Raw genomic sequence first — 142,786 nt, 5'->3', positions numbered from 1 at the left:
GCGGAGGATGGAAGGAGATCACCGGCGACAACCCGGCAGCGGCCTAAAAAAAAAGGTAGGAAGGTTGGAGGCCTGGCTTTTTATACTACGTGAGCAATATTGCAACGTCATCACGTCATGGGAGGAAATCCTTCGGCTCGCCAACCACAATAGGGCGCCTTCCTTATTGAGTAAAAACTTTATTAATACCGCGACGTCTATGCAACAGGTTACAGGAAGCTGCCAATGGAGTTATGCTTATCATTACCTCATCATACAGTAACAACTTTATTAGTACCAAATGGTTACCACTCACATTGGTGTTTAGGTTCTAATAAAGCTGTTACAAACAGACTTTACATCTCAGTGTTTGTACGTAAAGCACGGGCGCCGGTGCTTTAAGGCTGTCGCTATATTATCTTTATTATAATGTCAGCTTTAAAAGTTTAATATATGGAGAATTTTATACTTAAGTTAATTTTATAGGTTGCTTTTGTAGGGTTACCTGAGACAAGGATACCTACAGCGCTGTATACAGTAATAACCCGCCGGTGCTGTATACAGTAATAACCCGCCAGTGCTGTATACTGTAATAACCCGCCAGTGCTGTATATAGTAATAACCCTCATCTCTGTACACAGTAATATCCCCCCAGTGCTGTATACAGTAATAACCCCCCAGTGCTGTATATAGTAATATAACCCCCCCCAGTGCTGTATACAGTAACATAACCCCCAGCGCTGTATTTAGTAATATAACATTAATATCAGTTAGTGACAAAAACCTGGTTTTATCTCATTTTGTTCCAATAAACCTCCTTTATCTGCAGACCAGATGGCCACCATTGTTGTCAGTCATGCAATAGTAGAAAAATAGGGGATTATTAGTATCTTTTATTTACATAGCACCAACTATTCCTGCAGAGCTTCTTACAGTCCCTACATTCAAAGGATCTAACAAAACTAGAACTGACTGACTAATGCGAACTGATACATTAGGTAAGGGGGGCCCTGCCCTAATTTTACAATCTAGAGAATTAATTGTTAATGGCTTATATATGATTTGATTTATATAATGGATATCGCATTTAAGCAATTAATTAGGCATACGGGTCATACCTTGTGCTACAATGCATTAAAAGGGTGCTTGTGCTACAAATGAGCCTAAATGTAATTCCTTTAAGGTGTATAGTATGATCTGATTCATCTCTGAGCATGTGTTCCACAACTCTGACAGCCTGTTAAAGGCCGCATCTATAATAAATGTCATGCAGGTGTTTGGGGGCAAATGTCACATCCCAACAGGGCAAACAGAATTAAATAGAATAATGCCGCTCACCAATTGTAAATTACATGTCCGCAATCCGGATTTTTTTTAACCGTCATATGTTCAAGTAACACTGCAATCCTCCTTTTATTAAAACAAATCAGTAAATGAAATTTTAATTAAAGTACCACTTTTATCACTTGGAATAAATATTTGTATGGTATTTATCTGTTTAAAGATATGTTGGCTTGCAGTTCCACATTTGGCCACGAGAGGGAGCTCAGAATTAAAAATAATGATTATTTCGATCGTGGTGTGTTGGAATGCGACAAATGACAAAACGTCACGGTGACATCACTTTTCTCCCCACGCACCTGAGCCTTGGCTTTGAATTAAGTCTTAAAATGCCTTCGTTATTCTTGTCTGAGAATTGTGTACAGTACATGGTGCACAACAACTATTTGTGAAACGACCCTATTACATTTATATATGTAGTTTCACATACATGAAAACGACGTTCACAACATATCACAATACTTGTAATGTCACAATTACCTACTAGGAACGGTCATGGTCTTTACAATGATCTCAGACAGATCCTCCGGATCACACAGTCTGCTGAATCCTTCCTTATCTATTCTGATTTAATGATATCAAAGCACCCCAACTATTACCAGTACACATGCTTGGGAACTCTCCTTGTTGTGCCTGGAGATTCCAGGTAGCGGGAGCCACGTTCTGACACCCCCCCCGACGTCAGCGGGACTTCCTTCCCGCATCCCGCAAGGACCCTTAAAGTTCCCACTAATACTGATTTATCACAAGAGAATTCCCTGCTTAAATACAGATGATTTTCTTCAGAATATCTTATATGTACCCCCTGACAAGTCATGGTTTCATAAAGAGCTGTTATCTGTGTGATGGACCATTGAAGGGTTAATATGAAAAGACTCTTTGGAAGGTGTTATCGTTGAGCAATGTACATGATATTTGAAAAGTTTTAAGGAAGTAACAGGTATTAATGTCATATCTGAGCGATGAAGGTTTTTTCCGCGTTTCCATACGTCTGTTTTGTACAGAAACACTGGGTGTTGACTGCCATCACTGGATCACTTTATCACATTTGCCAAGACTTGCCTGTTACATGCATCCGCTTAACCCTATGAGTTCTGGGGTTTGGGACCCACGTTCCCCTCTGGACCCGAGGCTAGGTGGACTGGGGCACAGTCATGCTGGAATAGAAAAGAATCTTCCCCCAACTGTCTTGGTGTGCTGAAGCATTAAAAATTTCCTTCATTGGGAGTAAGCGGCCCAAACCCTGATTTTAATAATTAAGAGGTGTGTCCCAATACTTTTGTCCATGTAGTGGTGCACACAGCAAGGTCCATAAAGACATGATTTGATGAGTCTGGGGAGGAGGAACTTGACCGGCCGCACAGAGCCCTGACCTCAACCCCATGGAACACCTTTGGGATGAACTGGAACGGATTCCGAGCCGGGCGTCCCGTCTGACATCAGTGTCTGACCTCACAAACGCTCTACTGGATGAATGGGCAAAAATTCCCACAGAAACATTTAAAATCTTGTGGAAATCCTTCCCAGAAGAGTGGAAGCCGTTATAGCCACAGTGGGGGACCAAGTTCATATTAATGTCCATGTATTTAGAATGCGATGTCATAAAAATCCCTGTTGGTGTAATGACCAGGTGTCCCAATACTTTTGTCCATATAGTGTAACTGTTGGTGTGTAGTGGGCGTGGATTTTTTTATCAATTCTTAAAGAATGTGAAGAATAAGATCTTAGAACGCATTTAAAGGGGCAGAAACCAAAAGGACACCGATGATTTCTAGGCTGACAGGGCCCTCCACCTTGTGGGGGACATGGTGTTTAGTCCTGGTCGCTCCCATCCGGTCCCACCATTACCATGTACATCCTTCTCCCACTCGTGGCAACATCTGCCCATTATTGTTGGTGTTCGTCAGGCCCAACAGGGCTGATTTTCATCATTTTAATGCCAGGTTGATAGTTTTGTTCTTTTTTAACAGCTCGGCTGTTGGCAAGGGAGAGCTGGCACCTTCTGGCAAATAAAGCCAAATGTAACTAACACACAAACTCACTCACACACACTAACCTTACGCAGAAGTAAGAGCAAAATGACCCCACACACACACCGAGCCCAAATTGGACTGGTGCTTTCTGAGGAACTTGGACTGGCCAGGAAAAATTGCCCCAACAGCCTCCTAAACAAAGAATGCGTAGTATAAACATACTTAAATATGCAAAACAGCCAAAATAGCTTAAGAAGGAAATATATTTAAAATTTATATTTATATCCGCAAACTTCTACAATGCGGGATATTTTGTGTGATTTACGTCTCTGTCACGGGATGGGGTATGATTCATTCATTGTGGTTTGAAACGTAAGGTTCTTACAACATAGAATGTCAGCTGCTAGAACACTGCGGGCGAAACATAATTGACAAATGATGAACCTGTCAAACTGTATTATGTGACGATGACGTGTAAATATTTTTCTACATGTTATCTATTGCACTCTCTCCCATTATTCGCAGCTTAGTATCTCGTTACTTTCAATTTAATGGGATTGCGTCACTTTAATGAACAATACCTAGAAGTTTTACAGGGACTTTTTAAGTAGCTTTGTGACGGATTGAAAGATGTTTATGTAGTAAAGCATTTAGAGGATATTTCCCTACCCGTGCGCCGTACCTGGCTCGTCTGACTAAGAACCTGAGCTGTGCATCGACCTATGGCTTGTGTGACTACCCGTTTAGTGTACCGTACCCGACTCTGTCTAACCATCCATTCTGCATTAACCCCTGGCCTTCTGTATCCTCCATCTGTGATTCCAGCCTGTACGTTACTTATATAGGTTTCTGGATCGAACTTAACTTGGCTACACCTGAGCCGCCTCACTGTTGGGATCATCTAAGCCCCCGTCTGCTTATCTCGGGGTCCTGCTCCGCAGTGAGTGCTCATTCGGGGACGGCGCATGTGACACAGAATCTGAATTAACAGGATATAAAGGGTTTGTAAAGTAGAAACGAAGGATTAAATAGGGGAGGGAAGGCATGAGAAGAACAGTTGAGTAGAATGCTCAGATGATCAAAGTTGAAGCTTGCTAAAAAAAAAAAGATTATATATGTTTTACTCAAGTAACTCCATTCTCGATTCGATCTGAGATAAGAAGCTGATAAAAGACAAGAGAGTAGATAAAAAAAGTAACTAAACAACAACTAAAAAATGTAACCTCTTTGATTCAAGGTCATCCTGGAAAAAGAGATTATACTCGCTCATCCAGCGTTCATTGCTCATACTCTAGGATTTACATGATTCTCTAAATCAAGAGACCGTAGTAGAACTGAGCGAGACTGGGGACTTACGCCAACAAACAACAAGGAATATAGAAAGAAAAAAAAAACAAAGATATTATTATGACTTTTTTTCTTTAAAGAAAATAATTAAAGCAGTAATTAGAGGCCACTTAATGAAATTAGATAAAAAATAATGAGAAGAGATAAAAGCCCAGAATAAGTGGATTGATGAAATGATAACAAAGAAGGTAAAATTTAGGAGATAACAACAATACGAAAAAAGATTAATCAGAGGTTGATCGAGAACATAAGTGGTTTCATACAGGCAAGAAAGCTGATAAAATGTTATCTTTACCTTTTAGTAATTCGGAAGTAGAAATAACTCAATACCTCGATAAAATTAATATTCCGAACATTTCAGAATCCCAGAAGAGACATTTAAATAATAAAATTACACCCGAGGAAATAGATTATTTTTACCGTCTATTAGGAAAATATAAAACACCAGGACTGGATGGATTTGGAAATCTTTTTTATAAAATGTTCACAATAAATGTAATTGCATATCTTAATAAGATAGCTAAAAGCTGTAGTGTAGCAGGAGAGATGATTAGTGCAAAGCAGGATAGAAAGACGTAGCAGATTAAAGTCGGGATCGCGCTAATTAATGTTGTCACGGAGATTAATGCATCGGTTTTGGCAGAAAGATTAAAAAGAATTCTTGAGTCAGTTATTCATCAAGATCAAAGAGGATCCAGGAAGTCTCCCTGTAATAATATCGGAAGGTTGATTAACATACTAGATACGGCCAAAAAGAAAAATACACCCTTGCTTACTATGTAGAGTAAGCTGGTGATATATGAGTGCATTCCTTAGTACAGCGCTACGGAATATGATGGCGCTATATATAAAATAATAATAATAGCCATTTGGGATACTGGGGTGTATACATAGAGCAGCGATGGCTCTGTATACTAGACTTACAGCCAGAACTATAACACAAAGCAATCCAACCACACTCTTCACAAATAACATAATGTTATACATGTTGTGGCGTATATAAGGATCTCATCCTCAAAACAGGGAAACTCCTGTAAACTTGTGCACTTCGTAAGAAAGGAGTTCTACACAGGCCCTTATGTAAAATATATTATTTTTTTATTGTACAAAAACTTATTAATAAAAAAACATATATAAAATATTTCATTATATAGACGACAGAGGTTTTTAGGAAGATAATCAGAGCATATAGAGGAAATATGGCTGTGTATATATAAAGTGTCTCAAGTGCATGTAAACCATCATAAGAATCATAAAGTGCTGAGTCATTCAAGTATAGTTGTATGTTACTCTATATAGAGCGCACCTATCCATTCTATAAACATCAAAAAGTGCATAATTAATAATACTCACTATGGAGTGCACCTTTACATTTAACAAATATATAGAGCACTATCGACTTCAGTAATAAATATACAGGTCATTCCAATCATCAGAATAATTATATCCTGAGAGCAATGTGCTCCTTACCCATATTGTCCTCCACTTCCCCTACGCCGTTTCGGTTCTCCTTTTTCAAGGGGTCGCTGTTATTTCCTCATCTTAGAATGATATTTATACCCCTCCCTTCAGAAGTTGCGCGCCGAAACCCTAATTGGCGCCGGTGTTGCGTCTCCGCCCCACCATTCACTGCCTCGCATCGGACGTCCCCTCCCATGGCACGCAAGTCCGAGAGACTATCTCCCGAGCATGCGCGTCACGGGCGGGGCGCCCGATCAAGGGCAGGACCTCAGGACGGCCATCACCGCGCCGGCGCACTAGGTTTCGGCTCGGAACTTCTTAAGCCTACGTAACAATTATATTATGCCAGCATCAACCTCTCCAGAAATGGTCCCACTAAATATATATATATATGGGAATTTAAAGTGCATTAAATGTATACTGACAATAAATATAATATATCAATAAATATGATAAATAAATAAAGTGATGACGTGCATAAATATTTGTATCTCGTCATGCAAGTACTGCATATTAATAAATACATGAATAAATTATGTGCCCAATGCTCAATATATATATAAATTAATTCATTAGCCATCAATGTGAATAATTATCAACATATTTGAAATAAAAATAGAAAAAAATGTCATTAAGTATTATTAATTATGCACTTCATAGAATGGATAGGTGCACTCTATATAGAGTAACATACAACTATACTTGAATGACTCAGCACTTTATGATTCTTATGATGGTTTACATGCACTTGAGACACTTTATATATACATAGCCATATTTCCTCTATATGCTCTGATTATCTTCCTAAAAACCTCTGTTGTCTATATAATGAAATATTTTATATATGTTTTTTTATTAATAAGTTACAGCTAGAACTGTGGGCCCTGACATCTGTTCAAATTGGTTTAGACTATCAAATGGTACTAGACAGGGTTGCCCTTTGTCCCCTCTTCTATTTATATTATCAGTAGAACCCCTGAATATTAACATCAGAGATAATGTCAAGATAAACCAGTTCTTGATTTAGAAATGTGTCTATATGCACATGATATTTTGATCTCATCACTGAACCTAAGGTGTACCTAGAACATCTTATGTAAACATTGAAAAGTATAGTTTATAACTAAGATGAACTTTACAAAACAGTAGTTCAAACGAAATATATAAAAAAATACGGTTATTACCGAATAGAAATAAAATAAAATAAATGTATTTAGGGATATTATAATTATTTAGGTAATTTCAACAAGATGATGGACGTGAATTATTTTATATTAATTTAACAGACATTTTAACAAATCCTTAAAAGAATGGCGAAATTCAATGGTGGGGAGGATTACCAGTCATTTCATAAAATCCTATATTATACCAAAGTGGCTTTAGCTCTTCCGTGCGATGCCCTGGAGGTTCGAAGAAGTTGGCTAGACTTGATACAATCTAGTTTCGTGTGCTTCATCCGAAAAGCAAAACGTCTGGGTTAATAATGGCTTAAAGGACTAACCAAGGACATCTGGGATACCCTTTTATCCATCAATACTACGAAGCAAATTTTATAAAACATCTATACAAGTTACAGTTAGATCAGGATAGACAAGTGGCTCGGTATAAAATCCAGTTAGAAACCTGCAATGTTAAAGATTTAGCTCCTTTTATTTGTCTTAAAATATACCGATGAAACATGAGATAAAATAATTTTAGAAGAGTTTTTTGTAGCGTGAGAAAAAAATAAAGAGAAGCTTTGAGCTCCAGAAAACATTTTTAGAAGAAAAAAAAATAGAGAACACATTTTTTTTATTTTTTTTTTTTAATAAAAGATTTATTCAAAGGAGAAATTATTAAATCCTTTGCTCAACTTATACAAGACTTCCATTTATCCAATAGAGAGATTTAAAGAGATTTTTTTTACAAAATGTCTGCGCTTCTCACCCTAATAAAGTTGGAAACAAATATATAAACATAATATAAATGAGAGGGTTTTTTTTATTATTAACAATTATCTGTTTTTTTTAGATGTTTTCCTTTTTGTATTCCTATTTATCAACATTCTCTGTATCTCAAATCATTTGGGTATTTTCTTTTCTAGATTAGAAGTCTAAAAGTAGCTTGAAATGAAAACTTTATACGTATTCTTCTTTTTATGTCTTTTTTCTTATGTATTGTTTAAATATGTGATAAAAAAAGAAAGGAAACATCTAAACTGAAGAGTTCTATCATTAACCCATTCCTTGACAAAGTTACCTCCAGAGGCAGAGAAGGGTACATCAGACATTCTGTGCAGTCTTTTCTATTCTCATATAATCCTTTCTTTCTTAGCAAACCATTATATTCCCCTTTTAGGAATATTTAGTAATCAATCATATAACCTCGTGTTTTTTTTAGGGATTTTAGTGGCTAATAGATATTCCAGAGATTTTCGATGGGAGCTTAAATATTTGATCTATACATAGAGCCGCTTTTGTAATTTGTTACAGATATGTAGATATTGACAGGTTTTTAGTTACAGAATTATTGAAGTGAAGGCTATCATTACCTATTACCGATTTCTGTTGGGCAAACTAATATTGGACTTTGGAATCAAACAAAAAAAATTTAAGAGCCAGTTTAATTCTTTACGAGAAAGGTTAAGATGTTCCCATAAAAGTTTATATATATAATCAACTGATATAAAAGTTGATATAGTTATAGTTTAATGGCATCCAGTGGAGTTGAAAAACACGTGGTAGGTCTAGGAAGCAGCTGGGTTGGTGCGCTGGGTCAGGTCTAGAGCGCTGATCCCCATTAATATATCACTGAAGTCTCACTTCACTCACTGACCATCATCTTAATTTCCTTTAATCTGTTATTATTGCCCTGTTCCCCATATTTTAATATTATTTTTGTTGGCTGTTGTTAATTTTCAGTAACGTGTTATGTCTCATATATTGTTTTTATTTTTCTCTACCTATTTTGCCTCTTCTGCTTCTTTTTGCTCCCAATTCCTCCTCACCCATAAGCCTTTGGTAACCATGCTCCCTCAAGTTAAAGATGAGGACATCAAGGTCTTTTTACCTGATGTCCATCTCTTCTTCATCTTCTTCTCCTTCCAAGGATAGACATGTCCACCTGCTTATCATTTCCTCCTGGCGATCTGGTTCTTCATTCTCTGGGCAGATCTTTAACCACTTCTTTTGTTCTGCCCCTTTGAACCTGGGCATCCCATCAGGATGAAGTTAAATCAAGAGATGGCTTAGCTGCTTCATTCTCCATTCCGAGACCTACTGGGATCCCTCTTTAAGTGTGACGCGTCGCCTCTCTCTCCCAAATGGTGGACAGTACAACTGTGGCTGCTTCAAGGAAGTATTTCCGCCTTAGGATTGATGATGAGAATAATGGTTTTATGACATTCTCCTGTAAAGCAAATACAGTGACGGAAAGATGGAGGCATGTACTAGCATTTCCCAGAGTGAAGAAGATTCATCAGGCGTATAGTGGGGCAATGGAGGCGTTTGGCTACTTTCCATCTGATAGTGTCTATACTATATTTAGGGGGAAAGGGGGGTACAAAGTAATCCTAAAGGGAAACATACTGCATATTAGCCATTTGCAGAGCTGTAGCTTACGCCTTTTGTGCCCGAGAATGGAAAATTGGGCCCCCCAGTCATTTTATTTACACTGCACTTAGACACTGCCTTCACACACACCTGCCCATTAACACGCATATACACATACACTGTTCTTACACGACTGCCCACACACTGGCTTTACACACATCTGCCCATAAACATGCATAAACGCATACACTGCCCTTACACACGACTGCCCATACTTGCTGCTTTTACACACACCTGCCCATTAACACGCATATACACATACTCTGCCCTTACACACGACTGCCCATACATGCTGCCTTTACACACACCTGCCCATTAACAGGCATTTATACATACATACCCCTGGATTTACACACACATATGCACATACACATAAGCTTACAAATACCTACACTGCTCTTACACACACCTGCCCATACACACGCACGAGCTTATAAACACACACATATATAGACATACACTGCCCTTACACCCCTTTCTCCACATCTATTACCTTTCTCATCCTTCATGAGAAATGATGACATCTTTACACAATGTTCCTTTAAATTGATACATTTGCCCGTCTTGATGTGAGATATCTATTTTTTGGTTACTTAAAGTGAATACATAGAATACATCCAATGAAGATACTCGGCGTATATCTAGCTTTACACCACATCCCGTCTGTTATTTATTATACGCTTGTTTTCCTTGGAACAGTTCTTATCTGCCTTGTGGTTAATCTGTAGTAAGGAATGGGTAGGAGGTTACTGGATGTAAGACACATTGTTACAAGTATCGTAACAGAACATCATAATAGGTGTTAGTATGAAGGGTTTGGTAGCTCTGTGGGGTGAAGGAGAAAGCCGGGGTGCAGGACAAAGGATCTTATCGTTAATGACCGCACCACTGGTGAAAAAGTCGCACTCCTACTGGCATCAAGATACAGCTGTTGTGGCAAAATGCCTCTGTTAAAAGCTTTTTGTTTAGATCACGGAAAGAGCACATAACTTTGCTGACATAGTTCCCAACAGTCCTGATTTGGCAAAGACAGTCCTGCTGGCAAATCTTCTGTTCCACTGGCTGGTGGACCTGATGTTTTAGGAGTGCTGGTAACTTTGCCGCATGAGTATCTCTTTTGCAGTAAACTGGAATGACCAGAGGGTGGTAATTAGAGATAATTTGCCTCTTCAAAATCTTGGACCCCTAGGGCGCCAGGTAATCCCGCTCTTTAGCTGAATCGTTAGAACGACAGATGTAAATGTCTGATATGTTACAGAACTTTAGCTCTAATAGCATGGTGATTATACCCAAGGCACCAACCCACAGGGGTATTAAGCATGGTCATGCTGGTTATTGCACAATACAATACTTAGCGACACCAAGATCATAGCTCTAATAGGTCTAGGGCATGAAGAACCTGCAGGAGGAACCATAGCATGATAGGTGCTTGATGTCCAGACCCCAAGCCACGAATAGACCTTGTTGTTCTAGAGCCCCCGTGACGCCTATCTCTATTCTAGAGCCACAGATACCCTCACGAGAGGCTTCATCAGCCATAAGCACAAACCTCTGGCTCTCCCCGTAGACGCAATGGAGGGCAGCACAACCCATGCTAAATAGCCACAAGAATATTGGGGCTCCGGGACTTAGCGGGGGGCCATATGCGGGAAACACTTTGAGTTTGCCCCCAAGCCCCTGGGTTTTTACCCCAGTTTGAGGAAACGTGCAGACATCCAGGTAGAGACAGAGGCGAGACAGTTACACGGTCTAAGACAGAAGGAGAGCAGCCACGAGAGGATAGATAGATCAGGGGGTCATCAGCGTACAGGTCGTATTAAATCCATGAAGCCCTTTATTAAAATCAGTTAGCGTCTCAAGGTTAGTCTTTACAGCGGGAGAAACCGAGCAGACTGAGGTGGGCCGAATGGGTCTCAACCACTGTCTAATGTTTTCTGTGTAAGCAGATGACCACTACTTTTTCCTCCCCTTAACTGAAAACCCCTAAATGTTGCATGTTGTCTTCTGGGCAGAACAACGCTCTTAACCTCTTAAGGCCCGGGGCCATTTGAACGGTAAGACCAGAGCAACGAGGGAATTTCCCCGTATCCTCGCTCAAATAAAAAACAATGTCTCATTTGACAGCGTGTGACGGAGACACCTGTATGTTTACCTTTAACGCGGTACGCTTAGAGAAAATGTATGCTGCGGGGATATGTCGACACGTATAGGCGACACGCTGTCAGACGACAGATTCTTTTATGGCTGAAGATGCACATCGCTCTGGGCTGCTAATACAAAACAACCCGCGCAGGAAATATACTGGAAAATTTCCATTTCATAAAATTCAAGTTATTTAGTAAAAGGAGATAAAATCTTTTCTTATCACTATTGGGAGGATTATTTGAAAAGCAGAAGTGTCCAAAGTCCTTTAGCATCTACACAATGTTTAAGCCTCGCAGGTGAGATAACGAGAAACATTGCGTGGACAGTTGGAGAAGTCACGTGGAAAATGTCTTTTTCACCTTCATCATAAACCCCAGCGCTGTATACAATAATAACCCCCGGTGCTGCATAACGTAATAACCCCCCACTGATGTATACAGTAATATAACCCCCCAGCACTTTATACAGTAATAACCCCCAGCGCTGTATACAGTAATATAACCCCCAGCACTTTATACAGTAATAACCCCCAGCGCTGTATACAGTAATAGAACCCCCAGCGCTGTATACAGTAATAACCCCCAGCGCTGTATACAGTAATATAACCCCCAGTGCTGTATACAGTAATAACCCCCAGCGCTGTATACAGTAATAACCCCCCCAGCACTGTATACAGTAATATAACCCCCAGCGCTGTATACAGTAATAACCCCCCCAGCGCTGTATACAGTAATATAACCCCCAGCGCTGTATACAGTAATAACCACCAGCACTGTATACAGTAATATAACCCCCAGTGCTGTATACAGTAATATAACCCCCAGTGCTGTATACAGTAATAACCCCCAGTGCTGTATACAGTAATAACCCCCAGCACTGTATACAGTAATATAACCCCCCAGTGCTGTATACAGTAATATAACCCCAGCGCTGTATACAGTAATAACCACCAGCACTGTATACAGTAATATAACCCCCAGCGCTGTATACAGTAATATAACCCCCCGCGCTGTATACAGTAATAACCCCCCAGCGCTGTATACAGTAATATAACCCCCAGTGCTGTATACAGTAATATAACCCCCAGCGCTGTATACAGTAATAACCCCCAGCGCAGTATACAGTAATATAACCCCCAGCGCTGTATACAGTAATATAACCCCCTGCCACCTGGGGGGAAGTTTAAAATGCCGCCCCCCCCATTATCTACCCTTTCTCTCCCTCTCTGCCGCCCCCCCCATTATCTACTCTTCCTCTCCCTCCCTATTATCTACCCCCTTGTACTTACCTTTCAGCAGTCCTGCGGTGAGTCTCCCTGCTCGGTCTCGACACCTTGACCGAGCTAGAGGGCTCGCAGAGGAGAGAAAGAGGGGCGCCGAGCAGGTACTGACAACTTGGTAAGCGAAAACCACTCGGCGCCCCTCTCTCTCCTCCGCTTTAAAAAAAAAAAAAAAAAAAAGGGCTTGGGGCGGCAAAGTTTCCCCAGTTGCCCCACTCGGCTCCATTGTCGGGCCGGCCCTGCCACTAGTGCTGTAAGTGCAGAAGTGGTAGAGGCTAATAAATGCATGGGATGGACATATGGCTCCTGAATTGAAGACAAGACCAACGATTGACTAAGGTTTACAGTTGGAAAAACCGGAGACTAGACGGGGGCCGAATGGGTCTTAGTAACGCTTAATTATATATTTTTTTGTACAACAAAATAAGACATAAATCTCCAAGAGTGGTTACCTTGGAAACAACAATTAAAACATCATCTGTTTCCATCAACACTCTACTTTCACAAACATTTTCTTTTTGTCGTAGTAGTGGTGGTGGTGGTGGTGGTGGTAGTGGTGGAATTTCCGTTGTTTACGTTTGATGATCACGAGCCGAATCCAGTGGGTTGAGAATGTCCTAGAGGTAGGATGTTCCAGTCTGTCTTGGGACAGAAGCTCTTTTTTCTTTGCTCGAGGAGGTGTCTCTTCTTACCTCTCGGTGTAAATTGGCCGCCTGAGTCTCAGACTCATTTATTCGACTTAATTGTTCTTTCTAGCCCCTCCAAAACCGAGTGATCCCTCCAACAGAACATCAGAGCAGAAGGTGGGTATTTTCGATGTCTTCTTTAGATGTCTTCATGGCCGATAATTCCCGACATGTATTTTGACCCGGTGTCAGGTTTTATTGGGGGGGGTGGTAGCACCTATTATCGATCTATTTTCTCCTGTACAAACTCAAACCTTAATCAGTCGTTGGTCTTGGCTTAAATTTAGGAGCCAGATAGCCTCTACCACTTCTACTGGGAGGCTGTTACACTTATCTCCCACCCTCTACGTAGGGGGTTTTGTGTTACACCACTGTGTCTAAGGAACTATCCAGGCTCCCTCTCCTTTTTCAAAGTTTCTACTAAGCCTTTGCTTTTTTTCTTTGAGTATCGTTCCCATTTCATGTCACCTTCTCAATAGGAATAACACTATTGCGCAATACCGGGAGTTTCTGCTCATCCATAACCCTTTATTTAGTTACTCATTAGGCCGATCCTTGTAGTAATTAAAAATTAAATCATGATTAAGCTTATTTTTGTTTGTTTGAGTTAATTCTTTAGCTGGCTTTTCATTTTTATGATATATATATATAAAAAATAAAACCTCTTTATAGTAAAGACCTTATACAAAGGGAAAAGACACGATCTGTAGGTACTTAATTATCTGATTTTTTTTATGACATCCAGGGCTTACTCCCTGTTTATAACCCTCGCTGAACGTTCCTTCTGTTAATGTATAACTATTATAATTACTATATACGTATGAGTTACGTAGATACATCCACGTAATGCCACATAGACTAGGGACACATAGAATATTTTTTTTTACTTTGCTTTTTTAATTTTTTTTAATTTTTTTTACATTTTTTAAACAATTACTTTTTTACTTATTGATAACAGGTCCTGAGAAGTAATGCTATAGATAATGGGTGAGGAGGTTATCATTATAGGTTTTATGGTGTTGTTGTAAGATTTGTGGCAGAGGAAAGAACATGAATGCCCCCCAACATTTCAAGTAGCCCAAGGACACCTTTGTTTTAGTGGGGTGCGCTCAGAAGCATGCAGTCTTTACTGAGACTTTTTATATGGATTTGAGTGAGCAATGTATTTTATTTATTATTATTATTATTATTATTATTATTATTATCTTTTATTTATATATACAATCCATATATTCAAGGGATATGACAGGACGAGAACTGACAGACTGAGACAAACCGATACATTCGGTGGAGACATTTAGACATTTTAATTTGGATTTTGGTCTGAAAGAGGGACTATACCCCCTAAAAATTGACACTTGGCCATTATGGGAAAAAGGACACGTAACCCAAGCAAACCATGGAGGTCAGACTGGTGCTGCCCATAGAATTATCAAATAAGCTGGGAGAGGATGAGAGATAGTGGGGGGCTGGGACCTTCTGGCCCGGGGGGGACAGGTACAGCTGAGTGGCCCACTGCCCCCAGTAACTAACATACAAGCACACGTACATACACACTCCCTCACACATACACGTACACGAAAACATACTTTCTCCATCATACCCCACTGCATTCCCACCTCCGACAGTAGGCCATTCCAAGTGGCCCTGTTTGGAGAATTTTGGGAAGGCCTGTGGAGCCCCATTGCCCCCCCCTGGCCATCCCACCTATGATGAGAAGTGGTGGCGGGGGAGGGGTTGCTATCTTTGGACCCATAGGTCACGTTGAAGCTAAAGCGGCAATACATTTACTAAGGGGAAAGTAGTCGTGTAGAATTCATGGAGTATATAGAAGGCTGTTTTGGGAAAGGTTATTGTGTTGGCTTCTGTTTCATCCACCAAGGTAATTGGTACAGGTTGGGCGGGTGCTTTTTTTTGTTCCGCTTGCACAATAAATGCCTGCGCGTTTCTTCCTTAGATGTAGTTAGACCGGCGTCTAATGTAAATCTTGTAACGATGTCACCGGGCTCTTCTTCTGTTTCCTCTTACAGCGGAGTCTAAAGGTGAACAATCGGTGAATTCTTACTGGATAACCTCACCAATACACCTCATACCTGACAGCATCACGGCGGCAGAGCAGGTGAGGGGCATCTTCCCAACGTCTGTGCTCATCTTCCATTAGGGTACAAATAGAGCTGTACCTTCCCGCAACCCCTCCGGGGTAACAAGTGGCTCCCACAGGAGGGAAGTTTATTTTAAAGGAGGAGGAATGTTTGTTCTTTACTGAGAGTGTGGGAGATAAGTGGAACAGCCTCCCAGCAGAGGTGGTAGAGGGTAATACAATGAGGGAATTTAAAGATGCATGGGAGAGGCATACGGCTCTAAAACAAGACCAACGACTGAGTGGTTACGGCTGTGTGTGTGTATTGGACTTGAATGAGTTAATAAGTGTTTTACAAGCTTAAGGCTGCATGTTTCTGCTTGTGTTATCATGTTAGAAGTCACCATAATAGAAAATATACATTTTTTTCTCGCGTTATCTTTGAGGCTGTTAGATTAGCGAAATCAGTAGGTTTTGCCAGGTTTTATTGCTGTAAACACGATAGGGGCCGGTGGTTAATAGGTCCCCATACTTACCAACGCTGCCTGTCCCGCGGCAGACAGGGTACAGCATATACTTGGGTTTTTTGCCCAGAAGCGCTACTCGATCCCTATAACACGTAGACACTAGGCTTAGTCTTCACCAAACAATGATGTCATATTGATGTGTATTCCGTTTTAAGGATTATTTGCTAATTTTCTCCTTCTCCCATTTTCCCCGTCACTCTCTCTTCCACCCATCTGCACTCCCCACTCTTTATGCTTCGACTGCTAACATCTGGCTGTCTCTCTATACATATTTATGTCTACAGCATTATTTCTATAGACAAATATAATCATCTTGCGTTTCTCTTCAGTCTGATTTCTCCTGTTACTCGTTCCGTTTGGCGGTGTCTCCGTCTCCTTTCAATTCATATTCCGCTCTTTCGATTCTTAACCATGTTTACCCGTCTCAGATTTTGTCTCCTTCTCCTGATTGCTATCGTTGTTACCTCATTCATTTTCCACAGTCCACTCTCTTCCTTCTATTCTTCTTCTTCGTTTCCTTCACAAAAAAGACCTGTCCACCTCCTTATTGTCTCTTCCTGGCGTTCTGGCTCTTCATTTGTAGGACAGATCCTAAACCACCACGATGACGTATTTTACCTGTTTGAACCTGGCCATGCCATCTGGATGAAATTCAATCAAGAGACGGCTGAGCTGCTTCACTATCCAGTCAGAGACCTTCTGCGATCCCTCTTCACCTGCGATGTGTCTCCTCTCCGCCACTACCTCCGAAATGGTGGACAGAAGATCCAAGACCTAGGCTTTTTTTCTGAAAGTCGAGCACTCTGTTCTTCTCCCGTTTGCTCTGCCTCTATCCCCACGGAGGGCTATGATCCCAATAGCTGTTCTTACCGTTGTGGAAATGCTTCCTTGGAAAAGATGAGGGAGGCGTGCAAATCTTACAGCCATGTGGTGATGAAAACTGTGAGAATTTTAGATCTTTCCGTTCTTCTGCCTCTCTTCAGGGACTCTGACTTGGACCTTCGAATTCTACACTTGGTGAGGGATCCCAGAGCGGTGGCTGCGTCAAGGAAACGCTTTGGATCCATTTTCCATCTTGATGACCCAATTGTTCTTAGAGGAGATATGAAAGGGCAGGAAATTGTTACCATGGAAAAGGTCATGGCTAAGATCTGCAAAGCCCAAGTTAACATCAACAAATGGGCACGAGCAGCTGGGATTTCCCAGCAAGGGCGCTACATGGTTATACGTCATGAGGATCTTTCACTGAAACCTTTGCAGAATGCTGAAAGAATTTACAAATTTGCTGGTCTTAGTATGACGAAAGATCTCGAGAGATGGATTTATAACATTACCCATAACGAAAATAAAAACCGTAATGACTTTATGGCTTTCTCCCGAAAGGCCACAAAAGTGGTTCAGAAGTGGAGGACATTACTGGAGCTTCCGATGGTAAAAACAATTCAGCATGACTGCCAAGAAGCAATGGAGTTGTTCGGCTATTTGCCGGTGAAGTCGAAGAAAGAGATGAATAACCTGAACGTGACTCTTGGTCCATTGGAGGCTGATGGAGAAGACACTGGAAAACCGCCTTTAAAACAACAGAACCACGAGTCTAGCGGAAAGGAAGTATCAAACAGAAAGGAAATCGCAAATGCTGAAAAAAGATGGGAATGGTAGCCAAAGAAAAATAGGACAATGATCTATATTAATGATATTTATTTCTTATTGAAAAATGAACTTCTTTTTAAAAAATTTGTTTCTACGTGCAAGAGTTCACGGCATTTCAAAACTCTACGTTTTAAAGATCAGCAAACTTTATAAATATGTAATAGTGTTAACAGATTAAATTCAGCCATAAATATAAAGTATAATATTCATCTGCATTTAAAGTGAATCATACATTCCAATATATATATACGGTATATATATTGATACCTCATAACTATATGTTGTGTATTTATTATGATTTAAATGTTATTTTGTCATACTAGATTGGAAGCTCCTTTCTGCAGGACCCTCTTCGCCGTTTGTTTCTGTAAACCCAATTTGTTAGGTACGTTGTTTACCTTTTCTACAACACTTCAGAATAGGACAGTGCTATATAAATAAAGATGGGGACTTCTAAGGCTGGGCTGCCTGGAGCTGTCCATTTTATATGGCTTTGTGAGGGATTGGTGCCAAGTGTCTGTGGTGGTGGTGGAACTAGCCATGCGTATGGGTGGAGCTAGCCCTAGACAATCTTAAGTGGGAGGGGAGTAGGAGGGGAAGTGGGCGGAGTGGTCATGGCCAAACATTACCGCTTTCCCTGGAGAAAGTGATCCGGAGATCCAGGGAAACGGAGCTTCACCAGGAGACTCTGGGTCAAACCCAGAAGATCCCTGGTATGTAACTTAACACAGAATTTTCTAAAAGTTATTATTTCATGCATGTTTTTTTTTATGTATGACAACAACTATCCAGTGAAGGAATCTCTAAGCAAAGAGTGTGCTCTACTAGTAGAAGCTGGTACCCACCCATGGCTGAGTAAACTTATAGGCAAATCAGGGGGTGTCAAAACTCAAGACTGTGCGCTAGACAGATGTCCATAGCTGAGACCTCTCTGGGTTTCACCTGGAGACTCTGGGAGAAACGCAGCATCTCCGAGTCAACACACAAATCCTCCGTGTTGCGAAAGCGGGGTCCTCACACGCCCCACTCCCCACCCATTTCCCCTTTAAATTGGGGTGTTTCCCGCGACATCAGCAGGAACGTCCACTGACGTCATTGCGCAGTCCTGGCCGCGTCACACAAGGGTATGCTCCAGATAGCCGGAGCCCACAAGTTCCTGCTGTGCAGTGCAGACACGTATTTGCCACCAGGGGCGCCATTGTAAATCCACTCCGTGTATGCCGCTGGCATTAATATTCTTGTTGTTCCACTCAGTACCCAGTGATGCCCTATCTGTGATTATAAGCACCCCTATTTCTGTATGTAGCCCTGTGAGGCCTCCTAATTGTGATGCCGATGTCTTGAGCTGAAGGGTAATGCTGGCTTGGGTGGGAGGTCCAGGGGGCCACAGCTCCTCTTCCACATAAAAGGGAGCCTAATTGCCCTATTCAATGGGCTGTTAAAAGAGAGATAACCGATCTCCCCAGCTGGCCCATTTACACTATGGAAGGCCAAGTCTGTTTGTATTTTTCCATTGTATCATGTGATAACATGCGTGTTTTGAAAACCATTGGAATGTAGAAGAAGAGGCATGTGAGCTCCAAAAAGATAATCAGGGTAGGAAAGTCAGCTATTTTTATCAGTAAGAACAGTCTATGTTTGCGAAAACATGACAGGTAGATCTATGATTTGTGCTTCATGCTGAAAATCATCAGGATTCTTCCTTGTTCCTTTCTGGCCAAAAACACCCCTTTGACGTTTTCAATGAAAAGAACCCCACGCAAAACATCGTGAAAAATGTGTAAAAGAGATGCTGTGTAAATACCAAAACACCGTATTCATGACTCCATCCAGGTCTTCGTTAGACATAAATGCCCATGGTTTCGGAATGGGATGTCCAACAAGCTCGTATAGCCGTGATGGCCAGATGTCCAAATACTTTTGGTCATATAGTGTACATGTTAAGCAGCTGTGATGTTAATTTGATTCTTCGTCTGCTATGTTTTCTCACAATAGGAGACACATTACATACTGAGCGGCTTCCTTCATTCTGTTAACCTCTTACCTACCTAAAACACCACAATAATGGTTCCTTGTGGAAGCCAAAGTCAAAGTCCCACAATACGTGGCTTCCGACCAATCACAGCCTCAATTGAGCTTAACACTAGATGCATCCAGCCAACAACGTTTAGTTTGTAGTGACCCTACAAAGGGTTATTCTTTAACAATTAACAAATATTTTGAAGTGTTTTCTTCGTTTAAGGGATCTACATAGGTCGCACATATAAACAAATAAAGTCACGTATACATAAACATTTAAATTATATTTCTAATAATTCTAATGATAAAAGGGTTTGTACCGTGTTAGCCGTTGAGAAAACAGGAGAAAAGTATAGTTAAAATGATACCGTTTATTGGCAACAGAGAGTTTAATTGCAAGCTTTCCAGACCAAGTTGTTCTGTCCCTTCCTCAGGCATAAGTGAAGCTAAAACCGAATTTTATGAGCTACATGAACCTTGGTTTGCTATAAGACTTCCTTATAATAATAAATGTGTTAATAATAATGAATAATTATTTGCTAATAAAAAGGTAGCTTGCTGATGAATATCCTTTATTATTATTTTGAAATCTTATTGCAAACTAACTGATTTAAGTAAAATAAATTAAATAATTGCTGTGTCTTAAGTGGCTAGTTTGATCTACACCACTGTACAGCGCTATGGAATATGATGGCGCTGAATAAAATAATAAATAATCATCATTTAAAATGTTTATATAAGACGTATTTATATAAGATGATTTAGAATGGGTTAACAGGAGTCTATAATTGTTAGATGAGTAATTGACCTACTTTTCTAATAGTTACAAGAGACTAATAAAGTAAGGTTAATAAGGACCTTGAAATGTAAAGGGGCTCTCCCTGATATATATAGTAATCATTATCATTCTTTAATGGACAGATTTACGTGGGGTTAATACGAAAACGTATTTATCTCATAACTTCAGAGTTAGTGAAATCTGAATTGTTTCGCCCCTTGATACAGATTGTATCCCTTTGTATCTATTTTATGCTTCTGTAGTAATTGAATAAAAACCTCTACATTCTCATTTACCTTATATGATGATCCTCCAATTTTTGTTATACTAAATGTCTAGAGTATAGCCAGTGAATATTAAATAGCGTAGCATAAAGCACATAATAAATATATAAAAATAGCAATAATTTTTATTGCTATTTTATATATTTATTATGCACCTTTTTGCACTTTAATACGTAAAAATATCTCTACGTACGGAGCTTTTTGAAAATATATGTGGCCGATATAGTGTTAAATCACACTGTTGTGGTTCTTAATCATTGGGGTTAATATATGTCAAATGTATATTCACTGATTACTGTTCATTAAGTAAACATGATTCACTCTCATGCTAATCGGCATATTTACACCCACTTGCACATACACACTCATGCTAACACACACTTACATACATACACACACATACATACATACACCCCCTTATGCCTTATTAATTGCCCATTGCCCCATAGCCCTGCCACAATGAAAGAGTTAACTATTGATACACTTTGGTTGAAGGGATTTTGTGCATTTTTTCAACTATCCATAACCTACAGGGAACGATGTCCTTTAACTCCGTGTGCCCTTCTTAATACCCAGAGGCCAAAAAACTAGTTTGGCAAGAAGGCCCATATTTGTACATTGGTTGCCATGAGGTAAGCCTAAACATGTTCTAGTATATTCTCAACTAGCCTGGTAGCCAAGGACATGATGTCCAACCACTTATTAAATTACCGTATTTGCTCGATTATAAGATCACTCTGAATATAAATTCACATGCAAACGATATTTTTATGTTTAAAAAACTGTGATTGAGAAAAATCCATTTGTTTTTATTTCCTCTTATTTGCCATCCATAAGATATGCCCTATACCCTTATATACCACTCTGCCCCCAGAAATGCCTTTAACCCCCTATATGCCACTCTGCCCCCTAGATATGCCTTATACTCCCTTATATGTCACTCTGCCTCCGCCCAGAAATGCCTTTAACCCCCTATATGCCACTCTGTCTCCCAGATATGCGCTGCGCTGGATCTTAGTCTTATAGTCAGATAACCGATGGTATTTGTAAAATCAGGACACCTGAATTATTACATTTGGAGGGAATTTGTGTCAATTTAACTAATTTTGTGAGTATTCAAAGAAGAAAATATATGAAAATGTTTCCTATTTTTCTCTTTAGTTGTTACTAAATTACTATGGTATCAAAAGAAAGCCCTCTCTCTTATATATAGTATAATATATATATATATATATATGTATATTATAATATATAATGTACATGGGTACACTTTTCACAGGAATGGGGAATAATGGTTGAACCAGCATTTGGCAAAGTTAGCAAAATAACTCCGGTATTTGAGGTATGAAAAACCTCTGGTACTGAAGGGGTTAACTTTTCTAAAAGTCCATTCTCTCTGAATTTTAAATGTATGAAGTGTAATGGTGTAATAAGTAAAACCTATATGTACACCAATAATTACCCTTTGTAGATGGAAATTTTCTGGCTGGAAAAACCTGAATGTAACCCTCCAGCGCCAAACGGTAAACGAATACCCCCCCTTTTCTAGAAGCCCTGAATGTTTGCTGGGTTTGTGCGTTTTACAGGATTCTACGGTCATAAAAGCCGCAACACAGTGTGTACGAACTGCAGAAACTGTGTTCTTAAAGGATAAAACCCTTCTCTCGGCGGTGGATTCCGTACCTTTAATGCCCTCACTGTAAAGAGTCCCTTCCTGTGTATGAAATCTTCGCTCTTCTTGCACTCTGTACATTTCTGTAAAATTTTGGTGAGATTTTGTGTCTCGTAAAAATAAATAAATAAGGAAATTCCTCCCTGGGGAGTGAGGTGTCGGCAGTTGCGAGTTATATTTTGTATTATTATTTTTTTATACTTTTTTTGGGGAGAAAAATCTGAAAAGAAAAAGACGGTAATCTTTATTTGTTTATGAAGCGCTTCAATATATCTTACGAAGTAAAAAACCCTAACTGTTTAACATTACAAACAGCGCTATATATAGCATAGAATAAGTGATCGGCGCTTTAACATATTTTTCACACTTGATGATAAGCAAGTATTTCTGTTTTTACCAAACCTCAGAATTTTATATTATTTTAGGACGTGACCTTTACGAACTAAAAGAAACTCCATTGGCCCCAGAAAGGTGTTCTTGGAACGCATTATTCTACAGATCTCACCTGTTGTTTACTCTGGAACCTCGTAAGGAAGTTTATGCGACCAAAGACAAGCTGAAGATGACTCATTTCGCCTCGTCATAAAACACCTTTCAGCCGTAGACTTTTTTTATTATAAATGTCAATATCCCTATAAATGGACTTCATTTTCCTCCCAAGTCCAACATCTACAAATATGTCTGGATGTCAAGCCTGCGTTTATGAGGCCTTCAAAGTTAAACTAGATTCCGAGCCAGATTAAGAATCCGCAGCCTTGCAGGTATCGCAAGTTCTAGGCATTTTAAAGTTAGAACGTGTTTTCTTTTTGGTGTTAAACTAGAGATATTTAGTTTAAAAGTTCAAGTTATTAGGAGCTATTGAGATGTGTCTCCTCCGGTCCTGAAGTCCTCTCCATTCTCTGCATTTACTTTACGGAGACTGTCCGAACCAATCAACCGCAAACAGCAACTTTTGAAGCCAGTCAGTGTCAGGAAATCTAAACATGCGCGCCGGGGGTTCTTATTAGAGTCTCCCACGGCATTCGCCAAACCAGAGCTGGAAGCGAGTGACGGGAAGTGTATCACCTGACGGGAGATGTGTTGGGCCAGACGCCTCTTCTGCCAAGGGCTAAATGCATATGGGGTAATTCTGCAGAATTTAAGGAAGTTACTAATAAAAAAATAATACGGTGGCTGGGGTGTCCTTTTAATGGGGAGGAATAATCTTGGTGTTCCTGCAGGAAGTTCAGGTGGCTTCTCTCATGGTGTATGCAAACATAAGTGATCATATGTGGCCGTTCTAGATCATTATCCACATGGGGCTCAGTCTCTCTGTATGAGAGCTGAATTCAGCCCTGGCGCTTTAAGGCCAGCAGCTGCCTGATGATGTAAGTGTGACCGGCGGTTGGATACACCGCCGGGACATATGCAGAAGCTGGAGAGACAGATCAGATGAGTGTTTGGCTCTGTCGGCCATCGGCCCGCTGGGCATTGGCTTGATGTGCCAGTCTGGGCTTGGCTGAGTTGCCCTCTGGCACTGTCCGTAACTTTCCGTAACCGTGGTTACTGCCCAAGAGCTGTAATGATACCTGTGTCCATGCGATACCGAGCGTACGCTCCGGATCAACGGGCGGCCTGTTAACACACTGGGGTTTAGGAGTGGAGAGGTCGGTCTCTTATACTGTATACAGTGCTCCGTATTCACTATTCCTCCATATACACCGCTGCCGCTTTACATTTGGCTTTTATTATTCAGTTGCTCTGTAAGCTTTTCACTCTACGCTCTACAATTCTCTATTTTTTTTGTAATTACTCATTAATTCTCATTAACTCTTGCCCTCCTGGACAGTCTGAGTATTCCACCGCGTCTCCGTGGCCGGTCCCCGTCATGACGTCGGAAGGTTATTGTTCACTATGTGTTTTTGTCCTCTAGGTGTCACATTTGTGTTGCCGGCGGGGTACTGAATTATTTTTCCTTGAAGCTGAAGAGCAGAAGGCTCGCATGGGTATCCCTTAGCTCCTGGTTTCCACGTTTGAATTACCTACAGACTTCGGGCGCTAGATGTAAAGTAAGGACGCTTTATTTAACTGGGAGGGGGTAGTAGATAAATGGAACAGAATCCCAGCAGAACCGGGCTAATACAGCGAGATCATGCACGGGATAGGCATACGGCTCCTGAATCTAAGGACCTAACTGTTTGCGCAGCAGGAAAAACCTGGCAGACTTGACGGGGCTGAATGGGTCTTATCTGCCGTCAGAGTCTGTGTCTTTGTGCTGCTAGGGGGCTTCAACTGACATCGGGAGCGGCGCATGTGAAGACAAAGCATTTTTACAACAAAAGTTCCTTGTGTAAAGATGCTCGGCGTAGCTAGTGGCTCGGACATTTACATGGTAACATAGCAAGGAGTGCTTCGACCCCCGACGGGCTTCCAGGTCACCAGAACTAACTTCACAAAGAGCGGAGATCGCCGGCTGCAATAAATAATAGAAATAATATATATAATAAACATATGGATTCCCCGACAACCGCAGGGCGATGACGGACACGTATAAAAATCCGACACATTCCTCGTCATTTAATGATTTCCCCGGGGAGGGGCAATGGTGCAACACATGAAGTAGAGATCTCGCAACACGTACCGAGCAGCTCACGGCGCTGTACCGGAGGTGAGGGGACGTTTTTTTCCTTTCTAACGCGTTTTTATACTTTAGTATATTTATATAGAGATTATATTTATCTCTCGTTCCGATCACTGTCTCTCTGTGTAAAAAATGTCTTCATCCTCTTTGATGTTCATCTGTCACATGTCCCAAGTTTAATCTCATCCCTTCTCGCTCCGGCTTTTCTAAGCTTTTCTCACATTTTTCATGCATCTTGATGAATCACTTTTGTTACATTTTGAGCTTGATTGAGCCAGATTTGTGGTCTAGTGAGTCAGGGCACCTTGTCCTTATTGAAGCCCCCCATATTGATAATGCCCTCCCCTACATACATGGCATGAGTATACATGCCCCTATAATGCTTGCCATGGCATAGGATGGCATTGCCTTTGACATAGGAGCTTACTATTCATTGCAGACCACAGAAAAGCGGACAGACCGGTACGATTGGCTCTTTAATGGATGGTTGATCAATGATTAACTCCTTGGAACGTAAAGAGTTGACCATCTCATGTTACAAGTTACAAGCCCTTCTCCTGGATCCGAGGAGGGGTTGGAGGTGATGGGCTTCGAGTCTGAGTGACAAATAAACTACGTAGCAGCTCATGCTGATCATATATGTTTTTTTATTGCCAAATTAACCCAAATGCTATTTTTAAGCAATTTTAATACTATTTTCTTATTCATACACCGCGATCTTCCTCCTGCCAATATATATAAATATATCAGAAGAATTCGTTTGGGATTCTGCGTAACGTTGTTTGTCTCGACATTAAAGTTCTTAAAACAATAGGAATTCTATTGCAAAGTAAAGTTTTTTAACCGCTTTGTGGATTAGCTTTTTGTCATTTTTAGCATGTCTTCCATGTTTTCTTTTTTCCATATTAAGTGAACCCACATAAAGGATATTTTTTTTCCCCCCAGGACTGCTAGGACTTTTTATAGCATATTTTTGTATAGTTTTTCATTTCATTTGAACATAATGTCAAAAACAGCAAAACATTTTTAAAAACCCTACATTTTTCCAATTTTACAAAGGATTTCTTCCACAAATTAGAAAAAAAAAATACCCCCTATTTATATCGAGCAACACCCCTTCAGTAAAATCTCACATTTATACTTTATTAACTATATACATTATTTTTAACTTGATTTTAAACTTTTTTATTTTTAATTTATATTTCTAGTGAGAGGGGAAAGAGGTGCTTGGACACATATTTTTAGATTTTTTCTATGTTTTATTTTTTTTTAGTATTTTTTATTTTTTTTGGAACTGTACCCCTTATGATTTCATGGTGATAGTTTATTATGTTTAAATTTTATTTCATTTTTATATTTTCTACAACTATTTTAAATGTTTTAAATATGTTTTGAAGCACATTTTCTCCCTCTTTTCCCTCAATCCCCACTGATGTTGAGCCCCTAACTCTTTATATAATCAATTTCCAACCAGGCTTAATAGTTTTTTTTTTTTTTTAATTACAGCTGGGTTTTTTACCATGGTCTTCAGAGTAACCCTCAACCGCGTCCTTGTCTTATGTCTACTGACCATGAGCTTCACCTGGTTGTTCCACTTCTTAAAACAAGATGACTCTCCAAAGAAAAACGTTCACATCATCATACTGTCTTCCTGGCGTTCTGGCTCCTCGTTCCTTGGCCAGATCTTCAACCATCATCCTGATGTCTTCTACCTCTTTGAGCCACCAAGAATGGTTTGGGTCAAACTGCCCAATGAGAGGGCTGATTATCTACATTACCCAATTAGAGACCTTATACACTCTTTATTTAACTGTGATGTGTCTCCTCTTCATTACTACCTGCCCCGGAACGGACGCTACATATCTGATCTTCCTTATTTTTCAGAGAGTAGGGCTCTATGTTTTCCACCGGCTTGTAAGAAAATGAAACATTATGACACTTACGACCGGCCCACCTGCTTCCAAAGATGTGGTTACGTGCCACTGGAAATGATGGCAGAAGCCTGCAAGATACACAGCCATGTGGTATTAAAGACAGTGCGGATCTTGGACATCAGGTTCCTCCTTCCGCTTTTGCGAGATCCAAACCTTGACCTCAGGATTATCCATCTGGTAAGAGATCCTCGAGGAGTGGCGTTTTCAAGAAAAAACTTTAACCTTCTAAAGGAGGAAGATCTGATCGTAACAAGGAGAGGAGGGAAGGAAAAAGGGGAGAAACACAGAAAGCCCAACGTGACCCAGGTCATGTTCAATATCTGCAAGGCCCAAGCTGACATCTTCGAGGCTGCTCAACTGGCCGGACCATTGCTACAAGGGCGGTACATGGTAATAAGACATGAAGACATAGCAATCGACACCTTGGCCAGCGTTGACAAGGTCTACAAGTTTGCCGGCCTCGGTATGACGCCAGCGATAGAGACATGGCTGTTGAAAATCACAAACCAAAAAAACAAAGAACAAAGAAGTTTTATGAGCTTTGTCGGGGAGTCCCAAAGAATTATCCAGAAGTGGAGAATGAATCTTAATCACAAAACAGTACTGGAGGTCCAGGATGCGTGCAAGGAGGCTATGGACGTCTTTGGGTATCAGCCCATCAAGTCTTTGAAAGAGCAGAAGGATCTAAAGTTGGATCTATTAAGGAAAGAAATAAAGAGTAGGGGGTAACAAACAGACGATATCTGGGGACCTTGTTTTATTGTGTTTCTAAATAAATTATTTCTTCATGAAAACAGAGGGACATAAGACGTGTGACGCTAGAGACATTCATTTTTTGCATATTGTGCCCACAGAGGGATGAAGGAACCCATAATAACATTTATCGTATCGCAGTTGCCCAGTTTAGAGGAGAAATGGAAGAGCAATTCATAGAAGATGGTTTATTGCTGAAAATGGTGGCCCTGAGCCGCAGGGCCACACAAACAAATCCGTCCCCACCAGTAGCTTAATCCTTATCAGAGGACTTTAGCATTGTACCAAGTCCATTGTCTCTATCCTTAGAGATATCAGGCGATCTCTGTCTCCATGGTAACGATCCTTTCCTGTTCTCTTGTCTGGTGTTTGTGAACCTTCGGGTCTATGATGTCATACCCTACACCGGGGCACTACGATAAGCAGACTGCCCCATTAGGGAGCAGAAAACATCTCCCGCTCTTCTCTATAAGCCACAAGGGGCCGTGTAGAGGGCCGTAGTGATAACTAAATGCTGTACGTGAAATGTCGTGAATCTTACCTCAATATCCTTTGCCGGTTGATATTTTGGATTGTTGGGAGCGTACAATTTATTTAATAAAACATTCCTAAAATGAACGTCCAATAAAACGTATATTAAGGAGTGAAAGTTAAGCGGATGTGTCTTTATGTCTCTAACACAAAATGTATATAAATCAGTCCACAAGGTCCTCTAAAAATAAAATAATTATTGTATTGTTTTATATAGCGCCACCATATTGTGTAGCGCTGTACAATAGTAAGAGATTGAGCCCAGGTATTATAAATTTTTCAAGAAGGGGTACAGATGAAACAAATTAATAATTATTCCTCAAGCCATCCTTGTTAACCATCATCATACCCAGGAGCTCTCTGGGTTTGCCCTGGGGTCTCCGGATGAAGCCCTGTTTTCCTGGGTCTCCGGGTCACTTTCCATTTTCTCCGGGCTGGGAAGAGTCGCTTGGCCGTTACCCACTGCGAGCCCACCACCCATAATCACACACGGCCCTGCCTCCACAGGTGGCTGTACCTGCCCCTCATGGTGCCCTTTCCACAGAATAGGGAGCAGGTATGAGTATAACCATCTATTTATTTACATTTTCTAACTGCACGTACTATTTATATATATACACATACACGCTGGGTTTATTACTGTATACAGCGCTGGGGGATATTACTGTATACATCGCTGGGGGGTTATATTACTGTATACAGTGCTGGGGGGTTATATTACTGTATACAGCACTGGAGGATATTACTGTATACAGCGCTGGGGGTTATTACTGTATACAGCACTGGGGGTTATTACTGTATACAGCGCTGGGGGTTATATTACTGTATACAGCGCTGGGGTTATTACTATATACAGAGCAGGGGGTATATTACTGTATACAGCGCTGGGGGTTATCACTGTATACAGCACTGGGGGTTATATTACTGTATACAGCGCTGGGGTTATTACTATATACAGAGCAGGGGGTATATCACTGTATACAGCACTGGGGGTTATTACTGTATACAGCGCTGGGGGGTTATATTACTGTATACAGAGCAGGGGGTATATTACTGTATACAGCACTGGGGGTTATTACTGTATACAGCGCTGGGGGTTATTACTGTATATAGTGCTGGGAGGGTTATTACTATATACATTAAAGCGTTTATGGAAGGTGGATGGGGTTCCTTGCGCTCTCGGATTTGGTTGATTGTGAAACTCCGCGCCATTTGATTTTATCACCTAGATTTATCGGAATTCTGCTTTCAGTCGGTAAAAGACAACTATGTCGTTCTGCAGGAATGGCTCAGACATGAGGCCAACCACAGGACCGCGTGACGCAAGCGAGACTTGCCCGCAATCTGCCCGATGAGATCTGCCCCAGAAAAGCCGATGACGCCGTCCTCTTTGTGCAACAAGGCTAAGGAAAGAGGGAGCTGACGATCACGTGGCAAACTCTTCCATCACGATAAATCTGGCGGAGGATAGGGGTTCCCAGCACTGATGCTGGAATTTTGGACCGCTTACAGGGAGATCTGTGAAAGTACTTGGACAAGCTGCCACATCCTTGGACTGTCCTGGGAAAATCAGGACAGTTGGCAAGTATGCACATAGAGCGCCTATGGGTGTCCACATTGCCAACGCTTTTTTTTTGGACACGTATAACTTTCACGTTTCCGACGGCACATAGAAAGTGCTGCCCCCTGCAGTGAGTGGAGGGTATAACGGCGTCATTGGCATCCCGGTGGACTTTCTAAATGAGCTGACCCTCAGACTCTTTAAATATTAACCCTTTACTGGCTCATCATGCAGATTCTATGTAGCAACTCTCCAATACCCATCATTATGTAAAGATACACTTAATTGAGTTAATTGGATTGGGAACTCCATGCAGGACGAGCTTGGAAAGCTGGCTCTTTAACATAATATATATATATATATATATATATATAGTGAAAAAATTCCTTTAATCATCGACAGATCTAAACACATCAAAAGCTAGATATATTACATTATTTACCAGCGTTTAAAGTAAAAGAATACTCTGTAATTACAGTCATTGTGTCGTTATGTATAATAAACAAATTTACATAATAAGTGCTTGTAATGAAGCATTATTATTAAAAAAAACTAGCAATTATTTGCATTCTTGCGCGTCTTTAATTATCAGATTATTGCAGTACTTTATATTGTAGGTTCTTAGCGTTTACGTGCAAAAAAAGTGTTTACCGGGGCAAAAAAAGTTACAAGCACTTTAGAAATTTAGCATTTTACGGCAGATCAGACCCGTTCGGCTCCGTCTAGTCTGCCCGCTCCTCCTGATCTGTATGCAAGCACTGGGGAGGCAATGAGAATTTACTTCTAAAGCCAGACACAGTGCCTTCAGAGCTGCACGTTATTACAACGTTATTACATAAAAAAGTTACAAAGTTATTACATAAAAAAAGCTATATATTTATATAGTCACTGCAGAGTGCCAGGATATGACATCATATCTCAGATCCTGAGAAACATAAGATAAAGAACTGTACCCTTCACCATGATATACACTACCGGTCATTCAGCTGTTTTCATGGAAAACAAGGACATTTCTGGCTGTAACATCATTGCAAAAAGGGTTTCTAACCATCAATTAGCCTTTTAAACAAACTTGGATCAGCGAACACAATATGCCATTGTAACAAGTGAGTGATTGGAGTGATAAGGGGACATTGGAACATGGGAGTGATAGGAGTGATAAGGGGACATTGGAACATGGGAGTGATAGGAGTGATAAGGGGATATTGGAACATGGGAGTGATAGGAGTGATAAAGGCCCTCTGTACTCCCATAAAGATATTAGATAATAAATCAGCCTCTCCAGCTTCACTAGTCATTTACAACATTAACACCGTGTGTGCTGGACGTCTAATCCATTTCATATTAATTTAATGGACAAAAGTGATCCCAAACTTTTGGTAACATGCGTGTGCATGTGTGTATATATATGTAACGTAGTTACCAGCACTCCAGGGACTTCTTTAAATAATCACTATTATTAGTAGTGATTATTTAAAGAAGTCCCTGGAGTGCCGGTAACTACTTTTGGATGTTATATGATTTGCTGTTGCAGCTACTTGGCACCGGGCTAAAAAAGTGGTGATCGGTGTGCAATTGTTATTTGTGGACTTATATATATACATATATATATATAATTACACAGTATCTCACAAAAGTGAATACACCCCTCACATTTTTGTAAATATATTATATATTTTCATGCGATAACACTGAAGAAATGACACTCTGCTACAATGTAAAGCAGCAAGTGTACAGCCTGTATAACAGTGTAACTTTACTGTCCCCTCAAAATAACTCAACACACAGCCATTAAAGTCTAAACCTTGGAAACAAAAGTGAGTACACCCCTAAGTAGAAATGTCCAAATTGCCCAGAGTGTCAATATTTTGTGTGGCCACCATTATTTTCCAGCACTGCCTTAACCCTCTTGGAGTCCTCTTCCACTCCTCCATGACGACATCGCGGAGCTGGTGGATGTTATAGACCTTGCGCTCCCCCACCTTCCATTTGAGGATGCCCCACAGATGCTCAATAGGGTTTAGGCCTGGAGACATGCTTGGCCGGTCCATCACCTTTACCCTCAGCTTCTTCAGCAAGGCAGTGGTTATCTTGGAGGTGTGTTTGGGGTCGTTATGTTGGAATACTGCCCTGCGGCCCAGTCTCTGAAGGAAGGGGATCATGCTCTTCTAAAATTACATGAAAAGATATAATAAAATATTTACAAAAATGTGAGGGGTGTACTCACTTTTGTAAGATACTGTATATACTTATCTTAATTCGTAAACATTGTTGCATATCTTTATTTAGTGTACATAAGGATTTAGGAAATGTGGGAGATCTCCATAAGGGAGCCCCCTAGTGGAATAAATTAACTATTGCAATGACATTCGGTGCTCAAATTTAAGTGATCTAATCACATACTATTCTGCCATCTACTGGTCAGTCAGAGTATTGCATCCAGAATATTCACTATGTCATTTTACTGCTAAATCTTTTATAATATTCCTAATTTTCCTGATTTTAGGTCACTTAGACAGTTGGTGAACTTTATACACATATATATATGATAAATATGGTGCTAGGAACATACACCGATCATTTGCTTGCTTTTCTATTCACTAAAGTGTGAGTTGTCACTGAGTTACTCTCAAATTATGGGAATTATGCTGCCAAATTTGAGCTTTACAGCTTCCTTTTGAGCTGGACGTATCTACTGCTGCTGGGTCGGAAGTCATGTTAACAAATGTGTTTTAGTTATTGTTGGGCCGTTTCTGGATCAATTCACCTGCTCTTAAGAAGTCATGATAATTCTGTCAAGCAGGAGTCCTTGTACAGCCCATTTCAACTGTTGTCAAGCAGCTGAGAGGTTCCCTATCCTTAGCGGCTTAACAGGGGTTGGGTTGCCAAGTAAATTGAATTTGTGAATACACACGTTTCTACTTTAAAGCCAACTCGGACTAGATTTCTTAGAGCATCAACGGCAATCCCAGTTCCCAGGAAATGTAAGCTTTATAATAATTTCAGGCTGCAGTCATTATAGGGTCAGTACTTTCAGGATAAATGCCCATATGTGTCTTTAACCTTTAAAAGTGCTTTTTTCATATTTTCCATACCTTGTACTTAGAAATGGCCAGAAAAGCAGTGATTGTGAGGAGCAGGAGGTCTCCATAAAGAAATCATAATGGGAAACAGGACCTCTAAACATAAGGGTTGGAAAGGTACTTTAAATTGCCCCGACTCTGATTAGAGAGTAACCAAGCACCTTTTCAGCTGCCGGCAGCTGAAGGGTTAAACGCAATGCAATTTTTGCTGGGTTTGAGTGTAAAATGCAGTTGAGACCGAATCTAATTAAGATTGTTCGGAATTCTATTATTTCCTATAAAAAAAAAAATCCGTTGCGCAAATTCTCAAACTTTCAGCATAATCCCGGCCGCCGGTTTTGTAATCTGCAAGACGAGGCTTCCGAGGAGGTCAAAGGCAAAAGTTATTAAAACACGGATGGCAAAGAACTGCTCCCAAGATACAGAGCGAGCGTTTAATTGGAGATGGCAGGCTGTCCTGTAGTCGTTATCGTAAAGAACTATTTAAGATATTTTTTCATTGACCTTCCCAGAAGCTTATATAAAAATGAATCGCAAATCAAGGACGTTGGATCTAATCCGCCTAAAACCATGGTGGCTCAGCCGCATTCCAGCCAACGCTGGCGCTGACCGCCGTGTTCAGCTGAACTTACCTCCTGCGTGGAAAATACATGGGGGCAGCCGCGTCTCCTAAACCTGGCAGAACCAACATTAAAACTTTCCTCCTGCCCTGAAACGGTTAATAAAAAAACCAAAAAAAAACGTTTCGGGAGGGCTTTGAGTTCCTTTTCCAGAATATAAAACCCATGTCTGCGTTTTATTATCTTTTAGGAAATAGCCAGCAACTTCCCGTTTCATAACCCAGCTGGACCCCCGCTTTATCAGCGAGCCGCCACGTGACCCGACGCGCTTTCCAAATAACTCTGCAGCCGCGTGACGCCCCATATAGACTCTGCAAATATTCACAGACGCTTGGAAGGGCTTCAATAGTAGCTTTTCAGCACCCAACCTTTGAACCATTGTTCAGAGTTATCATCATGTGCCAAGGTCCACAGTGTCAACTCTGAAGGGGGGGTGGGGGGATGGGAATTATCATTAATGGCAGAAAAGCCATTTCCAAAATCTGACAAAAGCCAAACTCTGTCAAGCGGGACGGCACCCCAGATCGACATGAAAAGAGGGGGGGTTTCGTGAAATATAAACTTAAAAAGAAAGAAAAAAAAAAAAAAGTCCCGCTTTATATGCAGATCTGGGAAAAAAACCAAAAAACATTATTCCCCTCGGTTGTAAAGAGCATGAAAACCCAGCAGGCGCGACGGCTCACATCCAGAATAATGGGTAGATCACCAGCTTTATGTCCTGGTTGGTAAAGCCTAGAAATACCTACCCAGCTCTGTTTATTTAATACCGTTCTTTAAAGTCCCCCCCTCCCCCAGTTTGCAATTGTTCCATTAAATTGGTCAGACAGCCCATAGCTTCACAAGTGGAAGCTGGTAGACACACGGACACACTTACACACCCTTACCCGTTTACTCAAACATTGAGAAATACTTCATTTTACCCCACATAATCCTGTCCGGTCCCTCTCCCCCAGAACCGAGTAGCACACTTTAATCCAGAAAACCCAAAGTTGAGTACCAATTAATACCCGGACAGAGCCAGTTTTGTAGCCAATAATAGCCCCAGGAAGCACATAATTTAATTAACTGTATAGTTATTCTATATTTAAGAATTTCACACCCTAGTACATACAAGCTTAATGAAAGCTCTCCAGTGTCACCATAACCCCGACCCCCCCCCCCCCACACACACAGAACTTCCCAAGAAATCTCACCGCAGCATTCTAAAAAGACTTGAACTTTCTTTAGGAATCAATGCTATTAAATTATTTAACGCCTCAAGAACGGGACTCGGACACATCGTGGCTATAAAGGTCACTTTATTGAGGTGATATAGTATGGAGAAGAACCTCAGGAAACCAAGCCTGCTCTGCTGGGAGTCGGCATTCATTCCTGAGTGCTCTCTCTCAGGGTCTCCATACCGCTGGTATCGCACCAAATAAATTCAAATGTTTCATATCAAATAAAAAATATGCAGCGATCCTTTATGCTGCTCCTGAAAGGCTTTGAACCTTCATTCCGGTACCTCTAGCTTTCCTATGGTCCTGCATTCCTTCCTAGAGGTCATGGAGTCACAGCATAGATCTCTCCTCTGCTTATTTTGCTCCCTGTAGAAATTCTATATTTCACATGGCTCCACACCACCTCCCGCCATGCTTCTTCTTCTTTACTCAACACCTTAGGTCCATGATGGGTCATACCCGGCCCATTCTTTGGGTGGAGCCAGAAAAACCCTTCTTCCTCTGTGGGTGAAGGTCACGACCCCCATGTAAGCAGTTCGAGCCACGCCAGACTTCAGGTCATCCATAACCCCAAATGACCTGGCCATGGCCTTGAAAGAGTCTCTGGTAGTGTACTCCACTCTCACCGTCCTACCTCCAGCCACTTTGCCTTGTAGCACCTCCTCTGCCCGGGCTTTGGGTGCCCCGTAAACCTGCCCTAGGAACCAAGGATCATAAGCCTCTTTTAGAAGGTACGAGAGATCCATTTTGGTGAAGGCTACTCGGCCCTGGTTCAGTTTAATGAACTTCAAATGCTGGTCGAAGAACTGTCCCTGGCTAACGCCTTTCCTCCCAAATGTTCGAGTGCGGGACAACTCTGGCCTCACGCAAGCCCTACCCAGTCTCTGTTCAGGGTTCCGAACCCAATCATCCCAGAAAGCCGCTGGCCACTTTGGCTCCAGTTCCTCCCACAACTCGCGTAGTAACAGCCAGCCGAGACCTGGGAAGAAGTCGGAACGGTGAAGCAGTGAGCCGCCATCCATCTCCACAAGAGTTTCTTTCCCATTATCGTTCCAGGCCGAGGCGCACCACAAGGTGGGGTCCTTGCGGAGAAGGCCATAGGATGCTTGGAAATACTCATAGAAGTCTGGGGCCACCTCCAGATCGTCCTCCACCACAATGGCAGCCTGGTGGCCCATGTTTCTAAATATCTGAAAGGAAAATAAAGAATCATAATTGAAGAGGCGCGAGAAAGATTAAGAAACACTTTTCTGTAACAATATTCCAGTTTTCTTTGACCGCCATGCGGTCTGTCACCGAGAAGCCAAAACTCTCTGCTTGCGCTGCTTACATTGAACGAGACTGAGCCAATTTAACCCCCTAATCACCATGACTATTTCACACTATAGGACCTAGGCAATTTTTTTTTAACCCTTATTTTATTGAAGAGGGGAAACTTTGTTCTTGCCTGCTGATCACATTTCAGCGGAAGTGGCACAGAATTGAAAAATGGGGGGGGGGGACAAACACAACCCACATGGTTTGGAAAGAAAAACAAAGAAACACATGTAAGGACATCCCCTTAAGAATACAATTATTACTGCTGTAGCAAAGAGTGGCGAGCAAGCGCTTCACTAACTAATGGTTTGTATATACAATGAAAGTTCAGCCACCTCAAGACATCAGCTGTTCTTTTTTTGTTGACATCAGCGTTTTTTTAATTATTTACACAGCCATGTTGTTTACGCACACCCAGGCCAAGCGATAAGGCGTTCTGTGTTAAGTGATCTGACACACTGGAGATAAGAGCGTTGGGATGCTTGGCAGACACACCTGGCCATGTGCCCGCTGCACAGATAAAGGGCCAGTAACCGGCACAATGTACCGATCTTACCTGTGAGCCGACTTCCATATCACCCCCACATAGACTTCAGACGTATTTTCATTTTTAGCACATAGTGGGGTTCATATACCAGGGCTCAACAAACCCTGGGCACCTGGTCGCTCAGACATGGCTGGTCTCCACAAGGCGAGGGTAGTGTATGTGATTGTGTGTATACTATAGTGTCAGAGTCAGTGTGTGAATGTGTGGATACTGTAGTATCAGTGTGTATGTGTGTGTATATGTATAGTGCTAGAGCCAGTGTGTGAATGTGTGGATACTGTAGTACCAGTGTGTATATGTATAGTGCTAGAGCCAGTGTGTCTACTGTATTGTAGTGCCAGTCCCGAGTGTATAATTGTATCTATGTATAGTGTTAGCCAATGTGTGTTTGTGTATAAGAGTTTGTTACAGTATGGCATTATCATGAGTGTATGTCAGTATATAGGGTTAGAGTATGTACGGTGTTAGCATGCGGGTACATGAGCGTATAACGTTAGAGTGTCTGTTACTGTAAGGTTTTAAGATCTTAGCGTGTGTCTGTATGGTGTTAGCGTGTGTAACTGTACGTTAGTGTAACGAAAGGCTCAACAAACCCAGAGCGCCAAGAATAATAAATTAAAAAAACCCACAAAACTGGCTCCTAGATCCAAACCAAATTTGTTGACACCCGTCATATGCTACGGAGGGAGCTTGCAGGTGAATGTACGTGAGAGCTGCAGTTTAAACAGACATTTCCTTATGCATTATGAAGGGTCAATCCATGCAAGTTATTCCTGCAAAGGGCAGCTGAGCCGGCCCCGCATAGTGCATAGTTTAATTGATAGCATGAGTTGTAAAAAATTACATTATAGAGGGTGAATAAGAGCCTTCTGATCACTGGGGTCAGCCCTTCATAATGCACAGCGATGACGGAGAGCAGGACAGCAACTCCGCCAAAAACTCACCTGCCGGCTCCTACTTTAATGAATAAATGCCGGCATTTCGTGAAATAAACCGAGTCCTGCTGGCTGCAGGGTAATAAATTCAGATGGAGCTTCCAAAGAGGAGCGCGCAGATGCAGCTTCCATAGAGGAGCGCACAGATGCAGCTTCCAAAGAGGAGCGCGCAGAAGCAGCTTCCATAGAGGAGCGCGCAGAAGCAGCTTCCATAGAGGAGCGCGCAGAAGCAGCTTCCATAGAGGAGCACGCAGATGCACGGTGGGAGGAGGCACAGCCTGTCACATAAGACTGCTAATCGAGGGATCTGGAAAGATTGTAACTCCTTCAATGGAACCCACATGCCACAGAAAGCATGAAATACCAAATACTTCATTGCCAGGGGAATAGAGGGCCTATAAGTGTCTGTCGTGCAACAATCCGCACGTTAAAAAAATTGTTACTTTAAAACTGGGCTAAAAGGCGATCAAGAAACGCTATTTTAATAAGGTTTTTGGTTATATCTGTATGCCAGATGTATGCATACAATGCCAGCTAGCATGCCCATAGTGAAGTGCATTAGAACAGAAGGAAGAAGCCCTACAGATGCTAGGAATTTACAACTCCTATGATCCTCAGGTAGATAGAACATCAGCGGGATATCCCAGATCTACACCTTGTTTAGCACACTAGCAATGCATGAACTAAATTCCGTCCATATTTCAAGCGGACTGAAAAAAAAAAGTGTGTTTAAATGAATTCAGATGTGCGATGACATCACTCTCGCTGGATTTTCTAGTTTGAAACCAGCTGAAGGCGCATCTGACATGACGAGGCAGAAAACACACAGAAGAAGAGCACAAGAACCCTGCGGCAGAAGAGCTTCTGCACGGTCCACTCGCTGTCCGAACACCGTAACGGAGAAGCCTCCCTGCAGAAAGGGTTTTTTTATAACATAATACAAGGGAGAATTTTTGAGATTGTAATCCGCAGCGGACGTTCTTCAGAAAACAAGAGGAAGCTCATTTGCAATTACTAAGCAAATATTTGGAGGCACCGGAAACCTGTTGAACTCAGACTTTATTATACATAATAAAGGAGTAGGACTGAACGGGCCCTGCACGATGCATGGTAAAGGTGGTGAAGATCATCTCATTGGTCTTTGCTTCCATCACGGCAGGTCCAGCTCAGCCAATCCCGCTCTAAAGACTTTCTACGCCTGGCCTTTTAATAAAGCATAGTGTAGCTGATGCCCCCCAAATCTCCTTACCTGGTTAAGCGCCCATCTGTAATGACGGGCGATCTTGTAGTATCCTTGAAATTTCCGGTGTTCCGGTGGCGCTGCCACTTCCGAGAGGTCAGGTTGTTTGATGTGCACGACGGCGTCTCCGTAGGAGTCTATCACTCGTCCCGTCTCTTGGTGGCCACAGTCCTGGCTCACAACGATCGGGAACTTTTCCGCCGAGGGACGGTACTTTAACAGGGAGTCCAGGCACTTCCTCACCGACGGGCGATCGCACGCCACCACAAGTATTGGAATAACAGGAACCGGCAGAGGACCAGATCCCACAGGGGATGGGGAGGCATGCGAGGCATTAGCGAACGGCGGGGGTGCAGCAGCGCCACGCGGACCCGGTACAGGAGGAGGTCGGAGGTTCAGTTCTCCAATGTAGTGACGGATCTGTTGAAGTAGCCCTTTCTGCTTCTCCAGCTCAGCTTCCGCTTCTTCGGTGAGCTGAATTAAATGCGAGGTGAGGTCTGAAGGATCTGGGCCTCGTGATCGGCTCATGAGGTAGAGGAGAAGGACAGCATTCCATGAGATAAAGAGGGCTGCCCCCCAGGCCGCCACGCTGGCCTTGCGCGGCATTCCCCTGGGGGGTCCCAATCTCTATTTGGCAAGAGATAGAAGAAGAACAGGTGGATTCTCGGCAGGACTCGCTTTATCAATCCCACAGAAAGAAGTTGACAAAACAAAAACCGTCCCAATCAAGAACGCAGAGGAGATCCAGAACAGAGATCTCTCTCGAGAAAAGAGTCTAAAAACTTTGCAAAAAAAGCCACAAAAAGGTAGAGCCGTGTTGTCCTAACTTTCAGCAAGCATGCACCTTCGCTTAAAAAGCCTCCATGTCTGAATTCAGTATGGCATTTATATAATCCGATCCAAAACGTGGAGACCGGGGCTGAATACAGTTCAAACCTTTGTCACGAGAAGACCTGGGATCATACTGCTATAAAGCCAAAGGAGGGTCCATCAAAGCCCACCGCTATATAAAACCACCTCCTTCTGACGCGGTCAGCCTCGCACCCGTCCACCTGCGGAGAGAAGAGGTGAGAAGTGAGTCAGCAGTACAGAGAACTTTGCCCTTTCGGCTCCACAAATTACTCTCCTCTCTAACCCGAGACTCGCATTAAGAAGAGTCCACCGAACCGTCGAGAAAACATCCTGCAGCAAGCGGCCATTTCCTGCCCGGGGGGGGGGGGATTTCAGGGCTAGCGGACCACCCAAAACTTTCCCAATCCCATTCCTTCAGGTACGTGATCACTAAACAGCTTGCTGTCTGCCCCCTTCTGATAAACGAACCCATCCCTTCCCTTTCTCATTTAGCTTCTCCTGGGACCGGTGGGGGCAGTTCGGGATTATCGCCCCGGTCTGCCCCACCGTAGCGTTTCACTCTCAGTTTCTCAGCACCGTCACGCTAACTCTCCAGCTCGTAGACACCAGTCTCACCTCTAACAGATTAGAGTCTGTCTCTTCTAATTAGGGATTAGACGTCGAGTGATGCAAACAAATAAGATTATACAGAGAGTCAAGTGTCCCGAGGGGGGGGGGGATAGATTGTGCTAAAGAATGAGCGCAGGAAACGAGGCAGAAAGTGAGATATATAATATAATATATAGAGTTTATAATGATTTAGAGTAACTTAAAGAGTCCGTTAAAAAGAAACTGCCTTCAGAACAGGGCAGAGAAAGGAGCAGTGGGGAGAGAAGACATTGAGAGAGGGGCTTCTACAGATGATCTGACCTGGAGTCTGGAAGGGGTTCCTCGGTTCTAAGTTCTAAAACTCCTCCAAAGTTTGGTGCACTCTCCCGCCCCTCTTCCTGAGAAGTCTCTCTCCTGTCTCGCCGGTGGGTCTCACATAGCGACCTTGCCCGAAGCCGCTCTAAAGCTCACTGAACTTGTTTGACTGACTGTCTCCCTTTCTCGGAAAGCCTCTCCTTCCTGCTTCGCTCAGGAAGTCGGCTGAAAGCCGAGTGTTGGGTTTCAGGAGAATAAGAGAGACAGAAAGCGAGACACCCCCCGGGGAGGAGTCTCTAATTAGCCACTCGCAGAGAGCCACGCAGGAGAAAGAGACAGACTAAACCGCATGCATGTGCTGAACCTGCGCGACTAGAAACTCAGCAGGTAACAATAGCGTGCATTGTATGCAGGTTTTCATTACCGATATAAGTTAGCATATGGTTTATACAGGGAGGGAGTGGTAGAGGGGTGGAACAGGCACCCAGCAGAAGTGGTAGAGGTCAATCCAGTGGGGGAATTTAAAACAATTTTAAAGACCTCAAAGTAATCCGCCGACCCGATGTTATTACACTTCCCTCGCCCACGACACGGTTCCACACCCGAAACCGGAATGTAATTATCAGGGATAACCCTCTTTATTGTGTAAACTAAACAGCATCTGAGCAACAAGGGAGATATTTATAGAGCGCCAGTAAACGAGGACTCCAACTCTACAGATAAAACACAACTGTCCGCTGGCTGAGGATTATGGGAGTTGTAGTGCAAAATACTCGGAGGTCCGGGGACCACCTAACTCAGGCGTGAAGCGGAGACCAACCTTAACGTTAGGAATGCAATAATGTGGGCTTTACTTTTATTAAGGAAACTTGTGTTTTTCTACAAAATCTGCATTTTTTGGTCACTAAACCGAACCAAGTCCAGCATTAGAAACAGAATTCCACAGAGGATTTAATCTCATTTAGAATTTTGGCTGCGTCACGTGACGAAATCTGGCACTGCTAGGCTGTTGCCATGGAAACGGAAAAATATTTTAAACGTTTGTGCTGTTTTTAGGAGACCAGACCTTCAGCGGCACCTTTAACCCTTCTATACAAAAGAAAGTTATATTCGTTACACAATTTGATAAGTCTGAAAAACGAGATTTTGCGGTACTTATTACAGAAACATAATAACACCCACTCTGTCCGTTTTCCCCGATTTAAAGAATCGGGTGTTAATCAGTCCTTGGTCTTGTCTCACATTCAGGGGCCGTGTGTTTATTCCATACATGTTTAAATTCCCTCAGTGTATTAGCCTCTACCACTTCAGCCGGGAGGCTGTTCCACTTATCTACTAAATAATACCACCTGGCATGTACTTCACCTTCCGTCTGCTTGGCACCCTAAATGCAACTGCTAGATTTTGACATGTTAGAAATGACTAAAACAAAGCGTACAACGAACCAAAGCAAAGGGATCTCTTTTTTTGTTAAAAAAGTACTTTAAATTATACTTTACATGCATGCTTTTCAGAATATATACATTACTTTGTGGGGTCACTTAGCTGCGCAAAAGATTCAATTAGCCTTTTAAACTTAAACTCGGATCAGCGAACACAACACGTCATTGGAGTGATGGGAGTGATAAAGGGCCGTTGGAACACAGGAGTGATGGGAGTCATAAAGGGCCACTGGAACACAGGAGTGATGGGAGTGATGGGAGTGATAAAGGGCCACTGGAACACAGGAGTGATGGGAGTGATAAAGGGCCACTGGAACACAGGAGTGATGGGAGTGATAAAGGGCCATTGGAACACAGGAGTGATGGGAGTGATAAAGGGTCTCTGAATGCCTACGAAGAGATTCCATTAAATATCAGCCGTTTCCAGCTACAATAGTCATTTACATTAACCCCATCTGCGCCGGCTTTCTGATCCATTTCATGCTATTCTACAAAATTAGCTTTTCTTTCAAAAACAGGGAAATGTCTAAACGACCCCAAACTTTTGAACGGTTGTGTAAATATAATAAATACGCGCATTCATAAAAAAAAAAAAATATAATAAAATAATAAATAAAAAAAAAAAACCACGCCAGAAATACAGTTTTAAAAGCCATGGCTTTTCCAGGTACAGGATAAACACTCCTATAATAACCGCTATGGGTTTATAACACAGATATATGTTACATACTCACATAAAATAAGAGCTCGTCGCTTGCCTCTGCCCGTCGCCTCCGTGGGGAGATGAGGAACCTCATCGTGGGTTCACACCGACTTCAGCGAGATGCCTGCACAGGAACGAGCGAAGTATGAGGTCATGAAACACGGACACATTGTTACGACGCATCGGACGACGCTTTCTCTGCCATCGACGGCGTCTCTCTAAACGATCAAACCGCGTCTTTTTATTTTATTATTTTAATTTCTGTGAAGGTTGTCCAGCACGACAGATGGTCCACAAAGAAAGGGTTTTTATTCAGTACTTCTCTGTGTGACTCAATCCCGACATCGCGCGTACAGTTAGAACTTTATGCTAATCAGCTCAGCTTTTCTGCCAGAAACGCTTTAAAAAGAGCCAAGGAAGATTCAAAATGGTGTTTTTTAGGCTTACGGCCCCTGTCCTGCCAGAGAGCGATTTCTCTGCCTGATTAAACGGAAGCCAGACGAGCCTCGCAGGCAGTTTGCTTACCGGGGGGCGTCCATGCTGAGTTGATTTGCACTGTTAATGGGACACTCCAGCCTAGGGAGACCCCATCGTTCATGCTTTTCAGGACACATCACCTTCACATATTACTGACCAGCCCAGATAAAACGCCGCCCTGAAGTATGTGGGATCTATAGACTCGTGGAAGGGAACTAAGTAGTTATACATCCTCCATACTGCAGGGCAGCATTTTATATGGGCTGGTCAGCAATATGTAAAAATGATACGTGTCCTGGAAAACATGGCCGACGTGGCCACCCTACTCCAGCCATCATATGCACTTTAATGCATATCGGAGCGGCATGGCCCCTTTAAATTTACGTGTTGAACCTTTTGCATTTGCCCCTTTCCCCCCCACCCTCCATCTTAATGCTGCGGAGGAACGAAAGCCGAGAACGGAGAAGCCGACACGTCACTAAAACTTTTAATAGAGCACCCAAAAACGGGAAAAAAAAAAAAAAAAAAAACACATACAAAAAGGACTTAATAGAGTAATAGGCGCCAGTGCATGTGTATAACTTATTAACCTCAAGGTAATCAGTGGCAAAAGTTATCAGACCATGGAGGAGGAGGGCAGCTGCTGCAGGAGGGCTGCATCTTCTGTGTCAGGTTAGCATTTTTTTTGTTTTGGGGGGGGGTGAAAGTACTCACAGAGGGTTAGGGTTACTCAGAGTACTTCACTTTAATACACGTTCTTCTACGGGGCGGGCATCAGGAACATTAAACCGTCACTTTTATGCAATCCACATAATCCGTGATAATCCGGGCGTTTATTTAAAAAGACTAAGGGAGAAAAGAAGAGACGATAATCTAGAACTAGAGAGGAGGAGTTGATGGAATGCAAGGAAGTTTTACTTTATTGAGAGGGTGGTAGATAAGTGGAGCAGCCTCCCAGCAGAAGTGGTAGAGGCTAATACAGTGAGGGGATTAAACATGGATGGGATAGTCATATGGCTCCTGAATCTAAGAGGAGACCAACGGTTTGAGTCTTTATAACAGGGCGACTAGACGGGGACCGAACGGATTCTATATTTCTATGATACTAAACACATTACAGAGCCCCGAAACCAGCCGCAGACATCGGCAGGTGAATCCCGCGGCTTGAGGGGCGGCGTGGAGGACGGGGTTACCTTTTCATTGCCTAAGAATTGAAGGATTAGGGTCAGAATCACGCGGGTGTTTAAATGAGTATTTTCAGGGCAGTCACAGGATTGATGGCGTCAGAAAACCCAATAAATAAGAAAGCAAAAAAAGTGCAGTGCAGGTGAGTTATAGACATGTGATGTAATGAAACCCTCCTGACGTCATATCACATACCAGTCCCCGGGGTCACGTGCATTATCTCCTTCTCCCAGCTTCTTGCCTGTTCCTCTTCTTTTTTTTTTTTTCTTCTCCTCCCTCGCTGGTTCCGCTTTAACTTCCGCCGGATGCCAGAGTGTGGACGCTGCCACCATGGTAACACATAATTTTGCTTCCGCCTTCAGATGGGGTGGGCGGAAAGCGGATTGGTGCCAATTAGCGCTATTCATTCGATACGATTTGATTGGCTCTTTGCGCATCGCGAGAGAAAGAAGTGCACTGTGGCAGGACTGCCCAAATCAAAGCCAGGCAGCGATTGATTGGTCATATGTGAAACGCACATAGCGGAAGCTATAATTTAATTGGCTGTCCTTGAAACGCACTTTTATTTTCGATGCTTCTTCATGATTTAGCATCACAGATGACATTTTAGCTTTGGGCGGAAGCCGCAAAAGTCTTTGCTTCAGTCTGCGTGTAACGTCTTTAATTGCAGTGACCAATAGGAAATATGAGTGCGTTTTAACGTTTTCTTGAAGCAGAGTACTGTGGTGACAGCCTACCATCGAGAGGAGCGGAAGTAAGAGGACAGAGCGTCCCGTAACAGAGTCTGCTCTGTGATTCACTCTTCACCGGTGTACCGTCGTATCTCGCGGGTTGACGACGGAATGGCTGAATCTACGGCGCAGGCAACAGGGGGAGGGGGAACATCTAGCACCGTGACCACAGAGAGTGAGACCCAACCGGTGAGTGACGTCAGGGGAATGACATCACCCACTCTCACCCTTGCAATGGGCTTGTATAGTGTGGGCCTTGTGATGTTTCTTGTAGCGTAGTCTATCACTGCCTCCACACACAGTGGAGAGGTCTGTGTTATAACTGGGTGATAGAAATAAAATCTAGCAATCCGCACACCCTTTGCCATATTCTTAAATGTGACTTTTTATGTAGCGCATCGTTGTACAGCGCCGTGGAATCTGTTGCTGCTATATAAATAATCTCTATGTATAACTATGCATGTGATTGCCTATAGGAGGTCAGCTCGGGACATAAGCTGCAGAGATCTTTTATTGATATGGTGCCAGCAATTCCCGTAGCGCTTCTTACAGTCCCTACATTGAAAGGATCTGCCAAAACTAGAACCGACGGACTAAGATGAGCCGATGCATTAAGTAAAGTGGGCTCGGCTCGCAAGCTGACAATCTACAGGACGTCTATGATTTATGTGTTTGGCAGAGCCTGGTCGGCGGATTTATAGGCCTCAGTAAACGTTTGCTATGGGCCAGCTCCAGGAATTAGACCGTGGGGGATTTTGGCCACTTAACCCATTGTCTGAATTTCTGGAGTAGGTAGAGATCAATATAGCCACATTAGCCCAAGATAAAACGGACTCTGTTTGAAGTCATTACCTTGTTATTGAGCCGAAATAGAAAGTGATGTAAAGTGACGCAAGCTTTCTGGACCTTGGAGGTCTCTTCTTATTTCATCTGGAAAAAGAAACCTCCGAAGAGACCTCCGAGGTCCCAAAAGCTTACGAAATTGTATATCTTTAGAGAGGACAGGAATCCGTTGCATGTAGATTGGTGTTAATTGTAGTGTAGTCCTGATCTATACTAACCAAAGAAACGATAATCTTGTCACTGCTAAATCTATTTTATTTGTAGTCCAAGAGACATGTAAATAATGTGGTAAAATACATTAAAACGACTCAAAATGTTTATCTGCTGCTCCCTGGTTATGCATCACAAACAGCCGAGTGCATTTTATCATCATGGTGATAATGGCAGCAATAAATCTTCATCCTTACGGGAGAATGTGAGATTTGCAGAGTCCCTTTGTCATTAACAGGGTAATAAAACATGTAGGTGACAATGTGTTCTGCATGCCAAGAGTCTAATTAATGTGTAACTAACCCCAAACCGATTACCTCGCTGCAGGAGCACCGGTCTCTGACTCTGAAGCTGAGGAAAAGAAAGCCGGATAAGAAGGTGGAGTGGACGTGTGACACTGTGGACAATGAGCATCTGGGACGACGCTCATCCAAGTGTGAGTGATGATCATTCCGCCGTTATATTATTATAAATTATTATTTTATATAGCGCCATCGTATTCCGTAGCGCCGTGCGATGGTTGTACAGGGAATGTATAGATCAGGGGTAGCTGATCTGTGACGCATTAGCTGCATTTAAAACCCAGCTCCTATAATGGTTGGATAGGGGGTCAGCAACCACTGGAGGCTACACGGGAACCGTCAACCCCAAAGGACTACCCTTATGCAGGTGGTTCTCAAAGGCTTCTTCTAGGACAGGGGCGTCCAACCTGCGGCCCTCCAGCTGCTGCAGGACTACATCTCCCATGCTCCTCAGCCAGCCCCTTAGCTGAAAGAAAATTATGGTAGTCCTTCAGCAGCTGGAGGGCCGCAGGTTGGACACCCCTGTTCTAGGAGCTCGGCTGGCCCCTTTGTTATTCCTAGGTGGCCAACATCTTCATGCTTCAAATCCACCTTACTGAAAGCAGGGTTTATGATGCAGAACACATCTGGCTACATCACGGAAGTGGCTTTTGCTTCACGTTGAGGTTTTCTTGCAGATGCTTTCTGGAAATGATAAAAAATGAAACCAAATCTTATTCTGTATTTTTTAATAATCCTAAAAATCCAGCTTTCAATATTTCTTTTATGGGACCGTGCAATTAGTAAAATTCCATTTCCATTTCAGGCAGTTATGATGAAGAGATGATTCCTCTATTATTTCCCCCCGTCCTTGGGGGCAGCTATAAATACACTAAAAGCAGAGCATTTCATATTTGCGTCTGAATGTAATGTTTGCTGGTGAACAAACAAGGCACCGTTGGAAATGTGATATTCTTGCATTAAGACAATGCAGCTCGTAAAAGAGGAATTGAATCATTACAGTGAGATAAAGCACAGCCCTTTTCAGTATCAATCACGTTCAGCTCCAAAGGTCTCAAACGACAAAATAGAAGAGTTACACTATTGTTCAAGCACAGTCCTGATACTGGCACCCAAAAGCACCTCTACAGGTCTAATTCGGGGTTAACTTTAGAGTTGGCAGTGGGCTATTTGATGATGCACTGCCATACACATGTCATTGCATTGACCTTGGTTGTGTTGGCACTAGAGTCCCAGTTTCTCGGCTTGGGTGAATATTTTGGATTATGTATGTACACGCGATATGTTGGAAGCACCCGTTTTGTTGCACTGAGATTTTTATACACCCCGTCCGGTTACCTGGAAACATTGGGGACCAGGGGGGCCCGTAATGAAAACCCAGTGAGATGACAAAATCATTCTTTTCTCTGTACAGAAGAAAGTGGGGCAAGTTGGCGTCATCCAGCTAGACAGAGTAGATAGGAGTTACCATAATATACCTTTTGTATACACAGGCTTGGTAATACTAGGGCACGATTGGCCTCTTCTGACCCATACTTGCCGGTGTTTTGTGAATTTATTCCTGCTTTTCTCTTCTTTCTCAGGCTGTTGTATCTACGAGAAGCAGAGGCCGTTTGGCGAGAGCTCAACAGAGAGCGAAGATGAAGACGATGAAGGCTGCGATAGCGCGCACTGCATCCGGGGCCACAAAAAGATGGGAGGATCTGCTCCTAAACAGACAGCTCCGCCAAGCCGCGATAGCTCGAGCAGCATGAAGCACTGAGACAGCCCCGAGGGGGACCCAGTGCATCGTTTATTAAATGCATACTGAATAGTTACGAGGGGGGGCCCCGTCTCTTCATTATCTTGAGTGACAGCAGCAAAGTGTGGTCCTGTTATCGTCTCCTTTCACCGGGGCATCCAGGGCAGTCAGAAGACTTGAGGATGTAAGGCATGGTGCAAATCAGCTGACGGCTGGTTTTAACATGTTAACCCTGCAAATGCCAGAGCTGTGTACAATGTATTTGGTCACCTCTGTGGCTCTCAAAAAATGTGTTCTGAAGGCGTATTTATGCCTCCATTTCTACAGCACAACAGCTGCATGGGATGAGCCTGGTTGTATATGCTGAGTCTGGCTGTGCCGTCTTAAACACTATATAAATAACTGGTGTCCAGTTCCTCTCTCGGCTGTCTTCAACTCTCAAGTGCTGAGGTGCATTGACCCATTGAATGTATATGCATGCCCTATCTATCATTACTTTCTGTCTCCATCCTCAGTGGAAAGTATTGTAGTCTACAGAATGTACCCTTTTCCGTGAAATCGCCCTCTAATCCATTCTGCCCCAGGCTGTACTCGTAATTTTAATTATTTTGGTCCTATATTTATTAAAATATAGCCCCGCTGAAGCACTATGCTATAATTAAGCATATTATATATCACAGATCTATATAATACTGGTGCTTAATCCTCCATATAACCATGACACCAGTTCTTAAGATGTTGCTTTTAGCCCACTGAGTAATCGGTTACTCTGCACACTCCTTAGATTTTACTTTGTCCAAAAAATAAAAAAAAATAACTATTCTTCGATAAAAACCTTATGATGCTCCCTGAGGAACATCACATGTAGCAGATTCCGTTATCAAAAAAATACGTTGAGCATCAGATGCCCCCTCCAGAGGGTCCAAAGAGCATAGGACCATCCAAATATATTATTTTTTTGCTGTTTATAGAATCTGTATATTGTGTTTTTTTTCCTGTTGGGAATTAAAAAGATTTTGTTTGGTATTTTTTTGAATTCCTATAACACTTAGAGAGCTGCTGTTTCCACCACTGCAGATCTTCCTCATGTGTGAAAATAGATGGGTTTGTAAGGATATAAGTACCTGTACTCAGAGGGTTAAAATGAAGATGGGAAGTGACTGGGCGATTAAGGTTTGTTCATTAAACAAGAGCAAGTGGGAATAAACAAGCTAACCTATTTCACCTCATCATCTTCATTAAGTATTATGGTTGGACTGCCCCAATGAGCTTCTTCTGTAGAAATGCTTGATATACATATCCTTTACAGTCCCTAGTTAAAATGAGGTTTGTTGCATGTTAGAAAACCTGTGTCCTGTCTACCCATCGTACAGCGCTATGGAATACAATGGCGCTATTTAATACAATAATAACTGAAGCTTAATGGGGTTGACCCTTCAAAATATAAAGTGTCTTTAGCTGAAGGTGATAGATTTTTATTTGGCTTTATCTAGAAGAAGATGAAGAGTCACATAAGCTTTTTGGATCTCAGAGGTTTCATGTGAAGGTATCACCTTCCACTAAGGACTCCATCTTCTTTTGGACCAATACCCTTACATCCATTTTCCTTATTAACGCCCCCGTAAGCTCCCACTTTATCTGCCATATCTATTAATTAAAAATATCAAGAGGGAGTCAGTTGCAGGGCTCGGGCTTCACCATGGTCTACGTGTATAATCTCAAAAGCCTGGTGGACCCTACACTAGAACGTTTGGAACCATCTGGCAATACTTGGGCAGGGAGTATGAGAATAAGAGCCTCTTCTTGAGAATACCCTTGTTTTTTTTCAAATGTATACCTTTTATTTGGTGGGCTTAGAAATAGAGGTAAAGCCAAGTAAGTTTTTGGGAGCTCAGAGGTCTCTTTCAGACGGAAATATATTGGAGTTGGTCCACCTGTGTAACTATAGCAGCCTCCACTCTTCTGGGACAGCTTTCCACACGATTTTGGAGGGAATTTTTGGTTGTTCATCCAGTAGATAGTTTGTGAGGTCAGGCACTGATGTTGGACGAGACGCCCGGCTCGCAATGTCCAATGTTCTAGTTCATCCCAAAGGTGTTCGATGAGGTTGAGGTAAGGGCTCTGTGCAGCTGGTCAAGTTCTTCTACACCAAACCCATCCAACCGTGTCTTTATGGAGCTTGCTTTGTGCGCTGGGGCACAGTCATGCTGGAATAGAAAAGTTTTCCTATCCTACGATATCCTATCATTGCTGCTTCCATTGTTCCATTTATTGTTTTATCATCAGGTCCTTCAACCTCTCCACCTCGTTACAAAAAAAACATAGTTTCATTCCATGTTCCTCAATCGTTTCCTAGTCAGTAAAACGGTTCAGTTATCTTCAGCAGCAGAAGGCGATATCATGTATTAGAGAGCTCCCCACGTGCCCGTGGAATGCATTTGCATGTTAATGTGAGTTCTAACGAGCTTCCCTCCTACTCAGACCGTCGTCAGAAAAGGGAGAATAGAGGGGATTTGGGATTTGGGATTTGGGATGCAGAAATCTGTTTGATCTCATACACATTATTCTCAGAACGTTGCCAAAATAGCAGAGCGCCAGAGAAATGAATCATAAGAAACAATAGCAAAGAAAACTCTATTTACTAAAATACATTATTTTATGCCTGCATTAACCCCCGCATCACAGAACAGAGCCGCCACCTTGTGGTTTATTCATTAAAGGGAGAGTTGTCAAGAAAGTTTAGTGCTGTACAACACTGCGATATGCTTATACGCTCTACACCAGCTTCTGGACAGGCATCAGGGGAGGAAAAAGGGACAAACTTTGGGGCCCAAAAATGGTCTCTCTCTCTTACACAGGAACATTTATGAAGTTCACTATTTAAATAACTCTCAAATTATTTGGCCTCTAATATGTTGAGCAAATAGACTTTAGCACATCTATTATTTTACCATTTCCTGTAAAAACCGTTGAAAAGCATTGTTTGTTTATATGGCGGGAACTTGGAACGTAGGATGCCGCCTCTTGCTGTCCCTCTCACTTTAACCCTTGGCTCTGCCTCTGTTATACCTCACAGGTCAGAGAGCACGGCAGCCATTTTAAGTTAGTCAGTTTGAAGCAGTGATGCAGCTGAGGATGTAAACTCCTATATTCCTGTCAGTATTAATAAACCTGATTATTTAGTAAATGTTCAGCAATAAAGCAACTACTGGCATCATATCTGAAGCAGACAGGACTATAACAACGGTGACAAGGATGGGATGTACAAAGGCCCTACTCAACCGAAACTAGAAAATAACAAGAGGTATTGTAATCACTACACACTGCCATCCAGAGACATCCACTTCATGGCAGAGTCATGTTCTTTAATCTCGGCTATCAGGATGCACAGTCACCGGACACGGGAAGATCATGTACTGAGTTGGGTTTCATGTTTCATTGGTACAGACTTCTATTAGCCAAGCTAGACACCATCTTCAGCAAAAAGAGCGCCGGGGCTTCATCTTAACCTTATTCTTTCAAAATATTTCCTTGTATGGAAGATGTTGTGGGTGAAAACGTTTTTCATATATAGAAGACACCGTGGAGTGAAAAGATTTTCCATGTATGTCTACAGGCGACTGTTAATTATTTCAGGAACACAATAGCAGCTCTGACTAGCCAAGTGGCAGATCTCCAGGAGCAGATTATGGCAATAAGGAACATCATGGCTCAGAATGAGGAACAAAAGCTCACAAAAGATCAGGTGCTGAGGCAGAACGATCAGGACAACGTGGCTGAGGAGGCTGTGGTGACTGAGGACGCTGAGAAGCCTGAGGATGCTGAGGAGGCTGCGGCGACTGAGGACGCTGAGAAGGCTGAGGATGCTGAAGAGGCTGCGGTGACTGAGGAGGCTGAGAAGGCTGAGGATGCTTTGGTGGCTGAGGTGGCTGATGGTGATGTTTAGTCAACCTGTGTACAAATCACCAAATGAGCCTCGTGTCAAGGACCTACTCATTTCTTTCTTCAAGTTGATTGTAGTAGATAAGTGTAATAAAATATGAATAAGACTACACTGTGTTTGATCTGCAGTTTGCTGCATGAAGACCACCTATTACACTTTCCATGACAACCTGGAGCCTACCCTTATGGGCCAGGACTACCCTCTGACATCAGTGGGGGCGTGAAGTGGGGCATGTTAGGACCCTGCTCCTGCGACCCAGAGGATTCGGGTGCCGACCCAGAGAATCGGCGCTTGTCCCTGTGTCTCCGGGTGATGACATCTTGATGACACCCTGGATGTATTTGAGACACTGGATGGGACTTCCCCTGTCTGACAAAGAAACTAGATGCCAATTTAATGCTTTTTATTGTTTATTGAGTTTACAGTAATGTGTTTTATATGTGTTTTATATACTTTCCTCCATTTATTGTGACTCCTTTCTTAATAAAGAAAAGAACTAAAAAAGAAAAAATCCTGCGTCCCCATGCTGATGAATAATTTAGTGTTATTACATGAATTCCTGGTAATGGATCCCAGCCCAGTTTACACATAGAAATACAGAATTCAACGACAGATAAGAACCATCCAGCCCAACGTATGTCAAGTTCTGAATTTTGTACAATGTATGTATTACTATTATTATTTATTGTTTTTTTTATAGCGCCACCATATTCCAAAGCGCTGTACCAATGGGTGTGTATCACAGTATAAGCAAAAATATTTAATAGGGACCCATCTTTAATACACTTAATAAAAAGCATGATAATGAATAAGCCAATCCAATATTTGTGATAATTACCTGTGCGTTGTCTGCCGGGTGTGGGGGGCTCCGATCAGAGAATCGCATCACACAAACGCTAATGTAAAATACTTTTGTCCACGTGAAACACGAAGGCAATCGTCTAGTCGTAACGTTTTTGACAATTACACCCCAACCTTACAGAAGTGGAATCTTCGTCTTAGTGCCGATGTCACATCTTTATTTTTCAAGCTGTAGATGAGCGGGTTTAGCATGGGGACAGCAGTCGTGTTAAAGAGAGAGAAAAGTTTATTGGAGTCCAGAGCTTTACCTGAAGTTGGTCTCAGATACTGACAGACGAGGGTTACGTACAGAAGAATGACGACTGTCAGATGGGAGGAACACGTGTAGAATGCCTTACGCCTGCCATCTTTAGATTGGATCTTCATGATGGCGACAATAATGAAGACATACGAGATAAAGGTAAGGAGAAAAGGGGTTAGACTTAAAAGCAACAACCCTTCAATGAGACTCAGCATCTCCAAAACGGACGTATCGCTGCAGGAGAGATTCATCAGAGGCTTGAGATCACAAAAAAAGTGGTTGACTGCGTTCGATGTATAGCAAGAAAACGTAGATAATAAGGCGACGTAAGGAACGACTTCTAAGAACCCCAATGTCCAGCAGGCACTTGCCAGCAGCACACAGGCTCTTGGATTCATGACCAGTTGGTAATGTAACGGTTTACAGATGGCTACGTAGCGGTCAAAACCCATTGCCGTCAGAATAAGCAACTCATTGCATGCTAAGCTGGAGAAGACATAGAACTGTAGAATGCAGTTAAGAAAAGGAACTGTGTTATGCCCAGATACAAAGATGACAAGGATCTTATGTGAGGTGACTGTAGAGGAACACATGTTCAGGACAGCCAAGTTACATAGGAAGAAGTACATTGGAGTGTGCAGCTGACGTTCCAAGCAGACAAGCAGCACAATAGTCACGTTACCACCAAGGGTCAAGAGGAGAATGAGCAGAACAAGGATGAAGATCGGAATCTGTAGCCCAGGGACCTCCGAAATGCCTTTAATAATGAAATAGGTCACGGAAGTCTGATTACTCCCTTCCATGTAGGATCCGGATACGTCTTTTACATGTTACATTAATTCAAGAACTAAAAACACCGGTTGATGTATATTATGTATGTGATGCATATGTTAGAACATGATATAGAAATAATAAAATGGTAACTAAGTATTTTCTTGAAGATGTCCTGGGGTACACAGAATCTTAGGTTAAACCTCTGTATTTTGTGACTCTATATTATGAATCATCACGTCATCATATCTTCCAAATGCCTCTGAAGGACCTTTTCACACGACCCTGGATTACCTTAAGCTTCTTCTTCCAGCGCAGTTTTATTTCAAGGGTTGCAGAGATCAATGCAGTAAATTGCATTTAGTTTAATGTCGCCATTTCCCCATAACCCGAGTCGTGTTTCAGGCTTACCACCCGTATCAGTATACAGTATACATTATCTACCCCTACCTGGTACCGGGACATGCCTCATCCTTCTCTTACATACCCGAGGAGAGGTTTTTATAACATTGCTGTTATTAAGAGACCAAGTCCCAGAGGCTACAGAAAACCCAATGGGCCAAATAGTCTGGCATTAATTATATTTATTTTTAAAAAGTCAGTAACAGACTAATAATAAAACTAATGTCTCAAATAATCAAACTATCCTTAAAATGGAAAAAAAAATCATATACTGTATTTTACTATAAATATTGTAGATTTTTTCTTTAGATATAAAACTAAATTCTGCATTATATACGCATACAGCATGCAGAATATATAAATATATTATCCTTAGTCCAATGCATTTAATATATTAAATGAGATAAATCATTAACCCCCGTGCTGTCCCCTTTTTTTCTTTCATTTGTTAGTCAGTAATGCACAGCAGATCAAAAATAATATATAAAATAATAATAAAAATAAATAATAAAAATACCATATAAAATATTAAAAATTATAATTAATATGATTAATAAGATTTTTTTGTTCTGCAAAAAATTCTGGCATACACAGACTATTGTATGACAAACCAATTAACGAAACTATTTTAGGTGACATGCCCCCTATTAGAATGCTCAGTCTTAATGCTTGGGTTTCTGGCTAATGGGTCAGGATGTTTGGGTTCTGGGCAAAAGAAGCATCTATTGCTGCTGTTTTATCATAGAACTGAACATTGGTAGCTGGCTAAATTGTTGGCGCTTTATAAATAAAGAAAATGATAATAATAATAAAAATAATAATAATAATCATCATAATTGCTTCCTGTCTTCCAATGAGTTCTCCAGAAATAAAACTGTTTTATATTTTTATATATGTGTTTTAGAGTTCTTTTTTTCTTTTGAATATTGCTTGATATGTGGCTATACCAGTTAAATAACACAAAAGTTACAAAAAAGTCAGGAGAGCCTGCCCTCGAAAGAGCAGATGAAGACGATGGAGGGTGAGATTGTGTCCATTAATACCAAAAATGCCCTGTTGGCCAAAGACATCTCAGAACTGAAACAGGTTTTGGGAAAGAAAGTTCACAGAGAGAAACAATCAGAAAAACCTGTGACATATAACACTCAAGAGAGGGACGAAAAGATCTCCAGCTGTCCAGACCACGCGACGAAGCTGGATGTCCTCACCAAAGGCTTAGAGAAGGAGAGGAAAGGGCAATGGATCCACAACTTATCAGACCGGGCTGTGATGTTGGATGTCCCCTGCTGAGAATGAGCCAGGGACCCACAGGTCCTCAGACCACAACATGCACGTGGACCTCCACTTCTGAGGCTAGAGAGGAGGTGGAAACAACCAGGAGCCCACAAGTCATCAGACCACGATATTGATTGGATTTCCCAAACAATAAAATTGGAATTTGATAAAAACACATTTATTGTGGCTTTAACATATTTGTTCATGTTTCCTACTTGGTCTCATGTGGGCCATTTGGTGTCGCTTGGTGTTTCTGGCACAAAAAAAGTAAAAAAACCCCACCTTGAAATGGTTTCTTTGAAAATTTAAGTTTCAAATACAGAGAAAAGGGTATGGAATTTGCAAGGTACAGTAGAGAGAGGATAAATGTAAAGAAAGATAAGAAAACTGTGCAGAACACCCAGCACAAACTCCAACATGTCATGAACTTGATGTAGGAAGATGTTTTCCAAGAAAATTCATTAGCATAACCAGTAATTTTAAAATTAGCGATATGCAAGATTAGCACGAGCACATGGTAAGATATGATGGTGCAGAAGGAAAAGAGAGTCTGCCCTTAGGAGCTGACAATCTATTTTGGAAGTTTAGAGGGAATGAGACAACATTTAAGGCGCTGGTGGGCGAGGAAGGTTTGACTGCATCCAAGATCACGTGTAAAAGTCAGTGGCTTTCACATTCATTACTAAATAACACTGTTCTCCTATAGAACATATTAAATATACTTAGTTAATTGCACCTTAATTCTAGCATTTTAAGGCTATAAGAACTGATGCTTAGTAAATATTATTTAATAAAATAGGTTTATTTCAAGTGCAATAATTATTTTTTGTTTAAGTGGAACTGCATCTTTAATTCATTGATCACAAGCTTTCAATCATGTTTCTCATTCCAGAACATAAATTATGTGTTCATTCGCTGTTATTTTTTAAAAAAAATCTTTTACTTGAGAAAATACTGTTTTTTTTTAATGCATTATAATTCGCAAACTTTAACAAACTCCAAATACAGTAAATACCGTTTCCCCAACAAATATTTACTTTAGTACTTCTGGAAATATAACTTTCCTGTACCATTCCATCAATAATTTGTGAAACCTAATGTCCAACTTATTATTACTATATATTTTTTTACACATAATTCCCCGGCCCACCCACCGCGTCCAGAAAGCTCTTGATGAATTGATACTAAGACCACACGTTAAAGTCTAATCTATTCAATATTAAACACTTGTGACCGTATCCATTTCAGACGACATCTCATGGACTCCTTAATGTCCTTATTTTTTAGGCTATAGATAAATGGATTTAAGACGGGCACCGCCGCGGTGTTAAACAAGGAGAAGACTTTATTGGAATCCAAATTGTCCGTCGAGCTTGGCCTCAGATACTGAGAGCAAAGACTCACATAGAGAATTATAACGACCGTGAGGTGCGAGGAACACGTGTAGAAGGCTTTACGTCTCCCGGTGTTGGTGCGGATCCTCAGTATGGTGGCGATAATGAAGATGTAGGAGATAAAGGTCAGAAGAAATGGTATAAAGCCTACAAGTAAAAGTCCTTCAAAAAATATCACAAACTCTAGAAAAGTGGTGTCGCTACAAGACAAATTCATTATGGGCAAAATATCACAGAAATAGTGATTAATCTCATTGGACTTATAACACGAGAAGCGAGATATTGCCCACATGTGTGGTATGAGCTCTATAAATCCCACCAGCCAACATGAAACGATTAAAAGGACACAGATTCTGGGGCTCAAATGGGGGTGTGCAAATGGGTGTCCACACAGACGAGCAGGAGAAGGGTCATGTTACCGCTCACTGTGACGAGGTAGATGAAGAGAACCAGAAGAAAGACCAAAGTCTGCAGTTCTGGAACCTCTGATATCCCCTTAATAATGAAATAGGTCACCGGGGTGTGATTTTTATAATTCATGTCTTCAGCTCAATCTAATGCTTGCTGTGTAGGTAAAAGAGAAACAATAGTATAAATATCCCCTAGTCACATTTTAAATGTGTTTTCACATGACAACTACATAGAATAACTTGATTCCACTAGATGGACCAAGATTGGTGAGGCCTTCCTGTGAATTCAGTGGGGCGACCTGTGATCCTGTTGTAGGATCCTAAGAGGAACATTTAAACATGCATGGGGTAGGCATACGGCTCGTGAATCACAAGACCAAGGACCGTTGAGTCTTTATTTCAGGAAAAACAGGCAGACTGGATGGGCCTAATGGGTCTTAATCCAGCCATCCAGTGGGACTCCACTCAGGGTAAGTTGATTGCTTGGGCAGCTTTGCATAAAAAGAAGTCACTGAAATCTTAACATTAAATCAACTAAAAATACCTGAAGCCAAGCAGGATACCAGAGTATCAAGGAAGCTGAAATCTGTCATCTACTGTTTAAAACTCAACCCTTTTGTTATTCTTTGTAGAGGTAGTGGGATGACAGGTGGTTCCTCTGGGCTTCCAAGGCCAATATCAAAAATATTTAGAAGGGCTTCTATAAAAGAGAAGCTCAGGATCACTCACATATTTATCTTAAACATTACAGAAATATAACTTTATGAGAAGTCTGTCTAACCTGCCCTATATGCTCTAAACAGGACCTTAGATCAATGAAGGCCCTCCGCAGCTGCCTAATCTTTGAGTTCCTTCACTCAGTTATATTCCCATTGTAATTTTCACAATTCTATAGAACAAACTGTATGGAGCTAAAGTGAGCTAAATGTATCTGAAACAACATTCTACAAAGAGTTTTCACTCACATATAAAAAGTTTACAATCTAATAATATTCGAAGAGCAATATCATCTTTACATACATCTCCCCCTCTTGAGAGCTCCTCAAAGTGCAGCCCAGAACTGAAATGCGAGCGAGAGATCCTCGAAGGGCGAAATAACATACAAAAAAGGTCAATATCATCTTTACCAGATTTTCCCACACGTAGCACACCCGATGAAATCATCAATTGCCCAGCATCAAAGTGTAACCCAAGACTTTTCTAATGCGCCTTGGGCAACAATCCAAAACCACGATGGTCAGAAAGCATCTGCATCATTAACACAGACTGCCAATTAACGTTCACTTTTTACATTTTGTATTTGTTCCAGGGAAAAAAAGATGGGACTGACGAAAGACTCGTATTCTTAGTCGCTGTGAAATTCAATTCTATTGTAACGATTTGCATCCAAGAATAAAATGAAATATACCTTTCTGCAATTTCTTTACATATATCCTAATCGTTAAATAGCAATTGTTCGGTAACAGTAAATTGGCGGTCTAATTAAAAAAAAAAATCTTCATTAAGCATCTTTCGAAACATTAAATCCAAGTTCATGCCTGTGAGTTAGTAGGGTTACGGTGATTATTCCAAAAAGTATATATGTTGAAAGGAACATGACCCTAAAGCATATATATATATATCTTAAAAGTCAATATTAGACATCAATATCAACATTTATAACATATATCTTACCTGCACCGGTAAATCCAGTCTGGAAGGCTGGCTATAGAGTCCAGAATTTATAACTCTGCCAGATGGATGTCCCCGTAGGTCTGAATGATATCATAGGGGAGTAAACTTATATGAACTTCTCTAAAGTGTATTACAAGAACTTACAGTCATAGAAACATAGAACTTAATGAGTTATTCACCATTTAGCCGATCTAGTCTGCCCACTAATTGGTCTTGTAAGGCAGTTGCCAGTAAGCATATTGTTTAATGACACAGTAGTCTTTACATACTCTCTTTTATCATGGACAGCGTCTCCGACGACAATTACCTATGTGCCGCTGTTCTATGAAGAGCGCGTGGACTATGACATAATATCTTAGTGCTTCTTAAAGATGTGTGGCTTCAGAGACAACATGCGGTGGCGGCTGTGCAGGCTACTCACAGACCTTCAGAATGCAACTGGGATGGCTAACAGGCCCAACTGGCCAATTGAGTAGCGCACTGGGAAGCCTAATTCATTTATGACATGGATTATGCTACAAACTTCAATGGAAAAGACCGTTGCTGGGCCTGTTCAGCTGGTGGCCACACACTACCACCGGAGCAGATTAGATGCACTTGGAGCATTTGTCTGGTGTGCCAGATGGCCAGTCCGGGACAGGTGCCATGGTTGGAACGACCAAGGGTACTGGGACAAACCCTTCAGAATTTGAGGATGTGAAAATTGTTCTCCACATTTCACATCCTTCTGACCACGAGACCATCAGAGCTTCCTGCCATGGGGTTGAGATGATTGCAGCTGCCCTTCATTCCCAACTACGGGCATTGACTGAGCCAAAACATTATCCCAATAACTCATTACAAGCAGTGTTCTTAAAGGAAAAATACCACTATAAGCTTTCCAGCAGGGCCCTCTATACTTTGTCTTAGATTGTCAGTTCTAGTTTTTGCCATATAAATAAAATATAATAATACCGTATTTGCTCAATTCTAAGACGGGTTTTTTTCCAGAGTACTTTCCTTTGGTACCTGCCCTTATCCTATATCTAGCTTGGCCTTATGCCTATCCCATGCTTGCTTAAATGCCTTTACTGTATCAACATCTACCACCTCTGATGGAAGGCTATTCCACGCGTCCACTACCCTTTCCAATCTTTTCAGATGTTACCATTAAACCTTTGCCCCTCTTGCTTATGACTATGTCCTCTTGTTGTGGTAGTATTTCTCCTTTTAAATAAACTCTCTTCCTTTATCTTGTTGATTCCCTTTTAGTATTTAAATGTTTCTATCATATCCCCCCTGTCACGTCTTTCTTCCAGGCTATATAGGTTAAGATCCTTTAACCTGCCCTGGTAAGGTTTATCCTGTAATCCATAAACCATTTTAGTAGCCCTCCTCTGAACTTTCTTATATTCGAGGTCGTCTTCTAATCAGATCTCAAATAGAGGTCTGACTACAAGACTAAGATCCAGATCCCGCCGCAGTGTGACATCACACAGAACTCCACCGGCTGCCCCCCACTACACACCGAGGAATCTGAAGCATGGGGGACAAGTCTAGGGAAGCACTGGTAAGTCGGGGGAGGGTAAGAGTGGCATATGGGGGTATAAGGGCTTTCTGGAGGCATAGCATATAGGGGGTTAAAAGGAATATCAGGGAGGCAGAGTGGCATATAGGGGGTTAAAAGTAATATCAGGGATGCAGAGTGGCATATAGGGGGTTAAAAGTAATATCAGGGAGGCAGAGTGACATATAGGGGGTTAAAAGAAATATCAGGGAGGCAGAGTGGCATATAGGGGGTTAAAAGGAATATCAGGAAGGCAAAATGGCATATAGGGGATTAAAAGGAATATCAGTGAGGCAGAGTGGCATATAGGGGGTATAAGGCATATCTGGGGGCAGAGTGGCAAATAGGGGGTCAAGAGGCATATTTGGTGGCAGAGTGGCATATAGGGGGTATAATGCATTTCTGGGGGGCAGAGTGGCATATAAGGGGGTATAAGGCATATCTGGGGGGGGGGGGCAGATGTGCATAACTGCTTGGCAAATAAAAGGAAATAAAACCAAAGAACACTTTAGAGTTTATTTACTAAAGAAGGGGTTGGCAAGAGAGTGGTAGATCCAGTTCCCTTACTTCACTTTTCATTAAGAATGACCAACACTGACAGGTTTCTCTGGCAAGAAGGACTGAACTGGCCCTATATCTTTCCATTTAACTAAACATTATACAGGGCCGGCCAAAGCTCCTGCAGCAGAAGCCCACTGGGGTTGGACCTTCATAATGTATAGTGAGGTCAAGGAGCTGAAAGCACAACTTTCCTGCAAAGTCTCCTGTCCATCACGCTGTATAATGTATAATTCAGTGGTAGAGGATATCTAATTTGTCTTTCCCAGATTTAATACATTCATTTGAAAAATGAAAACCTAAGACAGGATTTGTCTAGCGGTAATAAAAGGTATTGTAATAAAATATCAGAGATACCTGATTTTAACCTTAATTAAGTTATCCCCTACCTATCCTTTTAGCAATTTCTAGAATTCTAGATTTTTTTTTTAAATAAGCAAAATAAATAAATAAATAAAAAACATTGAATGGTTAAGTTTTTACATCGGGACAAAATGGCGGACTGGGTGAGCCGAATGGTTCTTATCGGCGGTCATATTGTATGTTTGTGTGATAAGATTGTGGACATGTTCTTTTAGTTAAGAATCGCCAAGAGAAAAAGTAATGATCATTTTATTCAGTTACACTTTAACACTATTCCAACATGTGGTGATTGAATTACGTTCTTTGGATGTACAAGAGAATGACATTATTTCCACAGGAATTCTTTTGGCGAATTTAATACTTATATTGTCACCGTATCCATGTAAGCTGTCGCCTCACAGAGGCCTTAACATCTTTATTTTTTAGGCTATAGATAAATGGATTTAAGACGGGCACCGCCGCGGTGTTAAACAAGGAAAATACTTTATTGGAATCCAAAGTGTCCGTTGAACTTGGCCTCAGATACTGGGAGCAAAGACTCATATAGAGAATTATAACGACCGTGAGGTGCGAGGAACACGTGTAGAAGGCTTTACGTCTCCCGATGCTGGTGCGGATCCTCAGTATGGTGGCGATAATGAAGACGTAGGAGATAAGAGTCAGAAGAAAGGGGGTAAAGCTTACCAAAAGCAGACCTTCGAGAAAAATCACAAGTTTCAAAATGGCGGTGTCGCTACAAGACAACTTCATTATGGGCAAAATGTCACAGAAATAGTGATTAATTTCGTTGGACTTATAACAAGAGAAGCGAGATATTGCCCACATGTGTGGTATGACTTCCATAAATCCCATCAGCCAACACGCAGCTGCCAAAAGGGTGCAAATTCTGGGGCTCATAACCATGTGGTAATGTAAAGGGTTACATACGGCCATGTAACGGTCGTAGCTCATGGCTGTTAGTAGCAGCAGCTCGTTGCACGTTAACGATGAAAACAGATACATCTGTGACATACAGTTGAAAAATGAAACAGTCTTATCTCCTGATATGAAAGTTAGAAGGATCTTATGTAGAGTAATGGTCAAACAAAATACGTCCAGAAAAGATAAGTTACCCAAGAAAAAGTACATGGGGGTGTGCAAATGGCTGTCCACACAGACGAGCAGGAGAAGGGTCATGTTGCCGCTCACTGTGATGAGGTAGATGAAGAGAACCAGAAGAAAGACCAAAGTCTGCAGTTCTGGAACCTCTGATATCCCCTTAATAATGAAATAGGTCACTGGGGTGTGATTTTTGCGACCCACATCTTCAGGTGTGACAGATTCTTGCTGCATAGAATGAGAAGCATAAGTATTTATCATATGTACATCACTGGTCATGATTTAACAATGTCTTATTTACTATAGACACCCAACCAAATTTTACTAAATGGCAAACTAAAAAAATATTGCTTTTTTATAAATTAACTAAATCGACAGGCTTTGACCAAACTTGGCCAGATCCTCCTGTAGACACAGCTAGGTGGTTGATGACCTGAATGTAAGGTCCACTTGCGATCCCACGGGCAGCTGAACTATGGAAGAATATCATCTCAAGTACTGGACAATTCCCCCCAATACTCCTTCAAGCTTTAATTAAGGATTGGCATCAAGGGAGAAAGGTGTCTATCTAGAGTAGGGATGTCGGAAGCAGAAGGTGAAATGATTTAGTGCTGTTGGTAATATTGTCTCTGAGATGAACCAAACATAAAATCTCCCAGATATATTTTTTAATCATGTAAAATTGTGCTGCATTCAGACATTTTATAAAAAGTAGGTGGTAAACAAAATATACAAAAGCCACTGGACGGGCCCCCAAGCACCCACACACTTGTCCTAAAGATGTGGCCTCCCCTCCAATATAACCTATTGGCTCTTTGATTCCCCCTTACCCTATCTTCCCTCCATATTCTTCACTAGGTTCCCAAGAAATACCTAAATCTGTTGTTAATAACTAAATAATTAAACCTTGTCAAAGCTTAGGAACCAAGACTTAAATATTACACATCTAGCATATTTGATCTCCTTTATTACACAATGACTATAAAACCTAGTAATTCTAACACTGCACATTTTTAATATAATTCCAAACGAATACAAATGCAAAAGGAGAAGTTGCTATGAAGTAGACAATAGATTTGACAGTAAATAACACATTTTTTTTTGGAAATTATCGGCATACGAGGTCACCCACCTGCACAAGTAAATCCATTCTGCAAATATGAGTGCGAAGTATGAGCTCAGATTTTATAATCTTTTCGCATGGAGAGACTGTCCCTGTAGGTTCCTCCTAAAATCTCAGAAGACCAAATTCGTGTAGTAAACTGAAGTTACTTTAGTATAATTTATTAATAATATTATTTTCCATTCGTCAGTGAATGTGTGTTAGATGGCCATTTCGGGCCACCACTCTATCATTTTATATTGCCCATTTTTGAGTATTCTTTTCTATTGGGAGCAGCGTGACGGGTGTGCAAAAAAATCACCCATCTCCAAGAATGGGTAGTAAAAAAGCACGTTTGGTGATGTTTACCAAAAAGGGCAATTTTTGGGTACAAAACTTGTTTTTGTGGTTGCGTTTTAGCTGACGGACACAAGATTAATGCAGTGAAACTTCAGAAATGGAAACTGTCGGTTGTTGACCACTTTCACGTTTATGGAATTGCCCCCAGGATTTACCATGATAGCTGGTAAAAAAAAAGTCCAGCTCTAGTGTGGACCTTAATAAGACAAGCTCATGAAAAACCCATAAAAATATATAATAACACAATAACCTTACAGAAAACAACTCTTTCTGAGTATGACAAATCAGATGAGGCCACCGCATGGCTGAAGTCTTAATTCAGAAATAGATTTATAGATAACATCAGTATGCCAGATGTAGAAATGCCAACAATTATTCAGCTTTAAGGTAAAATGGCAGATTTTGAGAATTTACGAATAGGAACTGTGTCTATTCTGAAGATTGTGTGTTAAGCCAGCAACTCAGTAACTAATGCAGCTATTGCTTCTGATTCCAATCCCATAGGGCGAAATGCGTCAGGTTCATTGCCGCTCAATTTGAATTCCTGTCTACTAAAGGTTGCACACGTGTTGCACACTAATCTTACCAGGTTTTATCAATAAAAAATACTTTTTTATTTATACTATGCAGTTACGCTATGTATTCCTCTTCTTTCCTCCGCATGTGAATCTGTGGCCCCTAAGAGAGGTCCAGTCCAGGATTTTTTCCCTTTTCTCTAGATACATTTTGAATCAAGGCATGAGGTACTGTTAACCACTTGTTAACCACGATTGACGTAGTTCTACATCACAAAATCCCGACAGCTGATACCTAAGGACGTAGTACTACGTCATGGTGGTTTAAGCTGGTGCCTCCTCTGCTAGCTGGTGCCAAAAATAAATAGTGTAAAAAAAGAAAGAAAATAAAAGCACGAAAATAATCATTTGTACCCCTCACTACAATTTATGTTTTCAGTTTTGGCCCCCGTACCTGAACAGAAATTGTCCGAGTTGTTCTTTGATCCATTTGTGCAAATCTACTAAATATATTTATTTTAACTGGATAATATATTAGTTTTAAAATTCTATATTTTCACTGATAAATGCACATAATTCCCAAGCTAATGTTAAAAAAATATATATAATGGGATAATTACATAATAATGGAATATATTGTATATAATATGGAAATAAGAACTATTTTGATTGACTGATCAGGGTTAAAAAAGTCATTTTTTCCACTCGCAGCCTTGTGAGACCTTCAGATCTCAGAGGATTCCTTTCGATTCTTTCGAGAACATTTATAAGCTCTGCTCTCAACAGAGACACGAAACAGAAGATCTACGATATCAATGGTAAGACATAAGATAGAAGGATTATAGGAGCAGCAGCAATTGGGGAATGCTTATAAAGAGTAATTCTGCAGTCAGCAAGAAGAGTACATTGGTTGGAAAAAATCTTAATTTTAGAAAATCCTATGCCAGAAAATAAAATGTTTTACTTTACTTCTCGTGCTTATAGTTATGGTAATACTAATAATGAACAGTTATTTTGTTAATACTACTGATTAATGCCATTAAGGTCAAACTTTCTATTTTTAAAAAGGATTTTAAAAATATTGCTTTTGAAAATCGCATATCAATAAGTTTCAATGATTTATGAATGGAAAACGTGAACATTAAACACCAGTCTCTCCTTATATGTGTAATTTCTCTAGGAGGTCTTTAAGGCAAATACCCAGCTCACTGAAATGGGGACAAAAGGCCATTAGCAGTCCCTATAGTCTCGGCAGATGAGGGTGAGGTGGCCTCACTGAGCATTCTCAGAAGCTTTATTTTTTGTGGAAAATCTCTTAAATCATTACAAATCATATGTGCCAGAATTGCCATATTAGGTGCTTCACGTTTCTGCTTTTAGCCTCCGTTTTCGCAATTTACCTCCCATTCCAGATCATGTTCTGGTAAGAGCTGCCTGGTTTGTACCCAGCCAAGCTGTTTCAACCTGTTTGCTATTCAGCCTCTGACTGACTATTGTATGGATCGAGAGGTTGATCCACTATCCACGTAGCAAAGGTGCTTAATATATTTAGCTATTTGATAAATGTACCTTCTTTTGTTAGCCCATGCCCCATGAGGACCTGGTTTCATTAAGGAACATTTTTGGTGTAGTAGACATTGTTGTCTTCTTCTCATGAAAACCATCCCTCACCTTGCCATGCATGGGACATCGGTGAAGATACAAACATTTTTAAACAACTCATAAAAAGCCCACACAACATTAAGCGACAACACAGATTGAGGTAACCTGGCACATTTTTACTTTACAAATTCTTCTCTGCTATGCCACCCTACGCCCCATATAGCTGGCATCCTTCAGTTTAATATAATGTTGTTTTTGGTAATTTAATATTGTGAATCGAGGATTTATCATTTAACATTCTGTGTCTTACAGTTAGTTTTGTTGAATATAAATCAGCTACAAGATAATATTTACCTGTTACCTGAAGATATTTTCACATGAATGACTAAAGCAAGGGTGTCCAACCTGCGGCCCTCCAGCTGCTGCAGGACTACATCTCCTCTGCCAGCCACTTAGCTGAAAGATCATTATGGGAGATGTAGTCCCTCAGCAGCTGGAGGGCCGCAGGTTGGACGCCCCTGGACTAAAGGATGCATTGATTTGTGGAAATTGGTGGTGTTAGTTTATTGGGTGATCTTTGTAAATGGAAATAAAATACATTTCTAAAAGTAACTAAGTCTTGTGCATTCTGCGAAACAATAACGATGTGCCCACCTAAAACACGTAAATCATTTATGTTTGGCAAATAAGAAAATATGGCTTATCACAAATTCAGACTTCACCTTTTGTTAAATATATCCATGGGTAGTGAATTCCTCATAGGACAAAATACTTTAAATGAATTTGACAAAGGAAGTCAGGTCATGATTTATATTTATTTAACAACAAATGCATTATCAAAAACTAGAATCCCAAATAACGGCTCAACGTTCATCCTTTTAGCATACTACGTCTCATGAGATGATGCAGTTAAATCAGACCATGCTGGCCTTCTTCATTATTCAAGGGATTTCCGATGTCCCTGGTCTACAGGTTCCGATCTTTCTAATGGTTTTGGTCATCTATCTTCTCACCCTTGTTGGGAACATGACAATTCTTCTGCTTGTTTGCTCGGACCCACAATTACACAAACCTATGTACTTCTTTCTGTGTAACCTGTCCATCCTAGACCTGTCTTCTATCAATGTCACTCTCCACAATACCTTGGCTATTTTTATATCAGGAGACAGAAAAGTTTCTTTTCTTGGTTGCATGGCCCAGGTATGTATGTTTTCATGGCTGTCCGGTAACGAACTGATATTGCTCACAGCCATGAGTTACGACCGGTATGTGGCCATCTGTAAACCCTTGAGATATCCAACTCTAATGAACCAAAGAGTTTGTGTTTTGTTGGCAGTCACCTGTTGGGTGTTTAGTCTGATACAGGTTCTTCCTCCTGTCTTCATACTAGCAAAGTTTTCTTGCTACACGTCCAACAAAATCAACCACTTCTTCTGTGACATTGTGATATTGATGAGACTTTCCTGCAGTGACACTTCTGTCCTGGAACTACTAATTTTTACAGAGGGTGTCCTCCTTTCCACCTTCACTCCATTTGTTCTCACGTTTACCTCTTACGTTTTCATTATTAATGCCATAATGAGGATAAAAACCAATAATGGAAGACGCAAAGCCTTCCACACGTGCTCCTCACACCTCACGGTTGTCACCCTTTTGTATGTAATCCTTGTCTGTCAATATCTCACACCAACCTCGACTACCACTTTGGACTTTAATAAGTTTTTCTCTTTGTTTAATACGGCTGCTGTTCCGATGCTAAACCCTCTGATTTATAGCTTGAAAAATAAGGATGTGAAATTAGCGGCGAGGAGGAGACTGAAATGTTTTAAAATAATAAATCACCCAAAAAAAAACATATTTATTAAAAGATGAATAAAAGAGATGGATAGCCTTTGTTATTTTGGGGAAGAAGGAGCGGATTGTCCAGAGGTTAACCCCACATGAAGAATATAGCATTACTCTACAACCATTTAACCCCTTCAGGTTTTGCTGTATACTGTTAAACAGTAAAGTGTTACATGAGGTAAATATAAGTCCCTGACAAAACAAGGTGATGAGGCTTTTGAAAGGGAAGGAAATATGGGGCAGTATTAATTATAATTTAAGTGGTGACAAAACACAATAATAAGAAGGCTATATGATGTCCAGGCCTGGCCATCTAGTACACGTGGGCAAGTGCCTGGTGGGCCAATGTTTGACACTGGTTCATACACACCCGATCTCCGGCATAAAAATTTTATGTGTAACCTGTCATATGAAGCTGTTGGCCGAACTTATATCATAAGGCGGCTGCTGGCCTTAAAGTACCAGGGCTGCCTCGTTCTCCCCAGTCTGGTCCTGTGAAAGTCTGAGTCTGCCATGATGTAACATCTAAAATGGAGGGATAATATGTGTGAATGCTGTAAACATAGCTGCTGTAAAATGAGGAATACCTGTAGTTCCTAATATTAATTGGACAAGAACAGGAGACAAGAAGAGTGGAGAAGACAACCTTGCCAAGGGACTTGGCTCCTGAGGAACAGATTTCCGTTGAGCCTCCACATACTCGATTCTAGGCCTGTTCATACAAATAAATAGAAATCTGGGAAATGAGGGGAATATAAATGTAAATAATGTTGACCTAAAAATATGTTCCTTTGGTATTAAAGTTATTAAATAAATTATGAAATTAAATAAAAATCAGTAGCATGGCAAGATATGAACCATCTAAAACACAACGCAAGTCAATGCCACCAAAATATATAAACTGCGTACAGAAGCAAACTATGGCAGTGTGGCAGTGGGGTTAGCGAAGAGTAAATGCCACCTGTGTTAGTGCATTCTGGTTTCATGTAATAAAAGGTAGAATTTATACTTCAGAAGGTATGGGTTGTACCTATGTTTACAGATACATGAAAAACATGATGGCAGTAAAGGTGCCAGTGTGATGCTCGAATTTGAGGACATTACTAAACAATGTTGTCTTTGTGAGCTGGAGACTTTTAATAAAGCGGTTGATTTGAGAATGATGCAGAATATTTGTGAGAAGGCTTGTTTTGAAAAATCGTGGGTTTTCTCTACGTACGCCACTGTATGCCACCCTTCTCCTCAAGCCCAGGATTGGTCATTTCCCTCCTATACAAGGGTAATCCAAAGCAAAAGTTAACAGTACTTACAGATTCAAATATACCACACACTCCGAGCAATGTCCAATGAAAAGGGAGAGGAAGGCCATAGGAATTTTGCATGGGGATGGGGTGAAGGGAAAATAATGCTGGTTATAGAGATGGAGCGGGTTGATTTTGGTGCAATATTGGGTGATAATGAAAGGGGATGAAAATTATGTTGGTTGAGGGACATGGCTTATATGAATTATGATGGGGGGTTTGTGCGGTAATGGTCAGGGGCTGCTCTACATTTACATATACATACACGCACACAATCTAACACCTTGCACATACATACACACTCACAGCCACTCTAACACTAAACACTTGCGTATATACAGTATACACACGCACACAATGGAACCATCTGAAGCCATGTTAGGGGTGACACTAATACTGGGCCAATCTCCTGTCGGACTCAAAGCAGCTAGCCCTCCTCTCCCTTACATGTACTGTGCATACACATATGCATTGTGTACATCTCTGTGTTACCAGTGCCCTTCCAGTTGGTCCTAACCCCTTGCATGATGTCATGGGCCACAGTGAAATTAAGAACTATGTGTTTTCATATGTTTTCACTTATGACTAATTTTTTCTTCATATATACTTTAAAAATACATGGCTTCTCTATTCTGAACAAAACAAATATTTGGTCCAGGACCCCACAAATGTGCCATGTGAACAATAATGGCACCACGGAACATGGGACTGGTATTCATTTATTTCCAGGGATGTTAATTTATTCCCAGTCAGGCCATCCCTGCCAGAACAACCATTTCGCTAGAAAAACTTGAGTTGTAAATCTTTTGGAAAAGTCAAATTTGATATGCAGTATTTGGTTTCTCTTGAGGTTATGTATGAGGATACATTCCTAGCTTTAGTCCCCAAGGTGTGTGTCGCTACAAACCGGCCATTAAAACAATGACCAAAGGACCAGAGGACAGTTACTGAAGAAACCAACGGAGTAGGGAGAATTACTTATTTAAAAATACAAACTTATCATTTAGAAGGGTACTGGAGTTTTTGAATTTACAACATTCAATATGCTTATTTTTCTTATTGCCATCATAACAATGCTAGTTAGTAACATAGCCACAGTGCATTGTGTGATAATATACGATCGTCACCAAATAACAAGAGTTAATAAGAAAATGTCAATGACTCAAATAGCTGTCTCGAACTTGGACGTCTCTTGACAGAGACCAAATTTCTAATTAATACCCAGTACAACGGTAATTCCTTAGAGGAAATTCTCTTTCGACTCATTAAAAAAAAAACAAGTCCTGTTAAGAGAGACGTAATGAGTCCCTGTTGGCCAAATAAATAAACTAAGTTTTATTTGGTAATATTCAGTGGGGAGTTGCACGGATTCAATAGATATTGGCTCATACCAAAGAACTAAGTGTAACTAAGTGAAATGTAGAGTAACGATACTTAAGTACAATGTAGGCCAATAAAAGTTCTGAAAAAAAACTACAGGGGCAATAGGTTACCGAAAAAACTACACTTTGTTAAAGGGTATGGCAAAAACCCCAGCACTGTATACAGTAATGTCAGTCGCATTGACAAAAACTTGGTTTTATCTCGGTTTGTTCCAATAAACTCTCCTTATCCACCATTGTTGTCAGCTGTGTAATATTTACGGTGACTTTCATGCTCAAGCACCATACTGAGCTGATTCTTTATAGCACTGCTATGAAATCCCTAGTCAGAGTGTCCATGCTGGGTGATTAAGACTGAGCTACTCCATTGTTTCCCCACAGGCAGTATTATAAGGAGTCAGGGTGTTTGGCTAGCAGATTGGTCTCAGATAACAGAGCGAGAATGGATCTGCCTGAAAACCTTATGTTATGGGGCATGACTGGTTTTTAAAAAAAGAGAAACCAGCCCAATATTTCTATCACTTTAATCACTTTTAGTAAACAACAAAGGGTTGGTTAATTGTGTTGCAAAAGAAATACATCAAAGGTAATGGGCACTTGGCACACTTTATTTAAGGCAAGATTTACCCACAGACCCATTAAGTCATGGCAGCAGAACCAGACTGGGGATGACTAAAGGCCCCTGGTACTTAAAGGTGGACATGGGACCATATGTGCGGCCTTCAATGTTACGCTCTTGTGATGTGCGGCCATTCCTATCGAGCTACAGGCCGCAAAATCCAGAACCCAAACTGCCCCTGCGGCAGCAGTAAAAGTAAGCATGGGGTGCTATCGGCCAGGGGCCCACTGGGCCTTAGTCCTGCTTGGTGGCAGAAGCTGATTTAGCATCCTTGGTAGGTTTTAGGATAGAGATTTTTTATTGACGGGCAAGTTCTGCCATCTTTTATCACAGTAGTTTCCAATACATTCGCATTTGGCTTCTATTATTTTTATATATTTTATTGGGCAAAGTATCCCAAAGCATTGCGAGTGTACTGCACTACTGCGTAAGTGAGCAACAGTGTAAGCTCTCCAGACTATAATGCTTACCTAGCAGAAATAAATGAGCAGACTGGACGGGCCTAATGGTTCTAATACGCCGTCAAATTCTATCTTCCTATAATTCATATGACCATATAATTGTATGTAGTAATATAAGTAGGCTTGGATGTGCTCCAACATATTCATGTTTGACTATGTTTGTGGATATATGTTTATGGTTGATTAGATGTATACGCACTGGGGCGCCATCTTGCACAGACAATGCTATAAAATAGCAAGGCTATCGTGTCCTGCTAAAAAGGTGAGGGTGGCCATATATCCGCTGGTAGCCCTGAGTTTTATTTAGGCCGCCAGCCTAATGTATAGATTTATTTTAATCAATTTCAATTTAATAAATATGGCCGCTCATTTGTATATTTCTATCATATTTGAGATATTTTTGGTGAAAGAAATCGGTTGGCGTTTACGTTTCAGCTCAGTGAATTTACGTTTTAGAGCTATAAGGATTTCAATTTGGAAATATATTTTTACATTTCTCACCTAACCAGTTGTGAAAAAAAGAAAAGAAAGACGGAAGATTAAAACAGGATTTAACAAATTCGCAGGAATTTATGATAAATAAGGGGCATTTAGTCAAATGTCCATTATGATGATGATTATGACCCCTGCCATGAAGAAGCATTTTGGCTACAGCCACCTGCATTTTCTTGTTTTTATGCCGAAAAAATTAGCCACTAGTCAGATTCGTAGATCAAATTTTTGATTTTTTTTTTATTATCATGACTTTTATTTCATCAAGTAATAGTCATCCTACATTAAAATGGAGTTCCATAAAAATATAATTTGTATTTATTTTTATTGTAGTTGAACAGAACCTTTGTACATTAACAGAATTTCTATTTACTTAACAGTTATAACAAAAAGTTCTTAACCCCTTAGTGACAAAGCCCGCACATGTACGGGCTCAAAATGCATTGTTTTCAATGGGTTAATTACTCTACGCTCTTGTTGTGGATCCGTTGACGGATTGCCCCATTGCCTCCCCCTTTTCCTTACAAAATTCCAAATAAACTCCAAAGATCCAAAACTGAGACAAACAAAATGACCTGATAAATTCCATCTATATATATATTTTTTCACTAGGAATACCTTATTAACCGATTGTATTATATATATATATATATATCTTTCATGATCTGTTAATTCATATGTTTTTTTGTATCGCAACTCATCTCAATATAGTAATTTTTAAAAATAAGACTTTATTTGAGTGGAGTTTGACTTTAAAACATTAATTTACACAATCTAAGCCTTCTTCTCAGTGCCGACTTCACATTGTTATTTTTGAGGCTGTACACTAGAGGATTCAACAACGGGACGGTGGCCGTGTTGAAAAGAGAGAATAGTTTATTAGACTCCAGGCTGTTCGTGGAGTTTGGACTCAGATATTGAATTACAAGAGTCGCATACAGCAAGACAACAACCGTGAGGTGCGAGGAACATGTGTAGAAGGTTTTGCGTCTTCCGTTGCTGGAAGGGATCTTCAATATGGTGATGATAATAAGGACATAGGACACAAAAGTCATGAGAAACGGGCAGAAGCATCCAACGAAATACCCCTCTGTAAATAAATAAAGTTCCAAAAAAGACTTGTCATTGCAAGACAGCTTCATTAGAGGAATAATGTCGCACAAGAAGTGGTTGATCTCATTGGATCTGTAACAAGAAAAACCCGAAATTGTCCAGAAAATAGGAGAAATTTCTACAATACCCAGAAGCCAGCTGCTGGCAGCTAATAAAGCACAGACCGTGCGGTTCATGACCATGGAATAATGCATGGGGTCGCAGACGGCAACGTATCGATCAAAGCTCATAGCGGCGAGCAAGAGAAGCTGGTCAGTGGTTAAGGTTAAAAACATAAAGATTTGTGTCATACAACCAAAAACTGAAATTCTGTTATCTCCGGTAAAGAACAGTACAAAAATCCTATGTAGGGTGGCCGTGCTAGATGAAATGTCCAGAACAGAGAGGTTACACAAGAAGAAGTACATGGGAGTGTGTAGCTGAGGCTCCGAGCAGACGAGCAGGAGAATGGTCATGTTACCACCCAAAGTGAGAAGATACATGAGCAGAACCAGAAGAGAGATCGGAACCTCCAGTCTGGGGACATTTGTGATCCCTTTAAGAACGAAATAGGTCACCATCGTGCGATTGGAGCTCTCCATCTGGATAGTCAGTTAGAGAAGTCAAGTCCGAGGTGCTGGTAAGGCAAAACTATGAATATTACTACGTCTACTATGAAGAATAAAAAGTCAAGAATCTCATAGTGAGTGCAGCAATAATTGGTGCATCGAAAAATCTAAACAAAATGCAACGCGGTTCTCTTTTTGTATTAGTTAAAAATTGTGTATATTTCTGGAATTCTTCCTGTATCTTTTATTGCCATCTGGTTTGGAGGTGTTGGCCACTTGGGTAGGTAGCTAACCCTTTGGGTGCCAGGGTCCGCACAATGGTAAAACAACTGAGAAGAACAAAGTGGGTCCAACAAGGTTAAAAAGGCTATAGTATCAGTCAGAAGTCACCAACGTGTTTCCAGACTCACCGGTAGAGATTGTTCTTCAGAGGGTTAACACTGAGCCCAACGGGTTTGAAGCCACACAGGTCACTTGTTGAGACCACATGTTGTGTTAATCCAAGATCCTACAGTCCAAATATTCACATTTAATGAGTTATCTGCTTGGAAACTGTATAGATTATGTGCACGTTCTAGGAAGAACACTAAATACAACTAATTACAGCATTTTTACTGAATCACCAGATGTTTTATGTATGCCCATCTACTAATTATTCGCTTACATATTTCCAGGGGGAAATTTCATGACCTTATCTAGAGCCATTTGTGAACGACGTCTTATATGATCAGGTACACAGAAAACACATCCCAAAAAATAAATAACACATCAGAATAAAAAGTAAACTTTTCTCCCACTTGACACTTCCCAATACCCGAAATTATCTTTCCATGCTAATATAAAATTGTGCTTATAGACATAAGTATTATTTATTCATCATACTTCTACAAGTATGAAGATTCGGGTGTTTTACTTTATTTTATTGTTTACTGTTTTTAAATTGGAAGGAAATATTCCGTTATATTTAATAAACCATAAGAAAACTGGAGTTGCGCTTTACACCTTGTTTTTAATCCTTGTGGTTTGTGGCCTGCATGAAGTGGCGCCCCCTGCAGTACACGCACAGTGTGAGCAACTAGTTCCTGAATGGCTTTAATTTGAAGAACTTGTCTAATCAGTTGCGCATGTTATGCCACATTTGGCCACTGCACTGAATCATACGTGCGAATAAGCATCATAACCACCTATGCATTAAGAGAGCCAGTGTTGGTCAAACTTATTGTTGAAATATGTTTTGCAGATATTCTTTGGCCACCAAATTGCTAGATCATGTTTATAAAGTCCCTCTGTAAGGTTAATTCGCAGATGCACAAACAATGTGACGGCACAAAAGACCCATTTGGCCCATCTAGTCACCTCTTGTTCCTGCTGTAGAGACTCAAACCTTAATCAGTCGTTGGTCTCGTCTTAAATTCAGGAGCCATATGCCTATCCCATGCATGCTTAAATCCCCTCGCTGTATTACCCTCTACTCCTTATACTGGGAGACTGCTCCACCTATCTACCACCTTCTCAGTAAAGTAAAAGTAAGGGAGAGATGCTGGGATGCACAGACAGAAGGGAGGAGGGGGTGCTGAAGGAGCAGGGAGAGACACAATGGGTGCAGGCAGCAGTACTCAGGACCAAGAGAGAGGATCTGGTGGGAAGCGCTGGGACAGGTCCTAGGAAGGTCACTGTAGAGAAACTATAAACAAAAAGTCAGAATCCTTAAATAAAGAGTATAATACCATCCCTTAAAACAGTTCTATTTTCATATTCCCTGATGACATTAGCTTTGAGCACAATATAGCCTTCCATGTCAGTGACTTTAAAGAAATAATTTAACGTTCAGAATCATACAATTTTCTATTACTGCTACTATTGCTTAAAAAAAGAGAACTAGGTTTCATTGTATACATTTTGAGAGACAAAGCATCCAGCACGTCCTATAATATTGGGGACAGAAGGGGTGAAATATATTACAAAGCGCTCAGAACATTATCAGATGAATACACAATACGTCGAAGATGTTTAGAAAGCATTAACCTGGATCTGCTGTTTCACGTAAACCTGGAAAGCGTGTGATGATGCTGATGATTGAAAAAGGATTCCCCTTTCTACATATTTAATAATTTTAAGTAATATTCTAATATATAATGCCTTTGCACTTCGTATCCTTTCAGCCCAAAACAAATGAAAAAAAAGTGGCAAATACAATTAAGGGATTCCATATAATAATCTCATTTACGGGGACGGCAACCGGCCATTTAAATCAGAAACTGCTGGGATTAAGCTTTCAATGCTTCCCAATATGGCACACGTGAGAAGTATTTCCAGCACTACAGATGGCATTGGTGCTAAATAAATAATTACAGCAATAATAAAAATAATAATAAACTCTTACTGGCCATAAAGAAAGCAATAACGCACACCCACAGACTGAAGCACATTTCAATTCCAAAAAGGAAGAAAAAAAATTAGCACTAGCGGGGGAAAACTCTTAAAAGTAAGATAAAGCCTTATTTGTTGATTTTGGAATAAAGGGATATTACAAAGCTTCACCCTCCCGCTGTGCCTGATGGGTGAGAAGTACAGATCACAGAACCTTAAGAGGAGTTACCCATTTCTATTGTCATCATGGCCTTCTAACTGTATATGACAATACACTGATGTCTACATGTACCTCCTGACGCGTGTCTTCCATGTGTGTCTGTGTTCTCTTTTCTAAGTGAAAGAAGTAATAATCTTCCGATAAACCTGGGAGCAGATCCCATGAGGTCCCCAAAACCCAAACCGCCAACTACATAACCAGAACGATATTAATTAGGGTGGCATATTTAGCCCTAAATTCCAATTATTACACATGATGCTTCATACTTAATTTTTTTGGTGCGTACATGGTGCACAATTAAATTAATCAAACATAGCATTATGCTGTGAATTACAACTGACCACTAATTGCAGTGTCTTTTTGTACCAAATTTGGTGGGAATGGCTAATTGTGGTTGCCATTTTTTCAAACATGTTACGCTTAAATAGTGCTTGGTTGAGACTGTTGGGTTGAGTGGGATTGTGAGAGTCAGCATTTTTCTCTTGTTGAACGATAGTTTCGGATTAAGAGGCTGTAGGGGATTGGAGGGAGGCAGTTGAGGAGCAGGATTAGAAGAGTCAGGTAGGAAAGAGCTGGACAGGAGGTTGAGGAGCAGGGAAGGCCCATCAGGTAGGGCATCAGCAAATTGTGCCTCAACCCATGCCACCTCATCAATGCGGAGGGGGACTAGTGTCACCAGCCAGCTAATGGTGACCAGCTGAGGGATGTAAAATTTGAGTATGAGAGTATTAAGTATGAGAGCGCTTCTATAGCTGAAGAGTTCCAAACCTCTACTGGCATTAATATCAGCACAAAAACTGTGCGGTGAGAGCTTCACGGAATGGGTTTCCATGGCCGAGCAGCTGCATGCAAGCCTCACATCACCAAGTACAATGCCAAGTGTCGGAGTGAGTGGTGTAAAGCACACCACCACTGGACTCGTGTTCTGTGGAGTGACGAATAACACTTCTGTTTGGTGGATGTTGTCTGCCTGACTCCATTATGCCAACTGTAAAGTTTGGTAAAGAAGGAATAATGGTATGGGGCCGTTTTTCAGGGCTTAACGGAAATCTTAATGCTTCAGTGTACCAAGACATTTTGGACTATGTTATGCTTCCAACTTCCATGTTTGGGCAAGGCCCTATTCTATTGAATTCATGCCTGGGCCCGAGCGCTCAAAGCAAGGTCCATAAAGACATAGTTGGATGAGTTTGGTGCAGAAGAACTTGACCAGCACACAGAACCCTGACCTGAACCCCATAGCACTCCTTTGGGATGAACTGGAATGGAGATTGTGAGTCGGGCGTCTTGTCCAACATCAGTGTCTGACCTCACAAACGCTCTACTGGATGAACGGGAAATAATTCCCACAGAAACTCTGCAAGATCTTGTGGAAAACCTTCCCAGAAGAGTGGAAGTTGTTATAGCTGCAAAGGTGGGACCAACTACATATTAATGTCTTTAGAATATGATGTCATTAAGGTCCGTGTTGGTGTAATGGTCAGGTGTCCTGATACTTTTGTCCATATAGTGTATATACTACTATTCAAAAGCTGTGGGATACTAAGGAAGTTTATAGCTGTAACATAATTGAAAAGGGTTTTCTAATGATCAATTAGCCTTTTAAACTTAAACTTGGATTAGTGAACACAACGTGCCATTGGAACACAGGAGTGATGGGAGTGATAAAGGGCCATTGGAACACAGGAGTGATGGGAGTGATAAAGGGCCATTGGAAGACAGGAGTGATGGGAGTGATAAAGGGCCATTGGAACACAGGAGTGATGGGAGTGATAAAGGGCCATTGGAAGACAGGAGTGATGGGAGTGATAAAGGGCCATTGGAAGACAGGAGTGATGGGAGTGATAAAGGGCCATTGGAACACAGGAGTGATGGGAGTGATAAAGGACCTCTGTACGCCTGTGAAGAATCAGCCGTTTCCAGACACAATAGTCATTTACATTATTAACAATGTATGCTCAAAAACAAGGACCCCAAACTGTAGTATATATATATATACACACACATATATATATATACACACACATATATATATATATATATAATTAATATATACACCTCTTCCCTCAATGAAACTTTCATTCTCCATTCACTGACAAAGAATTCGGATCACTTAGGATTTACAATGTTTTAGCTTTCTTTTTACCGCAGACTTGACATCTTTATTTTTTAAGCTGTAAATCACCGGGTTTAATGTTGGAACAGCAACCGTGTTAACAAGAGAGAAAAGTTTCCCGGAGTCCAAAGTGTCTATTGAAAATGGTCTGAGGTATTGGAGGAAAAGGGACATGTAGAGGAGAATAACGACCGTCAAGTGTGAGGAACACGTGTAAAACGCTTTACGCCTCCCGGTGCTGGAACGGATCCTCAATATGGTGACAATAATGAAGGTGTAGGAGATACACGTAAGGATTAAGGGCGTGAAACTTAAAAGGAACAATCCTTCTGTGAAAATCAACGTCTCCAAGGCTGAAGTGTCACTGCAGGACAGTTTTATAACAGGCATTATATCACAGAAAAAATGGTTAATTACATTGGATCTGTAGCAGAAAATATTTAGAATTAAAACCATGTAAGGTATAATCTCTATAAACCCCAGCGACCAAGAGGCAAAAGCCAACACAGAACACATTCTCATACTCATAACCATTCGATAATGTAAAGGATTACAGATGGCCATGAATCGGTCATAGCTCATGGCCGTCAGTATCAACAGCTCATTACTGGTGAAAGATGCAAAAAAAAAGACTTGTGCCATACAGCTGACAAACGAAACGACATTATTCCCTGTTACGTACATCACGAGTAAATAATGTAATGTTACAGTGGAGCAACACATGTCTAGAACAGAGAGGTTACATAGGAAGAAGTACATAGGAGTGTGCAGCTGAGAGTCTGAGCAGACGAGCAAGAAGATGGTCATGTTACCACCGAGAATTAGGAAATAAATGATTAGAATCAAGAGGAAGATGGGTAACTGGAGACTGGGGGCATCTGAAATCCCTTTAATAATGAAATACTGCACCATGGTCTGATTTGTTTCATCCATGTCTTCTGGCAGGCTAAAAAAAAATAAATCATAATTGATCATTTATATACAGTTTAAAATACAATTATTTACCAGTAAAAATGTTGATGTTCAACGGTTATACCTTGGAGCATGTATACTTCAGAATAACGTGTGTCGAACCTGTAGTTCACATCATGTACATACTCAAAAAGTAATATGGATGAACTTTATCATACGCATTCTATGATAAGCTGTTATTGTTGTAGGAAGGGATATAATGGTATAAATGAGGTGTCCCAAAACAAAGCCAATATGTAATATGTGGCTGATTCTATTGTTCCGGCTGCTGATTTTCTATCATATTTCTATGATGCATCCTTTAATTTATCTTTTGCATGTAATCTGAAATGCTTTTATTCAAAAGAATTAATTTTCTTTACACATTGCAAGAAAACGCACAGGTTTTACCAAATAGCAAAATAATGTAATACGGTCTCTAATTCCTTAATTCGGCAAAGGAAAAAAAAACCACAAAACTCTTCTTAAACTATTCTTAAACTTAAGGGGAAAAAAAATCAATTTACAAAATAAAATTCAAATTAGTCTTTCAATTTAATACTCAATATTAACATTAGTTTAAAAACTGACTATTGGTGTTTTTTTCTTCTTTTCTTTCTGTGGCCCCGATAAACCCACATATGCCTGAAATGCTCATGCAATGCAATGTATTGTAGATCCAATGAACGTTAGACATTTTTTTTATTTTGATGCAGACACAATATAAAAGGCCCAAAAAGCTAAATAAAACAGCACTATGTAGTACTAAACATTAGGGTGTACTGTATAAAATCAAATAATAATAATAATAATATAATGAATAATATCCCCTTCTTTCAGAATTCTGATTATGAGATTAGTCAATTAAAATAAATCAGATAGAAAAGAACAGGCGCTTGCTTTAAGCACCAACAAAAAGCTACAAAGACAGTAAGCGTTAGGGTACACAGTATATGGGAATCATATGAATAAGATCACCTTTTAAGACTAGTAAATGTGTCCCTCAGCTTCCAAATACACAACCAGAACAGTTCAAAAGCGGGGACAATAATCGTATGACATATGGAATTTTACCTACATGAAACCTACATGAAACCTACCTGGGTAAATTATTTTGGTGCGCCTCATTATTCTGTTGAAGGTAGCGGATTTTATCATCTCCTGGTTTGGCCTGGGAATATGCCTTCAGTGGAACAAATGTCCCAGCAGGATAACAGTGCTACCTATTCTAGAAATATATTTAGATACAAAGTAATAAAAGACAAATAAAATTGAATCAATAATAATTTTTTGCCTGCGGCATATGCTTGGTTACATGCTACTTTTTTCTGCTCATGTAGCGTGTGGCCAGGCATATCCACCTACGGGCTGAACGCTGCCACTGGAGCAGTGTCACATTCGCCATTATTGAATGAGCAGTCACCGCAGAGGTTCTTCAGCCCTGGGTCACCTAGCAAGGAGTGGGGCCCTAGCTAAGCAGACAGGGACTTAGAAGAACAGTGAGGAGGCTCGGGTGTAGGCAGGTAAAGTTTAGTTCGGAGTGGTAGTAGGCAATGCTCAGACAGGTACAAAAACCCGCGTAGGTTTTATGTAGGCTGGAATCACAGAAGAATGATACAGCATGCCAGGGGTTAATGCAGAATGGATTGTCAGACACAGCTGGGTTCGGTACAGTAAACAGGTAGTCACACAAGCCAGGTACTGTACACAGGTAGGGTAATGTAGGATCAGAATCACTAGGCCGAAGAGTAGTCAATGATAATGCAATGCAATGCAATGAATAGTAGGACCAGTAGGAGCAGTTCCAGAATTTTTAAATCTGGCGCCCAGCAATCCCCCCCGCCCCCCTTCATGTCACTGGTGCTCCTGTCGGCATTTCCAGGCAACAGCATTTTTTGGAATGCTAAAATGTACCTGCCTTTGGCTTAAAGTAACCTGGCATGCAGATAACAAACAATAATGTTTCTGATGTCCAACTTATATTATAAAAAGATTATAGTTTTACATATTTTATAACAGGTTAAGTACATTTTATATATTTTATCTATCATCCCTCTAGATTCCAAGCTTAGCAACCTCAATGACAATGGCGGACCTAGTATGAGGGTAGGACCACTGGTACATTAAGGGAATCAATTAGTATTCCATTACCTGTCCTTTTTTTTTTTTTTATAGTTAGTGGTTTTATTTTTCCAAAATGCAAAGGGGATAGGATTTTCCAGGAGAGTCCAAACTGTGTTATTCACACAAGGTCACAATACAGTAAAAGTGTAATAATACAATTCCAGCACATATTACATGGCACATACGGTTAGCTCATTGGTGGAAACCTGGGGACATGGGGAGATGGAACGGCCAGGGTGGGTGAGAGTAAAAGGGGTTGAGGGAGATGGGGCTAGTCCTCAGCCTCAGACCCTTTTGGGGTTGAACGACCCTTTCACAGGGGTCGCTTAAGACCATCGGAAAACACATATTTCATAATATATAATTTTACGGTTGGGGGTCACCACAACATGAGGAACTGTATTAAAGGGTCACGGCATTAGGAAGGTTGAGAACCACTGCTCTAGACTGTCCTAAAGAGAGTAGTCTCTCAGCAGGCTGTGACCTGCTCCCTCCTCAACACCATGCGGTTCATGGCAAACCATAGAGCGTCCTTTACACAGCACATGAGGCGCCAAGCATCATTAATGTTCCTGGAAAAAGTCCGTAAAGTACAGAGCGGTAGGACAGGTACTTTTTCTCTGTAGAGTCATCTCAGTACTGCTTTATCTTACTAATCGAGTTAGGCGATATCTTTACCACAGCCTTTTCTGCTGCAAGTGGTATTTTGTGAAATAACTTTTGGAGATATTTAATTTAAGTTCCTATTTGAGAACAGAGATATGTGGTAAAGTTAGCATGTGAGTTAATCTCCCCTCATTAATTCGTATTCTTTCTCAAACACAAATAAGTCAGTACGGCGCTAACTACATTTTTTCCCTCAGGATTCTTATCGTACTAGAAAACTACAAGGCGACAGAACTACAAGAACCAGAATGCTTTGCGGCATCTAGCTGACATCCAGGCCGCTCCTCCAATCAGGTTACAGCTGACATTCACGCCCCTTGTGTGTGTCTTTTCTGGTTATGGCTGCTGCTAGATACCTGCTGATCTGCTGATGTTATCATTATCAGTCCCTATAGAGGCTCCGAGAATAAAGAGGGCTTTGGATTCCAGGTAATTGAGTTATCTGTAAACAGCATGGTGTGAAAGGGGGGTGGCTGTCTTAATACCTCTTACAGGGTATTTAAATTGGGGTCAGAATTGCCCTGAATGATAATGAGGAATGTATTCTAACCCTACACAGTGGAGAGTATTAAAGTATGCAAAATTAACCCTTTCCTTGCTGTATGATTGCACACCATTGCTCAGTAATACCAATTTGACTTGCCAGATCTAACTTCAGGACAGCTTCACGTATTTATTATCTGGAGACAGTACTTTGAAGCTAAGATGTTGAGTCTTTTCTTTAATGATTCCAAAAATCAGGACAGGCTTTTCTTCTTAGTCACCCCCCGCATAGGAATAGCTGACCTGGTAGACGTTAGGGCACGTTCAATTCAGTAGTGCACACATTGAAAGAGGGAACAGTAGTATCTGCCATCCTGAATGTAGTAAATCACTCAAATGTTCATAGGGTTAAAAACTCCCATCATGCATTAGATATATAACACATTTTTCTGCTTACTAGAAAATGATGTGAGCGCTAAATAGTCGCACAAAGAGCGAGTAGATCAAAGGATCACAGAGTGCACCAGAACCACCGGCATGAGACCTCGCGGACGCTGCGGTGCATTCAAATCTTACGGTTTCCCCGGCACAACGCGTTTCGCCCCCTCCAAAGGTGCTTGGCCGGTGACATTAGTGACCCCACTGTAAAAGTGTGGCTGCAGTGTGCCCGAAGCCATAAGGAACGGCTACCGACAAGGTAAGGGCGAGGTGTAGTTGGTAGAGAAGGGTGTGAAGGTGTAAGAATGTTTTTGGGTGGGTGGGTGGTTGTGCGTGTGTATGAATGTGTGTATGTGTTATAGTGAGTGTGTGTGCCGGTGTGTCTAATTGACAAAAATGCACAACTTACCGGTAGTTCCAATAAATTAATGGTTTGATGGTGACAGTTTCTATACCAATTTAAGATGTTGACGGATGTTAAGAAAACCCCTAACTTAGCTCCATTTACAGGTGCCTATTATTATTTGAGGAATCTTGTGTAATCTTTGTGCATTTTTCCTTTTTTATTTCTGCAAGGAGAAAATGGAATGCTTAGAAAAGGAATCCAAAAAGCTTTGTGGGCATCCAGCGATGGAAGATTCCCAGTCCCCAATATCTCCAGGTAATGGAAGTATTAACGTTAAATATGCAAAATAAGGGTATGTTTAATTTTACTATCCATTCGATATTATGTACGTTATTTCATAAAAAATGGTTAATCACCATGGGTAACGTCCTGGATGTGGTGGCGAGAATGTCTACATCGTATTAATTTCTGGTACATAGTAAATGGAAAGGGCATGGTAGGAAAGACTTATCCCTTAGACATTACTAATACTCTAGAGACCATTCCCTTTAGCCTTTTGATGTGATACCCAAAGAGCTCTCAGTTTATCCACCCGGACAGACCACATACCCAAATGTCAGGCTGTGATTTGACACCAAACCTTTCACAATCCAATTTTGCAGATTTATAGTTAAACAATTATTTGGGATTCCCTTTTAATAAAGGGCTAATAAACTGGGAACGATGTGATTTTCCAGTTTAACATTAAAATACAATTATTATATGTAAAGAAGAAACCTCTGAGGTCTCTGACGGCCCATTAAATGGAATGTAAACATGTATGGGATAGGTATATGGCTCCTGAATCTACGACAAGACCAACAACCGGCCAAACGGTTCTCATCGGCTGTCAAATTCTAAATTTCTTTGTAGATTACGCAACTAGGAGGTCGGAAATTGTGATTAAGATCAAACAAGAAGATGGTTCCTATGAGACTGAAGATCTGCAGAATGAGGAGAGTAAAAATACTCCAGAGGACAGCTCAGGTAACTCTTATAGACGTCCCAGTAAGTATCCATCACACGTCCCAGGTTCTCATGGTGGGAGTATTCATGGCGGGGTTCATTTATTTGGGTTTTGGGGAAAATATGTGTATTTGTTACTAATCAGATCTTAGTGTTAGTAAAATACATTATTTTAAACATAAACCATGCTGCATTTTATTTCAAATTTTTTTTTATTAGTTCTGAAAATCCTACAAATAAGTGAAAAAATATATATTTACTTTGTTCTAGGATTTGCTTCTGTGAAGCCTGAAATAATTATTAAAATGGAACCAGGAGATGAAGAATATATAGGATGCGGCCAGCAGTCAGAAGAGAGAAATCGCACCCCAGGGACCAGTCCTGGTAACTTACAAATAGCTTGAGAAACTAGACGGGTTTTACGAGTGTAGCATTGGTTTAAAAAGAGTTCAGTCTGCTTAAAGTGTTCATTTTCAGGGAGACTTTCCCCGATTTACTGTTACAGCGTACTTTAAAAATTACAAGATGTCTTCTCTATGACGACAGGCACTCTTTGCTTGCAGGTAGCAATCTGGTAGTAAGCAGACAGTAATCTGGTAGCAAGCAGGCAGTTCCTGCCCTTGCAGTGAGCAATTAATTTTTTTAGAGGTATAGACGATCTTTACTCTCAGAGTGCCAGCCATGTATGTGGTATGTAGCTGGCTCAAAAAGGGCTTGAGTGCCTACGTTACAGAGAGAACTTTTCTGTAGTGCGGGGAAGACTGCTGGTCGGCTCTGGAGCCGTCTGGCAGCCATTCCTCAAGAGGTAGTCGCATGTGTTTAATAGAATGTAAAATATATAGGCTTAAGTTTAAAGTCCCTACCAGTGTCCTTAATATGAAGTCTGTTACGAGTCTTTGCTATCTTGTTTGTTTTGCAGATCGATCTGTGAGCAGTGGAACTCTTGAAGGGTCTCATTCTTCCGCTTCGTCCCAAGACTCCATGAGCGTGATGCAGAATTACAGTGGCACAGAAAGGCTGCATTACTGCTGTAGGTGCGGGAAAGGTCTTCCTTGTAACGCAGATCTTACGGAACATTTGAAAACGCACACGGGAGAAAGACCATTTCCATGCTCCGAATGCGGCAAACGTTTTTATAAAAGGTCCAATCTGGAACAGCATCAGAAGATCCACACTGGCGATAAACCATTTGAGTGTTCACAGTGCAGTAAATGTTTTATCAGTAATGCCCATCTTGTTAGACATCAGGTAACCCACAATGAAAAGACTCCGTTTATCTGCTCAGAATGTGGGAAAACCTTCTCAAGGAATTCTACTCTACTTCAGCATCGGAGAGTTCACGAAGTCAAGAAACCTTTTCCCTGTGCTGTCTGCGGCAAAGAATTCACTCAAAAGTCAGACCTTGTGAAGCACACAAGAATTCACACGGGAGAGAAACCGTTTGGCTGTGGGGAATGTGGGAAATGTTTTAATCTCCGGTCTAGTCTCGTAAAACACGAGCGGACTCACACCGGGGAGAAACCGTTCGCGTGTCCCGAGTGCTGGAAGCGATTCAGTCAGAACTCACATCTGGCCAAACATCAAAAACTTCACAGAGGAGAGAAGCCGTTTGCCTGTCCCCAGTGTGGGATACGGTTCATGAGTAACTCCGAGCTGGCAAGACACACGGTGATCCATACAGGAAGCAAACCCTTTTCCTGCTCGGATTGTGGGAAATGCTTCAGCTGGAAGTCATCCCTTGTGGAGCATCTGAGAATCCATACAGGGGAGAAGCCGTTTGGGTGCTCTGAATGCGGGACGCGCTTTAAGAAGAGGTCGGCCCTTGTTAAACATCAGAAAACCCATGCAGTCGAGAAACCGTTTGATTGCCCTTCAAATTGAGACTTAAGACTTAATATTAGACTTTGAATATCTGCATACATGTTGTGTTAACATGGTGCAGCCATGCAGGGTATGATGGTTCTGTATAAATCTAATAATAACATAATTTTGAAACGCTCTACATTTCTCAGAGTATTTTTACCTCCGTGTTTTAAATTTCCTGTGTTAATTACTAACCAGTGCGCAAAAAGGGAGGTAGTCACAAAGGCATAATGAGCGCTGCATCAGGTTATACTTAAAACTGTCAAATTGTTTAAAAATGGTAACACAAAAACACAAAAAGGGAAGCAAAGCCTAAAAAGCTGGGGGGCTGCTGAAATGGCCAATAAGTACATATGACAAAGCCAAGGAATGAGTGCGCACCAGGCAATTACTATTCGAAACCACCTAGCTGAGTCATTAATACTTGGGCTTCCGTCACACCAGAGGGGGCTTTCAATTGTCCAACTGCTTCAGCTCCATGATAACCAATACAGCCATGTTAGGATTAGATAGGACTACTAAACAAATATGGCGTATAGTGTGATGGAATCCCTGATATTTATGCTTTGGATCAATGCTTTTAAATAGTATTTGTTAAATGTGCGCTGATGAGACAACCTACTACTCCATTGCGGTCAATGTGAGTAGAAGCAACAAGTCGCAGTATTCAGCTAGCCAACATGCGATTGAATTCCCCTTCTTCCAGTGACTTGACTGGGAGCTCTGCTTCTCTTATGTAGGAAGCACACTTGAAATACCTGTTTTCAGTAGAGGCGGACTAGGCAGGAGTAAAACGAGACAGAGGTTTCATTTCCTAACCACAGTTATGAATGAATGCCCCCCAAAATATATCCAGTGTGCAACAAACCATGTGTTTCTTGGCTTGAAGGAAGTCATAGACCGTTAATGCAAATGTTTTTTTGCTCTGCTGATCTCGATTAAAACAGCTAGACTGATGTTTTTAAAAGGTTTTATAAAAAATTAGTTCTGGGGGGGAGGGGGAACTTTTGCATTGTTTTTAAATGTGTAAATATTTATTGATCTAATATTTAAGGTGCAATATGTAATCGGTTTTTAGTGTTGTTAATGCCGTGTGATCTAGTCTTGACAGTCAAGTGAAAATAGATCACCTTGTAAAAAGGATGTAGAAATGTTTTAAGACATGTAATTATACATATTTATGTTATTTAAATACCTTTTAGTGATGTAATATTACACACATTACATTTACACGTATTACTGGAGTGAATTGTGATGTGTGACAGGTGTGATGGTTGTGTGAGGATGTTTTAGTGAGTATCTCTATGTGTGTTCTAGTATGTGTATTGGTTACCGGGGGAAGCAGCAGGGGGCCACTTGGCTTTACTTGCCCCCCCAGGCCTGAAGGTGCTAGCCCTCCCCTGTGTCCATGTGTGCATGGAGGACCTTATCGGAACCCCTTAGCGATGTTCACTGAGCCAGAGCTGGAACTGAATGGAGCCAGAAGAGATCTTTGTTGACTGGAGTTAATGAAAAGCGCACAAAGTAACTTATATTTTGTTCTGCTAAAGTTTTCTTGATCAAAATAAAGTAAGAAATCATTCTTAGAATATGATCAAACCTACTACATTAGAGAGAGTCTAGGTCAGTTGGAAGTTAGAGAATTATCTACATATACTAGGCAATCCTGTTTTTAATTTTTTCCAATTACAGAATAAACAGTCTATAATAAATAAGAAAGAATACAATGTTATAACAACAAAATATTTGATATTTTACCAAAGATACACAAAGAGCCTGAACACCTACCAGGAAGGCCCATAATGGGGGGTAACGATTAGATCTTTCAGCTCATAGCTGGCTTTCTCTATGTCTTTCCACCACCATCTTGGGTGGTGTAAAAATTATTTGAAATTATAATAAAGCCGCAGAGCTAAAAATCTGCCCATAATTGAATGAACAATACTCACTAAGAACATACAAAGCGCTCAGTATGCTGTCTTCTTCTTTCTTCGTCTTTCTTCTTTTTGTGTCTTGGCAGGATCCCACCCCTGAGCTGCCAGCCCTAGAGTGTGCTTTGTATGGACTGATGATTGACTTTTCTCACTGTTATGTCATGGCTAAAGCACAGGAGTGTCAGTTATGCCATCAACAATCCAATAATTATCCATTAGGAAACAAGAATAACACCAAAGTTGCACAATTGCTTGTAACTGCATCCTATCTTTTTTTTTTTAAATGGCCATTCAAGGTCATTGCCAAGGAGAATAACACATCTTATTGTTTCTTCGATGTAGAAGGAAATTAATTGCACAATCTGCATTAACTACATAATAACATTTACGTCATGTATTCCACGGTCAAATTGAGGCTTTGACATTTCATTTTATATCACTTTTTATTGTATGAGTACAGTTTGTAGCCATATTTCTATTCCAGAAGACGACTATTATTCCCATGATTGATAGCGTTATCCAGTAGAGTCATGAAAAGAGGGATAAAAAGACTAGCCATGGAGGTGAACTTAGTCATTCCTCAGGAGAGGCTCACAAGAATATGTTGTGAATTCATAAAATATTCAAACTCTTGGGTTAGCCAATGCAACATACAGTAGATGCTAACTACATCCTATGCGTAGCCTAAAATGATCTGCTTATATAAATTATAGTTTATGATAGTGTTGTTTAGCAAATTTCAGTATGTAGACCCAAACACAAATTGGTAGGGTGACTTCTTAGCTGAGTTTGCCCGATAGATACCTACAAAGACGTATTAACCGTGTTGGTGGTGGATAGTTCTTTTGTCTTTACCCATTTATGTCCAGTAGATGTTTACATAAATGGAATGCTGATGGTCCCCCATGGAAAGAAATATTTAGATATTCAATGACCATTTTCTACTTTTTTTTAATTCTATTTTATTTATTTTATTCCTTTAAATGCCACATATATTACTTGGCCATCGTGTTGGTCACTAAGGCTTTAAGAAAACATTTAATCCAAGTAAGACTGCCGCTGTGAACCAAGTTTGTACGTTTTGGAGGTTTTTTTTTGTTTGTTTGTTTTATTTTTTTTATTAGGAGTTTTTTTTTAAATATCCAGAGGTTTAGGTTAATTAAACATCTAGTTGGAATGAAATAAGACCACGGATCTTGTTAGAATCAGGACATTTATTTAGAGGCTTAACCCTTATGTCCTGTAATGGAAATCATGAATTAAGATAATAGGGGTAATGTAGGGTCTCAACAGATTAGGTTCTCGAGAAAAACAATAGTAATTTTAAGCCTTGAAATGAGGCCAGGTTTTAATTATATCGTATAGCTTGTCTCCAGGGCAATCAGTTTTACCCAGATTGCGATGTCCCTTCAGGATATAATCTTTTCTGATGTAACCGTTTGAAACGCCGCAGTTGATCAGGCTTTTAACTGCATTTAGAGCCTTCTTGTTCGGAGCTCGTTCTGGAGAAGAAGAAGAAGAAAGAAAACAATGTGAGAACAGAGGAGAGGGAAAAAACAAAACCGACGAGTGATACATGATGGCGGAGAGGAGAGGTAAGTCAAAAGTGAGACTGCATCAGCATATCTAAAAGAAAATATGAAAAAATTAAATTACACAGTAAAGGTTTTTTTTAGAAATTTTCGACTCATTGAAATCATTATGCGTTGTATAACGGGCCAAACTTTGCAGGTGATTTTATTCAGGACCAACTTTGCAGGTGATGCCAAATAGGTTGGCACTTCTTAATACATAGTCAAGTAAGGCAGTTGACACTGCGAGTGTTTTCAAACATCTGCCTTAGTGAATACCCCCCCGGTCAGTATCTCCCATCTTACCGCAGGCCTCCAAACTCACTTGAGAAGGTTCCAATAACGCTGATTCCAATGGACGGTTGGCTATAAGTGGGAACGCCTTGGGTTTTCCATCCACGACCTTCATAAACAAGCCCGTCTTCTCCAACTAAGAAGCTGCATGCGCGTATGAATACACATGTAGACATTTATCAACATATTCTATACTATATCCACAAAACACATTCTCCCTTTTCCCCTCTATAGGCTGAATCCTCATTAATTACCACGTGCCCCACTTTCAGCTGTTCCCCATTCTTTTTTCAGAACCACGCTACCCCAGTGTATTACAGGTGTTAATTTTCTTCCACTTCTAGAGGACAAACTTATGCAGGGGTGCAAGCGTATCCAGTAGGCTGGACCATTATATTTAAATGATGGGTCTCCGTGTTTTATGTGCTGTAGTCCGGAGTGAGAAACCTCACTAACCTCAAGATCTATTAACAAGAGAGCTTCGATGTCGGAATAAAACAAAGAGGCAGAATAAATCGAGAGAGAGAAAAAAGAAAGAAAGGAGGTGAGAGAATGAAGAAAGAATGTGAGTGAGGAGAAATAAAGCAGGGGTGGGAAGATAAAAGAGGAAGATAGAGTGTGAGAAGATAGAAGAAAGAGAGAGAGTGAGAGAAGAAAGTGAAAAAGTGCTTGTCATTTTAACAACAGGCACATACTGTAGGGATATTTTTATAGAATTCTTGAAATAAGTAGTAAAACAGTTAAACAATTGGTCTCTTGTCCCTTGTTGTCTAGATCTTTATTACCTGAGAGCCGAGTATCGACCCAACCAACACATTTTTATTAGACTTTCAAAACTCACTTGTATCCAATATCACAATAACCTCTTTTATCGATGTGATAGCTCTGTATACTCTTCACTTGTTTGATACAAGCGGACTTCGAGGTACACGACGCCCCAGCTGTGTGGTGGATCAGCACTAACGGAAGGGGTGTCTTTAAACCCACAGTGCATTTGGTGCTTCTTGCCCCCCAGTTAGACTTGGAAACAATGGTGGGGCAACCTGAAAGAAAAAAGGAAATGTTAAAAGGTGGCAGATACGCCTCTCCGTGCCTATTTCACAATGTTTACAATTTTATAGTTAATTTTAATCCTTCGGTTTAGTCTCATTACAAATTGGGAACGAACGGCGTAGTGGGAACTCTATCTCTACGACCCAATGGGGGACAAAAAGACAAAGCCCCCCAATACTAGAAACCAATCTTTCACATGATAGGAGCAGAAAGATGCAAATGGACATATATTGGTGCTTTTAATTAATAATGCTCTAACATTTAAGGGCTAATAAATGATTGTATTAAAAGTTATAAAGTTATAAAGTTTAGTCAACTCCATAAAAACCCAGAGATTGAAATCACAATGACCAATATCTATTACCTACCTTGCGCAATGACGCAGGAGGCTGACAGAAGCGCGATGACGAGGATCATGGTGTAGATATCGCAGAGAACACAACGCTACCTTGAACATGAAATGCACAAAATGTACAGATTTAAGGAAAGGTTGTATTAATACAAGAGCTCTATGTGTATCGAGTTGTGAAGAAACATTCTTTGTGTGTAACACCACAACATTGCGATTCTCTGCAGTTGCTGGAAAATATCGCCAACCTGGTGATCGCCCAAGTGGCTCAGTGCGTACAAAATATTTACTTACTGGGTATCGATCTACGGGACCCCCTGTGAGGCAGGAAAGTGTAAAAAATCTGTTAAATCGAATAAACATTTGACACAGAGCGATCACAGTGTCACACACGTGTAATGCATTTAAAAACACTCGAATATACACACGACGACATTCTCTAGACTTAGAACGTTAGAAATAGGCTCTGTTAAACGTTCTAAAGCCATCGTGGTAACTCACCTCTGCTGCTGGGAGTCTTCTGACGCTCTCTCTGCTTCTTATATACGATCCAACATCATCTTTGGGTGGGGCGTTAGTAGATTCCTTTCAATAAAGTATCATGTGGTTTACGGGAATCTGTAGCCATGAAAATATTGATTAACCAAAATCCAATTAAATATTTAAAGACGGAACCCCAGAGAATGTCCCTTATACCATAAGTATATATTGATGCTTTAATCATATATCTGACATGTTCACATCACCACCACTAACTGTTCTAATTAGGCATTGCCAGTCTCAAATATCTTGTGTATATCACATGTGTCATACCCTTAAAAAAACAAGTGCTTGCCCGTGTAACTAGGTCACTCCAATTACATGGGATATTACACAATGATACATCACTTTAATTATGACCTTTGAATGTTTTAACATGACCCTTTAGAAGTTGCGGACTTATAGTTGAAAGTTGCTTCTTGTTTTTTTTTATTTTGGGTCTTCTAAGGTTCATGCCTATCAAGACCTGTCTGGCCCTCCTTTAGACTATGCGCTCATTTAGAGCTCTACAAGCTACACGTGGTAGATAAGATTTAATGTTGACAAATGTAAAGTTATGCACTTTGGAAAAATAAATAAATGCGTGAATTATATCTGAAATCTGAAAAACTTGAGGTGCTCCAGAGCGGAGATGCACTTTAGGGCAGGCTATTAAGTAGCCGTATGTTCTAATTTTTTTTATGTTATTCATTTTTAAAACTCAATTAACTGTTTATGCTCCATAATTATCAGGAAGAAGCGGTGTTCTAATTTTACCTATAAATACAGCCTGGAATTTTTTTTAAGTTGCTTCCGATGAGCTTAGTATTCGAACATGTCCATTAAATAATTATACCGCTTAACACAAATAGCACCTGAACCCTATATTTAAAATAATTGTATTCCACCTTTAAATAAACATTTCAATTAAGTTATATTGTACCTTGTGCTATTACCAAGGAACCCCCCCCATATAAAGTCATTATTAGGATTTAATCATTTCAAATAACTTAACCCAATGTATTCTAAAGTTAAAAGTCACAAAAAGTTATTGTCTATTTGGCCAGGTCATCTACGTTTTAATAGTTCTGATCCTTCTCTTCTTCAGCAGCCGTACAATATATCGTCATTCTGCCCCCATGAACAAACATAATAAAGCCAAGAGAAGCGTGTCTTATGGGTGTTGTATGATCTCTAACTCAATGCCTTACTGTTCTCTTCTTGAGTGTAGCTGGGGCTTTGCTACAAATCAAAGCCTTGGAGCTTGTTGGTTATAACCAGTTGACTGGGTCTGCCATGTCTGGGAGAGAAAAGAAGGAGGTTACTCGGCTCCGGACTAAAGAAGACAATGGAAACATGGGCAGAATGCATATGTTTTCTTAATGTGAGGTCTTAGGGACTTATTTTTTGTGTATGGACGTATTCATATGTTTTTCTTATGTAAGTGTGTATGAAGAAGTCAAAAGCTCCTACTGAGCTGAAAGGGTTTTCGAACTGGAAATTATTATTATCACATCTTAACACCATTTAATACTTTGTACTGCACGCCTATAACTCTGACCTTCCTCGGAACCACCTGCTTTTCACATCGTAGCTGACAGACTTAACACTTTTTATTGTTTCTTTGCTGTAGGTGCAGCCACGTCGTTCATTTTAGTCCAAGGACCGAATGCAGGCACATTGTCCATGTAGCCCTTTTATTTAAACATTGTCCCTTTGCGCTATTAACTACACATTCTGGTAAATACACCGTTTCCCCCCTCTTTTACATCAACAATGAACTTTTGATAGCTTAATATTGATTAATATAATACATGTTTCCTTTAATAACGAATTGTGAAGCTCTCCTTAAGTTCTAAACTCAAAAAAATATTGAAAACCAACCAATGTGATTAATGCATTTATTATTACGGTATTTTGAAGAGAAATACGTAGCAGAGAGACAGGGTAATAAAGCACTTTTACGGCTCTAAGAATTTCCAATCAGCTGTTAATAAAAGCAACAGGATTATTTAGCCAATTGTTAAGTTATACATTAGATGTTAAGCCTTGAAATGAGGCCATTTATTATCCAAATTATCCAAATTATCCCTTCTACGGTTACCTTGTCATACACTTTTTTTTATTTTCTAGGCTTGGATATGTCTCATCAACTCGACTTCTAGGCCACCTAGCCCCCCCAATACCCTAGAGCTGAATATCTACCCCCATACACACACATTTTTATTACAGTTTCTTTTTTATATAAAACTCACCTGTATCCAATATCACAATAATCTCTTTTGTCAATGTGATAGCTCTGCGTAGCCTTGACTTGTTTGATACAAGCGGACTTTGAGGTACACGACGCCCCGGCGGTATGGTGGATAAAGACGTACTGGACCGGTGTCTTTAAACCCACAGTGCATTTGGTGCTTCTTGCCCCCCAGTTAGATTTGGAAACAATGGTGGGGCAACCTGAAAGAACAAAGTGACGTAGGAAAAGTTGGCAAATACACCTTTCTGTGCCATATCTCTCAACATCAACATCTTTAAGCATTGTTCTTAATTCTCCACCTTAACTTTATCCCAAAGCAAGAATGAGCAGAGTAGTGGAAATCTCCGCCACTCAATGAAGTAAACTAGACAAAGCTACCCAATGCGATAAAATAAACTTTTGTGTAAGAGTTGCAATTGAACATACAATACATTGCAGCTAAAATGGTTAAAAAGAATATCATGTTCAAGAACTTTACCTGTACTCATTTTTTATAGTTATCATAATGCCCTAAGGAACCCCTACAGACATACAAATGATATGCAACAGTTCTAAATTATAATAATAGGAGATGAAGAATCTGTGTCATTGGGCTGACATTGTTCAGTCTTAGCACAACTGAGAAATTACGTTTAAGTCAGATGGATTTATAATTTTTCCCCCTAAATGGGAAATCTGTATGATAGGTGATGTCCAAGCAAGCCTATGGATCGAAACTGTTGATCAGTCTATGGGATAGGATCATCTTTGTCAGAGCTGAGGGCCCGATCACAGACATGTCTCAACTTTTTTATTGGATACCCCTTGTTTCTTTTGGTCCAGATTATCCAGCCGGTACTCACGGTGATGAGATGGATGTGAAATAAAAGTCTCAGTCCTTTACAGTATGGACAGACAATAACATAGGCTTTTAGTGTTGTTTGGGGATTATTCACTTAACCCAGAAAAATCCCTAGAGAACAAATCATTCTGCCCCATGGACTGGAAATGCCCTCTTTGGAAGACACAGAAATTACTTTTACACAAACATGGAATTGAAACCATGTGGTGCCCAAGGGTTAACTGAAACCACCCAGGGACCTTGGACAAAAGTATTCTGTGGGCTCTCAACACAATGAAAAAATATTTCTGCTCAGGTGTGTTGTGATTTCCAAGTGGCCAAGGTCCCTTCCGGTGCCAGACGCTCTGCCCATGACTGACTATTTTGTTTTCCTTAAGATATATTCCATGTCTGTTGTCACTTATGCTGGAGCAATCTGTCTTTACAGCCTTCGCTGTCGGAGGTGTATAAAATATCAATGACATCATGGGAGTTTTCGGTAGTTTTTATAATCAGCATTGTTTATTTGGTGCTAACAATTTATGCAAAGCCTGACACAGTAGAGGAGGTATGACTCAAATCAACAGCAATAAACTGATTCAGAACATGGAGAGAGCCCTGCTCAGAAGCTTCCAATCTAATCAATATTGTTTATGGAAATGTGTGCGTATGGCCTAAAATTGGGCCAGGTTTGGATAATTTTGTACAATTCATTTCCTGGGCCCTCTGTTTTATACACATTGCGACGTCCCATTAGGATATAATCTCTTCTGATGAAGCCTTTTGAGACTCCGCAACTGATGAGATTTTTAGTTGCATTTAGAGCGTTATCGTTCGGAGCTCGTTCTGGGGAGAAAAAAAAGAAAACCAATGTGAACTTAAAAGAGTATGAGTTTGGGTGTGAATGACACTGAATGGAATCAATTTAGAAATAAAATATTGTTTTATCCCATTTTCCTGACCCTGCATCTCCATAATTACCCCAGTCCTCCAAACTTACCGGTAAAGGTTCCCATAACGCTGATTCCAATGGACACAGAGTTGTAGTCTATGGCGTGATCTCCACGGGTATTCCAGCCCCGACCTTCATAAACAGCTCCGTCTTCTCCAACTAGGAAGCTGGATGAATCAACAAGAGATAGAAATGTAGTTATATATCCACATGCCCTTCCTCCATAGTCTTTATTGCTCATTGTCACTGCATATTCTCCTAGCTTCTTTGATTAGTCACTATCCTTACAACAAATAAATAAAAATATTATTTAAATATTAGTTTTTCACAAGACGAAGGAGAATAATTTGTGTAAAGGAAGCTACATCTCATCTTAGATGTCTACTGGCAAACAAGCTGAGATACAAGTTTCTTCTGATGGCTCTACGCCAAGGTCATCACGGAGCCTACAGAAGAAAGATGCTGGGTTATGACTTGATGTCTTGATAATGTTGTTCATTTGGGGTCAGCACAGATCCTGGTTTCTCTGTGTTGTATTTGTCATCAGAGAAAAGCTTGTAGAACAATTGTTTTTTGTTATCCCCTGATCCCTATGTATAGCCCTTTCCTTCCCTATGACATAATACATGCCGCAGTTTAATATATACCCCAAAACATGTTTTTTTTTTTTATCATATTTTGCCCTCAAAACTCACTTGTCTCCAACATCACACCAGCCGCTTGAATTCATGTTATTATTCTGTTCAGCTTTGGCTTGGCCAATACACGCAGGCCTCGAGCTACACGATGCTCCAGCTGTATGATGGATGATGACATATTTGACAGGTGTGCTTAGACGGGCGGTGCATGTGCCTCTTCTTCCCCCCCAGTCAGACTTGCTAACGATGGTGGGACATCCTGGGAGCAAATATAGAAAAAAGGTGAGTAACAATGAGAGGATATCCCTGAACACATCCTTATTCCCTCTATTTCTTAATCAGTGGCACAAAACATGGGACCATGGAGATCCTGAACCAGCACTTACCATGTGTGATGGCACAGAAGACCGACAGAAGGGCAACTAGTAATATCATGGTGTTTGTATGACCCAAGAGACGCAATACCTGTGAAAATAAATATTTAAAATGGGTGTTAAGTGACCCTGCAGTAAAGAAAGAAAGAATGCTCCTGGGAGATAAAGGGAAAGAAGAGGGGGAAGGAGAAAGGAAAATCGGTTAAATCAATAAAAATATGACACAGCGTTGTCTTGGTGCCACACAATGTAATGCATTTAAAACACATATAACAATATGCATGTAGACTTAAACATTATACTCGTTAGTCTCTCCTATTAGAGAAATGACCTGATAAATGTTTGGCTAAATAGAATTTATATGACGAAGCCATCCTGGTAACTCACCTCTGCTGCCGAAAGTCCTCTGACTGGAACCGTCTCTCTTATCCGCTCTTTTATATACATTGCATGGGTGGCACAGGAATGCATTCTTATGGTGACAGCCCATTTAATTTCATATCATTTTTATTTAATAAGATCTGGAACCGACTCCTAATTCCAGAGGCGTATCTACTGAAAATAGCACCTATGGCAAGCCCAGAAATTGTGCCTGTGTCCAAATATCTAAAACACATTTACTAGCCCCTGCTGCCCATATATATATATATATATATATATATATATATATATATAAATATTAGTCCCTGCTGCCGATAGCGGGTATAGATCAACACACAAACCCAGATCAATTGAAATTCACTTGTGATCTCAGCACTGAAGGTATACATCAAATAAACAGAATCAGACATACAAGTCCTGTATTTGCAGGTATACAATAATAATATATGAAACGTAGCATCGCAGGTATAGATCAACTGAATAAGACATATTAACCCTGTATTTGCAGGTACACATAAATAATGTATGGAAACATAGCATAGCAGATATGGATCTACAGAATAACACAAAAACCCATCTTTGCAGGTAAAGATCAAATGGAATTCACATAAAAACTCGGCATTAAAGGTATATTTAAAACCCCCTAAATTACAGGCATAGATCACAGGTTGCACACCCCAAAGCCAGCCCTGGCGTCCACACTGCCCACATAGAACCTGGCCAGCACCCAGATAACACACATAAGATTTGCCATCTTTGTCCCCAAATAGCCCAGCACAAATCAACTTTGTCCCCAAACAGTCCGGCCAGTGCCATCTTTGTCCCATATACACCCTGCCTGTGCCATCTTGGTCCCCAAGGCTCAAACCTCCTGCTAGTGCCATCTTTGCCCTTTCACAATTATACATCTATGATACACAAACACTTTTACAGTCACTCACTAATTCACACTTTAATTCAGACAACTCATCCACACATTAACTCATGCACTCCCTCATTCACTCAATGCATCCACACATTAACTCATGCTCTCCCTCATTCAGACAATTCATCCACACATTAACTCACACTCTCCCTCATTCAGACAATACATTCACATATTAACTCATGCTCTCAATGAATCCACACATTAACTCACACTCTCCCTCATTCAGACAATACATTCACATATTAACTCATGCTCTCCCTCATTCAGACAACTCATCCACACATTAACTCATGCTCTCCCTCATTCAGACAATACATTCACATATTAGCTCATGCTCTCTCATTCACTCAATGCATCCACACATTAATGCACACTCTTTACTTATATCTACCCCCTTTCCCTCCCCTATCACTTTTTACCCGCCTCCCTCATCACTTTTTAACCGCCTCCCTCATCACTTTTTAACCGCCTCCCTCATCACTTTTTAACCCCCTCCCTCATCACTTTTAAACCTCCTCCCTCCCTCATCACTTTTTAACCCCCTCCCTTATCATTTTTTAACACCCTCCCTCCCTTATCACTTTTTAACACCCTCCCTCCCTTATCACTTTCTAACCGCCCCCCTCTCTCACCTTGAAGTCCAGCGACGGGAGCACGATGCTGCTGTCTTCCTGCACCGTTCGCTGGTGCACTTATAAATATCTGTATTATAATCCACTATGTTGCAATCTATGGAGAGAGGAATGAACCCGGGTGTTTGGCGATTTGTTTCCTGAAGATCAGGTTCAATAAACTGGCATGTGGTTTCCGTGATTTGGTGACCACGAAAATATTGATTCATGGGCACCAAAATCCAATTAAACATTTAAAGGCTTAACCCCGGGGAACATCCCTTCTAATCTATATAGCGATGCTTTAATTGTAATTGTTTCATTCCCAAAATGTTGGGACAAAAGTATTCTGTGGGCTCTCCATTTAACACACAATGAAAACAATATTACGGTGTCTGCATTGAGGTGGTGGAGTGGGCGCTTCTACTCAGCTCCTAGTATTATAAGCCACCAAATGCAATTCTCAAGCTTTGAGCAGACGTTAATGAGTTCATGCTAGCAGCTAATGGTGTTAATGATCCCAGTGCTTCTTCATATGGAATGGTTTCTGTATAGTGTCTGCAAACAAAGATGTGTAATAAGAGCTGAAAGAAAAGATAAAATAATAGAGTTTGTACAATATGCAGTCTGAAGCGCCACTTGGAGTTTTTCCAACAGTGAATTGGATTGAACAAATGCCTCTTGACTACCAGTTAATACTGTATCGCACATAACACTTACTTTAAGGCTCATGTTTGATGCAGTATATGCAAAATGAATCCATATATAAACAGAAAAACAGATTAACCCCTTAATGACAAAGCCCGTACATGTACGGGCTCAAAATGCATTGTTTTTAATGGGTTTAGGGACCGCCCATTGTCCTTAAGGGGTTAAATGTCCCAACGCACGAAGTGTTTTTACTCATCTATGGCCCCATATATTCTAAAGGCTGTTCCTGGAAACGTATGATTTTACCACATTCAATAAACATGAATCACATCACACAAATAGTATCTGCATCCTATACTTAAATCAAATTATTATAATTAGGCGGGATCACACCTTATAAAGAGTCATTATTAGGCTTTAGCAATCTATAATAGCTTAACCCCATTTATCTTAACCTTAAATAACACGCTCATGGCAACAAAAGATGTACGTCTTTGTGACTAGGTCATTTTAAATTTTTATTGTCTTCTTAAATATTGTCTCTGGCTATTTTAGCTGAAGGCATAACCATTGTGTGTTTATGTGTGAATATATACGATATATACAGTATATATATATGACCAGATGCCAGTGCCTCAGAGACTTCAACAAAATGGCAGACGGACTACAGTTAGTTTGGGGCGAGTGGTAGACAAGAAGCATGTTCCACCGTTGTGATATCCTTTCAGAATCCAGCCCAAGCAGCAGGACGCCTCTTAACACAGCTGTAGAGATTTCTGGGATTTTTTCTCACCTTCGCACATGGGGAAGACTTTAGATACCGATTTACTGATTACAAGGAAAGAAGTTCCTGTAAGAGGAAGTATTCGTTATTGCGGACTAAGAGATGTGATTTTAGAAGAAAATCTAAGCCGTACATACTGAGATCGCTTAGTCTTCCCTGATACTTATTGCAATAAGAGAATTGAAATGTGCATGGGGTAGATACATGGCTATCCTGAGTAAATTGCCTAATGGGAGGGTAGCAAAAGGATGTATTAGGACTTGGAGAGCTTCCCTACCCTAGATATCCAGCAGAGGGCGCTCTTAGTATTGCCACGCATCAACTCCATTCCATTCGATATATTCTTCCGCACAGAGAGACGGTGAATGGGCAGTTACTCCATCTTGAATATTCCTAATGAGATACATCCTCGCTGTTCTCTCTCATTTTTAAATATACGGTGCTTTGTACAGTTTTGCGGGGCACTACAAACTTAATCATTCCATCTTTTTAATAAATACTAATTCTTGGGGCGGAACCCTGGATGCCCTTTCTGGTAGACACAGAAATTACTTTTGTACAAACACACAATCTAAACACCAGCCCCACTAGGCCCGACTGGTCACACTATAAAAAATATTTCTGCTCAGGGGGGTAGGTGTTTTATGATTTCCAGGCATACCTGGGAACTCAAACGCTTCTTCTCCAGGTCACTAAGGGGACGCAGGTAGGAGGTCCCGCTGACGTCCGTGGGCATGGGGGGTAGCCAGGTAGCCGGAGCCAGAAAGTTCCTACGTATGTTTCCATGCGGCCCAGGGCCCTTCCAATACCCTCTGCCCATGACTGACTGACTATTTTGTGTCTTTACAGCCTTCGCTGTTGCAGGTGTATAAAATATGAATGACATCATGGGAGTTTTCGGTAGTTTTTATGATCAGCATTGTTTATTTGGTGCTAACAATTTATGCAAAGCCTGACACAGTAGAGGAGGTATGACTCAAATCAACAGCGATAAACTGATTCACAACATGTAGAGAGCCCTGCTCAGAAGCTTACAATCTAATCAATATTTTTTATGGAAATTTGCGCGTATGCCTTAAGCCTTAAAATTGGGCCAGGTTTTGATAATTTTGTACAATTCATTTCCTGGGCACTCTGTTTTATACACTTTGCGATGTCCCATTAGGATATAATCTCTTCTGATGAAGCCTTTTGAGACTCCGCAACTGATGAGACTTTTAATTGCGTTTAGAGCGTTAGCGTTCGGAGCTCGTTCTGGGGAGAAAAGAAAGACAACAAAGTGAACTTAAAAAGAGAGCCCGAAAGGGGATTTAAACTAAAGTAGTGATCTGTGACAGAATGATGGCAACAAAGACAAAGGGTAGACCAGATCAGGTCAACTGGAAATGGATTAACATGGGAAGGAAAAAAAGATGACCGCCATCTTTAAATGTAAATGGCATCAACCTATCTGATATTTCAATGAAAAAAATCTATGCACTATGGTTGTCACTTTTTTAGTATAACTAATGAAACTACCTGTAATAATTTTTTAGTAGACAAGGTTATTGCAGTCATGGAAGCTGAGATCAGTGGCAGACTGTGGCAATTTTAATCCATCCTTACAAAGATACCTGGTCCAATTAACAACAATGAGCCAATTAACAATAGGTAGGATATAATTTAACAAGGGGGAATAATATAATGTCTTTAGAAAATATCGCTAAAATATTTTAATCTGTAAATACCGTTACATGGATTATTTAGTGTGTAGAATTGTAAAACGTAGAATTTGGGAAAAGCGGCAGATCCATTTACAGAAAAGCCCCAGATCTGCTGGGATTCGGTACATTCAAAGAGTGTGAGTTTGGGTCTGAACGACACAGAATTGAATCAATTTGTAAACTATTGTTTTTCCTGACCCTGCATCTCCATAATTACCCCAGTCCTCCAAACTTACTGGTAAAGGTCCCCATAACGCTGATTCCAATGGACACAGAGTTGTAGTTTATGGCGTGAGCTCCATGAATAGTCCAGCCACGACCTTCATAAACAGCTCCGTCTTCTCCAACTAGGAAGCTGGATGAATCAACAAAATACAGAAAAGTAATTATGCATCCACACACTCTGTTTGGGTATAAATATTAAATATGTCCTTCATCCCGCCATTTTTACCCCTTTATTGCTCATTGTCACTGCACATTCTCCTAGCTTCTTTGATTAGTCGCTATCCTTACAACAAATAAATAAAAATATTATTCAAATATTATTTTTGACAAGACTATTCCTTTATGTCTGACAGAAGAAGGAGAATAATTAGCCTCCCCTTCGGTGTAAGGAACGCTACATCTCTTAGGTGTCTACTGGCAAACAAGCTGAGATACAAGTTTCTGATGGCTCTACGCCAAGGTGATCGCTGAGCCTACAGAAGAAAGAAGCTGGGTTATGACTTGATATCTTGATAATGTTGTATATTTGGGGTCAGCACAGATCCTGGTTTCTCTGTGTTGTATTTACCATCAGACACCCTATTAATCTCCAGGAGGAGATGAGGTTGAGCGGGATCACACAACGTTGCCATGCTGTCTGGTCATGTTAGTGTTTGTGTGATGGTGTGCATTTCTGCGTATGTTACTGTATCTGTCTGGCCCCAAAACCCGTATAATCATATCTCTCCCCCCAAAACTCACTTGTATCCGACATCACACCAGCGGTTTGTATTGATGTGAAAGTTCTGTGTAGCTTTGGCTTGGCCAATACACGCAGGCCTCGAGCTACACGATGCTCCAGCTGTATGATGGATGATCACATTTTTGACCGGTGTGCGTAGACGGGTGGTGCATGTCCCTCTTCTTCCCCCCCAGGCAGACTTGCTGAGGATGGTGGGACATCCTGGGAGCAAAGATAGAAAAGGTGAGTAATAGTGAGAGGATTTACCTAAACACATCCTTACTTCCCCTAAAGGGACAATCTAATGTTTTTTAATAGAGCCACTCAGTGGCACAAAACATTGGACCATGGAGAGGGCAGTTCATTATGTTTTGGAGGTTTGAAGAATACATAGTTCAGTGGTAAATAGTAAATTCCCAATAAAGTAAGTAGCAAGGCTTTTGCTTAATTGTTTCCAGTACAATAAAGAGGCAGCATGACAACTATAATAATTATACAAGTAATACATAGACTTAAACAATGAACAAGGGCTTACCATGTGTAATGACACAGAAGACCGACAGAAGGGTAACAAGCAATATCATGGTCTCTGTGTGTGTATATAACCCAGGAGACGAAATACCTATGAAAAAAAACATATTTAAAATCTATGTAACGTGAAACTGCAGAAAAAGCTCGAAGACAGAAGGCTTCGGAAAAAGATAAAGTGGTAAGGGGAGAGGAAGGCATGAAAGAGAGAGGGGGCAAGGGAGGTAAAGAATTATATATGTATGTATTTTTGTATGTTACAGTAAGTGTGTATGTGTAAGTATGTACGTGTTAGCATATGTGTGTATGTGTGAGTGTGTGTTAGATGGAGTGCGTGTAAGCATGAGTGTGTAAAAATGTGTACTCCTAATTTATGTCTCCCAACTTCCAAATTCTAAGATATATATTAACGTAACAAAAACAGAAAACATCAGTGTTCCCAGTGAAAATGAATGCAACTTTTCCAGAATTGTTACAATTTTACGCTATTGCATTAAAAAAAAGTTTATATGGCATTCCTTTGTGTGTCCGTAAATGTATTTCTTGTGTTAAGGAGGGTGTTTTTGCTAAGGTTGATTTATAATTTAGAACCCCTTGTAACTCACCTGTGCTGTGGGAAGTCCTTCGAATGCAACAGTCCATCTCCTCCGCTCTTTTATACACAATCAGGCTTGACGTTCGGGTGGGACCGGCATCTAAAAACCTTTTAACATCAGGTGTAATTAACGGATGTCATTTTCATTTAACACAAACTATGGGGAAGTGGAAAGCACACATATTTCACAACCCAGATAAATATGAGCAAAATCGGCCACAATATTACAACATAGACTGAAAGGGATGAGTTTGTTTGGTCAAACAATACGAGAAAAGCATGTTTATTAAATTGAAGTATGGTTGACATAGATCAATAACCACAAAAGACATAACACATTCACTTACGGAAACAAAAACAAAAAATCAAATAAACCTTAAAAGGATTAACCGATGTGCCAGATATATACAATGGTATAATTATACCCCTGACATTTTTATAAGTTCAGCCATAAGGAAACTGCAGTAAAGTAGCTGAAGGTTGGTATTGTTCCTCTTCCATCTCAAACTGCCTAACGCAACATCATATTTTTAAAGGATACTCTCTTAAAAGATGGAAGTTCTTGAAAATCTGCCTGCATGCTAACAACAAAATAAGGTTATGCCCCTGGAATTATCGTTCCTGGTCATTCTAAAAGTATCCGGTCTCCTGGTAGTGGTGGAAGATGGTCCTATATGTTTGATATGTTTTGATGGGTCTAAAAAGTGTCCTGGTTTTCTTTTGTGGCCTAATACTCTGAACTGTTCTGATGCTCTTCTTGCCCAGTTGAGCTGGATAAAGACGGAAGAGCTGAAGCGCCATCATGACACTATACCTGCTGATACCAGTCATTAGTTGGTTTTGGTGTAATGGAGGTGGAACATGACATCATTCCATCACAACCATGTAACATGGACATAAGTATTCTGTGACACAATCTTTGGCACACTCTGCCTTGGTGGTATTTAGCCCTTGTGGATTTCAAAGGTTTGGATGATTTGACTGGCTTGATTTTGAGCTATCAGAGGCCCTACCCTGACCAAATGGGATAGTGGAACACATCAAAGCTGAACTTTTGGACAATGGAGCAACAGAAAGTTAGGTGCTAAACACTGAAAAATAGGATAAAAAGGATCAGTAATGACATTATCTAAAGATACACGTAATTGAGTCACCTGCATTCAAGCAGGGATGTCAACTATAACTTACTGGGAGCTGAAGCACTAATAGGAAGTCTGATATATGATCGCAGTGTGAATAGAAAGGAGTCAGTACCACACTGTGTGTCCCTGAGAATCCGCACCCGTTTACCATAAGATTGGGGCAAAACCCCTCAGACTTAGGGGCAAACTCTAAAGCGTTCCCAGGTATGGTTATACCTAAATGTTGAACATATCCAACTCCTAACGTGTCCTTTACAGTTAACAGTGGTTAAACTATGGCTGCCCTCCAATCTCCCTTTATTGGGAGAGGAACCATTCTATGAGGAGCTTCCTGCACTAGGAGCTCTCAAACATTTAACTCCCATACCGAACTCACAGAGTTAACCTCTCTGTGATGTTTTTAGGAACAATTGGATTGTTGCCCCTGGTTACGTTCCTGGACATCCTCCAAATCCTGATTTACATCCTGAAACACTCAGCGCCACGATTCACACTCATGAGGGATACTCAATCACTTTTTAGAGGCTGTCATGTCATGTACATTGAATGTTAACGCTCGTCAAATAAAAGCCACGGGGCATTGGAAATGGGGTGTAATCGACTCAAAATGTGGTGCAACATCTTTATTTTATAATTTTGTTTTTAAAACCAACATTGTTTATTTGTTAAGATAAAAAAAATACCTATGGCCAAGGTGATAACGTGTTTATGAGTACAACTGGACCAAATATAGAGGAAAAAAGCTTGGTTTAGTGAGTAAATAGAAAAACATAACATATCTTTAAAAAAAGCTGTCTCTGATATCTCAAGATCTAACGTGACTCAAACAAAACAGATTTGGGAGCTATAATAATGCTCAGGACCTCCGAACCTCTGAGGTCCACTATGTTAGACTATGTTGGACCATCTGTAACCGTAGATCATATAGGTATGGCTTCATCACGGTACTGGAGCCCATCTTTTTGGGGCTAACACGGGCAAGACGGGTATCAGAACAAATCTGGGGGTGAATGAGCAGGAGTTAACTAAAATGCAGTTGATCAGGAGGTTCCAGGCACTTGTGTTTTTAAAGACCGTTTGGTGGGTGAAACACGTTGATGAGAACCTGACCGTGAACGCTTTTGGAAGTTGGAGTTGTCTAGTAAAGGAGCTGCCACACTACTTACCAGCGGAGCATAAATGAAGATGGCTTGGAGTGGTGGCCCTGCGTGCAATTAAGCGTTCTTGGCACAGCAACTATTGTTGTCTTCTTATCAAGGAGCGTTTTACTGATCTCCGGAACAAAAGTTTGTTGATGGGAAGATGTTTTATGTTTAGAAATAGGATAGTCTTTAGTCAAAGGTTGGCACTTTTTATTGGACCAACATAGAAAGATATAAAATATTGAATTCTCTCTTGGACTGATATGGCTATATCCATTTTATCTTGTTTATCAATGATACTTTTACCTAGTTATCTATTAGGTAATTGTTTTGAAGAAAGTTGAAAAGGTCATCTTATGAAAGCTGAGACCAATGGCAGCCTGTGGCAAAGCCAGCATTATCTGATCCATGTCTTGCTTGGAGGTTCTCTTGACTTATTTGACCTTTATATTTATTCCACTATGTACAACTCTCGTATTCCGGACATTCATAGAACCTATTTTGCAAATTGTACTGAATAATATTAGGCTGCTTAGTTGTGTGCGAAATGGGTTTTTTATGTTGTGATGAAGGCCGGCTGGAGACGTGCGCCCATGGGTTATGCTTTTATACCAGCAACCACAAACCGCAGGACCTCATCCACCACTGGAGCTACTGTAACCTCTTGGGTTGTCCTTAAACCCTTTAAAAACAATGCATTGTGAGCCCGTACGTGTATGGGCTTTGTCATGAAGGGGGTAAGGGTAAGTATGTGGCACTATCCGCCAGCGCCCAACTGGCCATTCCTTTGCGCTCTCCCCGCCCAACTAGGCATAACATGAAATGACCCAGCAAAACTGGAAGAGAGTTGCTAGGACAGGTCCTACCTGCGGTCATCCCACCGTAGCACTTATGTGTCTGCAGCACATGTTGGTACACTTATATGTAACAGTAAACAGACTCAATACTATTAATAAGACTAATTCAATCACATGACACGTTACCAAAAACAATACATAAGCAGGAATGTTGCAAAAGGAAAATGAGAGACCATAATTACATAATTAGTGAAGACGTTGCCAACATTTCTCATCAGGAAACATGATGCAACAGGCAATAATTGGAGTACCCAGGGTACAGAAAATAGAATGACAGCCAACAATTATAGGAGGAGATCTCAGAGCTAAATAATCCTTTTTGGCAGTAACGGTGATCTGTTTGACGACAAGGTAACCTTATAAACTCAACTCCCATTAAATGTTTCTTTGTTAACGTTAATTTATGGGCATTGTGTGCCAAGGTGTGGGACTGGCACAGACAGATTCTGCCTTTGGCACCTGCACATCTTAAGGCCTTAAGCAAAATCAAGATATGTTATATACATATATATTATTTTCTTATTAAAAGATTAATAATAATTTGCTAACCGTTTTTATTAACAATACATATAGACTATTCAAGTCGGCCGCTGTCATTCTTACATGTCAGAGTCCCTTTAAAGCAACCGGGAATTCATGTTTTTATTTTTCATAGGTAACTTCCTTAACCCCTTCAATCCCAGGGGTTTTTGGTACCTCAAAGCCCAGAGCAATTTTGCCATTTTTGGGGTATGTCGGTTTAGCGATTATTCTCTTTTCCTGTGAATAGTGTACCCATGTAAACTATATATTGTTTTTTCAAGGAGAGATAGAGCTTTCGTTTGATACCATAGTTGGATGATTAGCTGAAAATTTAGAATGAGAAATTTAGTAAAAACTAGCGAAGATTAGAAAAATAAACTAATTTTTTTTTACATTTTCCCTCTGAATCCTCACAAAATTAGGTAAAGTGATGGAAAATTCCCTCCAAGTTTATCAATTCAGGTGTCCTGATTTCAGAAATACCTAATTTATATAGATTTTCCAGACTTTCCCAGCACCAGGGAGCATACTATTAGGTGTACAATTTTGTATAATTTGTATGCCTATGGCTTAACTGGTTTGGGGGTTGTGAACGGGGGCAGGAGGGTTATACTGGCTAGATGTTATGCTAGGGCAATGGGATGTAAGGTTTTTTTAAGAATTTTTTTTATTATCTTTTTTATATATTTTTTTAACATTTTTTTTTATTTTAATTTTTTTACATTTTTTTGTATTTTTTATATATTTTTTTTACACAGTAATGGTAAGAGGTCCTCCTAGGGACCTCCTGAACATGCCAGTGATGTCACAGTGACATCACAGCTCACATTATAATTTTTTTTAGTATTATTTATATTATTATTTTAATGATTTATTTAATATTATTTTTTAAATTAATTAACTTTTTTTTTTCAGCTTTTCCGTTTCAGGACGGGAGGGGGAGTGAGAGAGATGGTCTCTCACTCCCCTCCCCGCGATCCCCCTGCACCGATCACACTGTGATCTCTATGCAGGGCCTCACAGACCTGCATAGAGATCGTAGCGTCTGTGCCTCATCGGAGGGCAGGATATCCCCGCATATCCGATGACCTTCCGGGTTACGTCAGCAGTGACGCAACCCGGAAGGGAATGCCCGATCGCGCGTTTGAAACTGCGCAATCGCGCGATCGGGCACTTTACCGGTAACAGCTTTCCGGCTTTCATGCCGGAAGCTGTTACAGGCGATCAGACAGCAGAAAGCCGGCAAAGCCAGCTTCTGCTGTCAGTGGGGAGTCCAGGCCTGGTCTCCCGTGCAGCGGGAGGGATGTGTCCGGGACGTCCATAGGGGTTTCTTTGTGGGCGTTTTTTGGACGTCCCGGTACGTCTATAGGGGAACGAAGGGGTTAAAAGAATGCTTCAGCCAACACATGCACTTTAACGAATGTGGTAGCTAAGTGGTCACTTTACATTTTTATATGGTCTTCCTTGCATTTGCTTTTTTTCCCCCACCACCCAGCTCCTAAGCTTGCAGGAGATTTCTTGTGCACATGCAAGCTACAATATTGCCAGCCAGCTCCAGCAAGAGTTCCAGGGAAGTCTAATGACCTCACATCCATAAAAAAAAATTGCTCCTTCCATTACTGGTGGCTTCAAGCAGCCACCAGTAACACAAGAAATAGGACCGCAGAGGGGGCTCTGGAGCTGCAGCTTCTCTGAAAGACAATTACATTTTTTACAGAGTACTTTAGTATGCATTCTTCCCTGGTAGGACACTAGATTACCCCCTTAACACTTTTAACATTACATAGAAACATAGTGTGATAGGTTCACACCTTTCCTCCCATGTAATGTCTTAAAAAGAGGTTATTCTCCACCCTAAGTGATAAGTTACCAAATTTCAATTTTATACATGTGGATAGGTCTCACATTCAATAGATGAAATCGTGAGCACAATTATAAGAAAGGACTGAGAATTCAAAATAGTAATTATTTATTTAAAAATAATAAAAATTACAGAAATCCAAAATTAAAACAGAGTATAACATAGAATGCCTGTTAAAGCTTATATGCATAAAAAAATAAAAATAAACATACCAGTCAGTCTCGATATGAAGTCTAGCTTCAGTCTCTCGGTCTGCCCCAGAGTATAAACAAAGGTCTACATATATATAAGATTTTGTAACTAGACCCGCGTATCGCTACCTCAAAAAGAGTACTAACGGTCATAAAAAACTCAGGAGAGAATCAGGAGAGGAAAATCACCAAGGCCGAGCTGTTGATCATTTTTACAGAATAGCCAAAACATTCTAATCTTAAAACATTAAAAAAATCTTATGTAACAGAAACTACTAGTACTGCGTAGTTAAATCCTTAACCTTAACTTCTACTGAGACCTGTAACAGTCATTAACCTTAACTTCTACTGAGGCCTGTAACAGTCCCTCTCCATTAGCTGGGCAGAAGAATCGTGATTACTCGGTCCAGCTAATAACATTAACTTAAATTAATCAACAAGATTAGAATCACCACATTCTAAATCTATTGGTGAAAAAGAAAAAGAAAGGTGTTTCTGCGATTTCGTGAAAAACAAAACATTTACAATGTGAACACCATACATGATCACAAGTTATATTTTCATGAGAACTCTGCAATTGATAAAAATCACCCAACTGAAATGCATAAGACTCTGTATACAGATGCAACAAAGTATTTCTCCATATCCCACCAAAACAAGTCTCATGAGGAGGTCCATTGCAAGCAAGCAAGACTGTGCAACCAAAAGTTCCATCGCTTACAATATTAAGAAGTCCTTCTTGTTTAGTTTGTAATATCAATTGGAAAATTTGTTTGTCTTTATTGACACATTCAAAGAACGATGGATTAGAAAAATTCCTCGAACCCATGAGTTGCCAAAAAAAATGTAATTGGTCTTGAGATTCCTCGAAAGTAAAGTTCCCTTCGGTGTCAGAATCAACAACGGACTCACTGATTGTAATGGGAGGTGATATAGAAAATCTTTCATATTCACTGGAGTCTGTATCTTGTTCACCGCTGGAGACAGCTGGAGATATGAGTACTGTGCTGTCTCCTGAACCTTGAGATTCCGTCTCCGTGGGACTCTGTGGGAGGCTTTGCAATTCCGTTTGTTGTGAGGATGTATCATTGCAATGGCTATAATGATTCCAAAGAATGTCCCAATATCTCTGTGATATCATGGGAAGTACGACTAATCCTACAAGATCATCAAACACATAAGGATTATTAACGTCACTTATTTTGGTGTTACATATCTCGCAACGGTAAGACAGGTCATACGTTACTACATCTTGATTCTTTCTAACTTCCACACCCAACAGGAAGTGTGTCCACAAATCCACTAGTATCCTGGAAGTTAAAACAGGTGTATTAAAAATGTTTCTTATGAGCCTGTCAAAAGCTGCAGCATTCATCTTCTTCGAACTTGTTTACCTTTAGGCAAAAGAGAAAATAATCGCCATATAACACCAAATAGAAATAATCCAAATATTAGCAGTAACAGTGGTTTTAAGTACCCAAAAATACTCAATATGTTACCAATGCTACCAAAAATACCATTTCCCAATTTTCCTAATCCTTCTCCTACAGAAGAAATAGCTTTTCCCATTCCAGGCCATAATGATTTTAAAGCTTTACCAAGGTTCTGCATCCATTGAGGAAAATCTCCTTCATGAATATCTATACGTAATAACTCAGAATGTATCTTTTGCGTTAATACATCTATAGCATCATGGGTGGTACCTATGATTATTTTCATAGATTTCAAATGAGCCAAAAATGCAGTCATATATGGCAGCTGCAAAACAAAATGTGGAACATCAAATCGCAGTATTTGTAAAACTGTCTGGGTCTGCAATGGCGGGGTGAAGATTATATTAAAACACTCAATAGAGGTATTTACTGTAATAATTGATGGTTGCATAGAAGGAATATTACATTCACTTGTACTGCTTAAAACCAGATAAGAACCATTAGATAATGACTCAATGAGCAATTACCGGATGCACAGTAATTTCACAATCAGATCCCTTACCATCAACTCCACAAGGCAAAACACTATAAATTTCACCACATACAAGATATCCTATCTCTGTACATTTCTCAACTTTAAGATAAAAATGTTCTCCACATTTATAGGAAATGTAATCATATGGCTGTTTAATTTGCATTAAAGCTAAATCATCAGCAGTTTCAATCAAATGTCCAAAATTATCAAGTTCCCAGTTAGTAGTATAAACATCACCAGGGATAATCAATTCATAGTACAAAAACAATTCCCACTGACTATCATCAGGATTTCTCATTTGTCTATGCTTAAGTTCGTTAATATCATAAACCCTGAGTTTCGATACATGAGTTAAAACTTCAGTTTGTCTTTCACTCAAGCCTAATTGTTTTTGAATCCATGTCACATTTAATAATGTGGTATCAATTTGTTCCCTTTGAAGGGTTAATCTCATAGCTGTTAACTTATTAAGTACCATTAAAGCTCTTAATTCTTCTGCTAAAACAGTAAAATCTGACATCGCAGCAGATATAAAAATTATTAAATGATCTTTTAACAACAAAACTTTCTTTTTTAACTCTTCATCATTAGCATCGGAGACGTAGCTAATAATAGAAACAGCATCACTTAGCAAATGACCAGTTGTTATTGAGACTTCTGCATTATTTAACAACCGTCGTCTCGTTAACAAAACATTTTCACATTCATCACTTTCTTGTGTAATGTTGTTTTGATAATGTATATTTTCAAATGTGTTATTTGTTCCCCACACTGCTTCAGCATATGGCATATCAGCGATATTTTTTGTTTTACACTGTATATACTCACATGGTTTGTCGTCAGTACCAATATATACGTTCATTTTATCCTGTATACCTTTTATCACAGTTTCCACATCATATATGGTGCTGTCTGTCAAACATTTCTGAAACAGGGAGTAAACCGTATAATTTGCTTTAACAAATTTAGATTTCTGTACGCACCAAAAACCAGGAAGTCCGCTGTAATGTAAAAATCCTTGGTCGATTTGTTTAGGCTGCCACTTGAAAATATTATCAGTCAAATTGTAAAAAAATGAACAAGAAGTGCATCTATAAACCTGTGAAGGAATGTTTGGATCACATATTCCTTGTTCTATCAAACTTTCGTAAGTAATACCACACGGATTACCTTTTCCTTTGCAAGAGTGACTAAAATACGATGTATTCAAAAATGAGGGAAATCTTGGCATTGTACAAATATCCCATTCCGTCAGACTGCGAAATAACTTTTTCCATCCTTTTGCCTGCCACTCAGGGGGTAACGCCTGTCTCTTTAATTCACCTGTTTCCGGATTTTGTACCTCAATATATAATTTCTTCATCAAGGCGTCATAGCCATCATCATCATAAAGTTCTGGTTTCCACCATTCTGAGTAAAGCAAATTAGAACAAAAAACAGCACCTTTATAAGGTCTTACACCTCCAGGAAATCGATATTCCTCCTCTTCTGCATCTTCCCAAAAATCAATACGTGTGTCATTCCTTCTGAAGGGGACAAATCCTTTTTGAGTAGTTTGTCCTGTATTCAAATAAAAAATAGGATAACCTTTATATGTTACCTTGTCCTGTGTAGTACCTGGACAGGGACACTGATCAGCTTTTATTTCCGGTGTTGGCCAGATTCGTACACCTTGAAAATCAACAAAATAACAATGTCCAAGAGAAACATAACACATCTTTTCTCTATATGTTTGTTGTTTCCGGTGGTCCTGTAAAGGCAACTTATATGGCAGGGTAACAGCTTGTACCTTTTTCATCTGGTCATCTAGGTATAACTTTACCAGAGCACGTCCTTCATCAGAAACAATTCCAGCCGTTTTTGCAAGAATATTAGAGTCTATAAGTACCACTTGGGATATACCCAGGACTTTCTTCTTTTCCACAATAGGTGTTGGATATGGTTTCCAGTACAGACCTTGTTCAAGTCCTGTAACCTGTACATTCACAGGAACATTATTAGACATCAAAGCTCTTTTATGTACATGTTTAGCATTCCCAATACCTGGATGAATTTGGGTCTGATTCCATGTCAGGGTGGTTCCAGGGCGTTGTGTGATAAAATACCACTGAATGCGAAGAATTGCAACACAGATTGTAGTTATCAACAACAACAGGATGAAAAATGCAAGAAAAAAGTAACCCAGTTTTCTCAGACTTACTGGGGTCTTATTGTAAAATCCACAGACATGTTTTTGCTTCAAAGAAGGCATTTTAGTGCAATCAGGTATATCAATGAAAGTCTCTTTCTCACCTGATGTCTGCACATCTTCCGTGGCACACGATTGATATTCAAACAAGGTGTCCTGCTGGTTTTCCTGTGTCTGCACATTTGCCATGGTCAGCCATTGAGAGTAAGTTAGAGGTGGTTTCTCCTCCATACTGAATATCACAGGATAAAGGAACAGGTTTTAAATTGTCAATACTCACAGTTCTTTGACGGCCTTGTTTATCAACTATAATAAAAGTCCGTTCATTAATAACAGTTTTAATCTCTGCTGGAGGCTTCCAACGTGGTCGTAAGGGCTTTATAATAGATACCCTCTCCTGGACAAAGTGGCCAACCTGTGGAGTCCATGCATGTGTGGTATCTGGTGCGTACGCAGGGTGAGACAAAGCGTCTCGCAACTCCTGTAGAAAAGATAATTGTTCTAGTCTCCCTGGTGCAGAAATAGAAGAGTCAACAAAGTCAGTATTCATTGAAACACCATACATCAATTCAAAAGGCGTTTTACCTGAATTTGAAGCAGGAATATTGTTAATACCTAGTTGTACCTGAGGTAACAATGGGTACCACTGTGTGGGACGAGAATACAACAACTTGGTTAGGAGTCGTTTTATTTCGGCATTTTTCCTTTCCACAACCCCACTACTTTGAGGATGGTAAGGGGAGCTGAATTCCCATTTAATACCTAGGGCACGAGCCCACTCTTGGGTTTTCACAGCTGTGAAAGCCGGACCGCCGTCCGAGTGTAAGATCTTTGGTTTTCCAGCACCTACCAAAAAATTGAGACAACTAAGCGTGGTGTTAGAATTCGTAGCACGTACGGGGTACAACCAAGTAAACCTAGTACAGGCATCAACACATACTAACACATATAGGTAACCATGAGAAGGTGGCAGTGGACCAATATGATCAAGATAAATTAGATCAAAAGGTTTGTTAGGAATTTCTTTAACAATATGTGGTGGATTTTGATGGTTAGGATTGTTAACTAACAAACATGGTTTACAATTACCTACCACATATGACACCGTTTTTCTCATATTAGGCCACCAATATTTTTTCTTAAGTGCTTGAAGAACATTGTCACGTCCCAAATGTGGATGACCAATACTTGCATGTGCTTTATTGGCAATTCGAACCCTTTCTTCTTTAGGTGGAAGGATATAATCAATTTCTTTAATAGTGACAATACAGTGTTCATCTTGCACTTTATATGCATATATTTTTGGATATCCAGGTGGATTAGGTCTGGAATCATCCAAACAGGCATTTAACTCTGCATCGAGACTGGCTGGTTTTGCTTGTGACCTGGTTTTAACTTGGTTCACAGCATATTTTTGACTAACAGCTTGTGCGAGAGAATCAACAAGCTGATTACCCAGTGTGTGAGCAGACGAACCTAGCTTCCTGTGAGCCGGTTCATGTACGATTTCAATATCAGGCTTATGATTGAGATAAGCAGAAATTGCTTTCCATTTCGCAATATGCATTAACGGCTTCTTTTTAGCCGTGAGAAAACCATTTGATCTCCATATAGGAAGATCTTCATTAGCAGATCGTGCTAAATAAGCAGAATCAGTAACAACAAGAACAGGACCCTTATCACTTAAAGCTTCTTTTAATGCAAAAACCAATGCATATATCTCAGCATATTGTGACGAATGATCTCCTATCGGGAGCTGCCAAGTTTTTAACAGACTCATATCCGAGGAGTATTTAGCAATGCCTACCCCCGCAGATCTATTAACCCCTTCCTTGTTGGAGTTAACCGCTGAACCATCTGTATAATATAGATAAGTATAGAAATCAGTTGGATGCTTTTGTGCTTCCCACTGAACATTATTATACAATGTTGGAAGATCATCCAACATGGGTAGCGTAGCATCATACACAAAATGAAGCTGGGGGTCTTCGAATAAAGTTAACCATTTTAACCATCGACATTTAAAAGCCCTTTTTTCAGGGATTGTTTCTTTTTTTAAAGTTGCGAGTGAAGCAACAGAAGTGTAAATATAAATATTCTGACCTTGAGCTAAATCTCTAGACTTCAACACAGCTACGGTGACCGCAGTAAGTAACTTCTCTAACGGCAAGTATTTTCTTTCTGTAATTGTAAATACATATGATAAAAGTACAATCGGAACAATTTCAGTAGAATTGTAAATACGTATATATGCTGCCTCAGAAGAAATACTAACATAAACAGATAGCGGTTGTGTAGGCTCTCTTTGTGTTAAATAATCAGCATTATTTACAGCTGTCAACAAATCTTGTAAAGCTTTTTCCTCCTTCATATTCCACTGAAAGGGAGTTTTAGTTTGTTGTGATCTTATTTCTCGTGAAACAGCAGCATGTAATGGTGCTATTAGAATATTAAAATTTGGAATAAACAACATTGCGTAATTAAAAAGTCCGATAATGCTGCGTAATTGTTTTAAACATAGGGGTTTGCAAAACAACTCCATTTGGTCCTAACAACAATACACGGATTAAACAGTATCTAGCTCCTGATCCCCAGGGACCATACTGTATTTCAAGTGCTAAAACTTCATCATTTTGCACATCTCTGCCTTGTTGCAATCTGCACAATGAATTTAATCGCTGTATATCAGCAAAATTATTCGCCATGATATTGAAAGTACCTTCCCTTACGTATAAGAGGACCGCGGTATAAAATATATCTGGGTAATATAAAAAAATTAGAATTCTCGAGCCCCACGTTGGGCGCCAATTGTGATAGGTTCACACCTTTCCTCCCATGTAATGTCTTAAAAAGAGGTTATTCTCCACCCTAAGTGATAAGTTACCAAATTTCAATTTTATACATGTGGATAGGTCTCACATTCAATAGATGAAATCGTGAGCACAATTATAAGAAAGGACTGAGAATTCAAAATAGTAATTATTTATTTAAAAATAATAAAAATTACAGAAATCCAAAATTAAAACAGAGTATAACATAGAATGCCTGTTAAAGCTTATATGCATAAAAAAATAAAAATAAACATACCAGTCAGTCTCGATATGAAGTCTAGCTTCAGTCTCTCGGTCTGCCCCAGAGTATAAACAAAGGTCTACATATATATAAGATTTTGTAACTAGACCCGCGTATCGCTACCTCAAAAAGAGTACTAACGGTCATAAAAAACTCAGGAGAGAATCAGGAGAGGAAAATCACCAAGGCCGAGCTGTTGATCATTTTTACAGAATAGCCAAAACATTCTAATCTTAAAACATTAAAAAAATCTTATGTAACAGAAACTACTAGTACTGCGTAGTTAAATCCTTAACCTTAACTTCTACTGAGACCTGTAACAGTCATTAACCTTAACTTCTACTGAGGCCTGTAACAATAGAAAGTGATGGCAGATAAGAAGCAGTAGGCCCATCCAGTCTGCCCAACCTCTGAGTACTTTCCTTTAGTACCTGCCCTTATCCTATATCAAGCTTGGCCTTATGCCTATCCCATGCTTGCTTAAATGCCTTTACTGTATTAACATCTACCACCTCTGCTGGAAGGCTATTCCATGCGTCCACTACCCTTTCCATAAAGTAATATTTTCTGATGTTACCATTAAACCTTTGCCCCTCTAGCTTATGTCCTCTTGTTGTGGTAGTATTTCTCCTTTTTAAATAAACTCTCTTCCTTTATCTTGTTGATTCCCTTTAAGTATTTAAATGTTTCTATCATATCCCCCCTGTCACGTCTTTCTTCCACGCTATATAGGTTAAGATCCTTTAACCTGTCCTGGTAAGTTTTATCCTGTAATCCATAAACCATTTTAGTAGCCCTCCTCTGCACTTTCTCCAACATTTCTATATCCTTCTGGAGAACATTAGGCCCCATAACTTTGAGCACAAGTAGGCAACTACAGCCATGCAGCTGCCAGTCCATTTAGGTAACCCCTGTAATAAAACTGTTAATGCAAAATGGCACAGAAGCCTGCCCATTGCCTAAAACAAAGAATGGCTGTTAGTAAGGTATGATGCAGAGTACACTATTTAATAGACCGATACATTTTAGGGAATCCAATGCTTGGCAAGAGAAGTATCAGCAGCAATACTGTTACAGTGTTTAGGGAGGAAAAGGGATCTATTCTGTAAAGTTCATGCATGGCAAGATAGCACTTTAGCGAATATATGACAATGGCAAATGTAATACCAAATTTACTCTAGGCCATACCCATCCCTCAATTGGGAAAGATTTCAAACATCTCTGGTCACAGATGTATTTGAAGTAATAAATCAATGGAATTAATTGTGAAAACTTAATTGATAAAAATTTGTTATTGCCTTGGCCAAAGCCACGCCAAATCTAGGCCGCTCACTACTTTCACGGATCCATTTTGGCAGCTCAATCTGGATGGCATCCACTTCACCCCTTAGTTTAGACCCATGTGTGCTGGTAATATAACCGCCTGAAAAGTAGTTACCCCCATTGGGTCCTGGATTTGTTGGGGAAGGAACACAAGCATAGTTATTATTCTGAGCCTCTATGAATCTGCCCAAACTTCTGCTTCCCCTAAGCAAAGTTCCAAAGGGAACGTCAGGCAGCTGTTTTGACATAGAATATATTGAGGTGTCAGAAGCCGAAAATGTCCCAGAGTCTAAGTTTGCTTTTGATATGAGATATCCCAACTCAATCCACTGCTCGGGATGTCCATGTCCATGGATGTCGATAAGCAAGCCCCTAGACATACGTGACTTTGCTATACCAATAAAATTCATGAATTCATCCCAAGCTTGATCTGCTTGGGAAACACCGAAGGCTGCTTCTTCCTTGTCTCGGTTAGCATCCAATCTGGAGCGTGCCAGGTGGTTTATTACGACGTGAGGACAATATCCACCAGTGAGGGTACAAATCTCCTTTGCCAAAGTCAGTGTGGTTTCTAATGTATATAGATCTTTGACAGTAGACACCTTGCAATTAGTTGAATCCTTCACGGCTCCTGTGGGGCAGTTATGGGTGTAGAAGCAAGTCTTAGCGACCTTGTCCCAGCAACCAGCGTCTCGAGCAGGTATCGTACTAGGTGTTAAGGATCCTCCATGAGGAACCGTGAGGATCAAGCTCATGTTGCCCACTTGATATTCTGTGTATTTATTTTGACCAAAAATGACATCTTGGGCGTTAATTGTATGAAGCAGAAAATACAGGCCTAAGATGAACCACATTCTGCCTGGAAGCTGAAGCTCCTATAATAAAGGGAACAAAAATGCATCAAGTGATGGTTAATTAACACTCCTTGATGTGTAAATTTGCGAAAGGCAGGTATCATGCAATCAAGATATTTCACTCATTGACTTAAAGCAAGTTGATAACTGCTTAAGTAATATTTATGCTACATTTAATAATATACAGTATTTAAGAAAAAAGTCTCTCTCAATTGGAGGTAGACGAGTAGCTCTTCAGATGTTGTGTAACTATAATTCCCGTTATTCACGTGTATCTATTTTAATAGTAGCTGGAAGCAACCCATCGTCTACCTTCTTCCAAAAGCCTGGGAAACGTCCAGTCTTCCAGTAATCGCTGTGTTGCAACTAACCTTATTTTCAGCCAACTTCAAGGAATTTAAAAACAGACTGGTCTCCGGCAGCCTAGTACTGATCCAAAATATTTATGAAGGTGGCCCTTTACCTACCCATACGTAAGCCTTCTAACAATAAAGAATGGGGATACACAGTAGATAATCTTTAACAATGGAGACGGGAGAAAACTATTCTGAGACGTCCCCAGCCTTCACTTCATTCTGTAAGTCATAGGTCCTTATTAAGATGTTTTTATGGAGAGCATGCGCTGAATCCATTGAAAAACTGAAAAATCAAGAAGGGCTGAACTGGCCCTGTGTAATGTATAATACATGAAATGAAAGAAAACTTCCTAGTTTAATTACACATCATACAGGGCCAGACAAATTCTTCCTGCAGCAGATTCTTATTGAAGGGTGGGCTTTCATAAAGCATAGAGGAGTCAAGGAGCTTAAATCACAACCCTCACATGCAAAGTCTTAAGCCAAATCTCTATTTAGTGAATTTTTTAATATTGCTCTTGCTCATGACCTACCCAGTCTCACATACGCTAATCACATCAGTCTCACTCAGTGCCCGAGACAGAAGTATAACAAATGGAATTTTCCCCTTGATTTTATACATATATATAAACTTACAAGAAACATAGCATAAGCCCTATTTGGCCCATCTATTCTGCCCGTTTCTCCTGCTGTAAAGACTCAAACCTTAATCAGTCGTTGGTCTAGTCTTAGATTCAGGAGCCATATGCCTATCCCATGCATGTTTTATTCCCTCACTGTATTAGTCTTAATGCACTTTTTTATCTACCACCCTTTGATAAAGTAAAATTTCCTCACACCTTCCAGCTTCTCATAATGCCACGTGTCTGTCCAGTGAAGCTCCACTTACCTCTCCGCGCTCACCGCTCAGCTATGTATGAACTGGAAGCTGTTACTAACATAATTATATCTTTTTTTGTTTCTTTACAGCTGTCCATTTCTCAAGCTCATATGTGTAATCTATTTCTTTTTAGAGATCATCACAAACACCCGATATCAAACAAGTCTTGCTGGGTTTGGAGCCTGAAGGCCACTGCGGTTAATAATTATTCATTACAAAAAACAAACTCCTAATAACAAAAACATGCACCCCTATAATTATATTTTGTTTATTTATGGGCAAGACCTGCAAACAAGAAAATAATGAGTATGATAATAATTTTTATAGGTGCCTGGGCAGTATACATCCTACTGGAACATACAGAAAAGCCATATGTTTTATAATGATTCACTTGTAAGAGATTAAACTGTCATTTATGAGTGTAGTAAATATTTTTAAAAACTTTATAATCTCTAGGGGAAAAAGTTTTTTAACTCGTTATTACACAACAGCACAGACATTTGTTTATTTTACAGCTGCGTGGGCTGGTCAGTGGAGATCAGAGGATCTCTCCAAATGGCCCTTGATCTCTACTACCAGCAAAAGTAGAAAAAGGAAGCAGCTACCAAGAGTAGCAGAACAGTGCGAGAAAATCAGGACTGTCCTGGGAAAACTAGGACTTTGAGGAGGTATGCCCATATGCATACCCTAGAACTCTCCAGGTTTATGGATCACTCTGCTCTTTCTCCAGGGCAGGGGGCACTTATCTATACCCTCTCTCCATACCTGGGAAACTGAGACCTTCTGGGCTCCGGTTACCTGGAGCCTACCCTTGCGAGACGAGGCCAGGACTGCCCATTGATGTTAGCATCCCGCTGATGCCGGTGAGCGGTCCTAATGACGTCCGTGGGTGGTCCCGATGACGTTGGGGGCATTCATGATGACGTCCAGGACGGAGGAGTTGGGTGTCGACCCGGAGCTTCTCCCGGTCAAACCTGGAGAATTCGCAGTTATGCCTTCTCTCAGAAGAGGAAAAGCTCTGGGTTGCCGGCCTTGGGAAGCTGCCCGCTATGTCTGTATACTTTGCTGATGACATCATACAATGATATCATCATCATCTATAATACACCTACGACTTTACAAACAGCAGGTTGAGAAAAATATACGAAAAAAACATAATCGGACAATGGTAAGTTATCTATCGCATGTTGGCAGCAGGATGACCAGCTAAATATATATAAACGCACAGAAGGGAATCAATAGCTCAGCAACATGTGAAATGTGCAGAATACATGCCTATTCTGGGAAAAATGGCCGATTTCATCACTCTGTTGCCAACATGCTATAGATAATTTTCATTCTTTAGTTAAAATGTCTTAGGAAAAAGGGCTTACCTGGTCATCCCTTGTTGGCTGGTAGATTTTGGCTAAAAAAAAAATAATGCACTTACAGTCGCCTGCGGACACTGCTCTGCCGTCTGATGATTTGTAATTAAGTGACCTATGTCCTCACAGTGTCTGGTGGTTTCCAGCAAAGCCGTGTGGACGTCCTGCTTACAGATACAAATCTCAGTCCCCAGCACCCTAACAGAGTGACCGGTTGGCTTCTTTAACCATTTATAGGCTTACGGAAAAAATAAATGCATCGGTTAAGGGGCAAATCTTATCACTAGATTCTAATTTATGAATTGATTTATACAAGAGTTTCCACCATCCACCGGATTGCACCAGCTCCAACCAGTGGCTTGGACCAAAGACTAATTTCCAACTAAAACTAGGTTTTTGCTCCACATTTGCGTACACGGAAATACCTTGGTTTGTAGAAACTTTTACCAAGCCAGTTTAGTTTGAAAAAAGTTGATCCAGCATTGCCATGCATGAGGATACAATAAAGATCATATCTCTTCACAAGGCAAATACATGGTATTGTTTTTTTCAGAACTGAAACCACTAAGAAGTATGGAAAATTGATTTACTACACCCAAGCATGGGGAACTATGCGTACAATTTTTAGCATAGGGTTTATGACGTGTAACAAGTAATGTTTAAACAGTATGACCTTTAAGCTCCGAAAGATTCAGAATATACATTATGTCATATGTTTGAGGAGATCAGCTAAATAAAACAGAATATTTAACCATCCAGGTGCAATTCATCCAGGTGCAAGGGTAGTATTTTGCTTGCTTCAGTAGAATCCGGCAGGGGAATCTAACTCTAAACACCAATGTATGCAGCAATCCTATCATGTGCCAGTGTCTGCCTGCCCAGACCCAGTGCTCTACTACTACTGCACCCCTTTGGCCATCCTTTTTTCTTTAATTTCTATAACATTGGGAAAATTCAGTCCAGCTCCACGGGACTTCATATGCCACCAGGGGGCTCGTTTGGCATCAACCAGCTGCCCTTCATTGGTTGATGGCAGAGGACCCCCCTACCGGTGACCAATAGAGTCGCTCTTTCAGACTTTTAAAATCCTAGCGCCAAAGCTGCTGCCTATTTTTACCATGTTAACCCCGTATTAACCCCTGCTAAAAAGAAATTAAAAAAAAAAAACCCGAAAAACGTACACAAATATTTGCCCGAAAAGAACATGAGAATGGGGGAATATTTGAGGAAAAATATATATTTTTTTACCTGAAGACAAACACGAAAACTTGGCCAGGGCCCAAGTCTAGCGTGCACAATTGATCACACGCTGGCACGTATATGGTGATTTTATCACTATTATCTGCAAAAGGTTATATAACAATGGAGGGTACAGTTTAATGTTAACACATTAAAGAAAAATGCATATTCTCTGCGAGGAACCCTCCTCCTCCTCCTCCATAGCCTGACATTGCTTGCTATATGAAGCAGCTGCTTCAATAGGTGGAATCCTTGACTTGTCATTATTTAACGATACAGTTAATTGTCATCTGCATTCAAGCAGGAATATTAACCATAACATACTGGGGGCAAAAGAACCAATTAGTAGGCATTTGCTTGCTGAAGTATCCATTTAAGATAGATTGGTTCCCATTTACACGATATAGATGTATAGGGAGATACAGGCCATGAGCATCTACCACACCACTTACAGCTCTCACAGATTCGCGCCATCTGTACTAGGCTGCTCCCTCATAGGCTCCAGTCAAGCTCTCCAGTTCGGCCATCTTTACTAATGTCAGGCACGGGATTTCCGCATACCCTCCTTGCACCCTGTACAACATATCCCTGAGGATTCAGTAATTATCACATTCCAACATGTACCAGAAGCCGTCTGCGATTAATAATATTGCCAGGATTCAGTTAGCGACTCATTCTGAGGCAGGAACACATTTTTACCTTTTCAGAAATGGCGTCCGCGGCTTCGCGCGTCACCAGTGTTGTGTCTGCGTCACGGAGAGAAAGCGCGCCTTCGTTGAAATTACTGTAGGACGAGGATGCGTGTGTGGCTGTCGCTAAGTTGGATTTAGGGGTTTCGTTGACGTACAGGTGAGCGTGTAACAGTACGGGTAATACATGCTTACCGAGGGCAACTCGTTTTAAGGATGCGCCGTAGCTTTGGGGCGTTTGTCATTGGTGAAAGTTGCATTTAAAGTCGTAGAGCCGGGTGACTTCCACTAGTGTCATTGAATGTGTATATAGACTCGTGTCGTTAAAGTTGTTAATGTTTTTCCTCACGTAAAGCTGTGTATGAGGGTCGGTTCTCTAGGAGACTTAGTGAAGCAAATAGTCCATGGAATTTGTTGTGAGTGAATATTAGTTCATTATAACGGTATTCCCTGTCTCCATGGCCGAGGGTTTATCTTCTGAGTTAGGCAACTGAGAGCGGAACCATATCCATGACTGGATAATGTAATATAAGTATAGAGCATTGGGTCACTCAGCCCTAGACTATGGCATTATTATAAAAGGAGTATATAGCCTTTATAGTCAAACATTGCTATATAGATAAATATAATATATGAGTACTATGAGATGGGGCCCTCTTCGCTAGAGAGCTGTGCTTCAAGACGAAGGTCCAAACCCGGTGAGCTTCTGCTGCGGGAAGAGCTTGGCGGGCCCTGTAACGTAATGTTAAAGCTGTGAGATTAAATTATACATTATACATGGCTGGCTCAGCCCTTCTTGCTGAATGCATTTGCTGGTTTTGGCCGTTTGTAGCCAATTGCGAAGTGGGGGAGTAAAAACACAGCTCACCTGACAACACTCCCCTTAGTGAATAAACCCCGTAGAGTTGCATGATAGAGATGTATACAGCTGGTTGTTTATCCATGTTGCTGTGTATACAGGACGATTCTGCATAAATATCCCGTTGGCTTCCGTGATTTACGACACTTTACTTTTTTTTTACCACTTTCAGGCAGACTCAGCAATGCCTGACACTCAGCAATGTATATTTATAATATTTAAATCTGAGAGCTATGTAATATTCCTTACTTTTTTTTTTGCAGTTGCTGAATCATGGGGATTCAAGGGTTGCTGCAGTTCCTTAAAGATGCTTCGGAGCCGGTCCATGTGAATAAGTATAAGGGGCAGACTGTGGCTGTGGACACTTACTGTTGGCTTCATAAAGGAGCTTTTGCTTGTGCTGAAAAATTGGCAAAAGGAGAGCCAACAGACCAGTAAGTACCCTGCTACCCTGTTATGGGCACCTTTGCTGGCTGAGGATTATGAGAATAGTAGTGACACTGCTGATGGCCGCACTTGCAAAGGACTTAACGACCGTCCTGTGAAAGGTCCTGGTCAGTCTCGACACCTCCTTTATCAGGGTGGCATTTAGCATAGAATAAGACCTATTTGGCCTGTTTTTACCTGTTGTAAAGACTCGGACCTTAATCAGTCGTTGGTCTCGTCTTTGATTTAGGAGCCGTATGTCTATCCCATGTGTGTTTAAATTTCCCCACTGTATTAACCTTTACCAGTTCTGCTTGGAGTCTGGCCCACTTATCAACCACCCTCTTGATAATGTAAAACTTCCTTACGTTATATATAAGCCTAGTACACACCAAAGGGGATTTGAGCGTTGACATCTCGGGAGATGATACAACGTCTAATCACACTTATTATGCTAGAGCAGGGAAGTCACTCAAAATATTCAGACTTCCAAGGGACTTTAACTTTACCGTACTACACGTTTAATGGAAACTTTTGAAACGTTTTACCTTTTTCTCATTTTTTAAGTGCTTTTTTGCTTGTGTGAGTTGTGTGTTTTGTTATATAGTCAGTTTGCTGGACCCTCTGTTGGAAACAATTGTATATAATAGTTTTCTCTCTTTGTAGGTATGTTGCTTATTGCATGAAATTTGTTCATATGCTCCTGACTAATGGAGTGAAGCCCATCCTTGTGTTTGATGGATGCACTTTACCTTCAAAGAAAGATGTTGAGAAGGCAAGACGAGAGTAAGTATTGTGGAATAACTGCAAACGTACAATCTGACAGCAGATAAGAACCATTTGTCACATTTTTGCTGCTTTAAAAATACCCCAATCTTACTCTTGCCGTATATTCAGGATAGCCTAATATTTGTTGTACATGATTAGATTCACTCTGTGTGCTTGTCCTAAAGTAATACAGTTTTTTGCGTGTGTGAAGATGATACACAAGCGCTAATAAAATATCGGTAAGATGCATAAACCACGCGCTTGCAGGGCTTGAACCTGAGCATTATTTTTTAAGGTGGGGGTTGGTTCGGCATTTGCTGAAGTTGCATTTTGTGTTGTGGATATCTTTGTCCAGCCCTCAACATATATGTGTACGTGGAACCCCTATGATACGAGTGTCTGTTTGCTGCACGCATGCATATATAAACTTTTCTTGCAGGAAGCGCCAAGCCAATTTGCAGAAGGGGAAACAGCTGCTGAGAGAAGGCAAATTGTCAGAAGCCAGAGATTGTTTTTCACGGTCCATTAACGTAACCTCTGCGATGGCACATGATGTAATTAAAGTATGTCTTAGCTCTTCATATAAATACATATTTATACAAACAAATATTATTATTATTGCTTTACGTAGCGGCATCGTACTCCTCTGCGCTGTACAGTGGGTAACCAGGACATAACTAGTAGATAACATAACAATTTGACTTATAGAAACGGGTAAGGAGAGCCCTGCTAAAAGAGCTTATAGTCTACAGGGAAGATATACCACATTTTTGCCTTTCATCACAGAAGACCGTATATGTAAAAGTACTGTCCCTATAGAAAAATACATAGGAATTGATATTAATACATTTGATTAACGTACATGCTTTCAGAATCTCATATCTCACAGGTTGCTGATAAGTGTACGCCATTGTTAATTATGGACCTGTGACTAGCAAGATCTGTGTGATCAAAGTTGTCACTGGTTGGTTGCACTTGAAATAACAAAGAGGGAAGATGTCACACTTTTGACACGAAAAGGTTGGAAGCTTTAGATAGATTTATCTTGAAACAGTACACGCAGAGTAGTTGTTTACTAGAGTCTGCATCACAAGATGTATTTGGTTTGTGGAAAAGCACGTCATTAGGGGTTAGGTTATGTGTTGGGTTTACTTTGAGAGATGTCATCTTCATGATTCTCAGTGAAGTAAGGAAATTGTTTGCTGCAAAATGTCCTCATTATTGAACAATACATTCTAAGCCAATATCTGCGTTTGTTAAACCATAATGCTATTGAATGAAGTAACTTTTTAATTTTTTTTTTGTGTAGGCTGCTCGGGCTGAAGGGGTAGATTGTATTGTTGCTCCATACGAAGCAGATTCCCAGCTGGCATACTTGAATAAAAATGGTTTTGCACAGGCAATTATTACAGAAGATTCTGACCTACTGGCTTTTGGTTGCAAAAAGGTGATAACATAGATTTGAGATTTGTGGCTTTTGGACCAAGGTGCTCTTTATTTAGCCTTTTTTTATGCTAGTCCTACTCTTTTATAGATGTGACATAAATCACTAGATTTATTTTCCAAATGATTGCTAAGCACCTATGAAAATCTTGCTATGACATTTGCTGTAGCAATTTAACTTGCCTAATACTATATATTCCTTAAACATTGCAATTTCTTCACAGTACATGAGTTTCATTTATGTGACCCTGAATATTTTCACAATTTTAAGGTCAGATCAATGATGTAATTCTTTGGACTTTAATTATCATTGAACATCTTGAAATTCAGTAATTCTGCTTTATATGAGCGACGGAGTTGACAGCAAAAGTTCACGTTTTCCAGGTTATTTTGAAAATGGATAAACACGGAAATGGGCTAGAAATTGACCAAGCGCGGCTGGGAATGTGTAAGCAGCTCGGTGGCGTGTTCACAGAGGAGAAATTCCGTTACATGTGCATTCTCTCAGGCTGTGATTATCATCCATCTATTCATGGCATCGGTTTGGGCAAAGCATGTAAACTTCTCAAAGTTGCAAACAACCCAGATATTATAAAGGTAACCATTTATTAGCATGTAACCAACACTTATGATGGCCAATGCCATCAATTTCTTTATTTTTCTTCTAAATGTAGTTTTGAACTGCGTTACTAGGGTGCACAATTCGTAGGTGGTTTTGCAACTTATTGCAGTTCTGATAGCTACCAACATTTGCTTGGACAAAGGACTTTTCACCATCATGGTTTTAAAATCATACTGTCGTGACTTTTGCACAAGGGTGGTTTGGCTTGCAGTAGAGACAGTTCTGTGTGTCGTGTTTTTATTAGTAGGTTTTCCATTAATCAGCATTTTAGTTCAGTTTTTGACACCCCCAGCATGCTTTTCCAAAAACCCGTTCCCTAACTACTGTGCATCGAAGTCCCATGTCATTAGTGGAATAAATGGGCAAAAAAATGAAAAGTAAAGATTTTAATGTATGCAAGTGACTTCACATTTTATTTTGTGCAAACTTTGAATAGTTTTCATTGAGGCAGGTGGCTTGTCTTTTTGTACTGATGTATAGATAACATGCACTAAAATGCTTTTGATGTATATCTGCACTTCAGTGTTGTATGGGCGTCATCTATGCAGTGTTTCTAATTGTAGGTCATACAGAAAATGGGACAGTACTTGAAGACCAACATAACCATTCCTGACGATTACATTGAAGGATTTATTCGTGCTAACAATACGTTCCTCTACCAGCTGGTGTTTGACCCTCTGAAAAGAAAGCTGGTTCCCCTAAATCCATACGTCGATGATGTTAGGCCTGAAGAACTGACTTACGCGGGACCGTATCCTTTTGATTTTTTCTGACCCATTTGCAAAAGAAACATAAAAACGTAGAGGGACCACGCAGCTATCATGCGTTAAAGTGCATAGATAGAGTACCCCTTAAATCTTGATTCCATCTGAACAAGAGAGCCACAAGATCCCAAAAGCTAATATAACTAAGTTTTCTTTTGTGCTGGCCCAATTATAAAGGTACTGCTTTCGACTAAAGCCTCCATGCTCTTTGGCACTAATATAGCTATATCCATCAATCTTTAGTCTATTATTTTGTTACTAATGTCTGTGGACAACCTGCGTTTTAGTTTAAGATGGCAGAGGACTTGGGTTTTGGAAGAAGACCTTGGATTTGAAGGAATCCTATTATCGGCCCCATACAGTCCCTATATATATATATATATCATTTTATTTTTTTTAACCCGACTATAAGCATCCAGTTCACTCTTGTGTTTTAAATAAATGCCCTTGTTTACTTATTTTCCTTAATATGACATAGAAACATGGGTGATCACATTGCTTTTCAAATTTCCCTGGGAAACATTGACATAAATACCATGGAAAAAATTGATGACTACAATCCCGATGACCGCCAGGTAAATGAGTTATTAATGTTAGTAACAGTACATTGATGTGAAATTTGCTTTACACACACCTGTAAATATTGACCTTCAATGTACTAGATATTTCTTGTGTAGGATATCGTGTGTTCTGCCAGTTTTACTATCGTTCTCTGTCCACTATTAAGCTTACCTAAGTGAAACATCAAATTGAAAGCAGAACTAATGTCCCTCTTGATTCTTGTTTTAGCGTTCTAAACAGCGAAGTCAAACTTGGAATAGCAAAGGATCTGCTCAAATGTTACATTCAAACAGCATCTGGCAAAAAAACTACACGTCTCCAACAATTCTGCCAGACGAGGGGAAGAAAACGGAGGAAAAAAGTGCACCTAGGGGGTTAATCCTTCCGAGCAATAAGAAAACTGTGAAAAGGCCTCATGATGGTAATTTACTCCTGATACGGTTTTAATGACAGTAAATTAACACTTGCTGGTTGTATTATGCTTATATAGAAGAGCTGAAAGTTTGAGAAGTGATTTCATCATTGTGCCAAATGATGGAAAATGTGAAAAAATCAGATTTTATCAAATAGGAATGTCCTGTAGGAAACGTAACCTGTTTTGAGGACAAAGGGACATGAGCATTGCTGGTGAACACATACATTACACACAGTAGTGCCACTGTGCTTTATTTTTAAGCAAATTGGCACTAAATAATGTACATTATATATAATACCATATAATATATGCCCACACTCCATCAGTAAATGCTAGTGCTTGTCACTCACACGATTGGCTGGCTCCATGTTCAGTTGTAGAAATGTATCCCAGCGTTTGATATGTCTGCTTATTTACAAAATAGTTAGTTACAAGCACCTAGCATACGGTATAACGTGACTTCACATGTATAACAAAGGGCAATTCTTTAAGCCTTTCATTTTAGAGACCCTCTATTGCCTGACAGCGTCATGAACAAATAATCCGTATTAAAGTACTTTTGGAGTGCTTTAATATACATAATTTATACCTGCCTACATTCTATGTAGATCGTTTAACTTTTAGTGGAGTCTGCAGCTCCAGAGTCGCTGAACACCCTCCTTTTGTCAGTAAGTTATGAGAAAGTACTTACATTTAAATCCCCATCTGTGCAGAAGGGGGTCAGCAACTTTAACAGTGAAAAAACAGCAGATTAAGAGATTTGTAGAACCTGCTTAGCCTCACATTTGCAAACGCATCTATAAGCATGTTTCTGTACAACTATGTTGTGCAGGAAAATGATTCCCAGAGAAACAGGTAATCGTATAACAAAATGCTTAACTATACAGTCACAAGGGAGATAACTGTTTTCCACTCTTTTGTTTTTTCCTTTAAGGCGACGGGACTGATGCTGACCTTCTCAGCCAGTATTCTTTTTCAAAAAACAAAAAAGCAAAGCAAGAGCCGGAGGATAACTTAACGCAACTTAAGGATTCCAGCCCAACAAAAACTCTGCAGCCGTTGGAGGATTGTTCTAATAATACAGAGCCAAGTCCGCGGCCTAAGATCCGAAATAATAAATTTGCTACCTTTTTCCAGAGAAGAAATGAGGAATGTGGAGCGGTAACTGCCACAGGAACTCGTAGTAGGTATGTGATTATTGTGTCCAGTAGGGTTAGGCTCTGCATGTTCCCATTAATAACAAAATAAGTGGTTGTTTTTCTTGTTAAAACTTCAGCCGATCCAGACTGAATTTATTATTCCGTTTGTATACATGGACAAGTGATGCAATTTGATAAGCACTGTTAAGTTCTTTGTCTTATACTTTCTGTGTATGACTTTTTGATGTAATTTTTATTTGACATGTTTTAATTCCGTGGGCAGATATAATTTTTTTTTTTTTTTTTATCTTAAATTAGATTTTTTTGCAAACCTGAAGACCTATCGAGTTCATCATTGATTGAGGAGGGGAAGCAACCTGCGGGGTGTGAGACTATAAATGGTATTGATAACCTACTAGAAATAAACCACAAGGAGGACGCTATAAAGGAAGAACAGTCTGTGTCTCCGGTGTCTGGGGATCTTGGATTAAAAACGGTACAGGTCTCGCCTCTTCCCACCCCAGGAGGATGCTTCAGCTGGCCTGGCACTTTGTCCTCCGGAGGCTCAAGGACTGTCGCTCTCCCTTCATCCTTGCTGTCACTTAGGAAGTTTCAGAGAGTCAAACCAGATTTAGAATCTGATACTGTGAATGTTAGGACTGGCTTACTCAATGCATTAACCGAAGATGTCGACAAGCAGGACGGTACAGAAATTACTTCAAGCCCTTCAGAAACCGACAAGGCCTCAATCCCAGAAAATGGAGATTCAAGCTCTGAAGTAAGAATGATCTTTTGGGATAGCATATATTTTTTTCTTGTCACCTTGAGCACAAAATAATTGTACTGGCTATTAAGATAGGGGCAGTTCGCAAACCAGTTGCCTTGGTCAGTTTGTTAAAGGGCAAATGTGATATTTCAGAATGTCATTGATTCTTAATTATTGACCCTTAATATAAAAAATGACTAATTTTTTAAAGTTTGGTTCGTCAGTAAAGCTAAGCAATCTCTGGTTATGGAGGCTCGTGCAGGTGGCTGACAATTCAATGATGACTACTGTTTTAAATATCTGTGTATAATTATACACATCTTTATACACATTTTTATATACATTTTGTTCAAATGTTGTATACCCTTCTTAGTCAGTTTGTCTCTGCTGTTGTGGGTTACATTACATGTAGAGTTTTAATTAAATGTAACATATTGTCTATAAGCCAATTTTTCTTTAATTTGTATTTTTTTTTTATTATAGGAGCTGGACAATTCATTGGAGTCTCCTTCCCAGAAAACCTCACCTGCGTTTCCCAGGAAGACGATTGTAACCTCTAAGAGCAAGGTAGCCACAGCAATATTCTGCTGTAGAACTTGAAATGGTTTGAAATTTAATAGAGAGGTTTAGACTTACACAAAGATTACTACAATGTTTAGCTTTTAGATATAAACACAGTGGGAATTTAATCTTTCGAAAGCTTACAGAGGGTTCTAATTAGACTTACAGGTCCTGCTTGCGTAGGCTCAAAACATGTTCTTCTACAAAGAAGTTACAGCATTCTATAAATTACTATGGCGATTATTCCACTTGAGCGCAAAAGAGGATAATACCAACTCATGTGTTTATCTTCCAGGTTCCTGGACTCGTTAAACCAAAGTCTTCATTTTCTGGTCAGGGGAAAAAAATCAAACCAACTGGACCTGCTAAAGTTAGTGGTTTGAGTCGAGGTCACGCAAAAGCTGCACGAAATACTGAAAACAAGCCTGGACTACAAGCAACTATTAATGACCTGTGGAAGAACTTTAGCTTCAAGAAGTAAGCTCTTCCAGAGAATGGTGTTGCTGATAGACTAGTGTTATCGTTCTTTCGGAGAGGAGACGAGAATATGAGGCTGCTGCTTCACTTTATTGAAGTTTCATAGTTCTCTATTTAGCTGAGCGTGTTTGAATGTGATCTGTCATGAACACAATATACCGGAATGTATTAAGGGGAGCTGAGAGGCTCAAATTACCTCCTATTAGCTTCGCGTTTAAAGGCTTTATCATGGAAGATCCACCACTACGATAAAGTCAATGTGTATTAAAGACACTGGTGGGTTATGTGTTCAAAGAATAACTCAATTTCTCTGCAGTGTGATACATTTTTAACTTAACTGACCTTTTAGATATAAAGTGTAACCTTTTTAATAGATTTTTCAAATACTTGAAATATAAGGTTATTCAGAATCTACTGTACTCCAAAAATAGGATGCAACACCAGCGTATGAATGTGCAATATGCTGTATGCAATGGGGTGTTGGTGTGTAATCTGTTACCGTATTGTATGTATGTAAGATAATATGAACTAATACATTTTTTTACATCAATCTGTATGCAGTAAATGTCTTTTAATTACTTTTGTTTTAGGAAACTTTTTGTTGGAAAGCACATTTTATGTATATTTATGTTGGTACTGTATATTAAAACACTCGCAATTAAGCTCAGTTCTAAGCCAAGATCTGGGTGTATAACTTTAATAAACTGGTAAATGGTGCTCACGTAAACTTATAGGCTGTGTAATGCATACTGCAAATATTTGCGTGCGTGAATGTGATGTGCCTTGTGCTAGGCCCCTATCCTTCTATTTTAAGAAGAAGGCAACTGTTACGTTTTATAGCAATTTTCCAAACGGGATTGAATGCTGGGATATGTATATATCAAGTGTTTCTAATGTGTTATTTGGGGCGGTTTCTGAATGAACTGCTTCGTATTCACGTATGTATGGATTAACCGAGTGTAGGATCGCTTTTTGTTCATGTCACTACAGCAGGAGTAATTGTACATATTGAACTGTTGGACAAAGTCATGGCCTGCAGTTGTATCTTGCTTTAAAAGAAAAAATAAATGTGTATATAACACTGGCTCCTAAATTATTTTTGTACTACACTCCACTTAACATTGGACAAGTACTGTTTTTTGGTAACATGTCCAGGCAATCTTTTATTGTACTGCCTCATGAAGCCTTACTCCACCATCATCAACCTTTTATTGTTAATTTTATGTCACACCTTTTGGAATGTAACTTTATTTTTGTGTTTTCTTTTCTGTGTATATTTGTATATATCCTTGTAAATATAGCTATATGCCTGATACCTTATATACTTAGTAATAAACTTTCATATTTTGGTATGCTTTTTTTGTTTTAAGAAACAACTTTTGTATGTGACTTTTTTTCAATAAATGTAAAACTGTAGCTGTGACGTTTGTTTTCATAGCATGTTTTATATTTAAGATGTCCAGATCATTGTCTTGAATATATCTTTCTAAGATTGATCATTCTTCAAACCTGGATGCTTGAAATCAATGGGACTGGTTTCTGCACATGCAAACGTTAGGCACCCTCCTCAAGTGTGTCAAGTGTAAATCATGTGCTAGGAGATATTTGGCCAAATACATGTCCTGCACAGCATATAGCTGAGGTGAAGGGGGCAGGAGCAGACTCTCCCCATGCGTTTGCAAGGGGGCAGCCCAAAATACTAGATATTATATATTTTATAAATATGATTTACAGTAAGCAGTATCTTTAAACTCAATGTCTCCTAGAATTATAAAATTATCATTCTACTGTAGGAATAGGGGAATGGAAAAAGTTTGTAATTTGATGTAAAAACAGGAAAAAATTAACAAAAACACCAATGCAATGTGCAAAAAGTGTTGCAATTTTATTAAATACAAAAGCAACAGTGAGGTTCACAGATTATTGAAGAGGAACATAAAATAATTATTTTCTAACAAATTAAAAAGAAATTGCCACTTTAATACCAAATAAATTTAAATCTTATAATCTCTATAGGTCCATTAACATTTTCCGCAAGAAATATGTCTCTGTTCGGTATCAATGATCTGGTTTGTGATTGAAGAATTTAGCAGAACTGAGGAATGGTTTCCATCTTGTGTTTACTTCCACAAATTCGTTATGTAAAGTTCACTGGAACATTTCCCCTTCCTTACCCCATAGGTGAGTTGTATTGAGTTTGTCTCAAGTTCAAGTGCTGGGTTAGCAAGTTTTTGTGAAAAAAAAAAACATTTTGATTTTCGAAGGAGCAGAGGTTTACCCAAGAGTGCTCACTCGCTCGGATTCCTCAATATACATGGCTTGCTCTCTTGGGGCACTCCATGTACATATGAAACTCCTCACCACAGAGGTTGCAGGCGATCTTTTTAGGACAGTGTTTGGTCTTGTGTCCGATATCTGTGCAGTTCCTGCATTTAAAATGTTCACATTCATGCCATAGATCGGTGAGTTGGCTGCAGATGTTTGGTTGGTCGGGGTAGAATATGATGCCCGTGTTTGTACCTAAGAAGAACCTATGTGGTAGGTGCTGCAATCCGTCACTGGATGATGGGTCTTGTCTCAGATCCACCACCACAGACCAAGTACCTGTCCAGAAGCCGTACATGTTCAGGATCTTGGTTGGCTCTCCCACCACTCTGCAGAGCCTGCTCAGGAAGGTGGCGATATCTTTGGCAGGAATATGTGGGTTCCTCATTCCAACCGTAATCTGCCTCTCTCTGCTTGGAATGGTAGACTTTCTCTGTAAACAAGCTTTAGCAGACTTGCATCTTCTTGCTCCAGGCATCTTGTGATATCTCTTAGAGATCTTTCAGTAGATATTGCAGAGTTGTCTACAGCTTATAGCTCAGAGTCAACTGTTGTACTTTATCCACTTCTGCTTATTTTATGGTCCTGCTGTAAGGGGTGTCACCCCGCAATCTCATTGGCTAGAGGTTCTTGTTTTGCATACAAATTGAAAAATCGTTTTTTGGGTGGGACAGGAAAAGTCTTTACAGAATTCTAAATTGAATTACAATTAGTATATTTACATATGAATCTGTAATTTAAATAAACCCTTTGTCTTTACATAATGAGAACTAGTAAACCACAACAAAACCTGATGACAAATATATTATGTGTTACATGGTGTGAAAATACAAAAACATAAGATTAGTTTTGTAATATGAATGAAATATACTGAATACATTACATCTATTGAAAGCCATTGTTGGATGTAAAATTTTTGAGTGAGACATGGAAATTTTTTTTGGAATCGGTAATTGAATTACAATGAACATATCGGAGTCTTTAGTTAAAGCCGGTACCATTTATTGGACCAACGTAAAACAAAATATGAATTTATTTCGTGAACATACAACATGAAAAGAAGGAGACAGTTGTAGACTTGTGTAGTCAGATTCACACTAACTTTATTTTTATTTTCTCCAATTTGGTGTCTTTGTACAAACAAACAAAACTGAATGGAAAAACCTCTAAAATGTCTTTAAGTTTTCATCCATTTGTCTGTTATAGCTGAGTCGTCTCTCTCACACATATTTTCTGGGACAGTTGCCAGTTAATTACAAGACATTACTTTTTCTGGGGTCAGACAGGCTTAAACAAAGTATTAGCATTTTAGCAGTATTCCCAGAAAATGTGGTTTTGGTTCAAAGTGGATAGAAGTGCTAAGCCTTCAGGAGTCTAATAAATCTAATAGGTGCTGCTTTTCAAGTATTAGCAAATGCAAACCCCCAGGAAAGAATCAAGAGGTTACATCCAGCAAAATAAAATAAAAGTCTATGGTATAACCATTGCAATGCCACGGATATCAACAGTTACCTCAACTACCTCATTTCACTCTAAAACTAAACATGTATTATTATATTATTATAATAATATTATCTGATGTAACCCAGTGCAGTCATTCTGTCTAATAACCTTGCAGCTGGGTTGTCATGGATATTGACCTTTCCTTCCAGCACCCGGTCACTTGTCTCCTGTGAGCCAATCAGTATCTCTTTGGGAGATATGTCAGTCTTCCTGAGCTAGGGAAATGTTTCTCAGCCTATCAGAGGAGAGGATCTAGGAAGAAACTTCTGGAAGAGCAGAGCTAAGCAGGGGAGTGAAGAAGGAAGAGAGACAGACTGCCCTTCCTGTAAGCAGGCCTGAAGTAAGCCTGCTGCCTTTAGTGTGTGTACTGCTGACATCCAAGCACTGAAGTACAAGTGTGCAGAGAATACAGCATGGTGCTGTATGCTTCCTGAGTGAGAGTGAGAGACTGCAAGTACCCAGAGCGTCCAAGTCCTGCATCCTGTACCAGTGAGGTGAAAGCAGAGCTGCAGACAGACATCTGTGTGGGAAGACAGTTATTACTCTCAGCCAGGAGGTTAAAGGGGCAGCATCCCAGAGCTGCCTGAAGACACTAAGGAGAGGTACTTCACTAACATATATCAACATATATATCCTTGTCTCCCCGGGTAGCGCTACCTGCATCAAGGGCCCCAACAGTGCACCAACACAGGGACATCTGGGTGAGAAGAACATCTACAGTTGGGGTGGGGGAGCGGGTGTTGGCAGTTATCTGTGTTATATATATTTTCAGGACTGTGCGCCCACTTCTAGAACTGAACTGCACAGGCACAGCAGCTGAGTCCTTATATTATAATACCTGTTTATTTCAATATATTCTATAAATAATTTGCATTTCAGTTGTGTGTTATTTTCTTGTGTGAAAGGGGCCATTTCTCAGTGGGTGGGTTCCCCTACTCAACATAGTACAAATCAATGAGTGGAGGCACTGTGTAAAGAAAGAAGATGTCCCGATCTCCCAGCAATTGCAGAGGCTCAGGTTTCCTGTCACCAGCGTCACTGAAATATGTAACTACCAGCCTGACAGAGGAGCAAGGTAAAAAAAAAGGGTTACACTTATGTTATTATATTATATATAAACATTATATAACATAGAGGTGCAAGGATGAGATAAAGATAGATAAAAATATCAGGGGTTTAGTGGACCTCAAGATACTTCTGCTTTTAGGCTTTTCCACATTTCCACCACCCTCTCAGTAAAGTTATTTGTGCAAAACTCCGATAATGAGGAGGATTCTTGAGGAATCAATCAAAATCGAATGGCAAAACCTCAAAAATGTATTTAAGCTTTGTTCCTTTGTTTGCCTTGTCTAATAGAGTCATCTCTCCCTCTCACACATTTTATTTTATGGGAGGTTCACCAGGTAATTACACTAACTTTATGTTTCACTTTTTTCCAATTTTGCGTGTTCATACAAATCTCATACAACATGGAGTGTCCCAGATGAAGCAAACAAACATGAATGGCAAAACCTCTCCCTCACACATATTTTCTGGGACAGTTAATTAGGCTTAAACAAAGTATTAGCATTTTAGCAGTATTCCCAGAAAATGTGGTTTGGGTTCGAAGTAGATACAAGTGCTAAGCATTCAGGAGTCCAACAAATCTAATAGATGCTGCTTTTCAAGTATTAGCAAATGCAAACCTCCAGGAAAGAATCAAGAGGTTACATCCAGCAAAAGAAAAAAGTTAATTACAAGACATTACTTTTTCTGGGGTCAGACAGGCTTAAACAAAGTATTAGCATTATAGCAGTATTCCCAGAAAATGTGGTTTTGGTTCAAAGTGGATAGAAGTGCTAAGCATTCAGGAGTCCAACAAATCTAATAGGTGCTGCTTTTCAAGTATTAGCAAATGCAAACCCCCAGGAAACAATCAAGAGGTTACAGCCAACAAAATAAAATAAAAGTCTATGGTATAACCATCGCAATGCCACGGATATCAACACTGACAAAAACTACCTCATTTCACTCTAAAACTAAACGTTTAATAATAATAATATTAAAAAGACCTCACTGGTGTCATAGGGTTACTTCATTAACACACTTGAAAATAAGTTTTTTGGAATTGAAATATATCTAAATATTCAGCCCCAGGAGACAAATATTCAACCAAGACGTTAGTTTTATATAACAGTGTGAATTTCTATAATCTCATCCCGTTCACACTCTTTATGTTATGTTTCTTGGCTGCACTAATCCCATCTGTACTACAAATTCACACTTCCTATGGATTATCAATTTATGTTAATCCCCTGCACTATTGTCTACTTCTGTTCATGGCCCCGAAACTGCAATTTCAATCTAACTATTTATTCCAACAGATTGAGAAGAACAAAATAAGGATAAACATATTATATGTTATATGGTTCAGAATACCAGATATTATATATATTATAAATATGATTTACAGTAAGCAGTATCTTTAAACTCAAATAATGTCTCTTGAATTATAAAATTATTCTCATTCTACTTTGGGAATAGGGGAATGAAAAAGGTAATAAATTGTGATTTGATGTAAAAACAGGAAAAAAAATCAACAAAAACACCAATGCAATGTACAAAAAGTGTTGCAATTTTATTAAATACAAAAGCAACAGTGAGATTCACAGATTATTGAGCGGGAACATAAAATAAATATTTCCTAACAAATTAAAAAGAAATTGCCACTTTAATACAAAACAAATTTAAATCTTATAATCTCTATAGGTCCAGTAACATTTTCCACAAAAAAAGATGTCTCTGTTCGGTATCAATGATCTGGTTTGTATCCAGAGGAGAGTTTGTGATTGAGGAATTTAGCAGAACTGAGGAATGGTTTCCATCTTGTGAGTGTTTACTTCCGCAAATTTGTTTTGTAAACTTCACTGGAACATTTCCCCTTCCTTACCCCATAGGTGAGTTTTATTGAGTTCTTCTCAAGTAAAAGTGCTGGGTAAGCAAGTTTTTGTGCAAAGAAACCTTTTATCTTTTCGATAACTCACTCACTCAGATTCCTCAATATACATGTCTTCCTCTCTTGGGGCACTCCATGTACGTATGAAACTCCTCACCACAGAGGTTGCAGGCGATCTTTTTAGGACAGTGTTTGGTTTTGTGTCCGATATCTGTGCAGTTCCTGCATTTAAAATGTTCACATTCATGCCATAGATCGGTGAGTTGGCTGCAGATTTTTGGTTGGTCGGGGTAGAATATGATGCCCGTGTTTGTACCTAAGAAGAACCTATGTGGTAGGTGCTGCAATCCATCACTGGAAAGTGGGTTTTGTCTCAGATCCACAGCCACAGACCAAGTACCTGTCCAGAAGCCGTACATGTTCAGGATCTTGGTTGGCTCTCCCACCACTCTGCAGAGCCTGCTCAGGAAGGTGGCGATATCTTTGGCAGGAATATGTGGGTTCCTCATTCCAACCGTAATCTGCCTCTCTCTGCTTGGAATAGAAGACTTTCTCTGTAAACAAGCTTTAGCAGACTTGCACCTTCTTGCTCCAGGCATCTTGTGATATCTCTTAGAGATCTTTCAGTAGATATTGCAGAGTTGTCTACAGCTTATAGCTCAGAGTCAACTGTTGTACTTTATCCACTTCTGCTTATTTTATAGTCCTGCTGTAAGGGGTGTCACCCTGCAATCTCATTGGCTAGAGGTTCTTGTTTTGCATACAAATTGAAAATCGTTTTTTGGGTGGGACAGGAAAAGTCTTTAGAGAATTCTAAATTGAATTACAATTAGTATATTTACATATGAAACTGCAATTTAAATTAACCCTTTCTCTCAACATAATGAGAACTAGTAAACCACAACAAAACCTGATGACAAATATATTATGTGTTACATGGTGTGAAAATAATCATAATTTATACAAAAACATTAGTTTTGTAATATGAATGCAATATACTGAATACATTACATCTATTGAAAGCCATTGTTTGTATGTAAAATTTTTGAGTGGAACATGGAATTTCTTTTGGAATCGGTAATTGAATTACAACGAACATATCGGAGTCTTTAGTTGAAGCCGGTACCTTTTATTGGACCAACGTAAAACAAAATATGAAGTTATATAAGCTTTAGTGAACATACAACATGAAAAGAAGGAGACAGTGGTAGATTTGTACATTCTGATTCATACTAACTCTATTTTTAAGATGTTTTAACAATTTTGTTTGTTTGTAGAAAACTCTGATAACGAGGAGGGTCCCTGAGGAATCAAACTAAATCGAATGGCAAAACCTCAAAAATGTCTTTACGTTTTGTTCCTTGGTTTGTTTGCTATAGTAATCATCTCTCCCCCTCACACATTTTATGGGAAGGTTACCAGATAACTACAAGATGTTACTTTTTGTGTAGTAGACTTGTGTACTCAGATTCACACTAACTTTATTTTTATTTTCTCCAACGTGGTGTGTTTGTACAAATCTCCTATAATGTGGAGTGTCCTACGAGAAACAAACAAAAATGAATGGAAAAAACTCTAAAATTTCTAAGTTTTCATCAGTTTGCCTTTTATAGCTGAGCCGTCTCTCTCACACATATTTTCTGGGACAGTTGCCAGTTTATTACAAGACATTACTTTTTCTGGGGTCAGACAGGCTTAATCAAAGTATTATCATTTTAGCAGTATTCCCAGAAAATGTGGTTTTGGTTCAAAGTGGATAGAAGTGCTAAGCCTTCAGGAGTCCAACAAATCTAACAGGTGCTGCTTTTCAAGTATTTGCAAATGCAAACCCCCAGGGAACAATCAAGAGGTTACAACCAACAAAATAAAATAAAAGTCTATGGTATAACCATCGCAATGCCACGGATATCAATACTGAAAACAAACTACCTCATTTTACTCTAAAACTAAACGTTTAATAATAATAAAATTAAAAATACCTCACTGGTGTCATAGGGTTACTTCATTAACACACTTGAAAATAACATTTTGAAATTGAAATATATCTACATCTTCAGCCCCAGGAGACAAATATTCAACCAAGACCTTAGTTTTATATAACAGTGTGAATTTCTATAATCACATCCCGTTCACACTCTTTCTCTAGTTTTATGTTTCTTGGCTGCACTAATCCCATCTGTACTAAGGGTTCACACTTCCTATGGATTATCAATTTATGGTAATTCCCTGCACTATTGTCTACTTCTGTTCATGGCTCCGAAACTGCAATTTCAATCTAACTATTTATTCCAACAGATTGAGAAGAACAAAATAAGGATAAACATATTATATGTTATATGGTTCAAAATACTAGATATTATATATTTTATAAATGTGATTTACAGTAAGCAGTATCTTTAAACTCAAATAATATCTCTTGAATTATAAAATTATTCTCATTTTACTTTAGGAAAAGGGGAATGAAAAAAGTAATAAATTGTGATTTGATGTAAAAACAGGAAAAAAAATCAACAAAAACACCAATGCAATGTACAAAAAGTGTTGCAATTTTATTAAATACAAAAGCAACAGTGAGATTCACAGATTATTGAAGGGGAACATAAAATAAATATTTTCTAACAAATTAAAAAGAAATTGCCACTTTAATACCAAACAAATTTAAATCTT

At 40.1% G+C, this 142,786-nt stretch overlaps 16 protein-coding genes across 17 annotated transcripts in view; 6 read left to right on the top strand and 10 right to left on the bottom strand.

The window, feature by feature from the left end:
• Window positions 1–21, bottom strand: part of LOC128502987 (receptor of activated protein C kinase 1-like) — a 3,352-nt gene extending 3,331 nt beyond the window's left edge. The window contains exon 1 of the mRNA XM_053472983.1: window positions 1–21. This exon is cut by the window's left edge and continues 139 nt beyond it. The gene's annotated coding sequence lies outside the window, so the exon portion shown is untranslated.
• Window positions 22–16,716: 16,695 nt separating this feature from the next.
• Window positions 16,717–18,519, top strand: LOC128503100 (carbohydrate sulfotransferase 4-like). The gene has a single exon (XM_053473122.1). It carries the CDS (start codon window positions 16,820–16,822, stop codon window positions 18,065–18,067), a length of 1,248 nt encoding a protein of 415 aa, XP_053329097.1. The 5' UTR covers window positions 16,717–16,819; the 3' UTR covers window positions 18,068–18,519.
• A 6,871-nt stretch (window positions 18,520–25,390) lies between these two features.
• LOC128503064 (carbohydrate sulfotransferase 4-like) lies at window positions 25,391–28,767 on the top strand. The gene is made up of 2 exons (XM_053473078.1): window positions 25,391–25,458; window positions 26,938–28,767. The coding sequence occupies exon 2, from the start codon at window positions 26,952–26,954 to the stop codon at window positions 28,092–28,094; it is 1,143 nt and encodes a 380-aa protein (XP_053329053.1). The 5' UTR covers window positions 25,391–25,458; window positions 26,938–26,951; the 3' UTR covers window positions 28,095–28,767.
• A 6,427-nt stretch (window positions 28,768–35,194) lies between these two features.
• MGAT1 (alpha-1,3-mannosyl-glycoprotein 2-beta-N-acetylglucosaminyltransferase) lies at window positions 35,195–41,039 on the bottom strand. Its single transcript, XM_053473425.1, has 3 exons — window positions 40,934–41,039; window positions 39,182–40,224; window positions 35,195–36,323 (listed from the first exon to the last, which is right to left on the bottom strand). The coding sequence occupies exons 2-3, from the start codon at window positions 39,776–39,778 to the stop codon at window positions 35,571–35,573; spliced, it is 1,350 nt and encodes a 449-aa protein (XP_053329400.1). The 5' UTR covers window positions 39,779–40,224; window positions 40,934–41,039; the 3' UTR covers window positions 35,195–35,570.
• Window positions 41,040–45,550: 4,511 nt separating this feature from the next.
• Window positions 45,551–49,587, top strand: PPP1R11 (protein phosphatase 1 regulatory inhibitor subunit 11). The gene is made up of 3 exons (XM_053472557.1): window positions 45,551–45,654; window positions 46,846–46,954; window positions 48,404–49,587. The coding sequence occupies exons 1-3, from the start codon at window positions 45,577–45,579 to the stop codon at window positions 48,580–48,582; spliced, it is 366 nt and encodes a 121-aa protein (XP_053328532.1). The 5' UTR covers window positions 45,551–45,576; the 3' UTR covers window positions 48,583–49,587.
• A 3,880-nt stretch (window positions 49,588–53,467) lies between these two features.
• Window positions 53,468–54,409, bottom strand: LOC128503887 (olfactory receptor 1019-like). The gene has a single exon (XM_053474082.1). It carries the CDS (start codon window positions 54,407–54,409, stop codon window positions 53,468–53,470), a length of 942 nt encoding a protein of 313 aa, XP_053330057.1.
• Window positions 54,410–57,263: 2,854 nt separating this feature from the next.
• LOC128503886 (olfactory receptor 8D1-like) lies at window positions 57,264–58,979 on the bottom strand. Its single transcript, XM_053474081.1, has 2 exons — window positions 58,879–58,979; window positions 57,264–57,807 (listed from the first exon to the last, which is right to left on the bottom strand). Exons 1-2 carry the CDS (start codon window positions 58,977–58,979, stop codon window positions 57,264–57,266), a joined length of 645 nt encoding a protein of 214 aa, XP_053330056.1.
• A 3,389-nt stretch (window positions 58,980–62,368) lies between these two features.
• Window positions 62,369–63,376, bottom strand: LOC128503885 (olfactory receptor 6C74-like). The gene has a single exon (XM_053474080.1). It carries the CDS (start codon window positions 63,374–63,376, stop codon window positions 62,369–62,371), a length of 1,008 nt encoding a protein of 335 aa, XP_053330055.1.
• Window positions 63,377–67,576: 4,200 nt separating this feature from the next.
• Window positions 67,577–68,558, top strand: LOC128503884 (olfactory receptor 1019-like). Its single transcript, XM_053474079.1, has one exon. The coding sequence runs from the start codon at window positions 67,577–67,579 to the stop codon at window positions 68,546–68,548; it is 972 nt and encodes a 323-aa protein (XP_053330054.1). The 3' UTR covers window positions 68,549–68,558.
• A 4,970-nt stretch (window positions 68,559–73,528) lies between these two features.
• LOC128503883 (olfactory receptor 5B21-like) lies at window positions 73,529–74,470 on the bottom strand. Its single transcript, XM_053474078.1, has one exon. It carries the CDS (start codon window positions 74,468–74,470, stop codon window positions 73,529–73,531), a length of 942 nt encoding a protein of 313 aa, XP_053330053.1.
• Window positions 74,471–79,140: 4,670 nt separating this feature from the next.
• LOC128503882 (olfactory receptor 1019-like) lies at window positions 79,141–80,076 on the bottom strand. Its single transcript, XM_053474077.1, has one exon. The coding sequence runs from the start codon at window positions 80,074–80,076 to the stop codon at window positions 79,141–79,143; it is 936 nt and encodes a 311-aa protein (XP_053330052.1).
• A 3,117-nt stretch (window positions 80,077–83,193) lies between these two features.
• On the top strand, window positions 83,194–87,156 carry LOC128503034 (gastrula zinc finger protein XlCGF52.1-like). The gene is made up of 5 exons (XM_053473044.1): window positions 83,194–83,313; window positions 84,382–84,466; window positions 85,064–85,177; window positions 85,427–85,540; window positions 86,076–87,156. Exons 2-5 carry the CDS (start codon window positions 84,388–84,390, stop codon window positions 87,035–87,037), a joined length of 1,269 nt encoding a protein of 422 aa, XP_053329019.1. The 5' UTR covers window positions 83,194–83,313; window positions 84,382–84,387; the 3' UTR covers window positions 87,038–87,156.
• Window positions 87,157–90,105: 2,949 nt separating this feature from the next.
• Window positions 90,106–97,849, bottom strand: LOC128503881 (uncharacterized). The gene is made up of 9 exons (XM_053474075.1): window positions 97,793–97,849; window positions 97,464–97,665; window positions 96,817–96,935; window positions 96,460–96,662; window positions 92,722–92,805; window positions 92,240–92,315; window positions 91,660–91,861; window positions 90,850–90,962; window positions 90,106–90,455 (listed from the first exon to the last, which is right to left on the bottom strand). Exons 1-9 carry the CDS (start codon window positions 97,839–97,841, stop codon window positions 90,277–90,279), a joined length of 1,227 nt encoding a protein of 408 aa, XP_053330050.1. The 5' UTR covers window positions 97,842–97,849; the 3' UTR covers window positions 90,106–90,276.
• A 4,180-nt stretch (window positions 97,850–102,029) lies between these two features.
• Window positions 102,030–105,026, bottom strand: LOC128503362 (peptidoglycan-recognition protein SC2-like). Of its 2 annotated transcripts, none has more exons than XM_053473431.1 (5): window positions 104,918–105,026; window positions 104,320–104,373; window positions 103,805–104,006; window positions 103,075–103,193; window positions 102,030–102,389 (listed from the first exon to the last, which is right to left on the bottom strand). In XM_053473431.1, exons 1-5 carry the CDS (start codon window positions 104,952–104,954, stop codon window positions 102,211–102,213), a joined length of 591 nt encoding a protein of 196 aa, XP_053329406.1. In that variant the 5' UTR covers window positions 104,955–105,026; the 3' UTR covers window positions 102,030–102,210. The 2 variants fall into 2 exon arrangements, with proteins under 2 accessions (XP_053329406.1, XP_053329405.1); XM_053473430.1 differs by having other exon boundaries at window positions 104,320–104,406; window positions 104,918–105,023.
• Window positions 105,027–118,837: 13,811 nt separating this feature from the next.
• Window positions 118,838–122,854, bottom strand: LOC128502946 (uncharacterized). Its single transcript, XM_053472915.1, has 2 exons — window positions 122,693–122,854; window positions 118,838–120,048 (listed from the first exon to the last, which is right to left on the bottom strand). The coding sequence occupies exon 2, from the start codon at window positions 120,025–120,027 to the stop codon at window positions 119,110–119,112; it is 918 nt and encodes a 305-aa protein (XP_053328890.1). The 5' UTR covers window positions 120,028–120,048; window positions 122,693–122,854; the 3' UTR covers window positions 118,838–119,109.
• A 1,802-nt stretch (window positions 122,855–124,656) lies between these two features.
• On the top strand, window positions 124,657–133,911 carry EXO1 (exonuclease 1). The gene is made up of 13 exons (XM_053473112.1): window positions 124,657–124,715; window positions 125,678–125,848; window positions 126,507–126,626; window positions 127,048–127,171; window positions 127,918–128,055; window positions 128,436–128,648; window positions 129,237–129,424; window positions 129,916–130,012; window positions 130,227–130,419; window positions 131,348–131,600; window positions 131,871–132,330; window positions 132,802–132,885; window positions 133,175–133,911. Exons 2-13 carry the CDS (start codon window positions 125,688–125,690, stop codon window positions 133,358–133,360), a joined length of 2,217 nt encoding a protein of 738 aa, XP_053329087.1. The 5' UTR covers window positions 124,657–124,715; window positions 125,678–125,687; the 3' UTR covers window positions 133,361–133,911.
• The last annotated feature ends 8,875 nt before the right edge of the window (window positions 133,912–142,786 follow it).

This window comes from Spea bombifrons, chromosome 8 (genome assembly GCF_027358695.1).
Source record: "Spea bombifrons isolate aSpeBom1 chromosome 8, aSpeBom1.2.pri, whole genome shotgun sequence".
Lineage (NCBI taxonomy): Eukaryota > Metazoa > Chordata > Amphibia > Anura > Pelobatidae > Spea > Spea bombifrons.
Note: the sequence above shows the minus strand (reverse complement) of the source record. Positions and strands in the feature narration are given on the sequence as shown.

Excerpts from the sequence above, each read along its gene's own strand:
- PPP1R11 (XM_053472557.1), top strand. The coding sequence starts at position 45,577 with ATGGCTGAATCTACGGCGCAGGCAACAGGGGGAGGGGGAACATCTAGC. Across the intron at positions 45,655-46,845 it reads CAGAGAGTGAGACCCAACCG|GAGCACCGGTCTCTGACTCT; the intron begins GTGAGTGACGTC and ends ACCTCGCTGCAG. Across the intron at positions 46,955-48,403 it reads GGGACGACGCTCATCCAAGT|GCTGTTGTATCTACGAGAAG; the intron begins GTGAGTGATGAT and ends CTTCTTTCTCAG.
- LOC128503884 (XM_053474079.1), top strand. The coding sequence starts at position 67,577 with ATGATGCAGTTAAATCAGACCATGCTGGCCTTCTTCATTATTCAAGGG.
- LOC128503881 (XM_053474075.1), bottom strand. The coding sequence starts at position 97,841 with ATGATATTACTAGTTGCCCTTCTGTCGGTCTTCTGTGCCATCACACAT. Across the intron at positions 96,663-96,816 it reads CGTTATGGGAACCTTTACCG|AACGAGCTCCGAACGATAAC; the intron begins GTAAGTTTGGAG and ends TTTTCTCCCCAG. Across the intron at positions 90,456-90,849 it reads CGTTATTGGAACCTTCTCAA|AACGAGCTCCGAACAAGAAG; the intron begins GTGAGTTTGGAG and ends CTTCTTCTCCAG.
- LOC128503100 (XM_053473122.1), top strand. The coding sequence starts at position 16,820 with ATGTTTACCCGTCTCAGATTTTGTCTCCTTCTCCTGATTGCTATCGTT.
- LOC128503064 (XM_053473078.1), top strand. The coding sequence starts at position 26,952 with ATGGTCTTCAGAGTAACCCTCAACCGCGTCCTTGTCTTATGTCTACTG.
- LOC128503034 (XM_053473044.1), top strand. The coding sequence starts at position 84,388 with ATGGAATGCTTAGAAAAGGAATCCAAAAAGCTTTGTGGGCATCCAGCG. Across the intron at positions 84,467-85,063 it reads CCAGTCCCCAATATCTCCAG|ATTACGCAACTAGGAGGTCG; the intron begins GTAATGGAAGTA and ends ATTTCTTTGTAG. Across the intron at positions 85,178-85,426 it reads TACTCCAGAGGACAGCTCAG|GATTTGCTTCTGTGAAGCCT; the intron begins GTAACTCTTATA and ends ACTTTGTTCTAG.
- LOC128502946 (XM_053472915.1), bottom strand. The coding sequence starts at position 120,027 with ATGTGGTTCATCTTAGGCCTGTATTTTCTGCTTCATACAATTAACGCC.
- LOC128503885 (XM_053474080.1), bottom strand. The coding sequence starts at position 63,376 with ATGACCAGTGATGTACATATGATAAATACTTATGCTTCTCATTCTATG.
- LOC128503883 (XM_053474078.1), bottom strand. The coding sequence starts at position 74,470 with ATGGAGAGCTCCAATCGCACGATGGTGACCTATTTCGTTCTTAAAGGG.
- LOC128503887 (XM_053474082.1), bottom strand. The coding sequence starts at position 54,409 with ATGGAAGGGAGTAATCAGACTTCCGTGACCTATTTCATTATTAAAGGC.
- EXO1 (XM_053473112.1), top strand. The coding sequence starts at position 125,688 with ATGGGGATTCAAGGGTTGCTGCAGTTCCTTAAAGATGCTTCGGAGCCG. Across the intron at positions 128,649-129,236 it reads ACAACCCAGATATTATAAAG|GTCATACAGAAAATGGGACA; the intron begins GTAACCATTTAT and ends TTCTAATTGTAG. Across the intron at positions 132,886-133,174 it reads TTGTAACCTCTAAGAGCAAG|GTTCCTGGACTCGTTAAACC; the intron begins GTAGCCACAGCA and ends TTTATCTTCCAG.
- LOC128503362 (XM_053473430.1), bottom strand. The coding sequence starts at position 104,954 with ATGGACTGTTGCATTCGAAGGACTTCCCACAGCACAG. Across the intron at positions 104,007-104,319 it reads CTTCTGTGTCATTACACATG|GATGTCCCACCATCCTCAGC; the intron begins GTAAGCCCTTGT and ends CTTTGCTCCCAG. Across the intron at positions 102,390-103,074 it reads CGTTATGGGGACCTTTACCA|AACGAGCTCCGAACGCTAAC; the intron begins GTAAGTTTGGAG and ends TTTTCTCCCCAG.
- MGAT1 (XM_053473425.1), bottom strand. The coding sequence starts at position 39,778 with ATGCCGCGCAAGGCCAGCGTGGCGGCCTGGGGGGCAGCCCTCTTTATC. Across the intron at positions 36,324-39,181 it reads ACAGATGGGCGCTTAACCAG|ATATTTAGAAACATGGGCCA; the intron begins GTAAGGAGATTT and ends TTTTCCTTTCAG.
- LOC128503882 (XM_053474077.1), bottom strand. The coding sequence starts at position 80,076 with ATGGATGAAACAAATCAGACCATGGTGCAGTATTTCATTATTAAAGGG.
- LOC128503886 (XM_053474081.1), bottom strand. The coding sequence starts at position 58,979 with ATGATATTGACCTTTTTTGTATGTTATTTCGCCCTTCGAGGATCTCTC. Across the intron at positions 57,808-58,878 it reads AGCTCTCAAGAGGGGGAGAT|CCCCAGAATCTGTGTCCTTT; the intron begins GTATGTAAAGAT and ends CCCCCATTTGAG.